At 50.4% G+C, this 139199-nt stretch overlaps 7 protein-coding genes, 2 long non-coding RNA genes and 2 pseudogenes across 52 annotated transcripts in view; 5 read left to right on the top strand and 6 right to left on the bottom strand.

Moving 5' to 3' along the window:
* Positions 1-4885, top strand: part of PHYKPL (5-phosphohydroxy-L-lysine phospho-lyase) — a 28051-nt gene extending 23166 nt beyond the window's left edge. For 8 of the 21 annotated variants that reach the window (XR_013418058.1, XR_013418052.1, XR_013418054.1 and 5 more), the window contains 3 exons: positions 511-591; positions 3524-3707; positions 4166-4885. Coding sequence is in view for 5 of the 21 variants with exons in the window: in XM_028849168.2 (XP_028705001.2) it covers positions 511-565 (55 nt within the window). In the remaining 16 variants the exon portion in view is untranslated. 21 annotated transcript variants of the gene reach the window in all.
* HNRNPAB (heterogeneous nuclear ribonucleoprotein A/B) lies at positions 1268-8232 on the bottom strand. Of its 3 annotated transcripts, NM_001257812.1 has the most exon segments (8): positions 1268-1895; positions 2179-2319; positions 2995-3112; positions 5536-5667; positions 5870-6028; positions 6740-6908; positions 7692-7923; positions 7998-8232. In NM_001257812.1, coding segments are annotated over 7 exon segments (999 nt in total). In that variant the 5' UTR covers positions 7901-7923; positions 7998-8232; the 3' UTR covers positions 1268-1824.
* An 18985-nt stretch (positions 8233-27217) lies between these two features.
* GMCL2 (germ cell-less 2, spermatogenesis associated) lies at positions 27218-29051 on the top strand. Its single transcript, XM_001095683.5, has one exon. The coding sequence runs from the start codon at positions 27380-27382 to the stop codon at positions 28949-28951; it is 1572 nt and encodes a 523-aa protein (XP_001095683.3). The 5' UTR covers positions 27218-27379; the 3' UTR covers positions 28952-29051.
* An 8967-nt stretch (positions 29052-38018) lies between these two features.
* Positions 38019-38315, top strand: LOC100423661 (large ribosomal subunit protein eL39). The gene has a single exon (XM_028849298.2). The coding sequence runs from the start codon at positions 38038-38040 to the stop codon at positions 38191-38193; it is 156 nt and encodes a 51-aa protein (XP_028705131.2). The 5' UTR covers positions 38019-38037; the 3' UTR covers positions 38194-38315.
* A 7789-nt stretch (positions 38316-46104) lies between these two features.
* On the bottom strand, positions 46105-47022 carry LOC709181 (NAD(P)H-hydrate epimerase pseudogene; annotated as a pseudogene).
* A 13551-nt stretch (positions 47023-60573) lies between these two features.
* NHP2 (NHP2 ribonucleoprotein) lies at positions 60574-65003 on the top strand. Of its 2 annotated transcripts, NM_001267011.2 has the most exon segments (4): positions 60574-60863; positions 60944-61013; positions 63463-63568; positions 64628-65003. In NM_001267011.2, coding segments are annotated over 4 exon segments (462 nt in total). In that variant the 5' UTR covers positions 60574-60703; the 3' UTR covers positions 64754-65003.
* On the bottom strand, positions 63890-65646 carry LOC144329611 (uncharacterized). The gene is made up of 2 exons (XR_013395033.1): positions 64161-65646; positions 63890-64059 (listed from the first exon to the last, which is right to left on the bottom strand). It is a non-coding gene; the product is annotated as an uncharacterized LOC144329611 (long non-coding RNA).
* A 470-nt stretch (positions 65647-66116) lies between these two features.
* RMND5B (required for meiotic nuclear division 5 homolog B) lies at positions 66117-84694 on the bottom strand. 19 transcript variants are annotated; one of them, XM_078003926.1, is made up of 13 exons: positions 84654-84694; positions 84336-84472; positions 83272-83551; positions 82166-82282; positions 76722-76872; positions 72183-72328; positions 71919-72059; positions 71176-71276; positions 70793-70959; positions 68368-68533; positions 67019-67121; positions 66780-66934; positions 66117-66694 (listed from the first exon to the last, which is right to left on the bottom strand). In XM_078003926.1, exons 5-13 carry the CDS (start codon positions 76858-76860, stop codon positions 66631-66633), a joined length of 1182 nt encoding a protein of 393 aa, XP_077860052.1. In that variant the 5' UTR covers positions 76861-76872; positions 82166-82282; positions 83272-83551; positions 84336-84472; positions 84654-84694; the 3' UTR covers positions 66117-66630.
* A 4439-nt stretch (positions 84695-89133) lies between these two features.
* Positions 89134-101647, bottom strand: N4BP3 (NEDD4 binding protein 3). Of its 2 annotated transcripts, none has more exons than XM_001093839.5 (5): positions 101125-101647; positions 95300-95650; positions 94518-95039; positions 93861-94115; positions 89134-93739 (listed from the first exon to the last, which is right to left on the bottom strand). In XM_001093839.5, exons 2-5 carry the CDS (start codon positions 95618-95620, stop codon positions 93212-93214), a joined length of 1626 nt encoding a protein of 541 aa, XP_001093839.2. In that variant the 5' UTR covers positions 95621-95650; positions 101125-101647; the 3' UTR covers positions 89134-93211. The 2 variants fall into 2 exon arrangements, with proteins under 2 accessions (XP_001093839.2, XP_077793604.1); XM_077937478.1 differs by having other exon boundaries at positions 95300-95647; positions 101125-101383.
* Positions 101648-113385: 11738 nt separating this feature from the next.
* LOC708791 (small ribosomal subunit protein uS5 pseudogene) lies at positions 113386-114303 on the bottom strand (annotated as a pseudogene). The gene has a single exon (XR_001445696.3). The product of XR_001445696.3 is annotated as a small ribosomal subunit protein uS5 pseudogene (transcript).
* Positions 114304-126577: 12274 nt separating this feature from the next.
* On the top strand, positions 126578-131742 carry LOC144329609 (uncharacterized). The gene is made up of 3 exons (XR_013395031.1): positions 126578-126714; positions 128406-128505; positions 131631-131742. It is a non-coding gene; the product is annotated as an uncharacterized LOC144329609 (long non-coding RNA).
* Positions 131743-139199: the final 7457 nt, after the last annotated feature.

Raw genomic sequence — 139199 nt, 5'->3', positions numbered from 1 at the left:
AGGGTCCCCCCCTAAATCCACTTACAAGGAAATCTCATGGCTGTGTTGCCATTTATAGCTCAGTGAGACCTCACATAGGCAAAGTTGCATCTCACAGTAGAGATCAGAGCTGCCAGCCAAGCAACCTGTGCCCTCCTACCTCTGGGTGATCACTGCTACCCACAGGCATGCCTAATCCCGGGGCTCTGGAGCTGGGGGCGGAGGCCCATCCCTGCTAGACACAAATTGGAAGCGGTAGGGATCTGATGAAAAGTAGTGTTTGTGGGGGGCAAAGGCTGGCCACAGAACAGGCTTGGGGATCCTGGACAGAGACTAGAAATCTCAGAGGAATTGAGGGCTGGCTTTGTGCTTTTCAGGAAACTGCTGCCACTCCTTTGGGGAATGGGACATGGGTGTGGATAGCCAGAGGGCCCAATCTCTAAACTGTCCTCCAGTTTGGACACTGAAGTCACAGGGCATCTTCAGCAGAGAAAGGTGACTGAGTCCGCATGGCTTTGTGGTCTTTTTCAGACATGGAAGAGAAGGTGCGAAGTTGCCAGACGCTGAGGCTCCAGCTCTAAGCTAGCCCTGCTCTGCCTAAGTGTACTCCAGGTGAGTGGGCCTTGCTTCTTACTCTTGGGAGATGCAAAGCGGGTTCCTTACCATCGGCAGCAAGCAGCCTCAGAAAACAGCCTTTTTTTTTTCTTAAGACATTTTTTGTTCTGGTTGATGCTCCTTCCCAAAGGTTAGTTTCTTCAACACTGGAAAATCTCCAATGCTTAGCTTGCACTTGATGGCAGAACAGCTATTTCCTCCCTTGAAACCTATGGGGCTGTATCCATGTGGAACCCCAACCCACCCTTGCCTCTTGTAACCACCTAGTCATACGCCCCAAATGCCAGACCTGGAGTTGGGCTCCAATCCAGCCAGTAAACATCCCCTGCTAGAGCAGGCTTTTCTTCACCAGCCAGGAGGGGCACTATTGTGCACCAATTCAGCTGGCCCTGGCACTGCCCTAGTGTGTAAAGAATCGATTTTCATTCATCAGCCAAGAAGGTTGGTGGTTCTAAGGTGTCCCAGGAGGGGACATGCCTGCTGGGGATGTGAGCCCTCACTGCCCCATCCTCACTCCCCATAGACCTCTTATTCCTTTCTTTAAAGAGGGCTCAGTTCTAAGCAGGGCAGTCCTTAAAGGACACCCCCACAACTGGGCCTGCTGCAGGAGGAAGCCCAAAGTCCAGGGCACCTGGTACCCCCCACCCTGAGCAAGAGGTCTCACACAGCATATCCCACACTCACCCAGGCTTGGGGGTTTTTAAATTTTATTTCAAAAGCTTGGATAGCTTCAATATCCAGGTTGTGGCAAAATCAGGACACGTGTAAAATACCTTACAATACATTAGATTCCCAAAAGGTACCAAAAAGTACAGTAAAATTAACACTTCCATTACAGGAAATGTATGACACAAATAATATAAAATTAAAAGGTGAAAAAAAGGTGACACTGGTTTCCTAAGATACAATTTACTCTTTACAACCAGGGTCCACAGGTCCAGGCTGCAGAGTGGCAGCAGGAAGCAGAGCCTCCCGCCTGGTTCTGGGGGACCTGGTAATAAAAATCAGCCCATAATGGCGCTCTGGCCTCTCAGACACCACACGCTGCCTAAACAACTAGAGCTCTGGAAATAGTAAATAGGAGAGTGATTTCCATGGGGGAGATTTTAAATAAGATGCACATGGGACAGGCCATAGAAAGTTTGCCAAGTTAAATTTGGTACATAATTGTGTTCACTCCATATCCAAACAAAGCATGTGTGCGGTCAGTTGGTCGCTCCTGCTGCCGCCTCAGTATGGCTTGTAGTTATTCTGATGGCCACCACGTCGCTGGCTCTTGCCGTAGTTTGTACTACCCTGACCTAGGGATAAGAACAACCATAGCAGCTACTATTTACAAGCATTTGCCCTGTGCCACGCGCTTGATACGCATCTTTGCAGGATCCTCACCAGCCCTGTGACAGCAGAGATTGCCTTCCTCATGTTACTAAGACCCGGAAGTCTAAGGCTCAAAACTGAGTAGCTCTCATAGCTGAGCCAGGCCTGTCTGACTCCAAAGCCCCTGCTGCCAGTGGCTCCTGCACTGTCTGTCCTGCCTCCCCTGGGGGTGGGTGAGCGGATGGGGCCTCCCTCTCTCCTACTTACTGTAGTCGTAGCCGGGGCCGTAGCCGTAATAGCCATAGGGCGAGTAGTCGTAGCCGCCATAGCCAGGCCCGTAGCCCTGCTGGTAGCCGTAGCCCTGGTTCCAGTAGTTGCCGTAGCCCTGATTCCAACTCTGACTCTGACCTGTGGGGGGAGCAGGGCACAGGGGCCCGTGGACCATTTAGCATACGCAGGAGCTAGGATGGAGGAAATCCTGCCCTTTGGGTGGCAGGGTTACTATGGCAACTCAGGCAGAAGCCAAGGGGCTGCTGTTCTGGTGTACAGGGCCCTGGGCCCAACCCTGCATCTGAGAGACCCAAGCAGAGGACCAGAGACCAGGACGCTAGCTTTACTTGGGGCAAACAAGGCAGCTCACTCACTCAGTCACTCTCTGATCACTCCCACTCTCCTTGGCAGCTTGGCCTTTAAAAAGATGCAGTTCAGGCTTTGGAGTCAGAGGGGCCTGGGATGGAAGGGGATAAATGCCTGGCACAGCTCTGCCCTACCCACCCTTCTGCCTACCTGCTCACAGGTGTACCAGACTCAGGACATCCACAAAGCCAAGACACCCATCATGTCCCCTCCCCCAGAGTATAACACAAATGCTCTCTCTGCCCTGGGCACCCAAGCCATTCCAAGGGGCAGCAGCAGCCTCAAGCACACAGCCCTGACCCAGAGCCACTCCTCTTCCTGCTCGTCCCCCACCTCACACAGTCTGCCCACCCCTGCTGCACAGCACCGGAGGGAGCCCCGAGACAGGTTTGGAAGGCTCCATGTAGGCAGGGAAACAGGACCCATCTTCATCCAGGTTCCACTCACCTCCACCTCCACCGCCACCTCCGCTGCCTCGGTTCCCTCGGTTGCGGTTTCCACGGCCCCCAGAGCCATACTGCTGCTGCTGATAGACTTCTTTGGGCTGGGCCACCTTGATCTCACACTAAAAGCCAAGAGGACAGTGGTCAGGCCAGTAGGACAAACTCAGGGCAGTGACTGCACAAAGATCTTCACTGCAACAAACATCAGATCAGGTCCATCTGCTCAAAAACAAAATATGCTAGTGTGGGAGGTCACCCTTGAGCTAAATAAAGCTCATGGAATCCCAACTAAAACCACGGGCCTTCCAGCAGAGAACCCTTCCCACAGAATGCACTTGAGATGGGCATCTCAGCCCCAGGGCAACTCCATGTCTAATGGAGGCAGGCAACTGGGCCAACTGCAGCCCAGGGAAGCAGAGGACAGGCTGGGAGCAGGCATCACACCTTGGTCCTACTGGGCTAGAGGGTCAGACAAGACTTCTCAGATGAGGCGCCTTACACAATGAGATTTTAACATCTTTTTCTCTTTACAGAAGAAACTCATCTCATTCAAATACATGCTATTGAGAAGGCGACCCTGACCTCCCTCTTACAGATAAAGTCTCAGAGGCTTTCAGAGGCTCAGGATGGGGGTCCTGCCTGAGGCCATAATGCTACCCACCCGCTCCTCCTAACCACTGGTCTGTTGGGATGACCCAGATGTCTGCATCCCCTCAAGTCAGTCAATTTCCTTTTTGTCCACTGAGGGTGGGATGGGGTAGGCTGGGGTACTTTCAATGCTCCTGCTTAAATAAGTTAGACCAGACCAGTGTATTTCTAAAGAAAATCCTGACACGCACCCCCATTAAAAATAGTACATTTTACAGTGTCCCCATATAGTCATACTTTTAATCGGCAAAATAATGCAATCTCATATATATTCTATCCTACTGAATTAAAAATACTGAATACAACCAACTAAATATACTTACTTCTAAGACTCACTACCAGTAGTTTCACTTAAACTTTGCCTCAGAGGCTCTTCCCACCCCATTTCCCATTATGGCACATAGAGAAAAAGGCCTCTTTATCACTGTCCAATGGAGTAATAACCAATGCCTCCCTTAACTGCCTCAAAGACTGTCACTTTATAGAAAATTTAAGACTATCCTAATCCAATCTTCCCAAACTCCCAGCCAGGACAGAGACTTCCAGGAGCTCCACCTGTCCTACGTTATCTGGCTGCCAACGCCTGCTCAGAAACAGAGCCTGCCACACCCTGCCACTGCAGGCCGCACCCACAACTCCCAACTGCCAACTTGAAGCCTGAACTACCCTTTCCCTGACCAGAGTTCAGGAGGAAGAGCTACACGTCTCTGCACATGATTCCAGTCATTTGAAAGCACAACTGACCCTGGATTTAAGCTGGCCAGGATCCTGGGAGATCTTTGGAAGGATTTTTGCCTGGGTATAGGGTTGACTTAAAAGAGGTGCCCAGAAGACCAAGTGAGGCAGTTCATGCCTGTAATCCCAACAGTTTACAAGCCTGATGCAGAGGATGGTGAGCTCAGACAACATGGTGAGACCAGGCTTTAAAAAAAAAATACAATACCAGGCGCAGTGCCTCATGCCTGTAATCCCAGCATTTTGGGAGGCCGAGAGACGAATCACAAGGTCAGGAGATTGAGACCATCCTGGCTAACATGGTGAAACCCAGTCTCTACTAAAAATACAAAAAAGTTAGTTGGTCATGGTAGCGGGCACCTGTAGTCCCAGTTAGGAGGCTAAGGCAGGAGAATGGCATGAACCCGGGAGGTGGAGCTTGCAGTGAGCTGAGATCGTGCCACCGCACTCCAGCCTGGGTGACTGAGCAAGACTCCATCTCCAAAAAAAAAAAAAAAAAAAAAAAAAGAAAATATGAGCCAGGCATGGTGGTGCATGCCTGTGGTGCCAGCTACTTGAGAGACTGAGATGGGAAGATCCCTTGTGCCCAGGTCAAGGTTGCAGTGAGCCATGATAGTGTTACCACACCCCAGCCTGAACAAAGCAAGACCCTGTCTCAAAGCAAAAAAAAAAAACAAAACAAAAAACACCAAAGCAGCAAAACGGATGGAAGTGGACAAAGATTTGGTTGTAGAAGGAGGTAAAAAGGCTCTGGAGCAAGAAAAACTTCACCACAGAGGAAAATCAGTGAGTTGCAGAAGTTCTAGGATCTTCTGAGACCTTAACTGCAGGCTTCATACACCCTGGACTCAAAAATCTAGAACACTCTCACCTCTAGCTTTAAATGACAAACTAAAGAGGCTACTCAACCTGCTCTATTCAGAGGCCACCTTCTCCTGCCTCCCTCACATCCTGTGTTTGTTTACTGGCAGTCCTCCCAGCCCGGGAAGTCTTTGAAGGATCAGAACACTGCCCCAACCAGGGCAGCATACACTTCAGAGAAATAGTTAGGTCTAACCAACCTGGAGAGCTCCTGCACCATGGCCCAACCCCTAACCCCCACCCCTCTAAGGGCCAGCTCTCCAGCAGCACAGGATGCCAAGCAGAGTTGGGGACACCTTACCTTGCTTCCACTGATAGTATGGAACTTTTTCTCCAGAACCTTCTTCACAGGTTCTTCTTCTTTAAAGGTGATAAACACAAAACCTCGTCTTTTGTTCAACTTTGGATCCATTGGAAGTTCAATGGCCTCAATCTGCAAAAAGCATAGGCAAACTCAGGCTCAATACCTCTCTACCCCAGAGCATATAGGGGACTCACAGGAGAAAAGACCCCACTGAAGGCAGAGAGTGAAAAATAAGCCCTGCCTGGGAGGGTCTACTCAGCCAAGGATACCAAGGACCAGAAAGAAGGCAGCCTTAGGGCAGCTGATGGGCTACTCCCAGGGCCACACTCACCTCCCCAAACTCGCCAAAGTACTCCCTGATCTTTTCCTCAGTGGCTTCAGGATTCAGACCCCCAACGAAGATTTTCTTCACTGGGTCCTTCTTCATAGCCATGGCCTTTTTAGGGTCAATGACACGGCCATCCAGCCTGTGCTCCTTCTGGTCTAGGACCTGTTCCAACAGAAAGGGGTCAGGCTGACTCAGCAGCATGAGCCAGACAAGGCCCTTCTCTCTAAGCCATGAAGACACCAGCACAGATACAAAAATGTGTTTCACCCCCTCCAAATTCTACCCCAGCTTAACTTCCCAACCCAATTTTCTTCAAACCTCAAGTACAGCTGGTTTACCTCGACACCTAGAAAGCAGTCCTCACCCTCAAGCCTTTGATCATGCTCTTTCTGCCCAAGCAGTCCCAGCGTGAGGCCCATCTCCAGAAGCAAAGCAGCAGGGACTCAGCACAGGCTGAAGATGGGCTGCAGGGGATGAAATCCTCGCTCCACTCCCTACTAGCTGTGACCTCTTCTACTTAAATGTCTGAGCCTCAGGGTTTTGGTTTTTGTCCTGTAAAATGGGGCTAACAGCCTATCATAGCAATCTTAGACTCTCTTGTAATCCTCCCAGATGTTTAGCACAGTGCCCAGAATAGGCACATAAAAGGTAATGAATGTCAACTATAATCTTCCCGAACCACTCCAGCACATACTCTCACTCCCAGCTTAATTTGTATTTTCATCCCCTCAAAAACCGGAATATAACCTCTGGCTTTGCCCAAAGCACTCAACCACATGCAGAACACACAAACTAGTCATGCTGTAAGAAAGGTGTCCTCTTAGAATTCAAATCGTTTCCACTGAGACTGCTGAAATCCAGCACCCAGCTTACCTTCTCCACACTGGCTGCGTCTTTGAACAGGATAAACCCAAACCCTCTTGACCGTCCAGTGTTGGGATCCATTTTTATTGTACAGTCAACGACCTCTCCAAATTTAGTAAAATAGTCTTTTAAATCTTTTTTGCTAGTATCCCAGCTCAGGCCACCAACGAACATTTTTCTGAAATGGTAGGGTGAGACACATGGCAACAAGTCTTATAAGCAAGCTGTGATTTTGGAAAGGACTGGCCCTGGCAAAGCTCTCACAAAGTCTACAGCTACCCTTAGAGTCTGCAAGGTGCACCTTAGAAGGATGTTAAATCTCCACTACCCTCCAAATTCAATTCAACCAGGACCCTAACGAAGCTTAACAAGGCTCTGCAGCCCCAGGCTGTGAGAAGCAAAGAAAGGACCACCTCACCAGGGACATGGGCCCTAACTACTCACAACTGGAAATTCATTTGTTATCTACAACCATGTATCAAAGGGCCAGCGTCTTCGCCACCTCCTGAGAACTCTTTTCAAGGAACTCGATGCTTCCGGGGGCCAAGCCCGCCCAGGGTTCAGACCGTGACTCCGCCCCCGGGAAAGGCGGAGGAGGGAGGCCTGGGCCCCGGCTCGCGCCAACTCCGCCCACGCAGCCCCGGCGCGGCCCGAGACGCCGCCCGGCCCTGGGTCCGAGCGCTTTCCCTCTTCCGGGCCATCCGCCCGCCCCTGCGCCGGCTCCGGCCCCGGCAGCGCACAAACGGCCCCGGGGCGGCGCCAAAGTTGACCCAACAAACTCCTGCAAACTCCAGCGCGAGTGGCAGCGCCAGGCCCGCCCGCGAACGCAGCGGCGACAGTCCGCGGGCCGCACCGGCCCCGACCCGGGCCAGGCCGCCGCCCCTCCCCCCGCCGCGTGGCGCCAACAAAAGGCGGCCCCGGAACAAAGGCGGCGCCCCCGTCCGCCCGCGCCCGCACCTACCCCGCGTCCTCCTCGTTCTTGCTGGCGTTGATCTGGTCGCCCTCGGCGCCGTTCTGATTCCCGCTCGGGGGCGCCGCGGTCGCGCCTCCAGCCCCCGCCGTGGCGCCCGTGCCAGCCCCGGCCGGGGACTCGCCTTCAGGGGCGGCCTCATGTCCGTTCTCGGTGGCGCCCGTCGTCTCCATGGGCTGCTCCTCGCCCGCTTCCGACATGCTAGGCCGAGGCGCGGCGGCTCCTGCAACCAGCGGCGACAGCGCGTCAGGCCGGCGCGGCTCCCGCCAGAGCTCCCGCCCGCCGGCCGCCGCTCACCTCGCCGCCGATGACGCCGCGGGGCCCGCTCGTCCCCACCAGCCGGGGAAGGCGCCGCGGGCTCGGCCGCACTCAAGCTCGCGCTGCTGAGGCCTCGCCCCAGTCAGCCCACGGAGCTGCTCCAACTGTGTCTCCTCCTCCTTGGCCGCCGCCGCCGCACGGGAACCCACCGACACAACCAAGCTCCCTCCCGCGCGGTGCCGCCGCCTGACAATGCCGACTCGTGGCGCCCTTTATAATGCCGGAGCCGGGGCCCACTTCGCAACAAACTGCACGCTCATTGGCTGCTCAAGTCCGTCACTCAACCTAGCGTCAACGTCCCATTGGCCGCAGCGGCGCGCGCGCTCTAGACCCGGGCGGGCTTTGTCCTCATTTTAGAACCCGCGCGACTACGGCCCGTACCGAGGGCTCCGGCAGCCGGGCCGGACCGGGCCGGGTCCAGGGCGGCGAGCAGCCACAGCACAGCGGTGGGAGGGCCTAACCGGACTGTAAGCTCGTCGAGGCCCTAGTCCCTTGCTCTCGAGCACTCCATCCCAGCATTGGCAGCCTCCGCCTCCCCATGTCCCAAAAGAGGAAACTAGGCTGGAGAAAGTTTCGCAGTCCAAGGACGCATGGCTGGAAGTGGCAGAACCCGGGCTTCCGAGGTTGGGAGAGTGGGGGTCCTCCAAAGCCCTCAGCACGGGTCGGAGGGAGGGGGCTGAACCCGCCATCCCCCTGGACTTTGGTGTCCTCCAAGCCCCGCGCTCGCGACCTGTCCGTCGCCTCCCCCCGAGATGCCCTGCAGGGACTATGAGACCTTGGTGTTTCCCGATCCTCGGTCCCCTGGCACCACCTTAACGATTGACATCGCATTTGTACTTTTGTTTACTTACATTTTTCCTTTAAATCGTTTGTCTTTTTCTTCCTTTCTTTTTTTTTTTTTTTTTTTTTAGATGGAGTCTTGCTCTTGTCGCCCAGGCTGGAGGCAATCTCGGCTCACTGCAACCTCCTCCCGCCCCGGCTTCAAGCGATTCTGTCGCCTCAGCGTCCCTGAGTAGCTGGGATTACAGGCGCCCGCCACCACCTCCGGCTAATTTTTGTTTTTTTTTGGTTTTTTTGTTTTTTTCAGGCTGGAGTGCAGTGGCCGGATCTCAGCTCACTGCAAGCTCCGCCTCCCGGGTTCACGCCATTCTCCTGCCTCAGCCTCCCGAGTAGCTGGGACTACAGGCGCCCGCCACCTCGCCCGGCTAGTTTTTTGTATTTTTTTTAGTAGAGACGGGTTTCACCGTGTTAGCCAGGATGGTCTCGATCTCCTGACCTCGTGATCCGCCCGTCTCGGCCTCCCAAAGTGCTGGGATTACAGGCTTGAGCCACCGCGCCCGGCTAATTTTTGTATTTTAGTAGAGACAGGGATTCGCCATGTTGCCCAGGATGGTCTTGAACTCCTAACCTCAGGTGATCCACCCGCCTCGGCCTCCCAAAGTGCTGGGATTACACGCAGCCACCGCGCCCGGCCTATGTTTCGTCTTCGTTTGAGACAGGGGTCTTGCCCTGTCGCCCAGGCTGGTCGCAAATGCTGAACTCAAGAGATCTGCCCACCACGGCCTCCCACAGTACTGGGATCACAGGCTAAGCCACCTCGCTCGGCGCCATTTATTTTTGTTGAAACTTTTTTTTTTTTCCCACTCTGTCGCCCAGGCTGGAGTGCAATGGCGCGATCTCGGCTCACCACAACCTCCGCCTCCCGGGTTCAAGCGATTCTCCTGTCTCAGCCTCCCGAGTAGCTGGGATTACAGGCACCCGCTACCACCCCCGGCTAATTTTTTGTATTTTTTTAGTAGAGATGGGGTTTCACCATGTTGGCCATGCCCATCTTGAAATCCTGACCTCAAGTGATCCACCCGCCTTGGCCTCCCAAAGTGCTGGTATTACAGGCGAGAGCCACTGCGTCCGGCCTTTTTTTTTTTTTTTTTAAACAAATACAACACTCGTGAACTCACGAGGTAAAGGACAGGGCGGGGGCATTGTTCTCTTCCTAATACACAAAACTCCTTTATATTATCTCCTTGACCACAAAACTTTAAAGGCCTGGGTAATCCCGTTATTCCTTTTAATCATATGGGTGGCAGGCCCCAAGGCAAGCAGGATTACAACCTCCAAGCCTGCAGGTTACCAAATTGCAACCCAGAACTCAAGCAGCTAGCGTTTCCAGTGGATTCCTGCAGCCAGGACCAGTGTGGTGGACTGGGCATTGCATTTTCTTTACTGTGTCTTAACAACCCAAGTAAGGTGGTACCGTCCCCAATTTTATTTTTAGTATTTTATTTTTTGACACAAGGTTTTGCTCTGTAACCCAGGCTGGAGTCCAGTGGCACCAACACGGCTCACTGCAGCTTCAACCTCCCAGGCTCAATTGAGCCTCCTGCCTCAGCCTCCCAAGTAGCTGGAACCACAAGTGTGGCCCCTATGCCAAGTGAATTTTTTGTAAACACAGGGTCTCCCTATGTTGCCCAGCTGGATCACCAATTTTTTTTTTTTTTTTTTTTTGAGACGGGGTCTCGCTCTGTCACCCAGGCTGCAGTACAGTGGCGCAATCTCAGCTCACTGCAATCTCCGTCTCCTGGGTTCCAGTGATTCTCCTGCCTCAGCCTCCTGAGTAGCTGGGACTACAGATGCACTCCACCACGCCCAACTAATTTTTGTATTTTTAGTAGAGACAGGGTTTCACCATGTTGACCAGGCTGGTCTCAAACTCCTGACCTCAGGTGGATCACCAATTTTAAATGAGAAAACTGAAGTCAAGAGCAGCGGCCCAAAGCTCCACAACCAACTCAGGCACTAACTCCACCCAGGCAGTGGAGTTGCCCTGAGGAGGAAAGATGAAAATACATGGACTTCAGACTTCTCTAGGAAAGTCTGAAGATTTAGCTCACACTGCACGGCATTCCCCTAAGGTAACAATCAGGTGGAGCTGGGATACCCGTACCCAGGCAAGCAAGTGCCCTCTGGTTCACCCCAAGGCCACTCTTCACTCTCCCAGGCTAGATTCCATAACAGGAAGTCACATATTTCCACACAACCTTACTCATGTCACTGAGATCTAGCAGCAAGGCTTTCAGGGAGGTCTCTAACAAACTGCTCACCCCACCTCCACCCCAGCCCTTGCCAACCCACAGAAATGAGGGCCAGGGCTGTGGCTTGCAGGAGATGATGGGCACAGCTCCCCAAGCAGTGAAGGTAATTCAGGAAATTAAGTTCAAAGTCAAATAGTGTAGGTGCAGCCCAAGGACATTACTGCAAATTCCCTTAATCTTCCACCTGGATTCCTTTAGCACGACTCAAACACTTTCAGTGACATGTAAAGTCTGAGGACACAACATTTGGACAGCGCTTAGCAGTTTACAAAATGCTTTCACCAACCTTGCTTTATTGGAGCTTCAAAATAGCTTTGTGCAGTTACCCATATTTTATTTTATTTTTTTTTTTTTTTTTTTTTTTTTTTTTTTTTTTTTTTGAGACGGAGTCTCGCTCTGCCGCCCAGGCTGGAGTGCAGTGGCCGGATCTCAGCTCACTGCAAGCTCCGCCTCCCGGGTTCACGCCATTCTCCTGCCTCAGCCTCCCGAGTAGTTGGGACTACAGGCGCCCGCCACCGCGCCCGGCTAGTTTTTTTTTTTTTTTGTATTTTTTAGTAGAGACGGGGTTTCACCGTGTTAGCCAGGATGGTCTCGATCTCCTGACCTCGTGATCCGCCCGTCTCGGCCTCCCAAAGTGCTGGGATTACAGGCTTGAGCCACCGCGCCCGGCCCACCCATATTTTATACACAAGAACACTGAAACCACAGCTAAAACTGTGGCCACAAAACCAACAGGTCCAACTCCACACTGGGGATGGTTTCCAGGTCTCCTGGCTACTGTGGGACAAGGTATGTCTGAGCTTCTGAGTTCCTTGATCTAAATTAGATCTCCAAAAGGAGATCTAATTTATTCTGAGGCTCAGCTGGGCATGGGGCCTCACGCCTGTGATCCCACCGCTTTGGGAAGCCGAGGCAGGAGAATCCCATGAGGCCAGGAGTTTGAGACCAGCCTGGGCAACACAGTGAAACCTCATCTCTACTAAAAATACAAAAAAAAGTCTGGGCATGGTGGCCCAGGCCTGTAGTCCCAGCTACTCGGGAGGCTGAGGCACAACCTCCCACCTGGGAGGTGGAGGTTGCAGTGAGCCGAGATCGCACCACTATACTCCAGCCTGGGTGACACAGCAAGACTCTGTCTCTAAATAAATAAATAAATAATAATCCTGAAGCTCAAATAATGTAATGGCTTAAAAAATACTTCATAAACGGCCGGGCGCTGTGGCTCACGCCTGTAATCCCAGCACTTTGGGAGGCCGAGGCGGGCGGATCACAAGGTCAGGAGATCGAGACCATCCTGGCGAACATGGTGAAACCCCGTCTCTACTAAAAATACAAAAAAATTAGCCGGGTGAGGTGGCGGGTGCCTGTAGTCCCAGCTACTCGGGAGGCTGAGGCAGGAGAATGGCGTGAACCCGGGAGGCGGAGCTTGCAGTGAGCGGAGATCGCGCCACTACACTCCAGCCTGGGCGACAGAGCGAGACTCCGTCTCAAAAAAAAAAAAAAAAAAATACTTCATAAACTAGAAAGAACTACAGGCAGGTAGGTGTCAGACTCAGCAAAAAATAAAAAATGCCAGACTGAGCACAGTGGCTCATGGCTGTAATCCCAGCACTTTGGGAAGCCGAGGTGGGTGCATCACGAGGTCAGGAGATCGAGACCATCCTGGCTAACACGGTGAAACTCCGTCTCTACTAAAAAATACAAAAAATTAGCTGGGCGTTGGAGGGGGGCGCCTGTAGTCCTAGCTACTCAGAAGTCTGAGGCAGGAGAATGGTGTGAACTCGGGAGGCGGAGCTTGCAGTGAGGGAGAGCTTGCAGTGAGGCAGAGCTTGCAGTGAGCCGAGATTGGGCCCCTGCACTTCAGCCTGGGTGACACAGCGAGACTTTGTCTCAAAAAAATAAAATAAAATAAAATAAAATAAAATAAATAAAGCCTTCATATTGTATCCAAGGGTGTTTCTGCCAGAGGCAAGACACCACACTGTTTGGGAAACAGTAGGAAGTCCTTTTCACACAGGCCTCCCTACTCTTGTTATTAGGTCCAGTTACAGACCCTGAGTAGAGAGCACTTCCATGACAGCGAGGTTCTCAAGTCAACCAGGAGCTCAGTTACCCCTGAAAATCTCTTAAAAGGCCCATAGAGTACACACTCCCCAGGTTTGGGCTATTCAGAATATACGCATAAAATGTGGACAATCTGCAATGTGGGAAAGGACATACACAAAATACTTTTGGATTGTTTTTTAATTACATGAATTAATTTTTCTCACATTCTTTTTTTCCGTTTGTTTTTTGGCTGAGCCTGCAAGGTGGAAGTTGCATGAGTTAACTACAAATATATTGTGCCTCTGCTGTGGCCAACTCCCGCCGCAGCCACTTCCCACACTCCAGCAGACCAAGTCCAGCTCCCCTGCTTCAGGACAGTCCTCTCGCCAGAGGAATCTTTCTAAAACACAAGTCATACGATCTGAGAGCTACAGTGAAAAAAGGAAAAATTTAAAATGCAAGTCCCATCTCGTCACTACCTCTGTGTGAAAACCCTGGCTGACTTCCCAGTGCTGTGAGGATGAAGTCTTAGCCTTGACTTCGGGTGAATATGAGTGGGAGAGACAGTGGGGGCTCCCAGAAATCTGTGTCCCCGCCTTGCCGCCTCCCTTGCTGTGTGGTCTGTGAGTGGAGGAGTCCCTTTCAGGCTGGGGCGATGGAGACTGGGGGCCTTCTCCAGACTTCCCTTCCCCCCGCGACCATGTGTTCTATATGGCTGAGCTACCTTATGGAGAAGAGCTGTTCAACCCACATCAGATTTGACACAAGCTGAAAATGAACCTGTACTGGGCCTGGCACTGAGATTTGGGATTTTTTTTTTTCCTCCAAACTGTGGCCTGGCCTATCCTGACCCTCCCAACTGGCCTGTAAGGTCCAGCATGAGCCGCCTCAGCTGCACCTCCTTGCCACCCCACTCCAGCTGTGCTGAATTTCTTTTACTTGCTGGAACACACCAGTGCCCTCCTTCTTTTGGGCCTTCGCACCTGCTGTTCCCTCTACCTGGAACAGTCACCTACCTACTGTACACATTGTGGTTGAATTGTGTGCCCCCACAAAAGACATGTTCACGGCCGGGCGCGGTGGCTCACGCCTGTAATCCCAGCATTTTGGGAGGCCGAGGCAGGCAGATCATGAGGTCAGGAGATCGAGACCATCCTGGCGAACACGGTGAAACGCTGTCTCTACTAAAAACACAAAAAATTAGCTGGGCGTGGTGGTGGCGCCTGTAGTCCCAGCTGCTCGGGAGGCTGAGGCAGGAGAATGGCGTGAACCCGGGAGGCGGAGCTTGCAGTGAGCCGAGATCGCGCCACTGACTCCAGCCTGGGCGACAGAGCGAGACTCCGTCTCAAAAAAAAAAAAAAAAAGATATGTTCAAATCCTGACTCCTGGTGCCTCTGAATGTAACCTTACTTGGAAATAGTCTTTTCAGGTGGAATCAAGTTAAGATGAGGTCAAACTGGAGTATGAGGATGAAAGGCCCACCCTGCTCCCATATGACTGGTGGACTTAAGAGGGGGAAAGACAGACAGCCACGCAGGAAAAATGCCACATGGCAACGGAGGCAGAGATTGCAGTGATGCATTTACAAGCCAAGAAACACTAAGGATTGCCGGCAACACCAGAAGCTAGGAGAGGGGCAAAGACCCTCCCCTGAAGCTTTCAGAAGGAGCACAGGCCCGGCTGGCAGCTTAATTTTAGACTTCCAGCCTCAAGAACTGAGAGAGAATACAGCTGGGTTGCTGTAAGCCACTCGGTTTGCAGCACTTAATCACAGCAGCCCCAGAAACTGAACACAGCACCCAGCAGACTTCCTCCTCCTCCTATGGGAAGTGTTTGGTCATGCCCCAAGGAAGGGTGCCCCTCAGAACATGGGCCACACTATTGCCATTGACTGTGAGTGCCCTGAGACCCTGCATCGGGTCTTTCTCCTCCACCCTGACTCCTACGGTTTCCACCCCAGTGCCTGCAGAATGAATACAAGATCTTTTTTTTCCTTTTTCTTTTTCTTTTTTTTTTGAGACAGAGTCTTGCTCTGTTGCCCAGGCTGGAGTGCAGTGGCATGATCGCAGCTCACTGCAACCTCTGCCTCCTGGGTTCAAGCGATTCTCAGACCTCAGCCTCCCGAGTAGCTGGGATTGCAGGCATGCGCCACCACACCTGGCTAATTTTGTACTTTTAGTAGAGATGGGGTTTCACTGTGTTGTCCAGGCTGATCTCAAACTCCTGACCTCAGGAGTTCGGCCTCCCAAAGTGCTGGGATTACAGGCGTGAACCACTGTGCCCAGCCCCAAATCTCATCTTGAATTGCAATCCCCATAATCTCCTTTTGTCATAGGAGGGATCTGGTAGGAGGTCATTGAATCGTGGGGGCGGTTCCCCCATGCTGTTCTCGTGATAGAGAGTGAGTTCTCACAAGATCTGATGGTTTTATAAACATCTGGCATTTCCCCTGCTGGCACTCACTCTCTCTCTCCTGCTGCCATGTGAAGAGGTGCCTTCCGCCAAGATTGTAAGTTTCCTGAGGGCTCCCAGCGCGCAGAACTGAGTCAGTTACACCTCTTTCCTTTATAAATTACTGAGCCTCAGATATTTCCTTATAGCAATGTGAAAACAAACTAATCTAATACTCTTTTTTTTTTTTTTTTTTTTTTTTTTTTTGAGACGGAGTCTCGCTGTGTCGCCCAGGCTGGAGTGCAGTGGCGCGATCTCGGCTCACTGCAAGCTCCGCCTCCCAGGTTCACGCCATTCTCCCGCCTCAGCCTCCAAGTAGCTAGGACTACAGGCGCCCGCCACCACACCCGGCTAGTTTTTTTTTTGTATTTTTAGTAGAGACGGGGTTTCACCATGTTAGCCAGGATGGTCTCGATCTCCTGACCTCGTGATCCACCCGCCTCGGCCTCCCAAAGTGCTGGGATTACAGGCTTGAGCCACCGCGCCTGGCCTCTAATACTCTTTCAAACCAGCACCTTGTGGACCAAAGTTGCCTCTTGGACCCACTTGCTTGCTCTATACAGTGTTTTGTTCTGTTTTTGTTTTTGAGAGAGGTTGCCCAGGCTGTAGTGCAGTAGCTGTTCACAGGCGTGATTGCAGCTCAGTGTAGCCTTAAACTACCGACCTCAAGTGATCCTCCCGCTTCAACCTTCCTAGCAGCTGAAACGCACACCACTTCACCCAGTCCTACGCAGTGTTTGGCTCATTTGAAAAAATTGTTTGCCAACATTTATGGATTGTGACATTTCTTTCATATATATGTGTGTGTGTGTGTGTGTGTGTGTGTGTGTATTAGATGGAGTCTCACTGTGTTGCCCAGGCTGGAGTGCAGTGGTATGATCTTGGCTCACTACTAAAACCTTCACCTCCTGGGTTCAAGCAATTCTTGTGCCTTAGCCTCCCAAGTAGCTGGGATTACAAGCATGCACCACCACGCTAATTTTTGTATTTCTAGTAGAGAAAGGGTTTCATCATATTGGCCATGCAGGTTTCGAACTCCTGACCTCATGATCCGCCCGCCTCAGCCTCCCAAAGTGCTGGGATTACAGGTGTGAGCCACCACGCCCTGCCAGATTATTTCTACACAAGGTTGTATGTCCAGTTACTTTTGAAAAATTGTTAGCTAAGGTGACATTGGGCCACAGTCTCTTATGTCCAGAATCAGCAGGAGCTGAGTCACAGTGACCCCCAGTGGATGAGGCAGGCACTGTCCAGCTGAACCCAGCCCCCACCATGTTCTAATGTCTTCCTCCAGGACCCCACTAAACCTATTCCCATTGACCAAAAGCATCTGAGATGTGGATCCCTAAGCAGACCTCCATGAAGTTCAGCTTCTTCATCTTTTTTTACATTTTTTCTGAGACAGGGTCTTGCTCTGAGTGCAGTGATGTGATCACGGCTCACCGAAGCCTTGACCTCCTGGGCTCACGTGATCCTCCCGCCTCAGCCTCCCATTTAGCTGGGACTACAAGCGTGCGCCGTCACACTCAGCTTGTTTATTTATTTAGCTAGAGACAGGGTCTTCCTGTGTTGCCCAGGCTAGTCTCGAACTCCTGGGCTCAAGCCATCTGCCTGCCTTAACTTCCCAAAGGGCTGGGATTACAGGCATGAGCCACCACTCCCAACCTACTTCATCTTAAAACAAAAAGAGGATGGCACCTGTCTCTCCACAGTCCTGCAGCGCTATGGGAGGACGGCTGCTACGGGTTTAGAACCGCGCCCGCTGTAAGTGAGAGCTGCTGTGACTGCCAACAGCAGCAACAGTGGAAGCATCCAAGGTAACATTCCTTTGCCTGCTGACACCCCCTCCCCCGCCACCGGCCCCCAGCCACCCCACAACAACATATCTCAAAATATATCTCAAGTCAAATCCTTGAAACAGGCAAGTAAGAGATCTGGAGAGACAACCTGGGGCAGCCTCCCTAAAATCACACTTTCTTGCAACAGCTACCCCACGCCCTGCTGAGTCTCAGAGGCAGCCTCCGTCCTTCAGAAACCAATCAGAAATGGCTAGAGCCCTGTTCTGTGGTTCCCATACAAACCCTCATCCTCCCAGTTTCCTCGAGAGCTCACAAAGCTGCATAGTGGGCACAGCTCACACAGGGGCCCAGCCTCGTCTGCAACACGATCTCCTGTGTAGTTTTTGAAACTTCAGACTCCCTGACCCCTGGGGCTGGACTCTCAGTTTTATAAAGCATTCTAGGCACCGGTCATTGCGACAGGGACAGATTTTAGGACTCACTACTGCAGATTAGGTGGAGAGAAAGCCTATTAAACTGGGAAATGCCTGTCGCCCTCTGAGAGGCAGCAGTGGCTCCTAAAAGAGGCTCTTTATGTTTATGTCTTCGCATTGCAACTAGGTCAGTGTGGACCTGCGGGCTCTTTCTTTGAGCCTTAGTTTCTTTTTTTCTTTCTTTCTTTTTTTTTTTTTTCAGACGGGGTCTTACTCTGTGACCCAGGCTGGAGTGCAGTGGCACCATCTCGGCTCACTGCAACCTCCGTCTCCCAAGATCAAGCGATTCTCCTGCCTCAGCCTCCCAAGTAGCTGGGATTACAGGTGCCCACCACCATCTCTGACTAATTTTTGTATTTTTAGTAGAGACGGGGTTTCACCATATTAGCAGGCTGGTCTCAAACTCCTGACCTCAGGTGATCCGCCCACCCCAGCCTCCCAAAGTGCTGGAATTATAGGCGTGAGTCACCGTGCCCAGCTTGAGCCTCAGTTTCTGATTCCGCAACAGTTCATGTATTCACTCATGTATTCACTCGATTGAATTGTTGAGGCTTCAATTGCCAACAACATGCCCTTGACCTCCAGGACAGACTGGGTCTCTGAACTCTAAACCCTCATGCATAACTGTCCCTTAAACATCTTTACTGAGGCTGAGCAGGGGTTCTCCAGCAGAGACGGGAAAGAAGGGCGCAGGCAGAGGAGATGGCGCCGCTCAGCTTCTAAGCCTGAGAAAGCAGAGGCTGCTTGGAGAACAAGTTGCCGCACACGATGAAGAGGAGCTGGGACTGCGCGGCTGGGCAAGGACTTTGGGTGCCACGACAAAGGGTTCAGATTTATCCCGCAGGAAACTGGAAGTCAGTGAATACTGCTGTGGCCGTGCTCCAGTGGAGGAGATGGGAAGGAGGGATGATGAGAGACCTTGAGGAGGGTGCGTTGGCAGAACGCTGTGTTTGTGTGTGGTTACAACCCCAACTCCATGCATGGCGCAGGACGGGTGGTGAGGCTGGAGCACCGGACCAGAACCGCTTGGTGGAGGGCCTTGGACTCAGAGGCTTGCTTCTCTCAAGGAGAAACCATTCCAACCCTTGCTTCCTGGCTATCCCTCCTGCTGGTGGCACCAATTGTCATGACCATTTCTTCTAGTATATTTGTCCCTAGAGGCTAGAGAAGGATCAAGAGATGATCCATTTGCAAGATCAAGTCCAAACCCCTTGGTAACAAAGGCTGGCAGAGGGAAAAGTGAGCCGAGCAGCGCCGGGCTGCCAGCCTCCCCGTGCCACGTCCTTTCAGCTCCTCCACCACACAAGGCTTTGGTCTGATCAGACCCGAGGGAAAGAGACAAGGGCACTCCGAGGTTTTCATCTTCCTACCCAAGTGCTGAGCCTGAAAGACCACAGAGACACAGACACAGAAAACCTGCCTTCCTCCTGCCAGCCGAGAAGCAGGAAGCCACAGACAGGACCATCCCCTCCGCACCTCCCACCTCCCTTCTCCCTGCACAGCAGAGGGGAAGGCAAAGCTGGTTCCGTGGGTGTGAACAGGAAGCGCAAGAAGCCCCAGCTCTGGCTGTTCCCAGCACAGGGCCAGACGGGGCAGGGCTCCCCAGGCAGGGCAGAGGAGGCAGCAGCGGGTGGGGTGTCGAGGACAGAGACTCAGCCTCCAGTCAACACAGGGAAAGAGCCAGAGGCCTTCTGCTGTGAAAACAAAGGATTCTTGGCTTGTTAGGGCTTCATGTCATGGATGTCTTAACATACGGTTTTCACATTCTGCCAGTGAACTGGTCAGAACCCTTCTCCAGTAGGGGCCAGGATGTAGGCTTGGAGTGGAAGACAAGGACATGCTGTGTGCTGATCCAGGTGGGTGAGAGATGGAAGGCCCTCAGGGCAGGGGCTCTCTCATACTCACCACCTGGTCAATTGCTTGGCAACATCTTGCTTTTAAAATTTTATTTATTTATTTATTTATTTATTATTTATTTATTTATATAGAAACATGGTCTCACTATGTTGATTAGGCTGGTCTCAAACTCCCGGCCTCAAGCAACCCTCCTGCCTTGGCCTCCCGAAGTGCTGGGATTACAGGCATGCACCACCATGCCCAGCCAACATCTTGCTTCTTGCCACCTGGCTTGCTGCACAGCCTCTTACAGATACCCCACAAACAGCTCAGTCCCTACCCGCAAAGCCCACACCGCTCCCTCAACTCGCTGCTGCAGAAGGCCCCTCAGTGTGTGCCTCCTGGAGCCCTGCCCCTCCACGTCACCTTAGTGAAATCCGGCTGTCCCTCTGTGACCCCACACCCCACTGCTGAACACCAGGCCACACCCTTCCACTTCCCCCAAGGCAAATTGGGGTCATCTCACTCTGGGCGCTCCAGCTTCACTAGTAGAGCAGCACTGTATACCAGATACAGATGCAAGCCACAAGTGCAAACACATGTATCATTTAAATTGTTCTAATAGCCACATTAAAAAGTGACTCAACAGTGGGAAGATGCTATGGTTTGGATGTGGTTTGTTCCTACCAAAACTCATGTTGAAATGTAATTGCCAATATAATGGCATTGACAGGTGGGGGACCTTTCAGGGATGTTTGGATCATGAGGGATCTGCCTTCATGACAAGATATTCATGCAGAGTCCCCCAGAAGCGAGTTCTCACTCTCTTGGGTCTGGATCAGTTACCTTTAGAGTTGGGTTGTCATCAAGCAAGGTCGCGTCTCATGTTTTCCTCCTTTCCCCCATGCACCTGGTCCGCCTTCCATTTCTCTGCCATGTTTTGATGCAGCACAAAGCCCTCACCAGAAGCTACCAGATGCAGCTGTCCAATCTTGAACTTCCCAGCCTGCAGAACCATAAGCTAAATAAACCTCTTTTCTTTCAAAATTATCGAGTCTCAGATATTCAAACAACAGAAAGTGGACTAAGACAAAGTAAAAAAAAGTAAAATAAAAAATAAAAATAAAAAACTGGGGGGTGAAGTTAATTTTAGTAATATATTTTACTTATTCTGAGATATCCAAAATATAATAAAAAGTTATTGGGATATTTTGTTTTTTATACTGTCTTCAAAATCTAGTGTGTATTTTACACCTAAGCTTTTTTTTTTTTTTTTTTTTTTTTTGAGACAGAGTCTCGCTCTGCCGCCCAAGCTGGAGGTGCAGGGGCACAATCTTGGCTCACTGCAAGCTCCACCTCCCAGGTTCACACCATTCTCCTGCCTCAGCCTCCCCAGTGGCTGGGACTACAGGCACCCACCACCACGCCCGGCTAATTTTTTGTATTATTTTTAGTAGAGACGGGGTTTCACCTTGTTAGCCAGGATGGTCTCCATCTCCTGTCCTCGTGATCCACCCACCTTGGCCTCCCAAAGTGCTGGGATTACAAGAGTGAGCCACCGTGCCCGGCCACACCTAAGCATATTTTAATCCAGTACAGCCACATTCCTTTCTCTCTTCCTCCCTCCCTTCCCTCCTTCCTCCCTTCCCTTCCTTCCCCCCTTTCTCCCTGCCTCCCTCTCTTTTTCTTCCTTTCTTTTGTTTCTTTTTCTCTCTTTCTTTTTCCTTCCTTTCTTCTTTCTTATGTTCTTTCCTTCTTTCTTTCTCTTCTTTCTTTCTCTTTTTCTTTTCTCTGTTTCTCCTTCTCCTCTTCCTCCTCCTTCTCTCTCTCTCTCTCTCTCTCTCTTTTTCTTTCTTTCCCTGTCACCCAGGTTTGGGATGCAGTGTTGAAATCATAGTTCTCTGTAACTTGAAACTCCTGGGTTCAAGCAGTCCTCCCACGTTAACCTCCAAAAGTGCTGAGATTACAGGTGTGAGCCATCGTGAGTGTCCCTGGCCACATTTCAAGTACTCAGTAGCTGCAGGTAGCCAGGGGCTACTATGATGAACAGGGCAGATCTAGACCAGAGGTTGGCAAACTATTGCCCATAGCCCAAATTTTGCTTACTGCTTGATTTTATATGATCCCTGAACAAATAATGATTTTTACATTTTTAAATCATTGAAAAAAAAATCAGGCTGAGTGCAGTGGCTCATGCCTGTAATCCCAGCACTTTGGGAGGCCGAGGCAGGCAGATCACTTGAGATCAGGAGTTCAAGACTAGCCTGGTCAACATAGTGAAACCCCATCTCTACTAAAAATACAAAAAAATTAGCCGAGTGTGGTGGCACATGCCTGTAATTCCAGCTACTTGTGAGGCTGGGGCAGGAGAATCGCTTGAACCTGGGAGGCAGAGGTTGCAGTGAGCTGAGATCACAGCCTGGGCAACAGAGCAAGACTCTATCTCAAAAATAAATAAATAATCAAAATAATAATATTTCATAACACATAAAAATTGTATGAAACTCCACTTTCAGCATCCATAAATTAACTTTTACGTTCTGTCAATAACAATCCCCCCAAATTATGGAATTTTGTTTTATTTCTTGTTACGTACTTACCTACTTAATACCCTCGATTTTGCCTGTTGGCCCAAAGCATAAAATATTTATTCTATCCAGGCATGGTGGCTCATTCCTGTAATCCCAGCAGTTTGGGAGGCCAAGGCAGGTGGATCACTTGAGGTCAGGAGTTCGAGACCAACCTGGCCAACATGATGAAACCCCATCTCTACAAAAAATTCAAAAAATTACCCGGACATAGTGGCACATGCCTGTAATCTCAGCTACTTGGGAGGCTGAAGCACAGGAATTGCTTGAGCCTGGGATGTGGAGGTTACAGTGAGCCAAGATAGCGTCATTGCACTCCAGTCTGGGCAACAAGAGTGAAACTCTGTCTCAAAAATAAAATAAATTATTTTTAAAATAAATAAAATAGAGATCATAAGACACAAAACAGATTTTTTTTTTTTTTTAAGACAGAGTTTCACTCTTGTTGCCCAGGCTGGAGTGCAATGGCATGATCTCGGCTCATTGCAACCTCTGGCTCCCGGATTCAAGTGATTCTCCTGCCTCAGCCTCCTGCATAGCTGGGACTACAGGCGCCCACTACCACATCCAGCTAATTTTTTGTATTTTTTTTTTTTTTTTTTTGAGACGGAGTCTCGCTTTGCCACCCAGGCTGGAGTGCAATGGCCAGATCTCAGCTCACTGCAAGCTCCGCCTCCCGGGTTCACGCCATTCTCCTGCCTCAGCCTCCCAAGTAGCTGGGACTACAGGCGCCCGCCACCACGCCCGGCTAGTTTTTTGTATTTTTTAGCAGAGACGGGGTTTCACTGTGTTAGCCAGGATGGTCTCGATCTCCTGACCTCGTGATCCGCCCGTCTCGGCCCCCAAAGTGCTGGGATTACAGGCTTGAGCCACCGCGCCCGGCCAATTTTTTGTATTTCTAGTAGAGATGGGGTTTCACTATGTTGGCCAGGCTGGTCTCAAACTCTTGACCTCTTGACCTCAGGTGATCCACCCGCCTCAGCCTCCCAAAGTTCTGAGATTACAGGCGTGAGCCACCATGCCCGGCTCAAAACAGGCTTTTTATAGCAATAAGATGCCAAATTTCTACCTGACTCTGGTACAACATCACATAACAGATAGCAGACCCTGAAGGAAATCAAAATACTTTACCCCAAAATATATTTATTTGACAATATTTTGAAATGGCCCTGCAAAGCTGTCTCCTGTGGGGGAAATTTGCATCTGTAGAGAATTTCCATTAATTCAGCCAGGACTTTCTCAGATTTAGGAGAGATTCAATGAGAGTCTGAAACCTTTGAAGGTCTGAAAAGAGACATTCACTATCTATTCTCAGGGTTGCTACCTGGAGGCCATCTACGTAACAAGAACCTCAGCTTCCACAACCCCCTTATCTTAAGCATTTCTTCCCACTGACTTCAACTCTGTTTTTTTTTTTTGAGATGGAATCTTGCTCTGTTGCCCAGGCTGGAGTGCAGTGCACCCTCCACCTCCCCGGTTTCAAGCGATTCTCCTGCCTCAGCCTCCAGAGTAGCTGAGACTACAGATGCCTGCCACCACACCCAGTTAATTTTTGTAGTTTTAGTAGAGATGGGGTTTCACCATATTGGCCAGGCTGGTCTCAAACTCCTAACCTCGTGATCTGCCCTCCTCGGCCTCCCAAACTGCTGGGATTACAGGCGTGAGCCCCCATGCCTGGCTTGACTTCAACTCTTTATTTTATTTTATCTTATTATTAGTATTTTTTTTGGAGATGGAATTTCATTCTTGTCGCCCAGGCTGGAGTGCAATGGTGCGATCTTGGCTCATTGCAACCTCCGCCTCACAGGTTCGGGCGATTATCCTGCCTCAGCCTCCAAAGTAGCTGGGACTACAGATGCCTGCCACCATGCCTGGCTAATTTTTGTATTTTTAGTAGAGATGGGGTTTCACCATATTGGCCAGTCTGGTCTCGAACTCCTGACATCAAGTGATCCATCCACCATGGCCTCCCAAAGTGCTGGGATTACAGGTGTGAGCTACTGTGCCCAGCCTATTTTATTTTATTTTATTTTTGAGACAGGGTCTCATTCTGTCCCCCCAGTTGGAATGCAGCGCTACAGTCATGGCTCACCATAGGCTTGACCTCCTAGGATGAAGTAACCCTCCCGCCTCAGCCTCCCGAGTAGCTGGGACTACGAGTACACATCACCATGCCCAAGTAATTTTTAAAATTTTTTTGTAGACACCAGGTCTCGCTGTGGTGCCCAGACTTGTCTAAAACTCCTGGGATCAAGCCATCCTCCTCAGCCTCTCAAAGTGCTGGGATTCCAGACGTGAGTCATTGTACCCAGCCACTTCAACTCTTTAGACACAGCTTAACTTTTCCAACCAATTGCCAATCAGAAAACCTCTGAATCACCTATGACCTGTAAAGCCCCCGGAGTTGTCCTGCCCTTAGAGGCCGAACCAATGTGCACCTTCTATGTATTGATTGATGTATTTGCTTGTAACCTCTGTCTCCCTAAAATGTATAAAGCCAAACTGTAACCCAACCATCTCAGGCACACTTTCTAAGGACCTCTTGAGACTGTACCCCAGGCCATGGTCACTCACATCAGCTGAGAATAAACTTCTTTAAATATTTTACAGAGTTTTGTTTGTTTGTTTGTTTTGTTAACACAGACCATTCACCTGGCCCCTTAACTCCAACAGAAACTCCAGATTTGCCTTTGGAATCAGGAGGCTGAACTTCCTGACTTTGCAGCTCTGGGATTTAGGACAAGTCACTTTTCCTATTGAAACCTCTGCTTTCTTCATCTGGGAATGGGGCAGGCACTCACGCAGGTTTGAGGAAGCCACCAGGGCTGGTTGCTCTTCACTTGTGTCCAGCATCCTATCCACCTCCCTGGCATGGCACCACCTCCCCCTGCAGCACTGGTCCATCTAGGGTTCCTCACACCTATGTATCTGGCCCTGATGCCCCTCACCAATCTCTGCCCCCACTGCGACAAAGGTGGAGCCCCGCATGGTGGTGACTCCTCCATTGCTCTAGCAGCACAGACCTCCATCTGCCTGAAACAGCCTCCCACCTTCCTCATCAAGTCCTGTTTTCTTGCAGGAAGACACCCACACGCCCCAGCCATCCCGTCCCCCAGGACTGGCCAAGCAGTTCCAGCACGCCTCTCAGGTGGTCTCCGTGTGTGCCCTTTTCCAGCTCCCCCGGGTCTGGGCCTGGGTCAGCCCTTTACACACACAGGGTTCCCAACAAGTAGCTTCCAGATGGCCTGGTGAGGATAGGCTGCAGGCCAAATTTCCAGGCCCATGCCCCGCTTCTCCACGCCATCCCCCAGGGACAAAAGCCTCCTCGATTCTAACATCCTAATCCTGCTGCCCCGTCTCCACAGATCTTCCCCGCAGAGAATCCCTGCCCATCCTGCCCTGGCCCTCTGCTTGCTTCTGCCTTCCCAGACCAGCTGCAGTCATCACTCCACCCAGCCATGGTCATTTTCACCATATTGGCCAGGCTGGTCTCGAACTCCTGACCTCGTGATCCACCCACCTCGGCCTCCTAAAGTGCTGGGATTACAGGTGTGAGTCACCATGCCTGGCTTGACTTCAACTCTTTATTTTATCTTATTATTTTTTTGGAGACGGAGTTTTGCTCTTGTCACCCAGGCTGCAGTGCAATGGCGAGCTCTTGGCTCACTGCAACCTCTGCCTCCTGGTTTCAAGCAATTCTCCATTTCAGCCTCCTGAAAAGCTGGGATTACAGGTGTGCGCCACCACACCCAATTAAATTTTATATTATTAGTAGAGATGGGGTTTCACCATGTTGGTCAGGTTGGTCTCAAACTCCTGACCTCAAGTGATCCACCCATCTCAGCCTCCCAAAGTGCTGGGATTATAGGTGTGTGCCACTGAGCCTGGCCTATTTTATTATTTTATTTTATTTTCGTGCCTGGTCACAAATTTACATTGGACTGGTTAGGCTCAAGCACCTGGCACACACATTTGCCTTTGTCGGGTCCCACAAATAAACCTTTGCTCCTGGGGAAGTGGTGCTTCTAAAACGGACCTTGGTTTTGGCTGCCAGATGAGAATTGCTTCCAGCAATGAAGAATGCTGTCCAAGGAGTTCAAGACCACCCTAAAAAAAGTTTTTTTAGGCCCGAGGCGGTGGCTCACGCCTGTAATCCCAGCACTTCGGGAGGCCAAGGCAGGCGGATCACCTGAGGTCAGGAGTTCGAGACCAGCCTGGCCAACATGGTGAAATCCCGTCTCTACTAAAAATACAAATATTAGCCGGTCGTGGTGGCAGGCGCCTGTAATCCCAGCTACTTGGGAGGCTGAGGCAGGAGAATTGCTTAAACCCGGGAGGTGGAGGTTGCAGTGAGCCGAGATCACGCCATTGCACTTCAGCCTGGGCAACAGAGCCAGACTCTGGCTACAAAAAAAAAAAAAAGGCTGGGCGCGGTGGCTCAAGCCTGTAATCCCAGCACTTTGGGAGGCCGTGATGGGCGGATCGCAAGGTCAGGAGATCGAGACCATCCTGGCTAACCTGGTGAAACCCCGTCTCTACTAAAAAAAAAAATACAAAACACTAGCCGGGCGCGGTGGCGGGTGCCTGTAGTCCCAGCTACTTGGGAGGCTGAGGCAGGAGAATGGCGTGAACCCGGGAGGCGGAGCTTGCAGTGAGCTGAGATCCGGCCACTGCACTCCAGCCTGGGCGACAGAGCGAGACTCCGTCTCAAAAAAAAAAAAAAAATTACAAAAATTACCCGGGTGTGGTGGCGAGAGCCTGTAATCCAGCTACTCAGGAGGCTGTGGCAGGAGAATCGCTTAAACCCGGGAGGCGGAGCTTGCAGTGAGCTGAGATCGAGCCACCGTGCTCCACCCTGCGCGACAGGGCGAGACTCTGTCTCCAAAAATATATACATATCTGTAGTGGGGGAGGGGTGCGGAGGATGGAGGCGGCAGCGTCCGCTGCAACGGTTGGGCTGCGCGTGAGAAGCTGGCGGTGCAGGCACCTGCGCTCGGGGAAGGCTGGCGGCGGCGGCCGGGCCGTGGCGGGACACCCCCTCCTCCGGGCTCCCTGAAGTCCCGGGAGCCGCGACCCATGGGATCGTCGAGCAGCCGGGTGCTGCGCCAGCCGAGGCGAGCCCTTGCCCAGCAGGAGCAGGGTGCCAGGGCGGGGGGCTTGGCCGGGAGGCCGGACCCTGGAGACCCTGCAGCGGGCTACGGCTTCTGTTACTGCCCGGGCAGTCACAAGAGCAGCGGGGCCTTCCGCTACTGTCGCCCTGACTCGGAGAGAGACGAGGATGAGGAGGAGAGGGACGAGCAGCAGCCTCTCCTCCACATCCCTGCAAGGAAAAAATTAAGGAGTACATCCAAATATATTTATCAAACATTATTTTTGAATGGTGAAGACAGTGACATTAAGATTTGTGCTCTAGGAGAAGAATGGCGATTACACAAAATATATTTATGTCAGTCTGGCTACTTTTCTAGTATGTTCAGTGGTTCTTGGAAAGAATCCAGCATGAATATTATTGAACTGGAGATTCCTGACCAGAACATTGATGTAGAAGCGCTGCAGGTTGCGTTTGGTTCACTGTATCGAGATGACGTGCTGATAAAGCCCAGTCGAGTTGTTGCCATTTTGGCAGCCGCTTGTATGCTGCAGTTGGATGGTTTAATACAGCAGTGTGGTGAGACGATGAAGGAGACAATTACTGTGAAAACTGTATGTGGCTATTACACATCAGTAGGGACCTATGGATTAGATTCCGTAAAGAAAAAGTGCCTTGAATGGCTTCTAAATAATTTGATGACTCACCAGAATGTTAAACTTTTTAAAGAACTCAGTATAAATGTCATGAAACAGCTCATTGGTTCATCTAACTTATTTGTGATGCAAGTGGAGATGGATGTATACACCGCTCTAAAAAAGTGGATGTTTCTTCAACTTGTGCCTTCTTGGAATGGATCTTTAAAACAGCTTTTGACAGAAACAGATGTCTGGTTTTCCAAACAGAGAAAAGATTTTGAAGATATGGCCTTTCTTGAAACTGAACAAGGAAAACCATTTGTATCAGTATTCAGACATTTAAGGTTACAATATATTATCAGTGACCTGGCTTCTGCAAGAATTATTGAACAAGATGCTATAGTACCTGCAGAATGGCTGTCTTCTGTGTATAAACAGCAGTGGTTTGCTATGCTGCGGGCCGAACAAGACAGTGAGGTAGGGCCTCAAGAAATCGATAAAGAAGAACTGGAGGGAAATAGCATGAGGTGTGGTAGAAAGCTTGCCAAAGACGGTGAATACTGCTGGTGTTGGACGGGTTTTAACTTCGGCTTTGACCTACTTGTAACTTACACCAATCGATGCATCATTTTCAAACGCAATACACTGAATCAGCCATGTAGCGGGTCTGTCAGTTTACAGCCTCAAAGGAGCATAGCATTTAGATTACGTTTGGCTTCTTTTGATAGTAGTGGAAAACTAATATGTAGTAGAACAACTGGCTATCAAATACTTATACTTAAAAAGGATCAGGAACAAGTGGTGATGAATTTGGACAGCAGGTTTCTGACCTTCCCTTTATATATCTGCTGTAACTTCTTGTATATATCGCCAGAGAAAAGAATTGAAAATAATCGTCACCCAGAAAATCCAGAAAACTGAAGATCTCATCAGTTGGAAACAGTAGCACTTTGAAAACTTTCTAGGCCAGCTTTAATTTAATGGCTCTACTGATATTCACATCTAAGGTGACTAACGATGGTATGTCTGTACAGACAATACAGAAGATTATTCTTATCCTCATTGCATTTCTCTGCATATATGAACAAAACATTTTAAAGCCAAGAAAATATCTGTCGAACCATTTCTGTTAGTACAATGTCAACTCATGCTTTTAATTTAGCAACAGCAGAAAATTACTGTAGGTAAATCTCACATTTATCTGCAACAAAATATAGATTTAATTTTTAGCTTAAACTTTGTTTCTACCTTATGTTAGTGGACCTCAGTTATCCATCAGTAAATTTATTTTTATTTGGCTAAAATAATCTAAAAGAATAATTTAGATGGCCAATTAGAAATGCTGTTTTGAGTTGGTGCATTTAAAGCTTTCTTTTAATATTTTAAACCGGCTTATTATGATTCCTCCTTTTAGTCTGGTATCTTTCCAGTTCATACGTGTTTTTAATCATTAAATGCTTTCTTCCTGGTTTTGGAGACTAAGCTGAGAAACTTTTTTAAACTTAAGCATTGTCATGCTATTTTTTAAAATTTGGCTTTCCTAGGATTTTAAGAACAATGAAAGTTAGCTTCACACCTTCAAATGATCTTGAATGAGTGAAAAATCAGTTTGATTCCAAGGATATTTCTTGCCTTACATGGTCTTTTCTTTGACAGTCTGTACACCTTTATTATTAGTTTTTGAATTATTTACATAAATATTATGTAATATTTATTATACTTTTAAATATATTTATTATATATTTATTATATTATAATAAATTATTATACTTTTAAACATTAAATACTTTTAAAACAGATATTATACTTTTAAACATTAATACTCTCTGATCTTTGGAATTATTTGTGTGCAAATTTTAGTTGGGAGTTTTGTTTCCTACTTAAGCTCAGGACTTTACACCCTCTGAGTTGAGTGCCTTTGAGTGACACATGCTAACAGAAATTTCATAGTAAATATAAATAAGGTCAGAGGATCTAATATAGAAGCTGATGAAGCATTAATGTAAAAATGGAACTCATTTTTGTCAAAATTGAGATGTATACTTGTCATGATTTAGATATGTTGACCTTTTGTGTTTATTGCTGTTTTGAATATAGCCATGTTCATTTTCTTTCCAGTTAGAGTAAGTACTTCTGTGGTTAATGTATATTTTTATTGTGGCTTTTAAAATGGGAATAATTTGTATGTATCTGTGCAAATAATAAATGCACATTTGGAAAAAGAATAAGTAAGCTCTTATATAAAATGGACCCAAAAAAAACCTTAATTGAAACCAACATTTTTTTTCTTTCTAGTTGGAATTTTTTCCAACTCCTTTTAACTTTTGGAATTTACTAATAATTTTTTTCTTTCTTAATGATATGTCCATAGGTTCATAAATTGCTTTTTCTTTTAAAATTCATCCACTTGGTTTAACTTAAAGGAACATTTTAAATACCTCACCCTTGACCCCCAAAGCTGGAATTTAAATGTTTCTAATACAGTGATTTGGCTGTTATCAAGAGGTTACATTTCAGCTGGGCGTCAGCCGGGCATGGTGGCTCACACATGTAAGCCCAGCACTTTGAGAGGCTGAGGCAGGTGGATCATTTGAGGTCAGGAGTTTAAGACCAGCTATGACCAACATGGTGAAACCCCGTCTCTACTAAAAATACAAAATAAAAATAAGCTGGGCATGGTGGCATATGCCTATGATCTCAGCTACTCAGGAGGCTGAGGCAGGAGAATCACTTGAACCCGGGAGGCAGAGGTTGCAGTGAGCGGAGATCACACCATTGCCCTCCACCCTGGATGACAGAGAGAGACTCCGTCTCAAAAAAGAAAAAAAAAAAGAGGTTACATTACTTCTTTTTATATTTGACTAGATTAGGCCTCTTTCACAGGAAGCTGTTGTTTTCTTTCCGTCTCATTACTGTATAAAAGGTTCCTGACACTTTTTGTATTGAAAAATATAGAAATACCAAACTTCAGTTATTTGGATAATTAAATTTTTGAAAATCTTGGAAGGAAAGATAGTGATAGTGTTTGAGTATATTAATGAATAAAGTTAACTGTTTCATTACACTTATATAAGTTAACTGGCCAAATTGGAATTCTATGTGGTTTCATCCACTGCTTCTGTCCTGGCCAAGTTGCTTATGTCATCCATAGACAGGATAATTATTTCTTCAATCACAAGTAGGTTAATGTTCTTAGTTGAGAAGTTGATCATTGTCAGTTCGTAATTCACATTGGTCGTAAAGATGTGCTTTTGTTTTCTTACCAAATACTTTTAAGTGTTTGCATAGTATGTTCTTTTCAATAGAAATATTTTCTATAGGTCGGGCGCAGTGGCTCACGCCTGTAATCCCAGCACTTTGGGAGGCCAAGGCAGGTGGATCATGAGATCAGGAGATTGAGACCATCCTGGCTAACACAGTGAAACCCCATCTCTACTAAAAATACAAAAAATCAGCCAGGCGTGGTGGCGGGCACCTGTAGTCCCGGCTACTCGGGAGGCTGAGGCAGGAGAATGGCATGAACCTGGGAGGCGGAGCTTGCAGTGAGCCGAGATCGCGCCACTGCACTCCAGCCTGGGTGACAGAGTGAGACTCTGTCTCAAACAAACAAACAAAAAAAGGAATATTTTCAATAAAGTGTTAATAGTGTAAGTTAAACTATTGTATAAACTATGGTTTATGAAAAAAAATTTTTTTTAGAAAATTACCTGGGCATGGTGGCACATACCTGCAGTCCCGGCTACTCTGGAGGGGAATCACTTGAGCCCAGGAGTTTGAAGCTGCAGTGATCTGTGATTGCACCACTACATTCCAGCCTGGGTGACAGAGGGAGACCCTGTCTTTAAAAAACAATTGTTTTTAAAAGAATGCTATTCAAGAAATGGGTTTCCAACAGGCACTCTTGGCCCCAATTAATGTTTCTCCATTTTGCCAAAAAAGTGAAAACTGGCCCCTCATGAGTGGGACCAGTGCTACGCTGACCTAGGGGTTGTGGGTGCAGCCAGCTGTGGCTGTGGCTGGAGTCATAGGCAGTAAAGGAATTTACTGAGACCGTCATAGGTAAAGAATGGCAGGGTTTTTTTCCTGTAGATATGGTGGTGTTGCTGAGGCTGGTCTTGAACTCCTGGGCTCCAGTGATCCTCCCACCTTCACTTCCTAAAGTGCTGGGATAACAGGCATGAGCTACTGCGCTCAGCCTAGACATTGTACATAAATGGAATCATATAATATGTGGCCTTTCACGTCTGACTTCTTTCACGTCGCATAATGCTTTCAAGGTCAGCTATACTGCAGCACGTATTAGTGTCTCTTTCCTCTTCATTACCAAGGAATTTTCTATATACATATTTTTTTTTGCTGGTTCCCCCTCAGAAGATGAACCTTTTTTTTTTTTTTTTTTTGAGTTTAAGTGTAGACGTCTAGGCCAGCGCAGTGACTCACACCTATAACCCCAGCACTTTGCACTTTGACAGACTGAGGTGGGTAGATCATATGAGGTCAGGAGTTCGAGACCAGCCTGACCAAAATGGTGAAACCCTGTCTCTACTAAAACTACAAAAAATTAGCCGGGCGTGGTCGCGGGCACCTGTAATCCCAGCTGCTTGGGAGGCGGAGGCTGGAGAATTGCTTGAACCCGGGAAGCAGAAGTTGCAGTGAGCTGAAATTGTGCCATTGCACTCCAGCCTGGGTGACAGAGCGAGACTCCGTCTCAAAAAAAAAGAAAAGAAAAGAAAAGAAAAGAAAAGAAAGAAAGAAAGAAAGAAGGAAAGAAAGAAAAGAAAGGAAAGAAAGAAAGAAAGAAAGAAAGAAGGAAAGAAAGGAAAGAAAGGAAAGGAAGAAAGGAAGAAAGGAAGAAAGGAAGGAAGGAAGGAAGGAAGAAAGAAAGAAAGAAAGAAAGAAAGAAAGAAAGAAAGAAAGAAAGAAAGAAAGAAAGAAAGAAAGAAAGAAAGAAAGAAGGAAAGAAGGAAAGAAAGAAAGAAAGAAAGAAAGCGTGGAGGTTTAATAGGCAAAAGAAAGGGAAAGGAGAATAGCTCTGTCCTGCAGAGAGACAGGGGCCCCTGAGTAGCTCTTCTGGTTAGGTGGTGAAATGCACTGGGTTTCATAGACAGCTTGAGGAGGTGGTGTCTGATTTACATAAGGCCCAAAGATTGGTTGGGCCAGGTGTGACGTTTATTGTCCACCCCACTGTAACCTTTTTTTATGCAAACGAGCTTCCTACCTGGAGCGCACCTTTTCCCGTTCGCACAGCTGCCAGCATTTCCCCCAGAGGATGAACCTTGAAATATGTTGGAACACACTGTAGCGCTTGGTCCTGGGTCTTCTGCCTTCTCTGTCTACGTTCCGCCCCTAGGTGAGCTCATCCAGTTTCCCGGCATGAAATTCCAGCAAATGATTCAAATCTCTCTCCAATCTGGCCTTTTCCCCGAGCTCCACAAATGGTCTTCCTCTCCGCTTCCTGACACATTGTACTTAAAACCCTAGGAATCTTCAGAGACATATGAGTGCCTTTTGTATGCTAATGAGATGACTGCTGGCTGGCGGACCCCTAGGTAGCTTCGGGTCACTGGAAAGACCAACGCACCTTTTGAAGACTGGGATTTTCAGCTCCACGCCCCACCCCCCAACCCCCCGCCCCGCCCCCAACCTCCCAGGAAGGGAGAGGGGCTGAAGGTTAAATCACTGGCCGGCGATTTAATCAATCATGCCTCCATTAAAACAAACAAACAAAAAAAACGGGATTCAGGGGGCTCCCAGCTGGCTGAACACGTGGAGGTTACTGGAGCCTGGTGCACTCCTTTCTCCATACCTCACTCTATGCATCTCTTCTGTCTGGCCTGTGTGATATCCTTTAGAGTAAATGGGTAAATGTGTTTCCCTGAGTTCTAGGAGCTTCTCTAGCAAATTAATAAAATCTAAGGAGGGGTCATGGGAACCCCAAAGTATAGCCAGTTGGTCAGAAGTTCCAAAGGTCTGGACTTGCAACTGACCTCTGAAGTGGGGGACACTCTTGTGGGACTGAGCCCTCAGTGTGTGGGATCTGACACTAACGTCAGGTAAATGGTGTCAGAGTTAAACTGAATTAGAAGACACGCAGCAGGTGTCTGACAGAGAATTGCTTGCTTGCTGTGTAGAGGGAAAATACACACGTCTGGGGTCACGGATGTGTTGACTGTTGAGTGAGAGACTGGGAAAAACACTTTAGCTTTTCCTATATCTCAACAACAATCCAATAGCACATTAATATAATTTAAAATGATATTCACGTGGACTTACTCCAGAAAGGCAAGGATGGTTTAATATTAGAAACTCAATTAATATAATTCATTACATAAATAGATAAAATGAGAAAAGAAACCAGTCTTATCAATACCTACTAACAAGGCAGTTGATAAATTTCAACTTTTTTTCTTCTTTCTTTTTATTTTTTTGAGACAAAGCCTCCCTCTGTCACCCAGGATGGAGTGCAGTGGCACGATATCATCTCACGGCAACCTCTACCTCCTGGGTTCAAGTGATTCTTACGCCTCAGCCTCTCAAGTAGCTAGGATTACAGGCATGCACCACCACGCCCGGCTAATTTTTGTATTTTAGTAGATACAGGGTTTCACCATGTTGGCCAGGCTGGTCTCAAACTCCTGACCTCAGGTGATCCACCCACCTCAGCCTCCCAAAGTGCTGGGATTACAGGCGTGAGCCATCATCTTTTTTCTTTTCTTTTTCTTTCTGTGTTTTGTTTTGGAGACAGGGTCTCCATATGTTGCCCAGGCTGGATTCGAACTCCTGGGCACAAGCAATCCTCCCATCTTAGCCTCCCTGAGTAGCCAGGACTACAAGCACACATTGCCCAGCTCAACATATACTTTTATTTGTAAACTTCATTGAAAAAAAATTTTTAGAGACAGAGTCTCACTCTGTCATGCTGGCTGGAGTGCAGTTGTAACTAAGTACCTCTCTTTATCTAAGGAATGATTTAATTATTTTTTTTCTCTCTCTTCTCTTCTTGCTTCCCACCTTCCCCGTTTCCTACTTAGCCTTTTAGAAATACAAATACAGCCTTCTACCTCCCCTTCACCAGACTCCCCCCAGGGAAAGTTTATCTAACTATGGGCTCCAAGACAGAACAAACCAAGGGTTAACAGTTGATTTGCAAACTGAAGCATGCCGGTAAGGAACTCTCACCCTGGAGCAGGCTGCCTGAGAGACACCAGCTTCCCCACAAAGATGTCAACAGTCACCAGCCCAGTGGCCCAGCAGGGAAGGCACCAAGTTCACAGAGACCCCCATCTTGCTCACTTTCTCCCTTGCTTTTTAAAAGTGCCTGCTTTTTGCTCCAAAGGCCAAGTGGCACATTTAAAGGCAGGATGCTTGTGGTGCCTTTTCCCCTAAACTAGCTTCATAATAAATTACTGTCTTTCTTTTTTTTTGAGACGGAGTCTCACTCTGTCGCCCGGGCTGGAGTGCAGTGGTGTGATCTCAGCTCACTGCAAGTTCCGCCTCCCGGGTTCACGCCATTCTCCTGCCTCAGGCTCCCAGATAGCTGGGACTACAGGCGCCCGCCACCACGCCCGGCTAATTTTTTGTTTTTTTAGTAGAGACGGGGTTTCACCGTGTTAGCCAGGATGATCACGATCTCCTGACCTCGTGATCTGCTTCAGCCTCCCAAAGTGCTGGGATTACAGGAGTGAGCCACCGCGCCTGGCCCATAAATTTCTTTCTTTCTATCAGACCTCCCTTTTGCTAATTGAACTCTGCATGCAGCAAGCAACTCACCTGCTATTGGGTTGCAATTCTGGTGGCCCGGACTGGGAAGTGCTGCGTGCTCCGGGTAGGCCTGTGCTTGACCACCTGCTTTCATTACTGGTGAGGACTAGGGTCACCTGTGCGCATCAGCTGCTCGTGGCTAGCAGACCCCATGATGGGGATGTTAGGGAACTTCTCAGAAGCTGCCAAAAATGCTTTGTTTGTGGGAAATCTCCCTTTTGCCTTCTGGCACAACGTTGGCTGCCTTCAATACTTCTCTGGTTCAAAGAAAGTGAACTTTCTTTGTTTACTTTTTTTTGGGGTGGGGGGCAGGGGAAGCCACCATCATTACCAGCTGGGTAACTTGGTCGGAAGTGCACCCGACTGCCCACTGCCTTTTTTTCGGGTGTCACTGCTCTACTTAAGATTTGGCTGGGCGGGGCGCGGTGGCTCACACCTGTAATCCCAGCACTTTGGGAGGCCAAGCTGGGCGGATCACCTAAGGTCAGGAGTTGAGACCAGCCTGGCCAACATGGCAAAACCCTGCCTCTACTAAAAATACAAAAATTAGCCGGGCGTGGTGGTGGGCGCCTGTGATTCCAGCTACTTGGGAGGCTGAGGCCAGAGAGTCGCTTGAACCTGGGAGGTGGAGGTTGCAGTGAGCCAAGATCATGCCACTGCACTCCAGCCTGGGCAACAAGAGCGGAGCTCCATCTCAAAAAAAAAAAAACAACCAAAAAAACAGATTTAGCTGTTAGTGATAGCATTTGAGTATCTGCATTTGTCTGCATGTGGGGCACCCTGAGAGCTCTACTTGGATGTGACTCAGCAGTCCGTGGAGTCATTTGCAACTGCGGAGGGAAATTCAAGACCCCACCTAGCCCCTTTGATTGGGACTCCTTTGGAAGTACGGTTTGTTTGCACGTATGAATGTGTGACTTTGTGGATGGGTCATGATCCCTTCTTCAACAAACAGGAACAGTGTGGATAGCGACCCCACACTCTTTAGTGGCTGCTGGGTTTTCTTTCGGTTGCTTCATCTTTTTTCCTTCCCCTCCTTTCTTTCTCTCATCCCACTTGTAAAACCTGGCTCCTATATGGAAGCCAGCCAGGCTCTATCTTTCTCTATTTTGTTTTCTACCTGCTTTAAATGAGTGTGTATGTGTGTGTTTATGTGTATGTACAGGTATTTTGTTACGTGTTGTGGCCACAAGGTTTCAAATTGGCTTAAAGTTAAGGAGTACTCATAAATTAAGTAAAGTCTTTAATAAATAAACTGGCTTTAAAATTGTTGGCAAAATAATATTAGAAATGTCTTAACTGTCAACATACATTTTTGTTTGGATTCCTTGATCAAGTGGTTTCATGTTTATCTCTGCCAGATATTATTAGCTGTAAAAATTTTGCATAAGAGTTATAAAACTATAATGCAAAATTTTGATCCAAACCGAATGATCTTTGTGAAATTTTTGATAAATAAGACATTTAATATTGTTTAATGAAAACAGGCTGCGCTCCTGCTTGTAATCTTAACACTTTGGGAGGCCAAGGTGGGAGGCTTGCTTGAGCCCAGGAGTTCAAGACCAGCCTGGGCAACATAGTGAGATCCCTTCTCTAAAAAAAAGGAAAAGAAAAAGAAAAAGAATAAAACAGCTAGGCTGGGCGCGGTGGCTCATGCCTGTAATTCCAGCACTTTGAGAGGCCAAGGTGGGTGGATCACCTGAGGTCAGGAGTTCAAGAGCAGCCTGGCCAACATGGCGAAACCCCGTCTCTACTAAAAATACAAAAATTAGCTGGGTGTGGCGGCAGGCACCTGTAATCCCAGCTACTTGGGAGGCTGAGAGAGGAGAATTGCTTGAACCCAGGAGGCGGAGGTTGCAGTGAGCCACGATCATGCCACTGCACTCCAGCCTGGGCAATAGAGCGAAACTCCATCTCAAAAATAGTAATAATAATAATAATAATAATCGCTTAAATCAACCATATGTTGTCAGAAAAATAGAAACTTTAGGCTGGGCATGGTGGCTCATGTCTGTAATCCCAGTACTTTGGGAGGCCAAGGCGGGTGGATCACTTGTGGTCAGGAGTTGGAGACCAGCCTGGCTAACAGGATGAAACCCCATCTCTACTGAAAATACAAAAATTAGCCAGGTGTGATGGCAGGCGCCTGTAATCCTAGTTAGTTGGGGGGCTGAGGCAGGAGAATCACTTGAACCCGGGAGGCAGAGCTAGAAGTGAGCCAAGAGCTCTTGCCTCCACTTCTCGCCATGTCTTCTCACAAGACTTTCAGGATTAAGCGATTCCTAGCCAAGAAACAAAAGCAAAATCGTCCCATTCCCCAGTGGATTCAGATGAAAACTGGAAATAAAATAAGGTACAACTCCAAAAGGAGACATTGGAGAAGAACCAAGCTGGGTCTATAAGATGGCACATATATTTGTGCTGTCTGAAGGTCACGATCACATTACCATATCAAACTGAAAATGTCACCACTCTCTGGAGAGTTCGACGTATTTTCTTCTCTGAATCTATTATGAATGTGTTGGTTGGCTGGGTTCAGTAATAAATATGTGAGGCCTTTCATTTAAAGAAAAAAAAAAGAAGTGAGCCAAGATCGCACCACTGCACTCCACCCTGGGCTACAGAGACTCCATCTCAAAAAAAAAAAGAAACATTAATGCCTTTTAGGTCATGTGTTTAAAGATTCTTGATAAAGTAAAATAAAACATCCTCAGAATTTATACATTTGGGCCAGGCACAATGGCTCATGCATGTAATCCCAGCACTTTGGGAGGCCAAGGCGGGCAGATCACCTGAGGTCAGGAGTTCGAGACCAGCCTGACCAACATAGTGAAACCCCGTCTCTACTAAAAATATAAAAATTAGCCAGACGTGGTGGCACATGCCTGTAATCGCAGCTACTCAGGAGGCTAAGCCAGAAGAATAACTTGAACCCGCGAGGTGGAAGTTGCAGTGAACCGAGATCGCGCCACTGCACTCCAGCCTAGGTGACAGAGCAAAACTCTGTCTCAAAAAAAAAGAAAAAGAAAAAGAAAAAAAAAAAGCCGGACACAGTGGCTCATGCCTGTAATCCCAGCACTTTGGGAGGCCGAGGCAGGGGGATCATCTGAGGTCAGGAGTTCGAGACCAGTCTGACCAACATGGAGAAACCCCATCTCTACTAAAAACACAAAATTAGCCAGGCATGGTGGTGCATGCCTGTAATCCCAGCTACTCCAGAGGCTGAGGCAGAAGAATCACTTGAACCCTGGAGGCAGAGGTTGCGGTGAGCCGAGATCATACCATTGCACTCCAGCCTGGGCAACAAGAGTGAAACTTTGTCTCAAAAACAATAAAAATAAAAAATAAATGTATACATTTGGTCTAAATTAGGCAGGCCAGATACTATCTGCTAGATGCTTTAAGGCCATAAACTGCTTCTATGACTTTTAATAATTATTTGACTTGTCTTTTTCATAGCCATTAGTGTCTAGGTATGGGCTAGGCATGTGACGTTAACCAGGTCCCCTGGACAGACTGGGAAGAGGCCTATGTTATCCGCAGCTCTGTCCTTGTCCTGAGCCTTACAATCTGATACATGGTTAACACTGCTACCTACCAGGATGTTCACTGAAAAGTACAAGCTGCTGAGAGGTCACATTGTAACAGGTACTTGAGACGACCAGAGAAACCGGTTTTACACACAAGGTGCATAAGGAAAGTAGAATGTTTTTTTGGTAAAATATTATAAGATATGAAAATATATTTTTTTGTTCAAGGGAATATAATTTTGTCTGATTCAGAGGGTTTTTAAGGATTGTCTAATCTAAAAGAGTAATGGGACAAAATTGAAGATTTAGACAAGTCGTAAAGGATTTCTGAAGGGTTGATCTTGTAAAGAAAATGCTGTGGGTTTGAGCAAGTTGGCTAAGATTTTGAGGGGATTATTTTGTCTTTCTGTGGGTTGAATACTGAAATAAAAGTACATTGGCCAGATATGGTGGCTCATGACTGTAATCCCAGCACTTTGGGAGGCTGAGGTAGGCAGATCACTTGAGGTCAGGGTTCAAAACCAGCCTGGCCAACAGAATGAAACGCCATCTCTACTAAAAATGGTATGGTGGCGGGTGCCTGTAATCCTAGCTACTCGGGAGGCTGAGGCAGGAGAATCACTTGAACCCAAGAGGCAGAGGTTGCAGTGAGCCAAGATTGCACCATTGCACTCCAGCCTGGGTAACAGAGCAAGACTCTTGTCTCCAAAAAAAAAAAAAAAAAAAGTATATTGATGCAGGGCCAAAATCTGGGCCCATGTGTCTGAGTAACAAGGTTTTCTTAGAGAATTGAGCTGCTGTTTAACAGAAACTTGTAAAGGGCTATAAAAAGGTTTATGGAAATGTTACATTCTGGTCAAACTAATTAGGATTGGATAGATTTGTCTATAAGGTTTTATTAAGAATCAGGCTTATAGGGCCGGGTGTGGTGGCTCACGCCTGTAATCCCAGCACTTCCGGAGGTTGAGGCGGGCGGATCATGAGGTCGGGAGATCGAGGCCATCCCGGCTAACATGGTGAAACCCCATCTCTACTAAAAATATTTTTAAAAATAGCTGGGAGTGGTGGTGGGTGCCTGTAGTCCCAGCTACTCGGGAGACTGAGGCAGAAGAATGGCGTGAACCTGGGAGGCGGAGCTTGCAGTGAGCCGAGATCGCGCCACTGCACTCCAGCCTGGGCGACAGAGCGAGACTCCGTCTCAAAAAAAAAAAAAAAAAAAAGACTTAAGTTTATCAGGGCGGGGTGGCTCACGCCTGTAATCCCAGCACTTTCGGAGGCCAAGGTGGGTGGATCACCTGAGGTCAGGAATTCAAGACCATCCTGGCCAACATGGTGAAACCCCGTCTCTACTAAAAATACAAAAATTAGCCGGGCATGGTGGTGGGTGCCTGTAATCCCAGCTACTTGGGAGGCTGAGGCAGGAGAATCACTTGAACCCGGGAGGCAGAGGTTGCAGCGAGCCGAGATCACACCACTGCACTCCAGCCTGGGGGACAAGAGCGAGTCTTTGTCTCAAAAAAAAAAAAAAAAAATCAGGTTTAACATTAATAGTACACTAATGCAAAGGTGAAATTTGACTTTCTCTTTTGAACAAGATTTTAATGTAATATTAAAAGTTAATAAAAGATTTTTGGCTGGATATGGTGGCTCACGCCTGTAATCCCAGCACTTTGGGAGGCCAAGGTGGGTGGATCACTTGAGGCCAGAAGTTCAAGACCAGCTTGGCCAACATAAAAAAAACCCTGTCTCGAATAAAAATACAAAAATTCGCCGGGTGTAATGGTGCACACTTGTAGTCCCAGCTACTTGGGAAGCTGAGGCAGGAAAATCACTTGAACCCAGGAGATGGAGACTGCAGTGAGCCAGGATCGTGCGACTGCATGCCAGCCTGGGTGACAGAGTGAGATTCTGTCTCAAAAATAATATTAATAGGCCGGGCGCGGTGGCTCAAGCCTGTAATCCCAGCACTTTGGGAGGCCGAGACGGGCGGATCACGAGGTCACAAGATCAAGACCATCCTAGCTAACATGGTGAAACCCCGTCTCTACTAAAAAAATACAAAAAACTAGCCGGGCGAGGTGGTGGGCGCCTGTAGTCCCAGCTACTCCGGAGGCTGAGCCAGGAGAACGGCGTAAACCCGGGAGGCGGAGCTTGCAGTGAGCTGAGATCCGGCCACTGCACTCCAGCCTGGGCGACAGAGCGAGACTCCATCTCAAAAAAAAAAAAAAAAAAAATAATAATAATAATATTAATAACAATAATAATAATGATGATGATGATGAAAGATTTTTGTTTGCCTTTTGAATAAATGACAAAAAAAAAGTGGGGGGAAGAGAAAGAGACAGAGTCAGCTGGCCTCATGCTGTCTTTATGGGGCCCCGTTCGGAAAGCTGAGTATTCCCTCTGCCAATGATTAAAGATTTTTCCCTTTTACTTATAATGACCTGGGATTCTATTTTGTAATATCAAGTGCTTAAACCTAGGCTGGGTGTAGTGACTCACGCCTATAATCCCAGCATTTGGGAGGCTGAGGTGGGTAGATCACCTGAGTTTACAAGTTCAAGACCAACATGGGGTTGGCTAGGTGTTAGTATTTGTAAGTATGCTTAATTTATGGCCATATAGTTATTTGCATAAGGTCAATACAAATCTGTTCTGTCTTTGTTTTTGAGATGGAGTCTCACTCTGTTGCCCCAGCTGGAGTGCAGCAGTGCCATCTTGGCTCACTGCAACCTCTGCCTCCCAGGTTCAAGCAATTCTCCTGCCTCAGCCTCCCGAGTAGCTGAGATTACAGGCGTGCTCCACCATGCCTGGCTAATTTTTGTATTTTTAGTAGAGACAGGGTTTCACCGTGTTGGACAGGCTGGTCTCGAACTCCTGGCCTCAAGTGATCTGCCCACCTTGGCCTCCCAAAGTGCTGGGATTACAGGCGTGATCCACTGCGCCTGGCTCAAATCTGTTTTCTTTTGTAACAGGACACCACTGGAGACACTTTACCAAGGCTTTGACTGGAATGGCTGCTTTCAGGTGTAAACAGACTCTGCTCTAAGGAATGAAAGTTGATTTACAGAGCCCCTAAAGCCCCTTGGAAAAGCTGGTCTCATACCTTGGCAACATGGTCCCTGTACAGTATCTCCTGACCCATGGTGAGTAAAGAGTATGACTTTTTTTTTTTTTTTTTTTAAGCAATGGAATCTCGCTCTGTCGCCCAGGCTGGAGTGCAGTGACATAATCCTGGCTCACCACAATCTCTGCCTCCCGGGTTCAAGCGATTCTCCTGCCTCAGCCTCCCAAGTAGCTGGGACTACAGGCGCTCGCCACCATGCCTGGCTAATTTTTGTATTTTCAGTAGAGACGGGGTTTCACCATGTTGGCCAGGCTGGTGTTGAACTCCTGACCTCGTGATCCACCTGCCTTGGCTTCCCAAAGTGCTGGGATTACAGGCGTGAGCCACTGCACCTGGCCAAGAGTGTCACTTTCTGACAGGTCCAGGAACCCCACGTTATCTTGGGACCCTGAGGAGGGGAATTCACCCAATTCCTATAGCATTTGCAGGCACAGGTAAATTCATGGCTGGATTCAAGACTTTAAAAAGTCTTCATCTGAGATTCCTTATAAAACAAAGTTCCAGTAAAGCCGATTTTTTAAAAAGCCAAGATGATGAATAATAATTCTTGCTATACTTTATGCAAATACTCAGGCCAAGTATTATAAGACTAAAACTTATTTTTCAAATAAATTTGTCCTACTATGATTCGTCTTTAGTAAAAACGGGAACTGGAGAGAGAAAAATCATGTTTCAGAGAAAACTATAGTATATCTGTTGTTAGATTCTAGTCTTGCCTACTGTTTTTCAGCTTTTCTTATTTTCTGCAATTTGGACTAAATCCTGAATTCTTTCCAGGCTACAATCCCAAATTAATGCTTTTAAATTTTTCTTCCATTTTTCTGAGTTGGACTCAGTGAAATTGCCACTATGTTATTCCTTGCAATACAGGTGAGAAAAACGTGTCAGACTGCCACTGCCTTCCTCCTCTGTAATTAAGGATGCCTTGAGCCTAACATCTGGACAAACTGCCCAACATTAACCTTTGTTTTTTTTCTGTTTCCATGGAAACACTTCTTATTAAAAATCTGTTTGCCTTCATCACATGCAGAGGCCTAGCCCATCTCCAATGCCACCTTCTGGATGAGACACAGCTATTTAAGCTGATCCTTTCTCAAAAACGAGACACTTTCATGAGGATTCATAGCTCTTTTTGGAGCCTGTCAAATATATATACCCAACCAACCTGTCACCATATCCAGTTACAATTGGCAGTGGCGAACCTGCATGATAATTAAGAGTTCAGGAAGTGCCTCAGATAGCCATGTGGAACATGCACCAACAAATCAAAGGTGTGTTTGCTAGACCAGCAGTTAGCATCCTGGTCCAGGTCAGAACCATCCTGGTGGCAAAGCTGCGTGTAACATTGGCCCTAATCGCAGGGACAGGCATATCCCTCTGTTGTAGGGTCCACTGCTGTTGCACCCTCTGTATAGGAATGCAAGACAGGCATTCTCTCAGAGGCTCTCGAGACCTCGCACCATATTACTCCGACAAACATCTCCAAATACATCAGGTCCATTCCGATGCCCAATGGCTATGATCCCTTTCAGCAAGAAGTAGCCAGAAGGAATATAGTGCCCAGATCCCACAGACATGGAATGGAAGTTGTCAGTGAGGAAATGTAACTGAGTACCTCCATTTTTCTAGAAGGTGGTTTTAATTTTTTCTTTCTCTTCTTTCCACTGGCTCCCCACTTTCTACTTAGCCTTTTAGAAATGGAAATACAGGCCGAATGCGGTGACTCACGCCTGTAATCCCAGCACTTTGGGAGGCTGAGGCAGGTGGATCACCTGAGGTCAGGAGTTCAAGACCAGCCTGGACAATAGGGTGAAACCCTGTCTCCACTAAAAATACAAAAATTAGCCAGGTATGGTGGCAGGTGCCTGTAGTCCTAGCTACTCAGGAGGCTGAGGCAGGAGAATGGCATGAACTCGGGAGGCGGAGCTTGCAGTGAGCCAAGATGGCGCCACTGCACTCCAGCCTGGGCGACAGAGCAAGACTCCATCCCAAAAAAACAAAACAAAACAAAACAAAAAACAAAATTAGCTGGGCGTGGTGGCGCATGCCTGTAATCCCAGCTACTTGGGAGGCTGAGGCAGGAGAATCACTTGAACCCGGGAGGTGGAGATCGAGGTGAACTGAGATAGTGCCATTGCACTCCAGCCTGGGCGACAAAAGCTAAACTCTGTCTCCAAAAACAAAAACAACAAACAAACAAACCCCAGAGCTACCATTTAACCCAGCACTCCCATTAGTAGATATATATTCAACATAAAATAGATTTTTCTACCAAAAAGACACATGCACATGTATATCACAGCAGTGTTCACAGTAGCAAAGATACAGAATCAACCTAGGTGTCCATCAGTGGTGGATTGGATAAAGATGATGAAGTTCAACTTGAGGTGGAGAAAAAGAGAAAAAAAATAAAACAAAGATATAAAACATTTAATAAATAAAAATAATTTTTTAATGTGGCACATATTCACCACAGAATACTGTGCAGCCAGAAAACCCAAAATAATGTCCTTTGCAGCAACATGGATGCAGCTGGAGGCCGTCATCCTAAACCAATTAACACAGGAACAGAAAACCAAACACTGCATATTCTCGCTTAGAAGTAGGAGCCAGGCCGGGTGCCCTGGCTCATGCCTGTAATCCCAACATTTTGGGAGGCTGAGACAGGTGGATCACCTGAGGTCAGGAGTTCAAGACCAGCCTACCAACATGAGAGGAGAGGAAGGGGGCGTGTAGTAAAAAACTAACTGTTGGGTACTACACTGAGTACCCGGGCAATGGGAAAAATTCTACCCCAAACCTCAGCATCACGCATTATACCCAGAATAGACCCAGGTAACAAACCTGCACACGCCTTCCCTGAATCCAAAATACAAACTGAAATTATTTTTTAAAAATGTTAAAAAGCAAAATGCAGAATGCTGTGCATAGTATGCTACTATTTCTGTGAAGAGAGGATGGACATTTACTAAGAAATAGGTGGAAAAAAAGGGGAAGCATAGTATTGTGTATTCATACAGAATATTTGCAGAATGCAATGTTGGAAGTGGATCCCATCGGTTGCTTTTTTTTAAATTTTTTTTTTTTTTTTTTTTTTTTTTTTTTTTTTGAGATGGAGTCTTGCTCTCTCACCCAGGCTGGGGTGCAATGGCACAATGCTTTTCTTTTCTTTTCTTTCTTCTCTTTCCTTTCCTTTCCTTTCCTTCCTTCCTTCTTTCCTTCCTTCCTTCCTTCCTTCCTTCCTTCCTTCCTTCCTTCCTTCTTTCTTTCTTCTTTCTCTTTCTTTCTTTCCTTTTTTGAGGGGGGGATTCTAAGTCTTTATTTATTTATTTATTTATTTATTTATTTTTTATTTTATTTTTTTTTTTGAGACGGAGTCTCGCTCTGCTGCCCAGGCTGGAGTGTAGTGGCCGGATCTCGGCTCACTGCAAGCTCCGCCTCCCGGGTTCACGCCATTCTCCTGCCTCAGCCTCCCGAGTAGCTGGGACTACAGGCGCCCACCACCTCGCCCGGCTAGTTTTCTGTATTTTTTAGTAGAGACGGGGTTTCACCGTGTCGGCCAGGATGGTCTCGATCTCCTGACCTTGTGATCCGCCCGTCTCGGCCTCCCAAAGTGCTGGGATTACAGGCGTGAGCCACCGCGCCCGGCCTGGGATTCTAAGTCTGTACTGGGAAGAATACCCACCCGCCTCCCTCACTGCAGACCACAGACACACTCAGTATCAGGGCAGGGGGCAGGTTCAGCTGTTACTTCTTTTCCAGAGCAGGTGGCACAAAACGACCCCTGGTGGCTTCTGGTAACATGGGTTGCAGATTTTTTGGGTGCTGTGAGGTAGATGAGCACGTCTGGCTGGATCCCTGCAGTGTTCCCTTCTCCACATCCCATCCTGAGGGAATGTTGATGCTGGCAATGGACGCAGTAAGTCCCTTCAGGACACTCAGGATGCCGTGGAACGGTTCCCGAACGTCACCCTTGAAGCTGAAGCCACAGGCGGCATCCACCACCAGCTCATACAGCTCAATCATCACGGGCTCTGAGCGCATTTCCCCAAGGAAAGGGATGTCCATTTTCTGACACTGGGTCACCAACGCAATGAAGAGGAGCTTGTTAGGCCTTTTGGGGTAATAGATGCTTGGCTGGTAGCCAAAGAGTTTGAGGTGTCCAGCACAGATCAGACCATCTCCTCCATTATTCCCCAGGCCACAGATGACCAGGACAGTAGAGGGCTCCTGAACATGGACGTGGGGGGTATGCCTTGGCGATGGCTGTGGCACAGCTCAGCCTGGCCAGCTCCATAAGTTGGTCCACGTTGAACTGGTACTGGTTAAACAGCTCTTGGTCCACAGCCTGGGCTTCCTGCTGGCTCAGGTACTTCACCGCTAGGCTCTCCATGACGGCTGAGTCCCAGCGGCCACCTGAGTTCACCACTGTGGTCCCCACCAGCTGGGTCCCGAGGGGCAGGCGCTGGTCTGGCTTTTGATCGCAGCAGGTGCAAGCCCGCAACCAGCAGCCTGAGCCCCAGCAGTGCCCGCAGGCCGGATGTCCTGCTCGCAGAGGGCGCGCCCCCAGCCCAGCCCGGCGCCACCCTGGGGCATCATTTTTTCTTTCTTTACTTTTGTTGTTGAGACAGAAGTCTTGTTTGTTGCCAGGCTGCTGATAAACTTCTGGGCTCAAGTGATCCTCCCACCTCGGCCTTCCAAAACACTGGGATTCCAGGCATGAGCCACGGCCCCCAGCCTCAGCTGAAGCATCTGATTGGAAAAACCGGTAGACGCCGCCACCAACATCCAAATCAGAGGTCAGCGAACTACGGCCAGCAGAGCCATGTTTTCGGTTTGTTTGTTTGTTTGTTTTGAGACAGAGTCTGGCACTGTCACCCAGTCTGATGTGCAGTGGCGCGATCTCAGCTTACTGCAGCCTCCACCTCCCAGGTTCAAGTGATTCTCCTGCCTCAGCCCCCCGAGTAGCTGGGATTACAGGCACCCGCCACCACGCTTGGCTAATTTTTTTGTATTTTTAGTAGAGACAGGGTTCCACCATATTGGCCAGGCTGGTCTCGAACTCTTGACCTCATGATCCGCCAGCCTCAGCCTCCCAAAGTGCTGGGATTACACGTGTGAGCCACCACGCCCGGCCCCCCTGTTTTTTATAAATAAAGTTTTATTGGTACATAGCCACCCCATTTGATTACATATTGTTTCTGGGTGCTTTCCTACTATAACAGCAGGGCTGAGTAGTTACAATAGAGACTGTATAGTTCACAGAGCCTAAAATGTTTACTGTCTGGCCCTTTACAGAGAACATCTTCTGACTCTGATCTAAATCAACGGGATTGACACCCAAGCCCTTTGCCTAGGAAGCCCCAGACACCCTCAGCCCAGTTCTCCACCCTCCCCCTCACCCCCCATTCTGGCCTGGCTGCTCTCCTCTCTGTCTTTCACAAAGAAGAGAAAAACAGATGCCTCCTTATCTCACGAGAAAAGGAAGGCCAGCAGCGCCAGGTGTCTGTTCCTGGAGAAGGAGCACAGGTCAGAAGCAGGAGGTGCACTGCTCCCTGCCTTCCCTCCTCTCCATGGCCAACTGGAAGCCAGAGGCTGAGCAGGTGCCAAGGAATGAATGAGGGAGGGCTGCCTGGGTTTTCCTCCCACCTCGGAACCTGATTTGCTCTCATTCCACTCTGTTGACAGGGGAGGGTGAATCAATGGCCTCTAAAGACCTTCCAGTTCTCACTTTCTAGGGCAGGAGCATGACCTCCCTGCCTCCTGCAAAGCAAGAGGCCGGATGTCAGTGGAGCACGGTCAGAAGAAGGAGGACACGAGAGGAGAAGACTCCCAGAACCAAAGCCCGCCGACTGACTGCTGGCGATTCCACACTGCTCCACGAGGTGGCGGTACAGGCGACGGAGAGGAGGCCACAGCGCGCTCCCGGGCGGCGGGGCCGCGCACGGTGGCTCAGGCAGCGCAATGCCCCGTTTTCCCCGCCCGCCCGTCACACCTCCGTGGCAGGTGGAGGCCTTTGTGCCACAACGCACAGATCTCCATTCCCGTTGCCACCGTAGGTCTCCCAGTCCCCGCTGCGGCCGCACGTCCTGTACATGCACTTGGCTCTCCCAACAGCCTGATGAGGTGGGGACCCTTATTATCCATCCCGAGTCCCCGGGACCTCTTTCCTCTGCCAGCCTGCCCTGCCTCGCCCTCTACATCGCTTTTCTTTTCTTTTCTCCCCCTTCCTTCCTTTTTCTTTTCCCTCCCTCCCTCCCTTCCTTCCTTTTTCTTTTCCCTCCCTCCCTCCCTTCCTTCCTTTTTCTTTTCCCTCCCTCCCTCCCTTCCTTCCTTTTTCTTTTTCCTTCCTTCCTCCTCTCCTCTCTTTTTTCTTTCCCAGCCTGCCCTGCCTCGCTCTCTACGTTGGTTTTCTTTTCTTTTCTTTCTTCTTTTTCTTTCTCCTTCCTTCCTTTATTTTTTTCTTTCTCTCTCTCTCTTTTTTTTTTTTTGAGATGGAGTGTCGCTCTGTTGCCCAGGCTGGAGTGCAGTGGGGCAATCTTGGCTCACTGCAACCTCTGCTTCCTGGGTTCAAGCGATTCTCCTGCCTCAGCCTCCTGAGTAGCTGGAATTACAGGTGCCCACTACCACACCCAGCTAATTTTTGTATTTTTGGTAGAGACAGGGTTTCACCATGTTGGCCAGGCTGGTCTTGAACTTCTGGCCTCAAGTGATCCATCTGCCTGGGCCTCCCAAGGTGCTGGGATTACAGGCGTGCGCCACCACACCAGGTCTCTATGTTGGTTTTCACTGCAGTGAATGTGTCCAGAAATCTGGTGTATGCGCTCCCCATTGCTGCTGTAACAACTGACCACTCAGTGGCTGGGAAAGACACCCAGGTATTATCTCATGGGTCTGTACATCAGAAGTCCTGGAGGGCAGGGCTTGGGCTGAAGTCTCACATCAAAGTCTCCATCCACCGTGATCTCATCTGGTGCTTGGAATCCCCCTCCAGGCTCACTCTTCTTGCTGGAAGGGTTCAGTTCCCAGTGGCTGTAGGACCTGGGTCCCGCCTCCTGTCAGCCAGTCACTCGCAGCTCCTGTGGTTGCTTTTTGGTCCTCACTCGTGGTCCCCCCATCCTCACAGCCGGGAGCAGTGTTCAGATCCTGCTTGCTCCTGAGATCTCCGCCACTGCCCCTCCGCCGCCAGTCAGAGAAAGCTTTCTGCTTTAAGGCCTCAAGGGATTCCACTGGGCTAACCCGGATAATCCTGGATTGTCTCCCCGTCTGAGTCAACTGTGCCAAATAACGAGACATGCAGGAGTGACAGCTCCTCATACTCACAGGTTCTGGGCAGGGCATCTCTGGGGGGCTGTCTCAGAAATTCTGTCTGCCTGAGCCATCCTCCTGTTCCACTGCCACACCCCGTATCTCAAAGTCCTGTCATGTCCTGTATATCGCTCTTGCCAACTCCCTGAGCGCAGCCTCACGGCCACCATCCTGGACCAGGCCACCCTTGAAGCTCCCTCGCTGCTCTCATTCTTCTCCCCCTTCCCCAGGCATCCTGCCCACCCTCTGTTTCCCCTGCTAGAGCCTAAACGCTCTTCCAAAACCACGAAGCTACCATGCCACTCCCCAATTTAAAATCCTGCAACGGTGCCCTAGGAGCTTCGGGGGATGAACAAAAGTCCATAAAAGTCGTTTGTTCAAATGATTTCTGAGCAGACTCTCCACCAGGCACCTCCTGCAGCTTCCTGCGCTGTAGGATGGGGAGGTTCAACTATGAAGAAGGCTGCAGTAAGCACTAAGGGTGGCTGTCCCATCGGGCCCTGCCCTCGTTCCCTCTTCACCCCTAGGTCTTCCCAGTACCCTCCTCCTCTGCCCTGTCACATCCAACAAATCCCGTAAGGAGCCCTTTTCCCATATCCCTTCCTAGGTTCCCTTTCTATATTGCTCTCCCGGCTGGCACTTTCCCGGGCGGAAGCTTGGGAGACCAGGACTCTCTGTCTAGCTCACCATGGCTTCCCCGATGCCTAGCACAGTGTTGGGCACATAAAGAGGCTCAGTAAGTTGTTCTGAATGAATGGAAAGTCCAGTATGCACGGTGCAGACCCAAACCTACTGAGATTCCCTTTACTTCTAATAATCGTCTGCCTTGTGCCAGTGATTTTTCAGTGAACCCTTAGGGGCCAATGGTCCTGGCCCCCACAGCTCCATGGCACAAAGTCTGGAAGGAGGCTGGGTGCAGTGGCTCACACCTGTAGCCCAGCACTTTGGGAGGCCGAGGTGGCAGATCACTTGAGGTCAGGAGTTCAAGACCAGTCTGGGCAACGTGGTGAAACCTCGTCTCTACTAAAAATACAAAAATTAGTCGGGCGTGGTGGCACATGCCTGTAGTCCCAGCTACTTGGGAGGTTGAGGCACGAGAATCGCTTAAACCCAGGAGGCAGAGGTTGCAGTGAACCGAGATAGTGCCACTGCACTCCAGCGAGGGTGACAGAGGGAGACTGTCTCAAAAACAAACAACGACAAAAAAAACAAAGTCTGGGCCAGGGGTGGTGGCTCATGCCTCTAATCCCAGCGCTTTGGGAGGCCAAGGCAGGAGGATTGCTTGAGGTCAGGAGTTTGAGGCCAGCATGGGCAACATGGTGAGACTGTCTCTACAAAAAATATAAAAACATGGCAAGACTCTGTCTCTACAAAAAATATAAAAATGAGCCGGATGTGGTGGCGCATGCCTGTGGTCCCAGCTACTCTGGAGGCTGAGGTGGGAGGATCGCTTGAGCCTGGGAGGCAGAGTTTGCAGTGAGCTGTGCTTGCGCCATTGTACTCCAGCCTCGGCGACCGAGCAAGACTCCATCTCAAAAACAACGAAAACAAAAACCAAATCTGTCTGGGAAAAGCTCAGGCTTTGGTTGGTGGCCCAGAGTAAAGCGTGTCTCCCACTGCAGTTGGGGATCTGTGGCTGATAATGGATTCAATGGCCACCCCGCTGCCCCTGGCCAGAGCCTGCAGCTGCCATCCCTCTTGTGGCTCACCTCCACTCAGAGCACCCTGGCAGTGAAACAACCCTGTGTGATACTGTAGTGGCGGATACATGTTAGAAATGTGTCCAAACCCATAGAATGTACAACACCAAGGGTGAACCCTCATGTCAACAATAGACTTTGGGTGGTTATGATGTGACAATGTGAGTTGATCAATTGTAACAAATGTACCCTCTGGTAGAAGATGATGATGGGAGAGGAGGTGCATGTGTGGGGCAGGGGGCAGATGGGAAATCTCTCTACCTCCCTTTCAATGTTGCTATAAGCCTACAACTCCTCTGTTGAGGCTAAAGCAGCTCCATCTTGGATGCTAAACTACTGTGTTATATAATAAACTCTAAGATTTCCAGTTTATCTGTTGTTCCTTGTGTATGAGGCTGTATTTACCATTATCCTGACGTGACGTCAAAGAGCCTTGATGTTATCACACTTCGCTTGCCCACACATCCCTTCTGAATAACCTGCTCCCTTGGGACAGAAGCTTTGGATCTGGGGATACTGCTGCGGGGAGCTACGATCTTGTCTCCCCACACCGGAGACACAGACATGGCTTCTGTTCATAAGTCCCTTTGAAACGTTTCTTTCCAGGAAACTGGATTTGTCAGATAACAACGTGTTAAAAATGTGAAGAAATTGGGACGTTTATACACTGTTGGTAGGAATGGTGCAGCCACTTTGGAAAACGGCCTGGCCTTTCCCCAAAACGTTAAACACAGAGTTACCGTTTGACCCAGCCATTTTCATTGTATCTACCCAAGAGAACGGCAAAATATACCCACACAAACACTTGTCCATGGATGTTCATATCAGCATTATTCATAATAGTCAAAAGGTGGAAACAATCCAATCCGTGAACTGCCGAATGGATAAAATGTGGCATATCTATACAATGGAAAATTATTTAATAATAAAGCACTAGGCTGGGCACGGTGCCTCACGTCTATAATCCCAGCCCTTTGGGAGGCAGAGGTGGGCAGATCATGAGGTCAGGAGTTTGAGACCAGCCTGGCCAACATGGTGAAACCCCGTCTCTACTAAACACACAAAAATTAGCCGGGCGTAGTGGTACGTGCCTGTAATCACAGCTACTAGAGAGGCTGAGGCAGGAGAATTGCTGGAACCCAGGAGGCAGAGGTTGCAGTGAGCTGAGATCGTGCCGTTGCATTCCAGCCTGGCCGACAGAGTGAGACTCCATTTCAAAATAATAATAATAATAAAGCACTAATAAATACTGTAACATGGACAAACCTTGAAAATGTTATTCTAAGTAAAAGAAGACAGTCACAAAAGACTGAATATTATGTAATTCCATTTCTATGAAATGTCCAGATCACAGAAATTGATAGAGACAGAACGTAGATTAGTGGTAGCTTAGAGTTCAGGAAAGATAAGGAAGTCAGAGGGTGATAGCTAAAGGGTACAGCGTTTCTTTTTTCTTTTCTTTTTTTTTTTTTTGAGATGGAGTCTCGCTCTGTCGCCCAGGCTAGAGTGCAGTGGCCGGATCTCAGCTCACTGCAAGCTCCACCTCCCGGGTTTATGCCATTCTCCTGCCTCAGCCTCCCGTGTAGCTGGGACTACAGGCGCCCGCCACCTCGCCCGGCTAAGTTTTTGTATTTTTTAGTAGAGATGGGGTTTCACCGTGTCAGCAAGGATGGTCTCGATCTCCTGACCTCGTGATCCACCCGTCTCGGCCTCCCAAAATGCTGGGATTACAGGCTTGAGCCACCACGCCCGGCCTTTCTTTTTTTTTTTTTTCTTTTTTTGAGGTGGGGGTCTCGCTTTGTCACCCTGGCTGGAGTTCGGTGGCACAATCACAGCTCCCCACAGCCTTGATCTCCCCAACTCAGGTGGTCCTCCTGCAGGCTGGTCTTGAACTCCTGGGCTCAAGAGATTCTCTTCCGGCCGGGCGCGGTGGCTCACACCTGTAATCCCAGCACTTTGTGAGGCCGAGGGGGGTGAATCACGAGGTCAGGACTTCTACACCAGGCTGGCCAACCTGGTGAAACCCCGTCTCTACTAAAAATACAAAAAATTAGCTGGAAGTGGTGGTGGGCACCTGTAATCCCAGCTACTTGGGAGGCTGGAGGAGAATCGCTTGAACCCAGGAGGCAGAGGTTGTGGTGAGCCAAGATCGTGCCACTGCACTCCAGCCTGGGCAACAGAGCAAGACTCCATCTCAAAAAAAAAAAAAAAAAAAAAAAGAGAGATTATTTCGCCTCAACCTCCCAGAGTGCTGGGATTACAGATGTGAGTCACTATGCCTGGTAATATCTCAATTTGTGGCTCGGCCCAGTGGCTCAAGCCTGTAATCCCAGCACTTTGGGAGGCTGAGGCTGGGTGGATCACTTGAGCCCAGGAGTTGGAGACCAACCTGGGCAACATGGCAAAACACCATCTCTACACAAAATACAAAAATTAGCTGGCATGATGGTGCATGCCTGTAGTCCCACCTGCTCGGGATGCTGAGGTGGGAAGATTGATTCAGTTCTGGAGTTCAAGACTGCAGTGAGCTATGATTGAGCCACTGCACTCCAGCCTGGGTGACAGAGGAGACCCTATCTATCACCTATCTATCTATCTATCTATCTATCTATCTATCTATCTATCTATCTATCATCTATCTACCTACCTATCATCTATCTATCTATTATCTATCTATCATCTATCTACCTACCTATCATCTATCTATCTATCATCTATCTACCTATCATCTATCTATCTATCTATCTATCTACCTACCTATCATCTATCTATCATCTATCTATCATCTATCATCTATCTACCTACCTATCATCTATCTATCATCTATCTACCTATCATCTATTTATCTATCTATCTATCTATCATCTATCTATCTGTCATCTATCTTCTATCATCTAATCTATCATCTATCTACCTACCTATCATCTGTCTGTCTATCTATCTCTCAATTTTAAAAAAATCCTCCCCAATTTTTAAAAAAATGTACCTTAGTCCATCTAGATCTAACTTTCTCAGTTTGTAGGTGAAGCACTGACGCCCAGAGAGGCTAAATGACTTGCCTAAAGTCATTTGTCATTTAGAGCCCTGGACTAGTGCCCATTAATCTTTAGTTATCAGTCATTGTACACTGCTTAAAGTAAGCTCAGCTGGGCACAGTAGCTCACGCCTGTAATCCTAGCACTTTGGGAGGCCGAGGTGGGCAGATCATGCGAGGTCAGGAGTTTGAGACCAGCCTGGCCAACATGGTGAGCCTCTGTCTCTATTAAAATACAAAAATTAGCCAGGCATGGTGGTGTATGCCTATAATCCCAGCTACTTGGGAGGCTGAGGCATAAGACTCACTTGAACCGGGGAGGCAGAGGTTGCAGTGAACCGAGATTGTGCCACTGCACTCCAGCTGGGGCAACAGAGCAAGACTCCATCTCAAAAAAAAAAAAAAAAGAAAAAGAAAAAAAAGAAAAAAGGAATAACTTCAAATAGTAGCCATTCCAACAAAATCAATAAAGCAATAAACTCACACAAAACAACTTGGGTTCAGAACAGATTTCTGAGTCTGGCCTTAGAAATACACAGTGTGTTGGCTGCGTGCAGTGGCTCATGCCTGTAATCCCAGCACTTTGGGAGGCCAAGGCAGGCAGATCACGAGGTCAGGAGATCGAGACCATCCTGGCTAACACGGTGAAACCCTGTCTCTACTAAAAATACAAAAAATTAGCTGGGCGTGGTGGCGGGTGCCTGTAGTCCCAGCTACTCGAGAGGCTGAGGCAGGAGAATGGCGTGAACTCGGGAGGGGGAGCTTGCAGTGAGCCAAGATTGAGCCACTACATTCCAGCCCGGGTGACAGAGCGAGACTCTGTCTCGAAAAAGAAAAAGAAAGAAAGAAAGAAATACACAGTGTGTTAACAACAAAAAAAGAAAACAGGCCAGTTGCGGTGGCTTACATCTGTAATCCCAACACTTTGGGAAGCCAAGGCAAGTGGATCACTTGAGGTCAGGAGTTCGAGGCCAGCCTGGAACAACATGGTAAAACCCTATCTCTCCTAAAAATACAGAAATTAGCTGGGCATGGTGGCAGGTGCCAGGATCACTTGAACCTGGGAGGCGGATGTTGCAGTGTGCTGAGATGGCACCACTGTACTCCAGTCTGGGTGACAAAGGGAGACTCAGTCTTTTTTTTTTTTTTTTTTTTTGAGATGGAGTATCGCTCTGTCGCCCAGGCTGGAGTGTAGTGGCCGGATCTCAGCTCACTGCAAGCTCCACCTCCCAGGTTTACGCCATTCTCCTGCCTCAGCCTGCCAAGTAGCTGGGACTACAGGCGCCCGCCACCTCGCCCAGCTGGTTTTTTGTATTTTTTAGTAGAGACGGGGTTTCACCAGGTTAGCCAGGATGGTCTCGATCTCCTGACCTCGTGATCCGCCCGTCTCAGCCTCCCAAAGTGCTGGGATTACAGGCTTGAGCCACCGCGCCCGGCTGAGACTCAGTCTTAGAAAGAAAGAAAGAAGGAGAGAGAGGGGGAGGGGGGGGAGAGAGAGAGAGAGAGAGAGAGAGAGATTGAGAGAGAGAGAGAGAGAAAGAAAGAAAATAAAACAAAACAGTGTGGTTTTCTGAAGACATATTTTTTCTCAGCACTTCATTGTCTTATGGCTCAAAATGCAGACACGTGTGACCTGGGCCAAACTGAGGTTCCTACACTTTCACTATTTACATATCCTTTTTAGCTAAACTCAAATGTCAAATCACAGGTATGGGTAAAGTCTGGGCTTGGAGACAAGTGGACCTGGGTTCAAATCCAGCTTTGTGTGAGCGACACCAAACTATTCACCTTTATGTGTGTCAGTAAATTGTTAATATAAAGGTTTTATTCCTGGTAAAGGGATGGTAAAGTCTTTACCTTTACCATAGAGGTATTTTTTGGTGAGCACTGAATGAGATATTGTATGTAATATGCTTGCCACATAAATGTTAACATGTTAACTGTCTTTTTCCTTCCATGTAAGAGCTGAAGGGACTCCACAACTGAGGCTCTGAGTGAGGTCAGTCAAGTGAGTCCATTTGTTTGAATTTGTTTGAATTGGGTTTCTCAGGAATGAAATTCTCCATCACTCTGCTGGACAGAGTTCATTGTGCCCCATGCACACAACTGGCAGTACTTCTCCCCTTGGTGAACCTGGCACATTTTCATCTGTCCTAAAAGGCAGAAACACCACTCAGAAACAAGAACAGAAAACCGCCCTGCAGAGTCCTGCCACTGTGTGCTCGGAGGAGGCCACAGAGCTGCTCTCACAGACCCACACGACACTCAAGAAAGGATTCCCAGGGAGGGGCAGAACCGCTATTACAAGACAGAAGAGGAGGAAGAAGAGTGGGGAGAGTATGGGGGTGGAGAATGGTACAGCAAAGTTGTCAGCAGGAAGGCAAAAGCTGACAGTAACCTAAAGCTCAGGAAGGAGCTATCTTTTCTCAAGAAATCGCAAAACAAAAACCTTTAAAGGATCAAATTATTTTTTACATTGTATATACAAACCTTATTTGCTTTTGAATTGTTTTTTATTGTTTATATAGCATGTTCATTGATGACTGATATATTTTTCTATTTGTGAAGAGTTTTGAGAAGCTCTAAAGTGAGCATGGATTACATCATAATTTCTCTTATTAAAATACTAAATTTTAGGTCTGGTGCAGTGGCTCATGCCTGTAATCCCAGCACTCTGGGAGGCCAAGGCGGGCAGATCACGAGGTCAGGAGATTGAGACTATCCTGGCTGACACAGTGAAACCCCATCTCTACTAAAAATACAAAAAAATTAGCCGGGCTTGGTGGCAGGCGCTTGTAGTCCCAGCTACTTAGGAGGCTGAGGCAGGAGAATGGCGTGAACCTGGGAGGCAGAGCTTGCAGTGAGCCGAAATCATGCCACTGCACTCCAGCCTGGGCAACAGAGTGAGACTCTGTCTCAAAAAAAAAAAAGAAAAAAAAGAAAAAAAAAGAAAAAAAATTAAATTTTAAGGTAGGTGCAGGTGCACCTGTAGTCCCAGCTACTTAGGAAGCTGAGGCAGAGATTGCTTGAGACCAGGAGTTCAAGGCAAGCCTGAGCAACAAATATACTGAGATCCCATCTCCCAAATAAGCAAATAAACAAACAAGATAAAATACTATTTTTTTTTTCTTTTGAGACAGTTTCGCTCTTGTTGCCCAGGCTGGAGTGCAATGGCGTGATCTTGGCTCACTGCAACCTCCGCCCCCTGGGTTCAAGCGATTCACCTGCCTCAGCCGCCCGAGTAGCTGGGATTACAGGCACCCACCAAAACTCCCAGCTAATTTTTTGTATTTTTTGTATTACCTCGTGATCCGACCGTCTCGGCCTCCCAAAGTGCTGTGATTACAGGCTTGAGCCACCGCGCCCGGCCAATTTTTTGTATTTTTGTTTTTTTTTTTTTTTTGAGGCGGAGTCTCGCTCTGCCGCCCAGGCTGGAGTGCAGTGGCCGGATCTCAGCTCACTGCAAGCTCCGCCTCCCGGGTTCACGCCATTCTCCTGCCTCAGCCTCCCGAGTAGCTGGGACTACAGGCGCTGCCACCTCGCCCGGCTAGTTTTTTGTATTTTTTAGTAGAGACGGGGTTTCACCGTGTTCGCCAGGATGGTCTCGATCTCCTGACCTCGTGATCCGCCCGTCTCGGCCTCCCAAAATGCTGGGATTACAGGCTTGAGCCACCGCGCCCGGCCAATTTTTTGTATTTTTAATAGAGATGGAGTTTCACCATGTTGGCCAGGCTGGTCTCGACCTCCCGACCTCAGATGATCTGCTGGCCTCGGCCTCCCGAAGTGCTGGGATTACAGGCATGAGCCACCGTGCCCAGTCAAAATACTGAATTTTTAAAAATATTTTTTGTTTTGTTTTTGAGGCAGAGTCTCTCTCTGTCGCCCAGGATGGAGGGCAGTGGTGTGATCTCAGCCCACTGTAACCTCCGCCTTCCAGGTTCAAGTGATTCTCCTGCTTCAGCCTCCCGAGTAGGTGGGACTACAGGCCCATGCCACCATGCTCAGCTAATTTTTGTATTTTTAGTAAAGAGAGGTTTCACCATGTTGGCCAGGCTGGTTTTGAACTCCTGACATCAAGTGATCTGCTCTCCTCGGCCTCTCAAAGTGCGGGTATTACAGGCATGAGCCACCACGCCCGGCCGTAATAAGCTATTTGTTTTGTTTTGTTTTGAGACGGAGTCTCACTCTGTCTCCCAGGCTGGACTGCAGTGACGTCATCTTGGCTCACTGCAAGCTCCGCCTCCTGGGTTCACCCCATTCTCCTGCCTCAGCCTCCCGAGTAGCTGGGACTACAGGTGCCCGCCACCACTCCCGGCTAATTTTTTTGTATTTTTAGTACAGATGGGGTTTCACCGTCTTAGCCAGGATGGTCTCGATCTCCTGACCTCGTGGTCCTCCCGTCTCGGCCTCCCAAAGTGCTGGGATTACAGATGTGAGCCACCACGCCCGGCCTGTTTGTTTTTATTTAATGCAAAACAAATAAAATTGATTGCACTTTAGTTCCAGAGTTAAAAGGTTTTTGTTGTTGTTGTTGTTTTGTTTTGTTTTGTTTTAGAGACAGGATTTTCCTCGGTGGCCCAGACTGCAGTGCAGTGGCTATTCACAGGTGCAGTCATGGCTCACTGAAGCCTCTAACTTCTGGGCTCAAGCGATCGCCCTCTCAGCCTCCTGGGTAGCTGGAACCACAGGCACGAATCACCACACAGGAGAAAGACCAACTTTTAAGTTGGTTTAACTGACCTGTGCTCCCACCCACAACCACAAGAACACTTCTAAGTTTCTACTTACTGGCCTGTTGCAGCAACACAAAAATGGCAGGCCTGCCACATCAGGATCAAAGGTAATTAGCATTACAAATTAGTAATTTGCAGCGATTATCTAATTAATATTCATCCAGAGTTCCAAAAAATAGTGGAAGCGGCTAATCAGAGATACCAAGATCCACTGGATCTCGGCCTGCCACCGCCCCCCACGCCCTGGCAGCTCTGTCCCTTAACCTTCTACCGACCCATGCAAAGGGCGGTTCCTCATAGCTCTCCCCGTGCACTACAGGGAGCTCCGTCCCCAAAGCTTCCCTCCGCTGTTCCCGGCTTCGCTGGAGCCGTCCTTCCCTCAGCCCCGGCTGGCTTCTTGGCTAGGCCCTCCGCATGTGTAGCGTCAGGCAATGGTAAGAACTGCGGGGAAAACAATGGTGAGGGCATGCCAGTTTGGAGAGAGAGGGGATTGCAATTTCAGATAAAATCATCAGGGAAACCTCTCCCATGAGAAACACTGGAACAGAACCCTGCGGGATGAGAGTGAGCCACATGCTATCTGGGGAAAAGCGGTGCAGACTCAGGTCAGTGGGGTCATTACTTGCTCTGTATCTTTCACACCTGCCCAACGGGATCCAGGGGTCAGAAAACAAAGTAAGAAAAATTATGCATGAAAGGAGGCAGCCTTAGGCCGGGCGCGGTGGCTCACGCCTGTAATCCCAGCACTTTGGGAGGCCGAGGCGGGCGGATCGCCTGAGGTCAGGAGTTCGAGACCAGCCAGACCAACATGGAGGAAACCCCCGTCTCTACTAAAAATACAAAATTAGCCGGGCATGGTGGCGCATGCCTGTAATCCCAGCTGCTCGGGAGGCTGAAGCAGGAGAATCGCTTGAACCCGGGAGGCGGAGGTTGCAGTGAGCCGAGATTGCTCCATTGCACTCCTGCCTGGGCGACAAGAGCGAAACTCTGTCAAAAAGGGAAAAAAAAGGGGGACAGCCTTTCCAGCACCCAGGGCCCCGCTCCCTCCGGCCCAGATTCCCACGGCTCCGCCCCCAGCCTCACAGTCCCTCGGCTCCGCCCTAATCCGTTCCGCCCCGTCTCTTGACCTGCGCTCCCACCCACAACCACCAGAACACTTCTAAGTTTCTACTTACTGGCCTGTTGCAGCAACACAAAAATGGCAGGCCTGCCACATCAGGACCAAAGGTAATTAGTATTACAAACTAGTAATACTAATATATAGGGGATGGCCCCGCCTATAGGACCATGACTCCGCCCCTCTCCGCTCTCCGTAGTCACGGAGCTGAGCATCAACGATTGGGCTGAGTCGGAGACGTCGTTTCCTGGTTGGCCGTGTTGTGCGGCGGCTTCTCGCGCAGCTGATGACCTGGAAGTGATGCCTGAAGCTGGGGACCGCGTGGGCTCGCCTCCCTGGGACTAGGTTTCCGTGGCCGCTGCGATGACCAAAATAAAGGCAGATCCCGACGGGCCCGAGGCTCAGGCGGAGGCGTGCTCCGGGGAGCGCACCTACCAGGAGCTGCTGGTCAACCAGAACCCCATCGCGCAGCCCCTGGCTTCTCGCCGCCTCACGCGGAAGCTCTACAAATGCATCAAGAAAGGTGAGGCGGGAGCCGGCGTGGCCGGAATGGGGTCGCGGGTGGCGGGGCGAGGCCCCCGACCGACTCTTCTGTTGTTGCAGCCGTGAAGCAGAAGCAGATTCGGCGCGGGGTGAAAGAGGTTCAGAAATTTGTCAACAAAGGAGAAAAAGGGTAAGAACCCTCCTTTAGATTTTGCATTTCTAAACGTAAACGGAGAAATCTCTGCTTAGTAGGTGCACAGTAAAAAGGTTGACTCCGACCTAGCCCCATATGCAGAAGCCAATCAAGCAGTCGGTACCCTTTGGTACAATACCGATACATCACGTATACGAGCTCAAAGTGAATTCCAAAGTGAAGCGAATCGTGTAAGCCAAGTTCCTTAGGGTAGACCCACCTTCATTAATGCAGGGACCTTCCTCCTCGGGCTCCGCTCCTTGCCTCAGATTACCTCGGGCCTCCGCCCTAATCCCCACAGCCCTGAATCTCAGTCCTAGGGATGGCCCTTCTCCAGCTCTGTATTTAAGGAGCTGAGCGTTAAAGTTTTTGTTTTTGAGATGGGTCTAGCTCTCACCGGGTTGGAGTGCAGTGGTGCGATCACAGCTCACCGCAGCCTCGTCCCCCTTGGGCTCAAGTGATCCTCCCACCTCAGCCTCCCAAGTAGCTGGGACCACAGGCTTGCACCGCTACGCCTGGCTGATTGTTGTTGTTTTGCAGAGACAGAGGAGGCTCGCCCTGTTGCCCGGGCTGGTCTTGAACTCCTGGGCCCAGGGGATCCTCCTGCCTCGGCCTCCCGAAGCGTTGAGATTACAGGCATGCACCACCGCGCCTGGCAGCCTTAACTGTTGAGTATACTCTTTTTCAGGCACTGTGCTGTGGGAGAAACAATGACATTCATTGATCAGATAATGACACACACACACAAATAATTACACGTTGTGATAGCCATGAAGGAAAATGACAGAGTGCAATGAGAATTACTTCTTCACCCCACTTTTCTTAATGGCATTTATCAAAGTTTGAAACTTACTTACATTTTTCTTCCCTGTATCACCCTCTCAGGCCAGATGGTAAGCTCCTTCAGAACAGGGCCTCCGTGCTTTATCCCAAGAAGTGAAACTGGGGGTGCTCAGGAGCTCAATAATGTTGGGCACACTTGATGCTCAATGGCGTCTAACCACGCTGGGGAGGGCACCTCAGGGCAAGTTTGCCTCAGCAGTCCCATTTGAGCTGAGCTCTTAAGACACAGGGATTAATTTGGAGGCCGGCGGTGGGAGGATCCTGCCAGAAGAAAGAGGCCTGGGGGCAGGAGAGGGTCTGGTGAGCAGAGGTGCTACCTTCTTAGGAGGCTTGTAGGCCACAGTAAATTTAGTTTTTATACTCAGTGCTTTTGAAACTATTGGGGGTTAAAGCCAGGAAGTGACATAATTTTTATTATTTTTTACACCCTAAGATTTTTCTGGCAGTTGAAGAAAGGATTAGAGAGGTACGAGTAGGTTGGGGAAAGTTCAGGCAGTAGACTACTGTAGTCGTGGAGAGGTGATGGTGGAGACAGAGTTAGAGGGGACAGATTTGAAAGGACTTTAGATGTGGAGAATGGGGAGGTAATGACAACTTTTAGGTTCTGGCATGCCCAGCTGGAGGGAGAGAGGGCCCAATCTGAGATGTGAACAGTGGAGGGGGACCAGATTTGTGTAGAAAGATCACAAGCTTGGCTTTGGATAAGGTTTTGAGGTGCTGTAGACACATGACTTCCACCCCTCCCCCCACCAGGAGAACTGTCAAATATGCAGATGGCTATAGGGGTTTGGAGCATGGAAGAGGGCCAGGCTGGAGATGGTAGGTAAATCTGGGAGTTTTCAGCACACAGATGGCACTTGACCCCACGGCAGTGGCTCTGGTCAGCCGGGAAGAAGGTACTGCGAGGGGATGGCAGCCGAGGACAAGGCTGTGAGGAACACTCACAGTTAAAGGCGCTTAATAGACGGGGAGCCGGCAGAGGAGCACTAGGTGTGGGGAAGAGCGCTTTCAGCTGAGGACTCTGTCCTTGTGTGTCTGCCTGTTACCCAATGTGGGAGAGCAGACTTTTCCTTCTGTGTCTTCAGGCTCCTGAGGCCCTTGCCCCCCCAGTCTTGACACTTGGCCAGCTAGGAACCCTGGCTGAGGCGTCTCTGGCAAGCTTTCATTGCCTCACTGTCACTCTTGGGACAGAGCCCATGCTTCTTAGCCTGGTACTCAAGGCCTTGGAGGTGTCCCCTGCCAGTCTCTCCGGTGCCATTCTGATTCTCCCACCTCATGCTCTCCCCACTCCCAACCCCTCCATGGGCTGCCTGACACAGTCATCATTTAGCGTGCTGTTCAAGTATCACCTCCTGGTTGAAAACTTTTTTGACTCTCCAAAGAGAGCTGAGCTTATACACCTTGGCACCCATCCTGTACTTCACCTGTCCGAGCACTACCTCACTTTGATGGCACTTACATGTTGCCAAGAGGTAGAGATCACCCCAGAAGAGTGCACTCACCAAACAGAGTTTTCTCTCTCTCCCTAAGACCCAGCCCAGGGCGGCACTTACAACTGAAAGGAGGGAGCAAAGCCAGAAATGACTGTTTCCTCTCATTTCAGGATCATGGTTTTGGCAGGAGACACACTGCCCATTGAGGTATACTGCCATCTCCCAGTCATGTGTGAGGACCGAAATCTGCCCTATGTCTATATCCCCTCAAAGACGGTAAGGAGCACATGGCCCCCTGACCTTGCTCAGCACTGGGGTGTCTGGGATCGTCTGCCGTAGCAGAAGAGTATAGGACAGAGCCAGGAGTGTTGGAGCTAAGACAGGCCTGGATGGATTCTCGGCTCCATGTCTTCTTAGTTTTGTGACTACAGATGAGTTACCTCTTGCATTTCAGTTCCCATCTTATAAAATGGGAATCCTAGCCCAGGCGCTGTGGCTCACACCTGTAATCCTAGTGCTTTGGGAGGCCAAGACAGGAGGATCAGTTGAGGACAGTAGTTCAGGAATAACCTGCGCAACACAGTGAGACTCCATCTCTACAAAAAAAAAATTTTTTTAATTAGCTGGGTGTAGTGGCACATGCCTGTAGTCCCAGCCACTTGGGAGGCTAAAGTGGGAGGATCACTTGAGCCCAGGAGTTCGAGGCTGCAGTGAGCCATGATCATACACCACCACACTCCAGACTGCATGATAGAGTGAGGCCCTGTCTGGGGAAAAAAAAAAAAAAGGCTGGAGGGTGGATCTTGGGTAGCCACAGTATCACTTGTTGGGATAAAGCAGGGAGAGGCCCTGTTCTGAAGGAACTTACCATTTGGCCTAAGAGTAAGAACCGAAGTCAGTTCTCTGTGGACTATGAGAATAAAAAGAGACAGATGTATGTGAGTAAGCTTTGTAAGCTAAGATGCTTCACCCATGTTAGTCCTGTTAGGTGGGTTTAGGCTCAGGGGGACCTCTAGCTGTCCTTATCTTACATAGCAGGGGCCAGATCTGAGGCACAGGAAGTGAGGGATGGCAGGGACCGGGACGGCCCCTGCTGGACTGGAGCCCTTTCATAGCTGTCATGTGGGAATGTAGGCTGTGTGTGGCTAGACCATGCCTTGAAAGTCTGATTGAGTTTAAATGATGGCAACCAATTCAAGATGCTTTCAAATAGAACATGGACCGAAGAGAACATGGTTGTGGGACAGATTAGGCTGGTGGGTCATCAGTTGGTGACTTCCTGGCATACAGGTTGCACAGCCTTTTTTCCAAACAGCACTTCTTTCTTCTCTGTAGGACCTGGGTGCAGCCGCAGGCTCCAAGCGCCCCACCTGTGTGATAATGGTCAAGCCCCACGAGGAGTACCAGGAGGCCTACGACGAGTGTCTGGAGGAGGTGCAGTCCCTGCCCCTACCCCTATGAGGGGCTCCGGGAGCACCTGGGCACCTGCCGCTGGGAGCTGCTGGGCTGGCGGCGGGATGACTGGCTGTCCTCCTGCCCACACACACTGACTGCATCTTCCCAGTTCCCCGAGGCTCGCCTTCTTCCCAGGCAGCTCTAACAGCCCTTTCATGAAGGTAATGCCAGTCTTCTGTCCATCAGTGCCATTTCCTGTAGAACTAAAGGCTGTTCCAAGAAAGTGGGGTGGGGAAAGTAAATGCTAAGACTAAAATGTGGTGAGTCTGTGGGTGTTTTCTTAAGCAGCAGCTGCTGGTTGGGCCGAGTTGGTGGGCGGGAAGAGTGAAGCGGTTTTCCTCGCCAGAGAGCCCGAAGGACTCAAAGGGTTCTGTGCTAATGCTCAGCTGCCCCGGCCAGATGCTTTGGCTCAAGCTGAGAACTGATCCTGCTGCTACCCCAGCGCTTTCAACTCCCTCCTCCAGGGTAGATGGGGGCTGTGAGGTAAGGCAGGGGGCCCAGACCCACTTCATGGAAGCCTAAAGCCCCCACATCAGGAACACCCCCATTCTTAACTTTCCCCCAGGAGCCTTAAATGCCACTGTGAAGCTTATGGAAGCGATTTATCCACCCACACAGCAAATTTTAAATAGGAATATGAAGCTAAAATGCATCCCCCCAGGCTATCTCTCTTGCTTAACATAATGGCCTTAGTAACCCAATCCCTTCAAACATTTTAGACTTGGGGCCTCTTACTGCTGTCAGAGGCCCTGCACAGGACTCAGTATACACAGCAACCAAGTTCAGGCACCCTGGAGTAAACTCACAGGACTCTATACACAGCAACCAAGTTCAGGCACCCTGGAGTAAACTCATAGGACTCTATACACAGCAACCAAGTTCAGGCACCCTGAAATAAACTCACAGGACTCTATACACAGCAACCAAGTTCAGGCACCCTGGAGTAAACTCACAGGACTCTATACACAGCAACCAAGTTCAGGCACCCTGGAATAAACTGGAAATAGCTTGGGCTTGAGGGTCAGATCTGGTTAAAACTCCAAGCTGTTTCCTTTCCAAGCTGTGAGCCTGTTGTGCAAGTTATTTCATTTTCCTGAATCCCACTACACGGATTTCTCCCATGGAGGTAATAAGATCTGGTAATGGGTACATGTAAAAGCACGTTGCCTGGGGTCTGACATCTAAGCTCCCCGCAGTCAGGGCTGCAAGCTGGGTTCTTTCTGCCTGGACACTGGACACCCGCTGGCCACGGTTCTGTGTGCGGCGGCCACCAGGCCGCGCCCAGTACCTGTGTGTGGTAGACATGTGGTCATCATTTGTCTGTGAGGCTAAAGGTTGGCCAGGAGAAATGAGAAGGGCAGCGAATAGATTTGTTCAAAGTTATAAAACCACGGCGTTCCATTCTAACTGGGACTATTTACAGTGGGAGATGGTACATACTGTTGAGGCTGTACAGTGGGAGGAAGAGGTGGGCCACCGCTGGACACCCTTGGGCCGAGGGGCAAGGGTGGACATAGCACTGGCATGGCAGCAAGAGACTCGGCTGAGGGCAGGGGTAGAAGGAGGTCTACTGCTGAAGACCAAGTGCCTTGCCACTGTCGGCCGCTACCAAGTCAAGGGCAAATAAAAACAGGGAGAGACGGCAGGAGCACAGAGGCCAGCATCTCCCTTTCCTTATGCCATGGAGCCAGCTGCCAGGTGTGGGCTGGTCCATCTCCCTCCTCAGTCTCTGCCAAAGGGCTGCTCCAGCCCTCCCCTCAGCGGAACTCCTCAGCCAGGTGCTCTGAAACCAGCCACAGTCCACTGGCGCTAACCACCCTCCTGAGACAGACCAAGGCTCACAGGTGAAAACTCCTTTCAACAACATTCCTTCCAGGTAGGAATCAGAATATGATGCGTTTCCCATCTGCCGGGTTCTGCTCCATGGGACAGTAGGGACACTTCAGCCTGTAAAGGGAGGAGAACCAAGAACGTTTCAGGGGTGGCCAGTAGGAGAGCCAAGCCAAGGTGGAGTAGAGCACAGGGAACTTACTTTCCTCCATTAATGAGCTTATTGAGTGCATCTCGGGAGATAACATGGCCACAGATGAGCTTGATGGGAGGGTTGGAATCTGACGTCTGCTGGCGGAGGATGGGGCAAGCGAACACGGAGTGGTACCAGCACTTCATGCCTAGTTCAATCTCAATCTGGGAAGGGCAGCAAAGGAGGTGAGTTCCACTTCCTGTCCTCCCCAGTGCCTCTTGCCCACGATTCCCCGGGCCAGGCCTCACCGGTAACTCGTCCTTGTGACTCCAGACCCCAGTGCACTGCCTTTGCTCAATCACAGCCTTGATGTTCATCAACACGGGCAGTGCCACACAGCCAGAGGCAAAGCTGCAGACAAGGAACAGAGGCTCGAGTGGCTCAGACCACAGCAGACAGGCAACAGGGCCAGCACGCCGCGCGTCAGCATGGACCTCGAGACCGGGCTCCAAAATGGTGCGTGGTCCTCAAAGATCCCTCACATTGTTTGTAAGGTGCCACATATGTGCTTATGTGTGTCTGACTCTAGAGACTCATTCTAATGCACCCCAAAATTTGAGCATCTACAGGGAAGACTTCCTATAGCTCTAGGGGCAGATATCTGCTCATTCTAATGACTGAAAAGTCCTTGGTGTGACTAGGGGACAGTGAGCAGTTCCAAAGGCCCCCAGCCTGCCTATAGGATGCACCCTGCTGTGTAGTCATAATACATCTTTATAATGGTGGCTACCAACTAGGCCGCCTAACAAGTGGAGGCTGGGGTTCCGTTCTCATGACAACTGCATGGGGAAGGGAGCCTACTGGCTGGAACCTCAGATGCTAAATACCCTACAATGCACAGGGTAATCCTGCACGACACAACCATCCTAAGGTGCTGATGTTGTTCTTGCTGGGAAATAACATTCTGTAACCTAAATCCACGGTCACAAATTAGATGAGCGTGGAATCAGTCCACTATATTGAGCTGCTGTATTCAGACTCCATAAACGGTCTAAATACACAGTAACAACTGTCCACTGTGGTGGAGTGTGTGGTTCTGGGGTCAGGTCCAAGTGCCTCTTATTCCCTGTGAGGCCTTGGGCAAGTGAGTGCACATCTTGACTCTCCATTTCTTCCAACTGTAGAATGAGGGTAACAGTGGCTGTCCCTCCCAGGGTTGCTGAGCTGTGAGGGAGGTGTCTGAGCAGCAGTGTTGAATACATGTTACTCAACCACTCACATCTCCCCTGAAGGCAAGTGGTATTGAAGACATGAGGTCATGAGGAAGGCAGGCTGCAGAGGGGCGTGGGCTAGCTGGGAACATCTTGCAGTGATCCAGGGTGAGGTGCAAGAGAGGCAGGGACCTCATTCAGGAGACCTTACAAAATGGGAACCGTGACCATGCCACTGACCTCATGGTGACCTCGGGCCATAACTCTTCCTAGTCTCAGTTTAACTGTAAAATCAGGTAATTCCTCTCCTGAAGAATGACTAAGAAAGCCAGTTTCAGTCTCTGAAAGCACCGAGCACTGTTCCTGGCACATGGCAGGGCCTTGGCAAAATGATGATTCCCTCTCCACCCTCCCACTTGTGCTGTCCTCACAGGGCTAGGTTGTACCTGACGCTAAGGGGGGACTCCACAGAAAGCCCCAGCAGGGAACAGGCGTCCCGGGTAAAGGTCTCACAGATCTCTGCCCAGTGGCTGTTGTCCAGCAGGTGGCAGTAGGGTGACTTCTCCAAGCCCAGCCGCAGGTACACCAGACTGCCCATCATCACCTGGATCTCTACAAGGCAACCAGGGGGTGCAGCTTAGGGGGTGCAGGGCTCTGGGTCCACCCCAAGCGGGCGGCAGGACTGTGCAGCACCATATACGGAGCCCAGCGGCTCCCAAGCCCCCAAGCACACTGAGCAGGGATGAAAATGCCCTCGGGCAAATGGGACTGTAAAACCCACTGGGGAGGTGGAGTCCAGGCTGCTTCTGCGGGACAAGAACAGGCGTTACCTACGTGGAATCGGGAAGGAGGACAGTTCTTTTCCAGTTCTCTTTCCTCCCCAACTGCATCAAGGATCAAATAAGTCCTCAGGTTGGCACTGGTGTCTCCACACTAATCTCCATTTAGAGTAACCCCAGGTTAAGAGCTTTCAAGAGGCAGCAGTATGTAGCTAAAACTTAAATCATGGCTTGGGGCCGGGCGTGGTGGCTCATGCCTATAATTCCAGCACTTTGGGAGGCCGAGGTGGGTGGATCACATGAAGCCAGGAGTTTGAGACCAGCCTGGCCAACATGGTGAAACCCCGTCTCTACTAAAAAATATAAAAATTAGCCGGACGTGGTGTCAGGCACTTGTTTTTTTGGTTTTTTTTTTTTTTGAGACGGAGTCTTGCTCTGTTGCCAGATTGGAGGGCTGGAGTGCTGGAGTGCAGTGGCGCAATCTCAGCTCACTGCTACCTCCGCCTCCCAGGTTCAAGTGATTCCCCTGCCTCAGCCTCCTGAAGAGCTGGGACTACAGGCGCCCGCCACCACACCTGGCTAATTTTTTGTATTTTTAGTAGAGATGGGGTTTCACCATGTTGGCCAGGATGGTCTTGATCTCTTGACCTCATGATCCACCCACCTTGGCCTCCCAAAGTGCTGGGATTACAGGAGTGAGCCACTGTGCCGGCCAGAGTCAGGCATTTGTAATCCCAGCTACTCAGGAGGCTGAGGCAGGAGAATCGCTTGAACCCGGGAGATGGAGGTTGCAGTGAGCCGGGATCACGCCACTGCACTCCAGCCTGGGCAACAGAGTGAGACTTTGTCTCATAAATAATAAATAAAATCATGGCTTGGTTTACATATTTATTTTGAGATAAAATTTAATAAATATAAGTGGAACTAAAAAAACAGGTTAGTACAGGTTACTACACGTAAGCATAGGTGAGACTCAGATTCCAGGTCTGGAAATTCTAGCATGACAGGAAGAGTGCTCAATTGAGTCTTTTTCATTTTCCTTTTTGTAGAGATGGGAGCAGGGGCAGGGCTTCGCCATGTTGCCAAGGCTGGTCTCCAGCTCAAGTGATTCGCCCCTTGCTTTGGCCTCCCTAAGTGCTGTGATTACAGGCATGAGCCATCGCGCCCAGACAAGTTTCTTTTTTTTTCTTTTGAGATGGAGTCTCACTCTGTTGCACAGGCTGGAGTGCAGTAGCGCGATCTCGGCTCCCTGCAAGTTCCGCCTCCCGGCTTCATGCCATTCTCCTGCTTCAGTAGCTGAGACTACAGGCGTCTGCCACAACGCCCGGCTTTTTTTATATTTTTAGTAGCTACGGGGTATCACCGTGTTAGCCAGGATGGTCCTGATCTCCTGACCTCGTAATCCGCCCACCTCAGCCTCCCAAAGTGCTGGGATCACAGGTGTGAGCCACCGCGCCCCGCCTTTTTTTTTTAAAAGGACTTTTCCATAGGCCAACCATGTCAGGGAAGCACACAAGGCATAACAGGTGGGGCTCTGAGTGTGGTGTGGCGCACAGCAGGCACGAGGACCCTGGGTGGTCTGCGCTGAAGCTATAAACTAAAGGTACGGCCGGGCGCAGTGGCCCATGCCTGTAATCCCAGCACTTTGGGAGGCCAAGGCGGGCGGATCACCTGAGGTCAGGAGTTCAAGACCAGCCTCAACATGGAGAAACCCCGCCTCTACTAAAAATACAAAATTAGCCAGGTGTGGTGGTGCATGCCTGTAATCCCAGCTACTCGGGAGGCTGAGGCAGAATTGCTTGAACCTGGGAGGCAGAGGTTGCGGTGTGCCAAGATTGCGCCATTGCACTCCAGCCTGGGCAATAAGAGCGAAACTCCATCTCAAAAAAAAAAAAAAAAAAAAAAACTAAAGGTATGGCAGATGTGAGAGAGGAGGAGCCTAGAGTTCATCCCGGACACAATGAGGGGTCAGAGAAGTTTCTAGTTGGGGAGAGGCATCTGCATGGGCGCAGGGACTGGAGCCTGATGTAACCCACCATATCCAGACATGTGTCAGGCCAGGCAGCACAACCCCAGCCCCCTGGGCACTCACCCCGCTGGTGCAGCTGGGCAAAGGGCTGGAAGTGCCGAGCATAGCTGAGGGCCTCCAGCTGCTTCTCCGGGCCTCCTGCCAGGAGGCGGATGAAGTGCAGTCGGTGCAGCTTGAACTCCAGGGAGCTGTTGAGTTCCAGCAGGCGCTGCCTGTGGGAGACGGCCCATCTGGGAAGAAAGGGGCCAGTTTAGTGTAGAGCTGGTGGGGGCTAGGACCTGAGAGCCAGGACCTGAGAGGAGGGCCCCAAAAGCCTGTGTGAGGCTCTTGAGACAGGGCTGGAGGCAAGTCAAGTACATCTGGGTGAACTGAAGACCGCAGTCAAGCCCTGTGCCCTGAGAGGTCGGAGAGCAGAGTGCTGCTGGCCCACCCAAGGGCCTCCTTACTCCAGCGCAGGACCGAGGTCTTGTTCGTGCAGGGCTTCTAGGATTCGATTCAACTCTAGGAAAGGCTGCTTGAAATCCAAGTCCACGTTCAGCGTTGATTCCTACAAGGAGAGAGAGAAGAGATCCCACCACTGCAAGATGGTGTTTCCAAAGTTCTCTGCTGTGCACATAATAAAAGCTCACCCGCCAAAGACAGGCCAGAGAGAGCTGGGCTTTGCTTGAGGAGCTTGGTCTCGTGCCAGCCACTTGGGCCTCTCTTGTTCCCATCTCGATCCTGGGGAGGCTGAGTAGACATGCTGACCTCCAGAGTGCGGACTGCAAACCCCACCCTACAACCGTAGCAGTGGAGACAGTCCCCAGGCTACACACGGAGTTGCATGGCGAGAAAATTATTCCTCTTAAATCCTCCTAGTACAGTAGGGAAAATCTTTACTTTTACCACCAGTGTGTCTTTAACACCTAACAAGTACTACTTTGTCATTTCACTCATCCATCTCCCTTTTCAATAAAGGGATATGAGGCCTCAGCTCTGAACCCTGGCTGGCAACCAACTCTAACTAGAAATGAGTAACTTCTCTTTTCATCATACACGTTTTTAAAGCTACCTTCTACTTCTGGCAGAGGCGCTGATTTCCTTTAGGAAATAAACGGAATTGAAGAATGGCAGGGACTTCATATACTGAAAACTAGCAGGTGAAAGGCAGAGCAGGCAGGTTGTCAGCACCTGCCCGGCCCGGCTGTACCTGGCACAGCTCCTCGGCCACGCTGAGCATGCCCTGCTGGTACAGGTGTTCCACGATGGCCATCTGCAGGATCTGCTGCTGCTGTTCCCGCGCGTCCCACACCGCATCTGACACAACACCACAGATCTCAGAGTCGAAGTTCTGACAAAGGAGGAGAGACAGGGCCTGGTGATGTGGGCACTCTTGCTGGCTCTCCTTCGAGTCCTTGTACATCCCAGCTTCAGGGTACTCCCAGCCCAGGCCTGGAGCCAGCCATGTGCTCACCCTGTCAATGGCTTTGCCCACTCGGGATACACTGCTGTGAATGTCCTTATGGTCCGAAGCCAGTTTCTGCACCGTATCTTTGATCTTCCGGCAGCATTGTGACATCACCAGAGAGAGGGTGGCTGAGAGAGGGGTCCCCTGGAGGGCTGCAGAGGAAGTGGAATAAGGACACAGAGGAGGCAGACTGGGGCACCTGCCTTGGCAGCAGACCTTAGCTCTGCCTCCTCTGTTCTAAATGCCAGCCCCGTGGCCCAGGAGGCAGCCCTAAATGCCAGGGTGAAAGAACTAGCTTCTCTTCCAGCTCCTGCCACTTTTTAACTGTCTGACTTGGAACTGGTCAAATGGGAAAAGCCAGTTCACCTCTGGAAGCCTTCATTTCCTCATCTGTAAAATTATAGTGAAATGAAAATGATTTGGCACTTACTATGGGCCAAGTGTTTATTTTAACTCACGCACTACAGCATGCATAGGGTTCTGTTTAACTGTGAAGTTAAACATAGAGTTACCATAGGATCCAGCAATTCCACTCCTAAGTATACACCAAAATAAATAAAAACATATGTCCACACAAACACTTGTAAGTGAATATTCATAGCAGTGATATTTATAATAGCCCAAAGGTGGAAACAACCCAAATGTCCATCAATCAGTGGAAGAATATGGCACATCCATACAATGGACTGTCATTCAGCCATAGAAAGGAACGAAGTGCTGATACAGGCTACAACATAGATAAGCCTTGAAAAGGTCACATTAATCAAAGAAGCCAGACACAAAAGGCTACATGTGATATGATTCCTTTTATATGAACTGTCCAAAATAGGCAGATCTATAGAGACAAAAAAGAGATTAGTGGTTGCCAGAGGCTAGGGAGAGGGAGGAATGGAGAGATAGTTAATGGGTTAGGTTTCTTCTGGGGGTGATGAAAATGTTCTGAAATTAGATAGTGGTGAAGATTGTACAATTCTGTAAATATGCTGAAAACCACTGAGTTGTACTTTATTTTTTAAATTTTCATCTATGTATGTATGTATTTATTTATTTTAAGACCGGGTTATGAGACTGGCTAATACTTGTATTTTTGGTAGACGGAGTTACCATGTTACCCAGACTGGTCTCGAACTCCTGGACTCAAGTGATCTACCTGCCTCAGCTTCCCAAAGTGCCGGGACTACAGACATGAGCCACCATGCCCATCCAGAGTTGTACTTTATTTATTTATTTGGATACAGAGTCTTGCTCTGTCGTTCAGGCTGGAGTGCAGTCCAGCCTTGGCGCAATCTTGGCTCACTGCAACCTCTACCTCTCGAGTTCAAGAGATTCTCCTGCCTCAGCCTCTCGAGTAGCTGGGATTACAGGTATGCGACACCACACCCAGCTAATTTTTGTATTTTTAGTAGAGACAGGGTTTCATCATGTTGGCCAGGCTGGTCTCAAACTCCTGACCTCAGGTGATCCACCTGCCTTAGCCTCCCAAAGTGCTGCGATTACAGGCATGAGCCACTGCACCCGGCCAGAGTTGTACTTTAAAAGAGTGAGTTTAATGGTAAGTGAATTGTAGCTCAGTTTTTAAAAAAGACATAGGAACCAGGGACTCCCGCTGGTCAGACCTAAGACAATTTGAACATTACATTAAATAACCGTAATGGATTATAACCTATTGAATACAATAAGAATATGAGTGTAAAGTGATAATAATGAAAGGAGAAGGGAAAGCTTTACAGTTGAATGCCAACTAATAAATGTATAAAGAATGACAAAGCAGGAAAAATCACCATGTTGCAGACAGCTTAGTAATAATTCACACAACAATCATTAATGGATAGTAAAACGAGTAGAGGCTGAAATTTGGTAAAGAGCAGGACATTTATAGGGTATCAAAATACCCTATAGGGTATCAAAATTTATAGGGTATCCCACATACCACTAGTTGTGTGTTTTTTTTTTTTTTTTGAGACAGTCTCGTTCTGTCACCCATGCTGGAGTGCGGTGGTGCAATCTTGGCTCACTGCAACCTCTGCCTCCTGGGTTCAAGCGATTCTCATGCCTCAGCCTCCCAAGTAGCTGGGACTACAGGCATGTGCCACCATGCCTGGCTAATTGGTTTTGCCATGTTGACCAGGCTGGTCTTGACCTCCTGGGCTCGAGTGATCTGCCCGCCTCAGCCTCCCAAAGTGCTAGGATTACAGCCCACAAACTACTTAGTGATTACAAAGAAAAATTAGGAACTTTACAGTGGAAAAACTTAGCAGATACCATCTTAACTAAGTGATCAAAGTGAAGATGAGGCCAGGTGCAGTGGATCATAATCCCAGCACTTTGGGAGGCTACACAGGAGGATCACTTGAACCCAGGAGTTCAATACCACCCTGGGAGACCCCATCTCTACAATAAAAAAAAATTAGCTGGGCGTGGTAGTGTATTGCTGTGGTCCCAGCTACTCCTGAGGCTGAGGTGGTAGGATCACTTGAGCCCAGGAGGTCAAGGCTGCAGTGAGCCAAGATCATGCCACTGCACTCCAGCACGGGCAACAAAGTGAGACCCTGTCTCCAAAATAAAAGTGAACAACAGCAATAATGCAATAAACCAACATCTTGTGTCTTCCAATGTGATGCACTGAGAAACAAATCACTTCTGAAGTACTCCTGGCAAAAATGCAAAACCTAAGTAATGAGAAAACATCAGACAACTCCAAATTGAGACATGTTCTGCAAAATTGGCTTTAATGCTTCAAAAATACCAATGTCATGAAAGATAAAGGAAGACAGAAGAAATGTCCCAGATTAAAAAAACTAAAGATTAGACAGGAGAAACGAAATGAAGTGTGTGATCTTGGATTGGTTCCTGGACTGGAAATCAAAATGCTTTATGAAAATTCCTGGGACAGCCAGGCATGGTGGCTCACAGCTGTAATCCCAGCACTTTGGGAGGCCAAGGCAGGTGGATCACCTGAGGTCAGGAGTTTGAGACCAGCCTGGCCAACGTGGCAAAACCCCATCTCTACTAAAAATACAAAAAAAAAAAAAAATTAGCCAGGCATGGTGGTACAGGCCTGTAATCCCAGCAACTTGGGAGGCTGAAGCAGGAGAATCCCTTGAACCTGGGAGGCAGAGGTTGCAGTGAGCAAAGATTGCACCATTGCCCTCCAGCCTGGGCAATGAGAGCAAAACTCTGTTTCCAAAAAAAAAAAAAAAAAAAAAATTCCTGGAACAATGGCAAAATTGAAATGTGAACTACATTGGCTGGGTGTGGTGGCTCACACCTGTAATCCTAGCACTTTGGGAGACTGAGGCAGGCAGATCACTTGAGGTCAGGAGTTCAAGACCAGCCTAGCCAACATGTCAAAACCCCGTCTGTACTAAAAAATACAAAAATTAGCTGCAGGTGGTGGCATGCGCCTTTAATCCCAGCTACTCGGGAAGCTGAGGCCGAGAATCGCTTGAACCCGGGAGGTGGAGGTTGCAGCTGAGGTGAGATCACACCACTGCGCTCCAGCCTGAGCAACAGTGAGACTCCATCTCAAAAAAAAAAAAAAAGAAAGAAATGTGAAGTATAGTTACTAGGCAATATTATATCAATGTTTCATTTCTTGGATTTATTTATTTATTTATTTTGTTTTTTTGAGATGGAGTCTCGCTCTGTTGGCCAGGTTGGAGTGCAGTGGCGTGACCTCTGCTCACTGCAGCCCACCACCATGCCCAGCTAAGTTTTGTACTTTTAGTAGAGAAGGGGTTTTGCCATGTCGGCCAGGCTGGTCTTAAACTCCTGACCTCAGGTGATCTGTCCGCCTTGGGCTCCCGAAGTGCTGGGATTACAGGCATGAGCCACTGCGCCTGGCAATTTCTGGGTTCAATAAGTATGCTGTTTTTATGCAAGAGAATGCCCTTGATTTTAGGAAATACACACTGAAGGCTTGGGGCTATGTTATCTACAACTTAGTTTCAAATGGTTAAAAAGTAATGATAACGGCAAATATGGCAACATATGAGCAGGTGGTGAATCCAAGTAAAGGGTATATATCAGTTCTTTATACTATTCTTGGAACTGGTCTCTAAATTTAAAATTATCTTTAAAATCTTAAAAGCTAAAAATAGGCCAGGCATGGTGGCTCACGCATATAATCCCAGCACTTAGGGAGGCTGAGGCAGGAGGATCACTTGAGCCCCTAGGAGTTCAAGACCAGCCTAGGCAACATAGACATTGTCTCCACAAAAAAAAAAAAAAAAAAAAAAAAAAAAAAAAAAAATATATATATATATATATATATATATATATATATAATGAAAAGAAAAAAGTTAAAAATAGAAAAGTAAGTTGAAAACAAAATGTAAATGGGAATCATCTCAGGTAAATTAATCATTTCTGTTGGGCTTTTTGAAATAGTTCAGAGACTGTCATTACCCGGTTTCAAGGAGGCCTAGAGATGCTGGTACCAATATCCTCATCATCTTCCTTCCGGAACCCTGTCACTCAGTAGCTTCGGGTCTCCCATGTCCTCAGGGAGGCTGTCGCAGGGCACTTGCAAGGGTGGCCACCCACCTGCACTGGCCAGCTCAGCCCGCAGCTGGCCCACGTAGTGCAGCAGCTCCTCCAGGCTCTGCTCGCAGTGCTGCCCGTAGGTCAGGAACTTCTGCAGGACCTTGTCCAGTTCTCTCTCCACGCACGCACACTGCTCCATGGTGGCCTCAGCCTGGGAAGGGTCAGCTGGGTCAGGCCCCATTTGGGCCACGGTGGCATGGCAGGCAGGGTGCTCAGACCACCTCTTCAGATCCCTCTCACCATTCCCACATCATGTATCAATGTTCCCTGCTTACCAAAACATAGGTTTTGGTAAGCATGTAACATCCCATCTCCTCACTCCAGTGGAGGATGCAGGCTGGTGTGAGGACGGGGTTTTTCTGAATCATGATGAGAAAATTATTCCATTTTCAACTCTTTTCATGCCTTAATCTTTGTTCATTCCCTTTTAAATCAGAATAGACAGCAGGCCTCACAGAGCCCTTAGCTGGCAATACTATCTAACTAGAAATCCACATACTGCATAACATCATATTACACGTATGTATTTTCTTTTTTTGAGACAGGCTCTTGTTCTGTTGCCCTGGCTAGAGTGCAGTGGCACTATCTCAGCTCATGGCAACCTTGACCCCCCAGGCCCAAGGGATTCTCCCACTTTAGCCTCCTGACTAGCTGGGACCACAGGAATGTGCTTCCACACCTGTCTAATTAAAAATTTTTTTTTGTAGAGACGGGGTCTCCCTGTGTTGCCCCGGTTGGTCTCCAACTCCTGGGGCTCAAACAATCTTTCTGCCTTGGCCTCTCAAAGTGCCGGGATTATAGGCATGAGCCACCATGCCTGGCCCATGTGTTTTCGTAGAGTCATTATGGCCACATTCTTACAGTTAAAGGAACTGCTTTTCCATGTACTACAGTAACATAAGCCATAAAAGCCGTCCTTGAGTGGCTGATATTTGGAAACACAGCTTGGGGAATAACTGCCAACCATGCCGGCCTGACGGGCTTGCCTACCACCCCTGCCTCACCCTCACCCGCTGCGCACCTGAGGACAGGCACAGAACCCTTGCTCTCTCATAGCCCCGTGCCCTGGTACATGCTGCTTCCTCACCTGGCCTGCTCTCCATCACCCTTACCTCCTCGACTACTTGAGAGGCTGGCCCATCACTTCTGAGTTAGCTCAGACGTCAGCATCTTCAGCAGCTGTCTCTAGCCTGTGACCACCTAGCTCCCTCTACTCTCACTTTGCACCCTTCTATTTCAGTTTTGGTCACTGGGCCTGCCTCCCCAACCAGACCAGAACCTCTCTTGCTGCAATACCAGCTTCCCTCCTCATTAGACCATTGAAAGAAAGTTGACTTTTCTTGTCCTGTCTCCTCTCCCTACCACTGGGGCTTCCTTGTCCTTTCTACCCTGGGCCACTGCTCCTTTCCATTTCAGAGCAGCCTTTGACACTGAACATGTGGGCAAATCTCAGAATGTCTGTGACACAGCTGATTTCCTTCCCCATCCTTCCATCTATGAGATTTGAAATGAGAGGGTTCTGGCCGGGCGCGGTGGCTCAAGCCTGTAATCCCAGCACTTTGGGAGGCCGAGACGGGCGGATCATGAGGTCAGGAGATCGAGACCATCCTGGCTAACATGGTGAAACCCCGTCTCTACTAAAAAATACAAAAAACTAGCCGGGCGTGGTGGCGGGCGCCTGTAGTCCCAGCTACTCGGGAGGCTGAGGCAGGAGAATGGCGTGAACCCGGGAGGCGGAGCTTGCAGTGAGCCGAGATCGCGCCACTGCACTCCAGCCTGGGCGACAGAGCGAGACTCCGTCTCAAAAAAAAAAAAGAAAAAAAAAAAAAAGAAATGAGAGGGTTCTGTCACATTTCCCTCTGAAAGATTCAAATCTAGCCCGATGCCCATTCTCTAGAAGGGTACAGAGGAACATCAGAAAGAGAAAGAGAATCTTATGTCCAAGGTGACCACCAAGATCTTCCCAGTTTCACAGGCTCTCTTCACTCATTCCCACCAGCATGAGTCCCGGCCTCAGCACCTTGGCCCATCTGTAGCCACTGTCACCCAACCTGACAGGGAACAAGTGATAGTGAAATGGCACCCAGGGCCTTGGGGGCTGTGTTTATTCCCTCTTTCCTTACAGCGAATGCTATTACACTGGAATCTATAGTCACGGAGTCCAGAAGCTAAGCCACCCCCCCCATCCCCTCTGTACAAACATCCTGCAACTGGATGTGATCCATTATGGCAAAATATAACAGGGTCTCCTATCTGAAATGATGTAATTATTATTATTGCTATTGTTAACAGCTGACATTCCAAATAGGAGCCTGTTCTGTGCCAGGCACTGCTCTAATGACTGCATACATTAATTCGTTTACCTAATGCTCATGGAAACACTATGAGGTAGGTACGATGATTAGACCCACTTTGCAGACGAGAAAATGAGACACAAAGATTAAATCAGTTGCCCAAGGTCAGGCATCTGGGAAGTGGAGGAGCTGGGAACTGAAGCCAGACAGTCTGGCTCTGACCTGGGAGTCCTTCTCTAAGTACTTCACATCACAGGCACTCCCAGGACCAGCTTCACAGGCCACTGTTTCACCAGGAAAGGAAAGCAGCAAATATCTGTGTTGGAATGAGTGTACAGCAACCATTAATGAAGATGAGAAACAGAAAATTAACCACAGAGCTCATGAGAATGATCAACTAGGGAAGACGGCAGGACACTAGAATGTTGGCCAAGAGTGTCTGGGAACTAGAATCACAATTTTTCAAAAATAAACATATCAAACATTTTGATATATTTATCAAAAATAAACATGGCTCAAAAAAGCCAGGACCTCATGAAGGTCAAACAATCTGGCCTGTCAGACCCCAAGAGCTACCAGGCTTATCAAAGGCAAGCTCAAATCAGCATCTTGAAATTGTATTTACTACACTTGATCTTAGCCAAAAGGCAATAAAATTGCCTTTATGAGAAGCAATAAAATTGTATTTACAAAGTTGAGGAAGGAGATGGTACAGGATTGCATTGTGGCAAGAAGTAGGAAACAATCTAGGGACCTCATCACTAGAGGAATCAAGTAAGTAAAATGTGGGGGATGCATCTATGGAAACCTGTGGAACATTTAGAAAGTGCGTCCCAAATATACCCAGAGCAACATCAGTAAGATCCACACATGGCACTGAGGTGGAAAAAAATGAGGTCTAGGCAGAATCCATTTATGTAAATTAAAAATATATGCGGCCGGGCATGGTGGCTCACGTCTGTAATCCCAGCACTTTGGGAGGTTGAAACGGGAGGATCACGAGGTCAGGAGATCGAGACCATCCTGGCTAACACGGTGAAACTCCGTCTCTACTAAAAAAATACAAAAAATTAGCCGGGTGTGGTGGCGGGCTCCTGTAGTCCCCGCTACTCGGGAGGCTGAGGCAGGAGAGTGATGTGAACTGGGGAGGCGGAGCTTGCAGTGAGCCGAGATTGCACCACTGCACTCCAGCCTGGGAGACAGAGCAGGACGCCGTCTCAAAAAAAAAAAAAAAAAAAAATTTTATATATATATATATATATATGCATGCATATAGGCCAGGAGCAGTGGCTCGCATCTGTAATCTCAGCATTTTGGGAGGTCAAGGCAGGCAGACTGCTAAGCTCAGGAGTTCGAGACTAGCTTGGGCAACATGGCAGATTTACCTGGGCATGGTGGCACATGCCTGTGGTCCCAGCTACTCAGAAGGCTGAGGTGGGAGGGAGGATTGCTTGAGCCCGGGACATCAAGGCTGCAGTGAGTCATGATTATGCCACTGCACTCCAGCCTGAGCAACAGAGTGAGACCCTGTCTCAAAAAAAAAAAAAAGAAGATATACACCAAACACATCAGAACGGTTTCCTGTGGTGAGAAGATGGGGGAAGAATAGGGACAAAAGGGAATATAAATACAAAGGAGAAAAAGGCCCTGCATGGACCAGTAAGTGTCACCCTGAGGAGTGTGATTAACTCAGTACTTTTTTTGTTTGTGTTATTTGGAGACAGTCTTGCTCTGTTGCCCAGGCTGGAGTACAGTGGCACTATCTTGGCTCACTGGCAACCTCCACCTCCCAGGTTCAAGCAATTCTCATGCCTTGGTTTCCCAAGTAGCTGGGATTACAGGTGCACCACCACACCTGGCTCATTTTTTTTTTTTTTTTTCATTTTTGTATTTTTAGTAAAGACGGGGTTTCGCCATTTGGGCCAGGCTGGTCTCAAACTCCTAGCCTCAAGTGATCCACCTGCCTTGGCCTCCCAAAGCGCTGGGATTTACACGTGTGAGCCAAATCACCTGGCCAAATTTTTAAAAATAAAATAAGTGAACTGAGAAAACAGAACTGTTTGCGGGTATTCTTTCCAAAAAATCCAGGAAGTTAATTCAGTCTGTCCAGAGCAAGCCACTCCGCCTGAATCATAGTCAGTCATCTGCACCAGGCACAAGGAATTGTGTTTGTCTTTGACAAACTTCATGATTAACAGAAGTACTGATGATTGAAATTTCATGTCCACGGGTCCTAAGCCTTCCTCCCCAAGGTCTCACATATACAGAAATTATCCACCAGGATGACCCTCCGAAACACACACCAGATCCTGTTACCTTGTGCCCAACACTGCCATGGTTGACATATAAGCCCTTTGCAATTACATATTTGCTTCCTTTGCACAAGTTGTTCCTATTTTTAGAGCGCCCTCTGCACTTCTTTGTATAGAGTACGTAAGCTGTAGTTAAATTATCACCTCCCTTGAGCCCTCAGTGAAATCTCCCTGCCTCTTTTTCTGCTTCATAACCTGGCAGGAGTGGCCATACCACACCCATCTGAGTCCTCAACCACTGCAGCACAGTAACGGCCTGTCCACGTCGGCCTCCCCCATTGGTCTGTGAGCTGCTCAATGGCTGGAGTGCAGTCTTGTCCATTCTCCCGCTCGGTGCCCAGACCAGGGCCTGGTCCATGGCAGATGCTCAGTAAACATTTGTTGATTGGGGCTGGGCGCGGTGGCTCACACCTGTAATCCCAACACTTTGGGATGCCAAGGCGGGCAGATCATGAGGTCAGGAGATCGAGACCATCCTGGCTAACACAGTGAAACCCCATCTCTACTAAAAAAATACAAAAAATTAGCCGGGCGAGGTGGTGGGCGCCTGTAGTCCCAGCTACTCGGGAGGCTGGATGGAGCAGGAGAATGGCGTGAACCCTGGAGGCAGAGCTTGCAGTGAGCCGAGATCACGCCACTGCACTCCAGCCTGGAAGAGAGTGCGAGACTCCATCTCAAAAAAAAAATAAAATTTGTTGATTGGCCGGGTGCAGTGGCTCACACTTGTAATTCCAGCACTTTGGGAGGCTGAGGCAGGTGGCTCACCTGAGGTCAAGAGTTTGAGACCAGCCTGAGCAACATGGTGAAACCTCGTTTCTACTAAAAATACAAAAATTACCCAGGTGTGGTGGCGCGCGCTTGTAATCCCAGCTACTCAGGTGGCTGAGGCAGGACAATAGCTTGAACCAGGAGGTGGAGGTTGCAGGGAGCCAAGACCACATCATTGCACTCCAGCCTGGGCAACAAGAGCAAAAATTCCGTCTCAAAAACAACAACAACAACAACACATTTGCTGATTAAATGACACATCCATTTCGTAACTTCGCCCTAGACAGCCTGAGCTCAAACGTGTAGGAGTGGGTAGAAAGAGACATGAGTGAAATATTAAATCTCCATGATGGCATGCATGGAGGTTTATCCTGGAGTATTTGGCATCCTGAAACAAGGGGCTCCTGTGCAGGGAGAAAAGAAGTTTGAGCAAATCACAAAGGTTCCTTTTGCCTGACAAAGATTAGACAACCTCCATTGACTCAATTCTTAATGCTTTTTTTTTTTTTGAGGCAGGGTCTCTTCAGTTACTAGGGTTGCTTAAAAATTAAGAAAAAAGGCCGGGCGCGGTGGCTCAAGCCTGTAATCCCAGCACTTTGGGAGGCCAAGACGGGTGGATCACGAGGTCAGGAGATCGAGACCATCCTGACTAACACAGTGAAACCCCGTCTCTACTAAAAAATACAAAAAAACTAGCCGGGCGAGGTGGCGGGCGCCTGTAGTCCCAGCTACTCGAGAGGCTGAGGCAGGAGAATGGCGTGAACCCGGGAGGCGGAGCTTGCAGTGAGCTGAGATCCGGCCACTGCACTCCAGCAAGGGGGACAGAGTGAGACTCCGTCTCAAAAAAAATAAAAAATAAAAAAATAAAAAAATAAAAAATAAAAAATAAAAAATAAAAAAAAAAGAGAGAGAGAGACAGGGTCTCAATCTGTTGCCCAGGCCAGAGTGCTGTGGTACAATCAGGGCTCGCTGCAGCCTCGACCTCCTGGGCTCAAGTGATCCTCTCACCTCAGCCCCCCACCCCAAGAAGCTGGCACTACAAGTGCACCATGTAATCCCCCCATGAACACTCCTGAGTTTATGACACATTTAATTGGTCCATGCAGGGCCTTTTCTCCTTTGTATTTATTTATGTATTTCCTTTTGTCCCTATTCTTCCCTCTCTCCCCACCACACCTGGCTAATTTTTTTGTTGTTTGTTTTTGAGATGGAGTCTCGTGGCATGATCTTGGCTCATGGCAACCTTCGCTTCCCAGTTTCAAGCTATTCTCCTGCCTCAGTCTCCTAAGTAGCTGGAATTACAGGCACCTGCCACCAGACCTGTTTTTTGTATTTTTAGTAGAGATGGGGTTTCACCACGTTGGCCAGGCTGGTCTTGAACTCCTGGCCTCAAGTGATCCTCCCGCCTCGGCCTTCCAAAGTGTTGGGGTTACAAGCGTGAGCCACTGCACCAGGCCTAATTTTTTGGAGAGACAGGGTTTCACCATGTTGGCCAGGTTGGTCTTGAAGTGCTGATCTCAAGCCATCTGCCAGCCTCAGCCTCCCAAAGGGCTGGAATTACAGGCGAGAACCACCGTGCCCAGCCAATTCTTAGACTTTTGCAGCCGCCATCTCCATCTATTCTCTACCCTACATGTCACTCCTCTTCTTAAAACCAAAAGATTTCCACTGTACTTAGAAAAAACTCCACATTCCTTTCTAAGACCTACAAGCTCTACGTGAGGAAACCCCGACTCTCCGACCTCATCTCCTACCACTCTTTCCCTTTCTTACCATACTCCAGCCACACTAGCTTTCTTTCTGTTCCCTGACGATACTCCCAGTCGATTTCTGCCCCGGGGCCTTCGCACTGGTTGTTCCCGCTGCCTGGACCACTCTCTCCCCATATCTTCCCATACCCTCCTCCTAATTTGGGTCTCAACGCAAATGTCACGTCTTCAGAGCCGCTCTGCTAGACCACAGTATCTAATGCTGACCCCTCTGCCCCACCCTCACACCAGTTACCCTGTCATATCGCCCTCTTCCATTTTTTTTTTTTTTTTTTTTTTTACCACACAGCCCTACTTGAAGTTTCTTTCTTTTCTCATTAACCAAAACTGGAGGGAGGAAAAAGCCCATCATTTTCCCTGGACAGCAGCGCCTACTGGGAGTTTGACCCGCATTAACATGCAAGCGACAGGAAACTCCTAGTCATCCTTCCAAAGACCCTGCCCCAAAGCCCTGCCGAGCCTGGTGCGCACCTGCTCACCTCCGACCCAGCGCGGTCGCACGAGGACGGGACGTTTGAGTCCGAGCTACTCCCCCGGCTGAGGCGGCTCTTCGGGGGCTGGGCCGGGACCTGAGTCTGGGACTCCAGCTCCCGGCCCGGGGCCGATAACTGAGAAGAGAACAAGCCCAAGGGCAGACTGTCCGGGGCTTAGTCGTGGATAGCAGGGAATCCGGAGAAGGCTGGGACCCGGGAGGCCGGCCGAGCTTTCCCCGCCGCGCGCCTCAGCTCTGCCGGCCGCCGTGCCCGCCCTCGGCCCGCACCTGCCGGCCCCAAGCCCGCGCGCTCTCACCTCGCCCCGCAGCCCCGGCCCCGACTTCCGGCGCCACTGTCATCGGAACCGGAAGCCAGGGCGGTCGATCGGCGGCCTGGGCCCGCCCACTGGCGGTTTCGTGGAGGGGTGGCCGTCCCACGAGCCCGCAGCTTTGCGTCCGGCCGCCGAGCCTCCCCGCCGCGCGTGCCGAGTGGAGTCGCCCGCGGGAACAGGGCGATGGCCAGAAAAGCCGCACCTGTAGTCCTTTAGGGGGTCGCGCCTGGTCGCCTCCAGGTTCCAAGTCCGTCCGGCCGGGCCGCGGGCCTCCCAGTCGGCGGAAGCCGCTGGCCGCGACCGCTCCTCGCCGGCGGGCGGGTTCCCCATCCAGCAGAGGAGGCGTCGGCCCCGCACTCAACCCAGCGCCTGGCTCCCGGGTCAGAAGCCCCAAGTGGTTACGCCTGCAGCGCTGCCCGCCCAGCTCAGTGAGGGCGGCGCGGGGGCCGTGAGCGGGGTAGCTGGGCTGTGCCCGCGGTGCGCTCTTGAAATACCAAGTGATACTTAAAAAAAATAAAACTCCAGGTCGGGCGCGGTGGCTGGCGCCTGTAATCCCAGCACTTTGGGAGGCCGAGGTGGGAGGATCACGAGGTCAGGAGGTCGAGACCATCCTGGCTAATACGGTGAAACCCCGTCTCTACTAAAAATACAAAAATTAGCCGGGCGCGGTGGCAGGCACCTGTGATCTCATAGTCCCAGCTCCTCGGGAGACTGAGGCAGGATAATCGCTTGAACCCAAGAGGCGGAGGTTGCAGTGAGTCGAGATCATGCCATTGCACTCCAGCCTGGGCGACAAAGCGAGACTCCGCTTAAAAAACACAGAAAACTCGTCTTTCCCGTCCCGGCCTTGCTGGTCCCCATGTCCCGAACTTAATCTGCCCACTGGGTATTCAGCAGAATTCGGTTCTGCGGACGAGCGGGTCCAGCACTACCCTGCCGCCCTCTGTTGGTCGCTGTCCTGGGGAAGTGGGGAAGGGGAGAAGATGGGACCTGCCCATCCTTCCTAAGGAGGAAGGGTGAAGGTTAGGGAGGAGAGAACAGGCACTGACCCCAAACCCAAGACCGGACTGAATTTTCTTTTTCTTCTTTCTTTTTTTGAGATGAAGTCTTGCTCTGTTGCCCAGGCTGGAGTGCAGTGGTGTGATCTCGGATCACTGCAACCTCCACCTCCAAGCTTCGAGCGATTCTCCTGCCTCAGCCCCCTGAGTAACTGAGATTACAGGCATGCTCCACCATGCCCGGCTAATTTTTGTATTTAGAGATGGGATTTTGCCATGTTGGCCGGGCTGGTCTGGAACTCCTGACCTCAGGTGATCCGCCCACCACAGCCTCCCAAATTGCTGGGATTACAGGCATGAGCCACCTCACCCAGCCCTAGATTGAATTTTCTATCCTTCCAGACCCTCTGCTCTAGAGGGAAAGAGTAAAGAAGTCCCCACTCCTCCTCAGGCCTCAGATGCTGAGACTAGGAGCAGTCCTGGAGAAAAAGCTAGGTATCTGTGTTGCCGACTTCTGCTCCCTTTTGGTTGGGCCTCATTCCAGGCCATCCTCCCCTTGAATCCTCCATGCCTCCCCATGCATCCCCCCTCTTCTTCCCCTTTGCACAACTTACTGTTTTTTGTTTTTTTTTTTTTTCCAAAATAGAGACGTGGTCTCCCTATGTCGCGCAAGTTGGTTGCGAACTCTTGGCCTCAAGAGATCCTCCACTCTCAGCCTTCGGAAGTATTGAGATTACTGGAGTGAGCCACCGTGCCTTGCCCTGTTTTGTTTTGTTTTCTTCTTTTCTTTTCTTTCTTTTTTCTTTTCTCCTTTCTTTTCTCCTTTCCTTTCCCTTTCCTTTCTTTGAGACAGAGTCTTGCTCTGTGACCCACGCTGGAGTGCAGTGGCATAATCTTGGCTCACTGCAACCTCCGCCTGCCAGGTTCAAGCAATTCTCCTACCTCAGTCTCCTGAGTAGCTGGGACTACAGGCACACACCACCATGACCGGCTAATTTTTTGTATTGTTAGTAGAGATGGGGTTTCACCATTCTGGCCAGACTGGTCTTGAATTTCTGACCTCGTGATCCGCCCACTTCGGCCTCCCAAAGTGCTGGGACTACAGGCGTGAGCCACCGCACCCAGCCGACCTGTTTTCTTTATAGCACTTGACTTGAAGTTATTTTGCATGTTTATTCATTCTGTCTTCTGGCCCCTACTCCCATCACCCTCTTTGGGGCCAGGCATGGCGGCTCACGCCTGTAATCCCAACACTTTAGGAGGCTGAGGAGGGAGGAATGCTTGTGCCTAGGAGTTCTAGACCAGTCTGGACAACATAGGTAGACCCTGTCTCTACAAATAACACAAAAGTTAGCCGGGTGTGGTGGCGCACATCTGTAGTCCCAGCTACTTGGGAGGCTGAGATGGGAGGCTGCCTAGGAGGTCGAGGCTGCAGTGAGCAGTGATCGCGCCACTGCACTCCAGCCTGGATAAGAGAGTGTGAGAGACCCTGTCTCAAAAACAAACAAACATGGGCCAGGCACGGTGGCTCATGCCTGTAATTCCAGTACTTTGGGAGGCCAAGGTAGTTGGATCATTTGAGGTCATGAGTTCAAGACCAGCCTGGCCAACATGGTGAAACCCCGTCTCTACTCAAAATATAAAAAACATTAGCCAAGTTGAGGTGTAGTGGCAGGCGCCTATAATCCCAGCTACTTGGGAGGCTGAGGCAGGTGAATCACTTGAGCCTGGGAGGCAGAGGTTGCGGTGAGCCAAGATTGCACCGCTGCACTCCAGCCTGGGCAACAGAGTGAGACCCTGTCTCAACAAAAAAACTCCACTGGGCGCACGTTTTGTCTTCATCACTGCCTTATCGCCAACACCACAGGCTTTGCGCACAGGAGGTACTCAGAGATAATCAAGAAGCCAGTGTCCTCCACATATACATAAGGAAACTGTGGCTTAATAACCTTATGATATATAGCAGGGGAGAAGGCCCACAGCAGGACTGCGTGCCCGCGGGGGCGTTGGGATGGCACATCCCAGAGATGCCTGCCCAAGCTTGAGGAGCCTGGGTGGCCCTGGCCCAAACAGAAGCCACTGGGGTGGAGAGTTGATTGAACCTTGCCTGGGGCCAAGGGGCCCAAGCCGCCTCCCAGCCAACCTGACCTCACAGGCTTTGGCAAATGCCCCAGGCTTCCCCACTTCCTCTCCGGGAGCCTTGGCCTGCCTCACAGCTAAGAAGGATGTGAGCAAAGTTGAGGTTCTCCCCCAGTATGTGGCCATCCTTGCATCTTGATATTATTTTCAAGTGTGCACCAAGTTGTATTAAATAGTTGATTTTGTCAGTCTTTCCCCATAGGGATTGTGTTTTTGTTTTTTGTTAGGGATGGGGAGGATTCCTTCAAAGCAATCAATTCTCCCATTAATTCAGTAGTAATCGAATTAACTTTTTGTCAGTGTAGAAGTTTTAAACATTCCCTGTATTCTCCGAAGTTTCAATAATTTGAGTCTCTGGAATAAAACTGACGGTAGACAGATGAACAGGAGAAAAGGCATGCAAATGTATTACATACATGCGCAGGAGTCCCACAAAATGTGAGACTCTAGTAAGGGCCAGATTGATGAAGTCTAAATAGCATTTGAGCTCCAAAAACTGGGGCCTGAGGTTTCTGGGAGGAGGTGGCGACAGATGCTAGGAGGTTGAGGGGAGGAAATGCATGGCAAACAAAGGCTGTCTTGTCATGCAGATAAAACCTCTCAAGTGGCTCAGTCCTCAGAAGAGATGGTATCACCTTCAGTATCCTTTCCTGTGAGTTAATCATCCATGTTTTATGAGATGCTAGGGAAAGGGCTCAAGACAATGGCATTCCTTCTGCAGGAACTTCCCTTAGAAACAAAAGATAACTTTAGAGAAGGCCCCTCCCTGCGCTTCAGGAGGGTTTTGGGAGGGAAGAGGAGTGAGCAATGGTCAGAGACTTTAGTTCAAAGCATTCAGCCTCCCACAGCTCCATACTTTGGGGTATCATTTTCTGAGCCCCAACACCAATTTCCTAGGATAGGATTTTTAAAATTTAACTCAATAAATGCAGGGTGGGCCAATCGCAGTGGCTCACGCCCATAATCTGAGCACTTTGGGAAGTTGAGGCGGGCGGATCACAAGGTCAGGAGATCCAGACCATCCTGGCTAACATGGTGAAACCCCGTCTCTACTAAAATTACACAAAATTAGCAGGGTGTGGTGGCGGGCGCCTGTAGTCCCAGCTACTTGGGAGGCTGAGGCAGAATTGCTTGAACCCGGGAGGCAGAGGATGCAGTGAGCCGAGATCGCGCCACTGTACTCCAGCCTGGCGACAGAGCGAGACGCCATCTCAAAATAAAATAAAATAAAATAAAAATAAATGCAAGGGTGGCGCATGGTATGACTTTTTTCCCAAATTTTTATCCAGTTATCCCAGCACCTCTTGTTAAAGAATCCTTCCTTACCCTTGTTTTGAAGTCCTTTATTGTGTAAGATTTTCTACAGAATAGAATCTATTTCTGGCTCTTCATTCTTTCTGTGAGGTGTAGATTATTTTTACACCAGTGTCGTATTTTTCTTGCTACTTTGTAATATGTTCTAATATTACATATTAGAGCAAAAGAATTAAACAATGCTCACAAAAAAGGAAAGATAAAAAAACCCATACAGTTATTGTGAAAGCAGATCAGTGGTTGCCAGGGGATGGGGTGGGGCAGGGGGGTGGACTAGAGGGCCACAGGAGAATGCTGGGGGGTGACAGAACTATTCTGTATCTTCATTGTCGGGTTCGTTATATAACTCTGCATTTATCAAAACTCTAAGTAGGTCCAGAGCAAAATGAAACCATGAGACCCCACCTCCTGGACGGATGAGTGAGCCAGCTGGGAACTCCTATGGCCCTCCAGCCTCTCCTCTCGTGACATAATCACTTTTGTTTTGTTGCAAGAAACATCGTTCTTGTTCTTTTCTGAATCCAATATGGATGCCTAAACCCCGACCCTCCAAGGGGGATGGGTTATCAATATCTGAACCGTCACTGCAGGGCCTGCGCCCTCTTTGCAGAAACCCCAACACCTACATCCCCTTAGTCTCAGAGAAATGCACCCAGCCTCCCAGATAGGCTTCCTCTGCCTGCTCCATGCTCTGCTGACCCACTCGCCACCATGGAGGCCCCTCTGTTGTCCCTAGTTCTGTCTGAGCACTTCTGGATCCTCCTCTGCTCTCCTTTCCTCCTGCCTGGCCCCAGTCGCTATTTGGAGCGGCCTCCCTCCTCCACCCACAGCTAAGTCCCATCAGGGCAGGGGACAGAGGGCCTTGGCCAGCTTGACTTCCTCACCTGAGAAGGCCCCGAATACATCACTGGAACGAATGGCAGCTGGCCCTGGAGTCCCTGTGCTTGCCACAGACCTGGTGCCCACGGATGTTGAACGAACATTCGGAGTAAGTCTCTTCCCCATCCACCCCACCCCAAGCTCAAACCCATTCTAGTATGGGGGGCTCTGGTTGCTCCTGACTCCACATCCCACCAGTGCCTTCTGGAGTTGCGGGGAAGACACCACCCTACCCTGGCAATGCCCACAGCTCAAAGGAGACGAGGCAAACCAACAATTACAGCAGCACGGAAAGCGCTGACGGAGAGAGGCATGGGGGCTGTGGGCGCAGGGAGAAGGGAGTGCCCAGGCAGGGGAGGTGGTGAGTTCAGGGAAGGTTTCTCAGAGCGCCGAGGGGCTCTGCCTGCAGGATGAGGGCTCAGAGGGCTCCAAGGTAAGAAGGAGGTACCACTATCAGTGACTAGAGGCCACTAGTGTGTCAGAAGCCTCAAGGGATGGACCAAGGGGCCCAGGGAGCTGCTGGAAGGGATGACACTGAGTGAAGGACTGGAGGCCCCAGAGGCAGGGAGCCCAGCACCAGAAGGCAGCCACCTTCTGCAGAGCTGGCTGCCCGGACCAAGCCTGCTGGGGAGGGGCTGCAGGGAAGGCTAAGCCAGGGCAGCTAGGAACCTGAGGCCCCACCAGCAGGAGGGAGGGGCTGCCCCGAGGTGGTAGCCACTACAGTGACACCTGTGATCAGTGACACCTGTGGTCGGTCGGCCCAGAGCCACCCAGCCGGCTGGGAGACCCAGGAACTGGTTTGTCCAGCCTGGATGAGCTGACGGGGATCCAGCTCCGAGACACCCCAGGTTCAGGTTCAGCTCTTGTGCCCTCCCCTTACATCTGGGCCTGGCTTTGGTTTCTGGCACACCTGCCAAGTTTTGGTACCTCCCACCCACTCCCACTGGCTGTACTGGCCAGCCCAGCTCCCTAATTGCTGGGTGGGGAACTGTTCTGCAGAGCTGGAATACCAAGGTGGACCCTGGCACCAGGTGTGTGGGCACCTGGCCTGATGGGCCCCTGGCCATGGAGGCTGTGATAAAGGCATCTGGCCAGCACCTGGCTCTGAGGGGCCCTCTGGAGGAGCCATTGTCTCAGAAATTTCCGTTTGGGGTTTGGAGGAGTTTGTGAAATGGGAATGGGTACCAAGGGGGTGTGTAGAGGATTGGCCTGCCTGACCTGGGCACTCCCCCTTTCCCTCCTCAGGCAGACAGGAGCTCAGGTGTGGGCCTGCAAGGGTCTCAGATAGGCCTACGGGATCTGTCTGGGACACAGGCTCCACCCCAGCCTGGCCAGTGCCAAGACAAGCTGGGGCTGACAGGAAGGAATGGGGTAGAGGGTGGGGCCAAGAAGGGGCCTGCACTGTCTCCAACCCAGACGCTGGCTTTTGGAGGCCAGGCTCCCAAACACACCCCCTCGGACACACCCACCACCCACAAGCACATCTTTACACACACCTGCCACTTACATGGCCATAAACACACCATCGCCACAGCAGGTAGTGCACACGCCTCACTCTCTGCCCTGAAAAGGCGGGGTCTCCCAGCTCATGCCTCACGCCCGTCCCCCGACATCCATGTGCACTAACTCCACTTCACAACCAAGACCCACCTGTGGGCCCTGAGGGGCTGCCAGGCATGGCCAGGGTAGCCAAAGGGAGTGATCTGTAGCTGTCTGCAGACAACTTCTCCGAAGTTCCCTGAGCTGCCCTGTCAGGGAAGGGACTGGTGAGCTGACCAGTGTGCAGGCCCCCCTGGGGCAGGAGCTCATCTAATTCAGCCTGTGCCCCACATTCACAAGGGCCCAGCACAGCCCCTGGCGCACAGTAAGCACGCAATGCCCGGCAGCCGGTCCAACGATGAGTGTGTAAGGAAGCTGAGCTTCCTCTAAGGAAGGGAGAGACGCCACTCGCACAGCCAGACTGAAGCTGTGTTCCAGGCCAGGCACCCAGCCGGGGAGCAAAGGCCCAGAGCGCAAGCCAGGCCTGTGAGAGGCCAGAGGCATGTGTGGGTTTTAGGGACCAGCCTCAGCTGACAGCAGGGATCTGGGAGGACTGACTGTCCTAGAGCCTGGTGCAGGAGAGAGGCAAGGCGGGGCGGGGAAGGCTTTCTCCTGGAGAGCTTTCCAGAATGCAAATCAGTCACATTTCACCCCTACTTAATATTGCCCCAGAGCCCCACTGCTGATGGGGAAATGCTTCCATTCCTTGCTGTGGTAAAGGTTCTTTACCAAGAAACCCATAAGCTTGCCCACCTCTTCTCCTGCACCTTCCTACGAACAGGGAATGAGGCAGAGCAAGGGGCTGGGAAGGATACTGTTCTTCCTGGCCCCTCCACTTCTAGGGCCCCCACTCCTATGGAGGGAGGGAGACAGGAGGTGGCTTCTGGGAGGGGCAGGGCCTGAGCCTGTGGATACTCCTGGGGCCCAGCCTTCCCACCAGTAAGACATTTCATGTTCTCAAGATGCCCTGGTTGACTTGCCCTTTGTTTTCTTGGTATTCCCTGATATTGTTCCTTCTGAAAAATCCACTGGTGCTAAAGAAAGGAATTCCAGCCCACACGGCAGCTAAGGAACTGTGTGGGGCTGAGGCAAGGAGTAGGATTCCTCTGCTCACAACATACATGCCCCGTGGCCACGAAGACAGGTGCAGGGCACACCCTCCCACTGACCACTGGCTATGGGAGGAGCTGCTGCCCAGGTCAACAGCCTCAATCCTGACCATCCATCATCCTCTGGTCTCAGGTCAGGGACAGGCTCAGCGTATTCTGAGCCTCTGGTAGAAAACGGTGGTTTTATTCTGGGGGAGGCTAATGTTCCCACCCCAGCATCCTTCCATGGAGGAAGGCCCCAGTCCAGGTCTTCAGCCTCCCTTTGACCTGCCCTTCGGGACCCTGGGGCTGGTGATCCCCCAGCCTCCTTCTCTGGGCCACATCCACTCCAGGAAGCAGGGCTGGGCCCTGCCTAGGTGCTCCTCTGCCAGGAGGGCCTTGTGCTGGCTCCTGCCAAGGCACCCTACCCAGCCCACGGCCCCACTGGATTCCTCCTCTCCTTGCGCCTCCCCAGCCCTGGCCTGGCCTCTGCAGGTTCCACCCCAATCAGTGCAAGGGAAGGCTGAGCCGGCCGTCTCAGGGCACCTTCTGACAGTGTTTCTGCTGTCAGCTCGCTCTGCTGGCCTCAGATCTTGGAGGACTCGAGCCGGGGACTCCAGGGCGTGGGGGGCTCCCGCAGTGCCCGCAGTTCCTGCTCCAGTGCCTGGTTGCGGCGGTACATGTCCATGTAGCCCCCCTGGATCTCCCGCTGGTAGCGCAGTACGCGCTCCTTCTCCTCCTGCCAAGTCCGCCGCTCCTGCTCGAAGCGCAGCGCCTGCTCCTGGCCCCGAAGTCGCTCCTGCAGCAGCTCAGCCCGCAGCTGCTCAGCACCATCCCTGGCCTCGCTGCCTCCTGCCTCCCCCAACAGGCCCCTGCTCTTGCAGTCATCAGTCTCACAGCTGCCTGGGGCTTCCTCCCGAGGGGCCTGCTCCTGCAGGCTGCGCACAGCCTGGCGCAGCCGGACCAGCTCTGCGTCCTGAGCCTGGGCTTGTGCCCTGCTGCCCCGAAGTTGTGTCTTCAGACTGAAGATCTCCGCCAGCTTCTGGGCCAGTTCCGCCTGGGCTTCGCGCAGCTGCTGCTTCAAGAGGCTAATCTCTGCTGTCTTCTGGCACACCTGGGGGATGGGGAGGACGCAAGCAAAGTAGGGTGTGGGGAGCAGGTTTGGGAGGGGGCAGGCAGAGGAAGGGACCGGCAATGGAGATGGGAGACTCTCGGAGCCCTGTGTCATCTCTCACCTCCCATCGGGCTTCCTCCTCTGGTCGTGCACTGGGGTCAGCCTCTGAGAGGGTGCCGGGGGCCCGAGGCTCTGGAGCCAGGCCCTGCTGAGCGCGCAACTCCTTGCGCAGGCGCCGCTGCTCCTGTTGAGCCATAAACAACTGCAGCTGGAGGTTGCGCTCGCTGCGCTCAGCCTTCTGGGTCACCTCGTGCAGCCGCTCCACATACAGGCGCTTCAGCTCAGCCAGCCACAGCCGCTGGCGCTCCTCCAGCACCTGTCAAGGGGAAGAGATGCATCCACCGTGGCCCTGCCCCCTAGACGCGACCCAGAGCTCCACCTGATACTCCAGCCACTGATCGCATCCTGTGCCCCTACACCACAGGACCCAGCCACACATGCGCTTTAACCCGGGATGCCCTCTAGGGTGAGGTGTCCCCATCACATGGCCCTCCCAGGGAGCCTCTCTCCTTCCTTCCCACACAACTCCAAGGCAAGGACCCCCAGTGACATGACATCCCCACCACCTGGGATGGAGGGGAAGGAAGCTGAGCCAGCCCCCTCTTTCTTGCTCTCTTGTGTCCATGGCCATGTGGGTGAGCTGGCTATGGCCCCTCTTTCTGGCCTGTACCCCAGTGCTGAGGCACAGAACAGGACTCCAGGGCAGGGGCCCCCTCACCTGCGTGAAGGGGTTGGAGCCGTCCTCATTGCCGAGCCCCCTCTTGAGCTCCTCGCAGGCCTCGGGCAGCACGGCTCCCATCTCCTCAGCAGAGGAGCAGGAGAACTCGTAGGGCGGTGGTGGCTCGGGCAGGCAGCTCAGCACAGCTGGTGGCCCAGCCTCCTTGGGTCCTCGAGAGGCCCGGTCCAGGGAGCCCCCGAGGTGGTTAAGGTGGCCCAGGGAGGAGCTGAAGGGGCCAGGGCCAGTACCAGGACTGCGACCAAAACTACCCCCACTGGAGGAGTCGGACAGGCTGGGCTCGGGCTCAGGGCCGCCCTCATCTAGGCTGAGGGCGTGCAGCAGCTGTGCCCGGGCCTGGCTGGCCTGGGGCCCGGGGCTCAGGGGCGGGTGGCAGGCCAGCGTGTGCAGGCTGCCATTGCTGCGCCACAGCTTCTGGCCTTTGTGGACTGCCAGGCTCTGCATGGACAGGAAGCCTTTCCCGTTGCCCGCCGTAGGCTTGAACACCGAGGGGCGAATGCGGCACTGCCAGAAAGGGTAGAGAGGGCAGGTGTGAGACCTGGGCAGCTGCCTGCTCTACCTCCTGATGCTCCCACAGCCCCTGAGGGATCCTCTTTGAGACCGCAGGGCACGTGCCACCAGGAGGCAGTGAACAAGTCTCAGGCCAGCCCATGGCACGATTTTCGTATCTCAGCATGCCCCATCCCCACCCCATCCCAACATCAGGGTCTCCAAGGAGACTCCACCCTCCCCACACCTTGTAAGGGGCATGGGCAGAGGTGCACCTTGTCGAAGCGGCCCCGCTCCGGCAGCGAGGTCTTGCTGAAGTCACCCGCGCGAGGATGTTCCCGGTAGTAGAGAGTGGCATAGTCCGCAGGCTCGTTGCGAGGGGCCCGCTTGGTGCTCTTGCCGTCCTTCTTGGGGAAGTGCAAGTAGCTGAAGAGCTCACGATGGCCCAAGCCCTTCCGGAGGAGCCCGTCAGGCTGGCGGGAGCCCTGAGACCCGGCAAGGGCCGCCCGCAGCTCTTCAGGGGACAAGTCGTGCCGTTCCAACAGGCTGCCCACGCTGCCCATGGCAATGCCAGCAGGGCCTGGGGCTGTGGCCATGAATTTTCAACAGGGCACAGGCAGCTGCTTCTGGGAATTGGAAAGCTCCATTAGGGGCAGGTGGGCACTGGCTACCCAACTTCCCTGGGGCCTGAAAACAAGGCACTTGCTCCCTGTAGCTCCCCACAACCTGGCCCAGGCCCAGGTCCAAGGCAGATGTGGGTCCAAGGGAGAACCCCGGGACAGGATCCCTTGACTGGCAAGAGAAGGAAGTACAAGCCCCAAAGCCACCTGCCCATCTGCCACTTGCTGGACTGAGTCTAAGAAAGAACAATGGCGCCCCAGCCATGCTCGGAAGGGCCAGCTCCACCTAGGGGCCTGTGTGGGATTCAGAAATACGGAGGGATAGGCCCTGAAGCAGCAGGACAGGAACCCTCCTCCCAGCACTGGGCCCGCACAGGGCTAAGGAAGACAAACTCAGCCTGGCTGAACCTGACCTTGCTTACCCTCCTGCCATGGGAGAGGGATCTGTGGGGTGGGGAGAAGGCACAGAGACCCAAGGCCAGTGGGACCCTCCTTCCCACGGGAGAGGGATAACCTCCCTGCAGCTCCTCTTCCTGCAAAGGGTCAAAGCTCCCCAAGGGAAACATCTGGCATGGGGTGGGGGAGGGTTGGGGGCTTCAGTGGGAGGGATACAAACAGGAAGGGCCCAAAAGGAGGAAGGATGACGTGAACAATGGCCACAGTTTCCGGGACAGGTGTTCCCGTCTGGGCAGTGGTGGGAGGAGGAGGGAAGGGGCAGCTGGACTCACGCCAGCCCCTGCATATGCTCTTATTTCAAAGCCCACCACCCGGCAGGGTGGGTCCCAAATCCTAACCCTGGCGGAACCAATCGGTGTGTGACCCCGGCTAAGCCACTAACTCAGTGAGCCTGGGCTTCCGCACACACGCCCTGGTGACGATAACACTTATCACTGGGATGCTGGGAGGATGGGGTGGGATAGCATGACAGAGCACCCAGTCCAGGGCCTGGGCCACAGCCAGGGTCAACAGGCCGGCTGGAGCCGAGCTCAGCCAGGCACATAAACATCACCAAGGGACTAAGCTGACAGACCAGCTTCCACCTGTGCTGGACCACACACTCTGGAGGCAGGGCTGGTACCTAGCCCCCTGGGGATCCTGTGAACAGCCCACTGCCCAGCATGGAGCGGGCGTGCAGAAAGGTCTGGCCGAGTGAACAAACGCCACCTTCTCTGCCTCCCACCTGAGCAGCTGCTCCCATTCTCGAACAGAAGTCCAGCAGGCAGGCTGCAGCTGTGAGTCCCCTACTGCCACCCATGCTTCCGGGCACCCACTCCTGCCCCAAACAATGGTCGTTAGGAGGTTCCATCTTCCTCAGCCATTTCCAGGTTTTGTGTTTGTGGAAGACAAAGGTCTTCGGGAGGGGGACCTGCCCCAACCCCACAGTCTCACCTCACCCTGTGCAAAAATGACCTCAGCTCTCCCCCCACCAACCCCCAGACCCAGGATGGGGCGAATCTGGGTTTGCATACCCCACCCAGCCCAGCCCCTGAGAACACACATTGCAGGCCACATAGGGGATGCATCCAGGTAAGGAATCATAGGGGCTGGGTTCGTACAGTGATTCAGCCCCGCATAGGGGTCCTGCTGAGTCTTTTTTTTTTTTTTGGAGACAGGGTTTTGCTCTTCACTCTGTCACTCAGGCTGGACTACAGTAGTGCAACCATAGCTCACTGCAGCCTCGAACCCCTAGGCTCAAGCCATCTTCCCACTTCAGCCTCCTGAGTAGCTAGAACCACAGGTGTGTGACACTGCCCAGCTACTGACCCTTCTTAAAGGTAAGGTCAGTGGGGCTCAGAAAGGTGAAGTAATTTGCCCAAGGTCACAGCTGGTCAGAGCTGCCCAATGTCTAGTGGGGACTTAGGATGTCACTATCTACAGCCAAAAGCATTGGAATGGAAGCATCCTGCCTCCTCGTCTGATACCTCCTTGCCACGACAAGCCCACCCAGCCAGAGACGTGGTTTGTCCACGAGCACACTCAACTCCTGTTGCTGCTTCTTGGGGAGGGGACAGCAGAGACCTGCTCTCCAGCCTGCCCTCACTCTCTCCAGGGGACTCCAGACACAAATGCTCCGCCTTTTGCCATGCCTCAGTTTCCGCATCTCTGAAGGGGGAAAGGGCCGGGCACGGTGGCTCACACCTGTAATCCCAGCACTTTGGGAGGCTGAAGCAGGAGGATCACTTGAGCCCAGGAGTTTGAAACCAGCCTTAACAACATAGCGAGACCCCATCTCTATTTATTTTAAAAAAAGAAAAAAAAACAATGAAGTGGGAAAGACCCTGCCTGCCCAGCCTTCCTCAAAGGATTACTCCCAGTCAGAGATGCAGGGGAAAGGGCTTGTGAACTGTAAGCCCCGTGTGGCCCTGGGGGCGGCGACATTGGCAGCAGTGTCACATACGTCCACCTGCACCCCAAATGCACACCACCTCAGCTTCCCGTGGGCAGATGCTCATTTCCTGTCTCGGGGAGAGATAACAGACCCCCAAGGTTCCCCACCAGACATCTCAGGTCCAGGGAGAGTCCTTGAGCTAGAGGTAGCCATGGGCCGCAACAGTGCATACAGCCACACACACCGCAGTGTGCCACATGTCAGCCCCACCCAGCAGCACAGAGAGCCCATGTTAGAGGACACGGTGCAGACAGTCACGTCCAGCAGCAAACACAATCATACAGCTGTGCACAAGGTCACCCACAGCACTGAGCACCTTCCAGGACACACTGACAAAGCAGGAGCAGCCCAGCGGCGTGATGACACAGTGTCCTTCCCAGCCCCTGGGCTAGTGAAGGAGCAGCAGACAGCCCCTTCCCTTTGTCTCTCCTTAGGCCCCCCACCATTCCCGCTGTGCCCCTCCTGGCTGACTTCTCTGACTGTATTATCGGCTCCCCCAGCAGGGCTGAGGCCCCCAGCTTTCAGGACGCTCCTCCCTGCCTGTGTCACAGAGTGAGGACAGTCTCTTCCTAAAGGGGTCCATCCCACCTCCACCCCCTCCCCCAACACACACATTCCTTCCTTCCTGTTGCTTGGAAGCCCAGGGATTGCCTGCTCAGGGCAGGGCAGCTGTGCAGGCTGGAGGGGATTTGGTGGGGGAGGAGGGAGGGACGACAGCAAGTGCCTTGCAGCCTTACTGGAACATCAGAGCAAAAAGCCGGGGCCTCTGCATGGGTCGTGGAGAGAAGGGTAGGGGGACAAGTCAAGTGCCTGGGCTTCCCTGCCCTGGAAGCTGCAAACCCCAACCACCCAGCTGGCTAGATTTGGGCCGGGACGCTCAAGCCTCATTCTCCACAGGTCCTGGCTGGCCCCAGTAAGGCCTCTTTACTCCTGCTCGCTGCCACCAGTCCCCTCACCCCTCTCCAGTCCCCAAGATTAGCGGGCAGCACTGGAATCTCTGTGTTCAGAGAGATTCCTGTCTTTCAGACCAATCCTTGGTGGAGATGGAAGACACAGCTGCCCTGGCCAGGAAGCAAAGGAGAGGACGCACTTTCTTTGAGGGGGGCATCCCAGAGCCTGTTGGTGCCTTTTTGGGTCACGCCAAGGGGCACTATCACATCCTCATGAGACACACAGGAGATGAGTTCTGTCATCCCCCACTTCACAAGAGGAAACTAAGGTTCAGAAAGTGAAGTAACGCGCCTAAGGTCATGTTCAGCCGCAGGGGAGAAAGCACACAGGCTCCCAGGATTAGAAGTCCTCTCTGACCCCACCTCGCATTGCCTCTGGGGTGGGACATTCCAGTCCCCACACGGGTAGGAGTGCTGCCTGCCCTGGCTACAGTCAGCCCCTCCTGAGCCCTGGCCCAAGGGAAAGGTCCCACCACCTGCTGGGGGATCAGCTCTGCTAAGGGGCGTGTCTGCAGCTGCCCCTAAGAATGGGACTGGAATGTCCCAGCTCCAAAAGAGGGGGTAGTAGGCAAGGGGGGCCCAGAGAGGGGTTTGGAGAGGCTGGCCCACCCCATCCCCTCTGTGACAGACACTTGAGGCAGAGACCAGGGGCTAAAGCCTGCAGAAGCAGTGCTTAGTATCACTATATAGTCCTTCACGGCTGTACCACACTCTACAATTTTTTATCAGTCCTTCTATTTCATTCTCATTTCATCTCCACAATAGCCTCGTGAGGGCAAACAGGACAGTAATTACCCTCAATCCATTTTACAGATCGGGAAACTAAGGCCTAGGAAGGCGAGGTGAGTTGTCCAAGATCCCACAGTGAGAAGCAGTCTCAACTTCCTGGGCAAGGTCCTCTCTACCTTAGTAGGTTGTCCTAAACCAGGGGTCACAGGTTCTCCTCCATGGGCACACACTGCTCTGTATGTATCGCATGTATGTCTGCCCGGGCCTTCACGCCTGTTTCTTCCAAGGACACCTGCAACCAGGCTGCTCTAGATTGCGGTCCACCCGGCCTGGAATCGAATCCCTCCTGCTGCCCCCCAGGTCAGGAAGAAATAGAGGAAACCTGCCCCATGGGGACTCCGAGTCCCTGTGCTAGCTCTAGCTCTAGAGGCGGTGGCAGAAGCAGGCTGGCCGCATTCATTGACAGTCTCGCACATGCACACCCACACGCTGCCAGCCGGTAGAGAAGCCCTGCCTGGGAGGGCCCTGGGAGGAGGCCGATCACCGCGCCCAGGATGGCCTCCTGCGTCGCTCCCTCCCGAGGATAGCCAGGCCCAATCTGTTCCTATGTAGTTGGGGTCAGGGGGCCGCCCGGTAGGAGACAACGGATCTCAGTTCTCTTTCTGGATACAGCCAGGGCCCTGATTTCGGCTCGGCCCCAGGCCAGCCCTCACTTTAGCCAAAGGCTGTGGCCGGGACTGGATCGGGTGCTCTGGCGGTCAAGACCTAGGAATGTCCCCTACCCGCAGACCCGCAGCTGCAGCCCGGTGGACCGGGAATACCTCCTTTATAGGAGATGTGAGAGGAGGCGAGAGATCTCATGAGGAAGTCAGAGGGGCAAATGAGGTTGGCATCCCCATGGAATTTGTCTCAGGAAAGCAGGGGTGAAGACGAGGGCTCCCCAGAGCTGCGTGAGGTCCCCGAGCTACCTGGGGGGCGGGGTGGGAGGCGCGTCTCCTCCTGGCCCCTCCCTGGGGCCTGCCGGGAGCGGCTGGGCAGGGGGGCGGAGGCCGAGGTCAGACTCCGGCGCCAAGGACGCCTGCCCCACCCAGCCGTGGCGCAGGGGTCCTGCGCGCTGCTCCCAGGAAAGCGCGTTTGCAGGGGTTGGGGACAGCAAGGTAGCCTACCGCCTGCCCCTCCAGCGGAGCCTCAGGGTCGGTCCCCGATCCGGCGCCTCGGTGACGGGGAGCAGGGGACACCTGGGCGCACGCCGCACCTTGCCACCCCCGCCCATCTCTCAGACGGGAGCCTCGGCCAGCGGGGCAGCAGCTTTGCTAAGGACGCCGGAAAACCGTACCTTGGCGACCCGCCCCAACCCCTCTCCACCCCCCGAGTCCAGCCCGGGTCCCCAGCCCCTCGCGCGCCCCACTTACCATGCTGGCGACGCGCTCGCCGGCCCGCGGCTCTGCAGCCCTGGCGCGTCGCAGCTCCTCCGCGCGGATTTGAACCCTCCTGCAAGGCGCCGGCTCGGGCCGGGACTGCGAGCCGGATCGGAGCCGCGGAGCGGCAGGCGCCGGGAAAACGCGGGCGGGCGGGCGGGCGGGCGCCGGCGCCGGAGCCGGATTGGCGAGGGACGGACGCGCTCCGCGGCGCTCGATCGCCTGCCCCAAAGGCGGAGGGAAAACCCGGCCTGACTCACCGGCGCGCGGCGAGCCCACAGCCCGGCCCCGGCCCCCGGATGTGGGGGGCGGGGCCGCCTACCCGCGAGCCAACCTGGGCCCCGCCCGGCCCCGACCGCGCCCCCGGCCCGGACCCGCCAAGGCGCCGCATGGCGGTGGCCGGGGGAACCTGGGCCGGCTGCACCTCGCGTCGCTGCCTCCCTGAGCGCTCCAGCTCGGACACGAGGGGTGGGCAGCCCCAAGCGCGGCCCACGCCCCAGAGAGCGCACAGCCAGCCGGCTCCTCCTCCCCCGCCGTTCGCCTTGCCCGCCTCCTCCAAGGGAGAGGCGCGTGAGGTCCCTCACCTCCCTAATTGTAGCCGCCTCCTCTCCGGAAAATACGATTTCCCCGCTTTGGGGCTGAACCACAGTAGCTGAACCACGGTAGTGCTTTGAGAAGTGAAAAGATTTTACCCCACGACTCTGGCTGAATTGGGCACAAAGTTATTTTCTTTTTGCCTCCAAAGTGTTCTAGGGGCAGCAAAATCAGGTGCCTTCAGGGGCCAGAAAAATTACGCAAATGAGTCGTGAGCTTCCTACTGTAAGACAGTAGGAAGACATGAAAACAGACACAGACACGTAAAGAATTCATATTCGAGAAATCAAAACACCGTTTCTAATTCAAAAGTTAAGCATAGAGTTACCATATGACCCAGCAATTATATTCCTCAAACAAGTAATGGTCTTAGAAGTACTAGTCACAATAGTCAAAGAGCCAAAAGGTGGAAATGGCCCAAACTAACGATTGATGAGAGTGTAAGCAAACTATGGTAGAGTCATTCAGTGGACTATTATTCAGCTATAAGAAAGAAATGAGGCCACGTGATGACTCATGTCTGAAATCTCCCAGCACTTTTGGAGACCAGGAGTTCAGGAACAGCCTGGGCAACTCGCAAAACCCCATCTCTATCTTAAAAAAAAAAAAAAAAAAAAAAAAGGCCCGATGTGATGTGGTGGTTCACCCCTGTAATCCTAGCATTTTGGGAGTCCAAGGCAGGCGGCTCACTTGAGGTCAGGAGTTTGAGACCAGCCTGGCCAACATGTTGAAATTCCGTCTCAACTGAAAACACCAAATATTAGTCAGGCATGGTGGAGCAAGCCTGTAATCCCAGCTACTCGGGAGGCTGAGGCAGGAGAATTGCTTAAACCCAGGAGGCAGAGTTGCAATGAATGGTGATTGCGCCACTACACTCCAGCCTGGTTGATGGAATAAGACTCTGTCTCAAAAAAAAAAAAAAAAAAAAAAAAAAAAGGAAAGAAGAAAAGAAAAAGAGGAATGAAATACTGATATGCTGATGATACCTGTTACAACATGGATGAACCTCCAAAACATTATGGCAAGTGAAAGAAACCAGACACAAAGCCCATATGTGTTAATGATGCCATTTATAATAAGTAAGTAAATCCATACAAACAGAAAGCAGATTAGAACCAGAGGCTGTGGGGAGAGAGAAAGGCAGAGTGATTGCCTAAGGAGCATAGGGTTTCCTTCTGGGATGAGGAAAATGTTTTGGAGCTTGATAGAGGTGGTGGTTGCACAACATTATGAATATACAAATGTCATTGAATTGTTTGCTTTAAAATGGCTAGTTTTATGGTATGCACACCTCAATTTAAAAAAAACTTGTCACTTGTGGAACAAATTTGGCCCACGGCACAAATTTGCAACCCCTTGTGTTCTGTGGTGTCCTTACGCATTCTTTTTTTTGTTTGTTTTTTTGTTTTTTTGTTTTTGAGACAGAGTTTCTCTCTGTCACCAGGCTGGAGTGCAGTGGCGCAATCCTGGCTCACTGCAACCTCTGACTCCCTGGTTCAAGTGATTCTCCTGCCTCAGCCTCCCGAGTAGCTAGGATTACAGGCATACACCACCACTTCCAGCTAATTTTTGTATTTTTAGCAGAGCTAGGGTTTCACCATGTTGGCCAGGATGGTCTCGATCTCCTGACCTCGTGATCTGCCTGCCTCGGCCTCCCAAAGTGCTGGGATTACAGGCATGAGCCACAGTACCCGGCTCCAATTCTTGTTTGGACAACATAGAACCTCTAGGAAGAACTTCTGGCGGGGCACTTTGGTGGTTCACGCCTGTAATCCTAGTACACTGGGAGGACAAGGTGGGCAAATCACTTGAGGTCATGATTTCCCTGCCTCGGCCTCCCAGTGTGCTGGGATTACAGGCCTGAGCCACCATGCCTGACCAGAAGAATTTTTTCTTTTCTTTTCTTTTTTTGAGACAGAGCCTTGCTCTGTCACCCAGGTTGGGGTGCAGTGGCGTGATCTCCGCTCGCTGCAAGCTCCGCCTCCTGGATTCACGCCATTCTCCTGCCTTAGCCTCCCGAGTAGCTGGGACTACAGGCGCCCACCACCACACTTGGCTAATTTTTTGTATTTTTAGTGGAGATGGGGTTTCACCGTGTTAGCCAGGATGATCTCGATCTCCTGACCTCGTGATCCTCCCCACTTGGCCTCCCAAAGTGCTAGGATTACAGGCGTGAGCCACTGCGCCCAGCAAATTTTTTTTTTGAGATGGAGTTTCACCCTTGTTGCCCAGGCTGAAGTGCAATGGCATGATCTCAGCTCACCGCAACCTCCACCTCCCAGGTTCAAGCGATTCTTGCCTCAGCCTCCCGAGTAGCTGGGATTACAGGCATGTGCCACCATGCCCGGCTAATTTTGTATTTTTAGTAGAGACGGGGTTGGTCAGGCTGGTCTTGAACTCCCGACCTTAGGTGATCCACCTGCCTCTGCCTCCCAAAGTGCTGGGATTACAGGCGTGCGCCCAGCCAGAATTTCTAAAGAAGTGCCAGACTTCAGAGAACTTGTCTAAGAAAACTCATTAATAGCTGCTCTGGGTCTCAGTCCTTGGTAGGGTTACTCATTGGGACAGATGAAGTTTCAGAGCAAGAACCTAGTTGGCTGTTTGGGGGACCGGAGGAAAGGCCTCACTGGAGCAATGGCTTTTGAGATGGTCCTGGAAGCATTTCCACTGAGGAGTGTCTCCAGCAGAGCATATAGCAGTGCTAGAGAAGGCAGGGCACGTTCAGCTCGCTAGTGAGGTCCAAGCCCTGGGTGGGAAAGGTTAGTGGCGGGAAAGGACGAAGGTGGCACCCGAGAGCAGACCCAGAGAAGCCTCTTGAAGTGGGTGCTGGGAGCCTCCGAAGTGTTGAGAGAGAGGAGCTTGTGCACGCAGCTGGACATGGGGCCTGTGAGGTGGCACAGGCAGGCAGGGAGGTTGGGTCCCCTGGGTCTCTAGGGAAAGAAACGGGCCAAGGAGGGCCTGGAAGCTGGAAGCTGCCGGGAAGGTGTTCGTTCTGTCAACTGAGTGGGACAGACAGAGAGAGAGGTGTTTTAGAGAGGGTTTGAACGAAGGTTCTTGTAAGAATCCACTTGCTAGAAGTGGCATGAGGAAGAGACAGAGGGGTCACAGATAAGTTCTGATGAAAACTCAGATTCTGAGTTGGGTGCAGTGGCTCACGCCTGTAATGCCAACACTTTGGGAGGCCGAGGCAAGAGGATTTCTTCGGCCCAGGAGTTCCCTGGGCGACATAGGAGGACCCCGTCTCTACAAAAAAATAAAAAATTAGCCAAGCCAGTGGTACCCGTAGTCCCAGCTACTCGAGAGGCTGAGGCAAAAGGATCCCTTGAGCCTAGTAATTCGAGGCTGCAGTGAGCTATGATCAAACGCTGCACTCCACCCTAGGTGACAGAATGAGACCCTGTCTAAAAAAAAAAAAAAAAAAAAAAAGGCCGAGTGTGGTGGCTCACGCTTGTGATCCCAGCACTTTGGGAGGCCGAGGCAGGCGGATCACAAGGTCAGGAGATTGAGACCATCCTGGCTAACATGGTGAAACCCCATCTCTACTAAAAATACAAAAAATTAGCAGAGCGTGATGGCGGGCGCCTGTAGTTCCAGCTACTCGGGAGGCTGAGGCAGGAGAATGGCGTGAACCCGGGAGGCGGAGCTTGCAGTGAGTGGAGATCGCGCCACTGCACTCCAGCCTAGGTGACAGAGTGAGACTCAGCCTCAAAAAAAAAAAAAAAAAAAAAAAAAGCAGGGCACGGTGGATCATGCTTGTAATCCCAGCACTTTGGGAGGCCGAGGCAGGTGGATCACCTGAGATCAAGAGTTCGAGACCAGTCTAGCCAGCGTGGTGAAAACCCGTCTCTACTAAAAATACAAAAATTAGGCAGGTGTGATGGCACACGACTATAGTCCCAGCTAGTCAGGAGGCTGAGGCAGGAGAATCACTTGAACCTCGGAGGTGGAGGTTGCAGTGAGCCAAGATTGCACCACTGCACTCCAGCAGCCTGGGTGACAGAGCGAGACTCCGTCTCCAAAAAAATAAAAATATAAAAGAAGGTGCTCAACTGCTACACTGCACTCCTGTCCATGCGGGCTGCCTCTTGTTCTCACCCCATCCCCTTGACCTTGGCCTCCCATTGGCCTTGCTGAGGCCTTTGGGAGAAGAAAGTGGGCTGGGCAGAGGTGAGGAGGTAGAAGCCAACAGGAGGCCAGGCCTCTTTTTTTCCCTCCAGCATTTCCCTGGACAGCATGGGAGAGGCCAAGCTGGACTCCTGCTGGGATGGGGGGAACTTGTATTCAGTGAACTTTGTTTACCGTCCTGGGCCTGCACAGCAGATGCCCCTGCAAGGGGCCACTTGCCCCCAGACATGACATTCCTGTAGAGTTGGCATGGGAGCCACACTGCTCAGATGCCAAGGGGTGGGGCACTTAGGGCACCAGGCCAGGGGAAGCGAAACCAACTTCCCTGGATGCACCCACTTCCTGAATTGGCTGACCTGGGACAATTTAATTTCTCTCTCTGAGCCTTAGTTTCTTCATCTCTAAAAGGGGAGGATTGAGTGAACCAGCACTTTGGGTTTGGTGCTCTAAAGCACCCTGCACAGTGCCCGGCAAGTGGCAGCATCTGTGAAGGTGAGTTGGTCCTTCTCCCTTTTCCTTATGGGGAAGGTTTGTCAGAAGGATAGAATGCTTATCATGGGCCTGTCTTGAAGTGCTGGAAGGCTGAGTCCTGCCCGCACCGGCATGCACCTTCGCTGTTGTGGGTCTGTGGTCTGTCTTCCTGCATCCACGCTGTCTGTGAGTGGCCAGGACTGGATCATCCTGCAGCCATCCTGGTGAGGAGGAGTTTCCTCATCTCTCTGGCCACCACCTCTGGCCTCATCACCTTTCTTCTTAACTGTTGCAACAACCTGCCTTGGCTTCCTGCTGCCCAGCCACCCCCTACTCTGCCCCCGAGGGAACCTTGTAGCCTATGCATTCTGTCCCCACACTCCTCCGCTGGAGAGGCGTAGTCCCAGCTTCAAGACTGGCTCTGCAACTCCTTTAGTCTTCGGGCCAAGCCACTGCTACTGCTTCCGTGCACCTCTGCTCTGGGGGCTGCCTCTGTGTCCTCATCCCTACGTGACTGGTTGTTGGGATAGCCCATTAAGAGCGCCCACTGTCCTCAAGGCCCCTCCTTCTACCCTCAAGGCAAAATTAATCACCCCATCCTCTTGCTGCTCTGGGCTTTTTCTGTTTCTTTGCTGTGATGGCGCTTGTCACAGTGCATCATCCTCTGTCACCCTCAAGAGACAGTGAGCCCTGAGTGTGGGGGACTGGTGGCCAGTGCATGTCCAGACTCCCCCAGTTCCTCTTCCAGTGCCTGACAGTTGTTGGCCATGCCCAGCTCCAAGCCACCATCTGCAAAAAGACAATTCAGGACTGTTTTCTAACCAGGAGGAGGAGCTGAAGCAAGGCAGCCCTGGCTCTGAATCCCAGTCCTGTCCGTGACTTCCTGGTGACCTTCCCGAGCCTTGGATTCTTCATTTGTAAAGCAGGCAGCATCCCCTGGGCATGTCCAGGGACCTGACAGCTGTATGTACCCTGGCCGCCCTTCACTCCTTGCCCTCCCTTGTCCTCTCTCCGCTGGAGCTGGGCCAGGCCCCAGCCTGAAGGAGGAGAGCTGGGTGTTCCTGGAGAGGCAGCAGCTAAGGGTTTCAGACCTTGCAAAGTGCAGGCTAACAGATAACTCCTGGTGCCGGCCCTAGCTCTGCCAGTCCTCCAAGACTGGTCTTTTAAAATTTTTTATTTATTTTTAAAATTGCTTTTTAGGCTGGGTGTGGTGGATCATGCCTATAATCCCAGCACTTCGGGAGGTCGAGGCAGGTAAATCACTTGAGGTCAGGGGTTCGAGACCAGGCTGGCCAACATGGTGAAACCCCATCTCTACTAAAAATACAAAATTAACCAAGTGTGGTGGTGCATGCCTATAATCCCAGCTACTCAGGAGGCTGAGGCAGGAGAATGGCTTGAGCCTGGGAGGTGGAAGTTGCAGTGAGCCGAGATCGCACCATTGCACTCCAGCCTGGGTGACAAGAGCAAAACACCACCTCAAAAAAGAAAAAAAATTTTTTTTTGTGAAAAATAGAGGCAAGGTCTATATTGCCCAAACTGGTCTCAAACTCCCGGGCTCAAGCAATCCTCCTGCCTCAGCTTTCAAAAGTGCTGGGATTACAGCTGTGAGTTGCCACATCCAGCCCAAGATTGTTTTAAAGCTGTGTCACAGAGGGATATTGTGGCTGTGGGGTGGAGCCAGTGGGGCTGTGCACCCACCCAGCCTCCCTAGCCCTCCCCACTCTTGCACCTGGGGTCAAAGTGGACTCCTGGACCTGAGTCAGCAGAGCTGGGGAGGCGCCTTCGTTCACTCCTCCTGCTTCCTCTTCCATGGGTCCCCCCACCCCCGGGGTGACTGGGGCAGCCCCAGGCAGGAGGTTGGGGTGGAAGTTGAGAGCTGCCATGACTTGCTCAGGTGCCTGCTCCAGGGCAGAGCTCAGACCTTCAGGGGCCCGTGAGGACTCACGCCCCGGAAGTCCAGGCAGTCCAACTGACCCACTCATGCGCCACTGGGATGACAGGTGTGAGATTACCTGCCTCAACCTCCCTAAGTGCTGGGATTACAGGCCACCGGAAACTTGGACCAGCCCCACAGCTAAGTCCAGGTGGAGCTACCACCCCAGATGGTAACAGGGTACTTTGCTCAGGAACTCCTGGGCTGCATTCCCTCAGTTGCAGTGATTTATGGCAAGGGGTTGGGGGTGGAAGAAGTCTGGAGGAGTCACTGTGAAACTACAACGGCAATACGAAGAGAGCTCTGGGGATGGGTAGCACACGGGTATGAATGTGCTTCACACCACTGAACTGTACCCTTTAAGATGGTTAAGAGGCCAGGTGTGGTGGCTCATGCCTGAAATCTCCCAGCACTTTGGGAGACTGAGGTGTATGGATCACATGAGGCCAGGAGTTCAAGACTAGCCTGGCCAACATGACAAAACCCCGTCTCTACTAAACATACAACGATTATCCAGGCGCAGTGGTGCACACCTGTATCCCAGCTACTCAGGAGGCTGAGGCATGAGAATCCCTTGAACCTAGGAGACAGAGTTTGCAGGGAGCTGAGAGAGGGCTACTGTATCTCAGCCTGGGCGACACTGCAAGACTCCGTCTCAAAAAAAAAAAAAAAAGATAGCTAACATGGCATGTTTTATGTGCATTTTACCATGATTCAAAATGTTTTAGGCCAGGTGTGGTGGTGCATGCCTGTAGTCCCAGCTACCCAGGAAGCTGAGCCAGAAGGATTGCTTGAGGCCAGGAGTTAGAGGCTCGTGATTGGGCCACTGCACTCCTCTAAAAAAAAAAATGGAGACAGAAAAAAGAAAAAAAAATCTGTATAATACAGAGACTCGGACTGTCATAGTCCAGAGTTGTCCAAAAGGTGCTGGTCATGGGCCACCATTTTTTTTTTTTAACCAATACTTTACCTAGATTATTTTTAAAGCTTAATTACAACAGCTTTCAAATATACACAAAGGTAAAGGGAGGGAATTTTTTAAAACTCTCAAGTACCCACTGCCTGCCTTTAAAAGTTACCCAGCAGAGGCTGATTTTATTTACTTCCACACAAACCCTCCCACACTCCAGGGTTCTTTTAAAGCAAATTCCATGCAGTATGACATTTCATCTATAGACGCTTCACTGCAGACAATTAAACTGTAATAATTATGCTTGTATTTTTATTTTTTAATTTTAATTTTTATTATTATTTTTTGAGACAATCTCGTTCTGTTGCCAGGCTGGAGTGCAATGGCGTGATCTTGGCTCACTGCAACCTCCGCCTCCTGGGTGCAAACGATTCTCCTGCCTCAGCCTCCCGAGTAGCTGGGACTACAGGCGCCTGCCACCATGCCCAGCTAATTTTTGTATTTTTAGTAGAGACGGGGTTTCACCATGTTGGCCAGGATGGTCTTGATCTCCTGACCTTGTGATCCGCCCTTCTCGGCCTCCCAAAGTGCTGGGATTACAGGCGTGAGCCTCCGCACCCGGCCAGTATTTTTCTTTTTTACTTTTTTTTTGTTTAACTTTTAACCTCTGTTGGACTTTATATTTTATTATTATTATTTTATTTTTCATTTTTTGAGACAGAGTCTCACTCTGTTGCTCAGGCTGGAGTGCAGTGGTGCGATCTCAGCTCACTGCAACCTCCGCCTCCCGGGCTCAAGCAACTCTCCTGTCTCAGCCTCCTGAGTAGCTGGGACTATAGGCACAGGCCACCATGCCCAGCTAATTTTTGTATTTTTAGTAGAGATGGGGTTTCACCATATTGGTCAGGCTGGTCTCGAACTCCTGACCTCAGGTGATCCACCTGCCTCAGCCTCCCAAAGTGCTGGGATTACAGACATGAGCCACCACCCCCAGCCTATTTATTTATTTTAGAGACAGGGTCTTCCTCTGTTGCCCAGGTGAAGTGCAGTGGTGTAGTCATAGCTCACTGCAGGCTCAAACTCCTGGGCTTAAGAGATCCTCCTGCCATGGCCTCCCGAAGTGCTGGGATTACAGGCATGGGTCCTGTGCCTGGTCTAAATTGTAGTAATTTTACAGTTTGCCTCAAACTGACGTCTGGGCAAGGTCTGCCGGGGGCCTCCCACATGCAGGCAGTCTCTGTGCTGTGCCCTCCACCAGCGCTGAGGGTCACTTGCCCACAGGCACCCCTCTCCTTTCCCCTCTGGGGAAGGCCAGGAGAAGTGACTTTTGAGGTGACCTGAAGGACCTGTTTGAGGTTATCTGTCTGGAAAGGGTGTGAAGCTGAAGCTGATGGCCTCAGTGCCCAAAGGGGAACGCTTCCCACAGGCGTATGGAAGCCACAGGCCTGACAGTGGGATCCTGGTCTTGGGGGTCTCAGCCACCTGCCCACCCATTCCCCCCTCACTTAGGCATCCACCTAGCAGGCTGCTCACACCCCCTTCCATCTGTCTGTGCTCAGCCAATCAGGCAAGCCAGGGTTACAGCCCTCCCTGCCCTGGGCCCTGGCTCCATGAAGCACCATGGGCCTTGGAAGACCGCCCCAAATCATCCCATGTCCCCAGTATCTTCTGCCAAGGCAGGAGTTTCCCTGGGACCCTGACTGGTCCACTTCCTTGGCACAGTTTGTAGCTGTGCCTGATACAGCCCACCTACCTGGCTTCTGTCCCAAACCCGCAGCCAGGCCATGTGACAGCCGCTGCCTGTGCCCAAACATTCATCCAGCCCCACCCAGGAGAGCCAGACACTCACACAATCTCACCCACACATCCTTACCCACCTGGCCTTGCCACTCCCCCACCCCACCCTCCCTCTAAACCTACTGGGGCAGCAGCTTCCCTACCTTCCGCTGGCTCCACCTCCTCCTAGAGCTGGGTCACACAGTTTCCCACGCCCTTGGCAGGTTGGTCATGGCCCTGGCAGGTCTGAGGACAGGATGGGCACAGGACTGGGTGCAGCATAGAAAGGTCAGGGAGGGCGGCCTTCTACTCTGTGCCAGCTGCCAGAGCTTACTAGGCTGATGGGGACAAAGAATGCACCAGAGGGGACAGTGACCAGCCTGGGCAACAGAGCAAGACCCTGTCTCAAAAAGGAAAAAAAAAAAAAAATTAGGAGGAAGGGGATTGGGCAGAGGGCACCAGCAGAGGAGCTCTGGATCTAAGTGCCTGACAGATGAGTCCCCCGTTAGATAGAAAAGGCCCTGATAGGCCGGGCGCGGTGGCTCAAGCCTGTAATCCCAGCACTTTGGGAGGCCGAGGCAGGCGGATCACAAGGTCAGGAGATCGAGACCACAGTGAAACCCCGTCTCTACTAAAAATACAAAAAATTAGCCGGGCGCGGTGGCGGGCGCCTGTGGTCCCAGCTACTCAGGAGGCTGAGGCAGGAGAATGGCGGGAACCCGGGAGGCGGAGCTTGCAGTGAGCCGAGATCGCGCCACTGCACTCCAGCCTGGGCAACAGCGTGAGACTCCGTCTCAAAAAAAAAAAAAAAAAAAGAAAAGGCCCTGATACCACTTGCTCAGTCACTGGCCAGCAGGGAAGAGGGTGACCTCAATCTGAGAGCTGAGGGGACCCCGAAGGTGCTGAAGGCTGGGCAATGATGAGTCCTTCTGAAGGGGCATCGCGCCTTCCCCACTCGGTCATGCTGGGCCAGGCCGGGTAGCGGGCGCCCTGGGCTGCAGATATTAAGCCTTTAGAATGAAAGCTGGTTGACGGCAGGACTGCGGCCAGCTAGACTCTGTCACCCCAGTCTGTCACAGGCCAGGACCCACAAGGCCCTCGGCATGCTGAAATGAATGTGTGCAGGAGTGAGGGAATGAACTTCCTCGAAAGAATCCTGGCGTGGGGCAGGGTGCGGTGGCTCATGCCTGTAATCACAGCACCGCGGGAGGCCAAGGCGAGTGGATCGTGAGGTCAGGAGTTTGAGTCCAGCCTGACCAACATGGTGAAATGCCGTCTCTACTAAAAATACAAAAATTAGCCGGGTGTGGTGGTGTGCTCCTGTAATCCCAGCTACTTGGGAGGCTGAGGTAGGAGAATGGCTTGGACCTGGGAGGCGGAGGTTGTGGTGAGCCAGGATTGCACCACGGCACTCTCGGCTGGATGACAGAGTAAGACTCCTTCTCAAAAAAAAAAAAAAAACGAACAAAAAACAAAAAACAAAACAACCACCAAGAATCCTGGCATGGTGAGATTCTGGAACTTGGCCTCAGGGACCTGCATTCACATTCAGCCCTAGCCCTTCTTAGCTATGTGACCTTTGACCTGCCCTAGGCCTTAATTTCCCTGTTGGTGAAATGAGAGTGATGATGCCTGTCATGATATTTCACTTTCTTTTCTTTTCTTTTTTTTTTTGAGACAGGGTCTCCCTCTGTCACCCAGGCTGGAGTGCAGTGGCACAATCGTGGCTCACTGAAACCCCTGCTTCCTGAGTTCAAGTGATTCTTGTGCCTCAGCCTCCCAAGTAGCTGAGACTACAGGCATGCGCCACCACACCCGGCCAATTTTTTTGTAGTTTTAGTAAAGACAGGGTTTCGTCATGTTGGCCAGGCTGGTCTCAAACTCCTGACCTCAAGTCATCCACCATCTTGGCCTTCCAAAATGCTGGGATTACAGGCATGCGCCACTGTGTCCGGCTGCCATGATACCTCAATGTAGTGATGTAGAATCGTGTGTCTGCCATGACCTTCCTTAGGTGGAGCAGAAATTGTCACCCCCAGGTAAGAGAAGGAACTGGAAGAAAATATGGCGGGATTTGCCTCTGGGTGATTTTTTTTTTTTTTTTTTTTTGAGATGGAGTTTCGCTCTTATTGCCCAGGCTGGAGTTCAGTGGCATGATCTCAGCTCACCGCAATCTCTGCCTCCCAGGTTCAAGCGATTCTCCTGCCTCAGCTTTCCTGAGTAGCTGGGATTACAGGCATGAGCCACTATACCTAGCTAATTTTGTATTTTTCATAGAGACGGGGTTTCTCCATGTTGGTCAGGTTGGTCTCGAACTCCTGACCTAAGGTGATCTGCCTGCCTCAGCCTCCCAAAGTGCTGGGATTATAGGTGTGAGCCACCATGCCCAGCCTATTTATTTAGGCTTTTCTTTTTCTTTCTTTTTTTTTTTTTCAGGCTTAATTCACTTTATTTTTCTCGTATAAAAACCCTGTGTTGTAGCCACAGCTGGAGCCTGGGTCCGCTGCACGGAGACTCTGGTGTGGGTCTTGACAAGGTGGTCAGTGAATTCCTGATAGGGAGACTTGGCAAATATAGTCTCCTTCCAGAGGTCAGGGGTCAGGTAGCTGTAGGTCTTAGAGATGGCATCAAAGGTGGCCTTGGCGAAGTTGCCCAGGGTGGCAGTGCAGCCCCGGGCTGAGGTGTAGCAGTCATCAATACCAGCCATCATGAGCAGCTTCTTGGGCACAGGCGCTGAGATGATGCCAGTGCCCCTGGGTGCAGGGATGAGGTGCACCAGCACAGAGCTGCAGCGGCCTGTCACCTTGCAAGGGACAGTGTGGGGCTTGCCGATCTTGTTCCCCCAGTAGCCTCTGCACACAGGGACAATGGAGAGTTTGGCCAGGATGATGGCCCCACGGATGGCGGTGGCCACCTCCTTGGAGCACTTAACACTCAGGCCAACGTGGCCATTGTAGTCCCCGATAGGAACAAAGGCCTTGAACCTGGTGTGCTGGCCAGCACAGGTCTGCTTCTGCACCGGCATAATCTTCAAAACCTCGTCTTTGAGAGAGGCCCCCAAGAAAAAGTCAATGATCTCAGATTCCTTAATGGGCAGGGAGAAGAGGTAGATCTCCTCCAGGGATTTGATCTTCATGTCGTTGATCAAGTGGCCCAGCTTGGTGACGGGCATCCAGTCCTTATCCTCGGCCTTGCCTCCGCGAGCTCCACGGCCTCTGCCCCGGCCCGTCCACGGCCGCGACCTCGGCCCTGGATGCCACTGCCCAAACCTCCGCAGAAGCCACTGCGGTTCCCCATCCCAGGGCCACCAGGACCTCCGGGCCCCCCTCCCCCCGCCTGCTGCACCGGCGTCATCCGCCATTTGCTGTTTTCTTGGAGCTTTTTTTTTTTTTGGAGAGTCAATCTCGCTCTGTTGTCCAGACTGGAGTGCAGTGTTGCAATCTCCGCTCACTGCAAGCTCTGCCTCCTGGTTCATGCCATTCTCCTGCCTCAGCCTCCCTGGTAGCTGGGACTACAGGTGCCCGCCACCACACCCAGCTAATTTTTTGCATTTTTTGTATTTTTAGTAGAGATGAGGTTTCATGTGTTAGCCAGGATGGTCTCGATCTCCTGACCTCATGATCCGCCCACCTCGGCCTCCCAAAGTGCTGGGATTACAGGTGTGAGCCACCGCGCCCAGCCTGTTTTAAGTTTTATTTTGAAATAGTTTTAAGATACAGAGAAAAGTTGCAAAAAATAGCATAGAATTCCTTCTGTAAACCAAAATGTGTGAGACAGGTCTCAATCAATATGGAATTTTATTTTGCCAATGTTAAGGGCATGCCCAGGAGAAAGGTCTGTGCCTCTCTCCAAAGATGATTTTGAGGGCTTCCCTATGAAAGGGGAAAAGTGGGCTGGAGGGAAAGAGGGAGGGTGTCGTGGGAATCCAGATATTGCAAGAGGAGCAGGCAGGGTAATAGCCTTAGTCTGAAATTTTTTTTTTTTTTGGAGACAGGGTCTCACGTCTGTCACCTAGGCTGCAGTGCAGTGACACAATCAAAGCTCACCACAGCCTCAACTTCAGAGCTCAGGTGATCCTCCCACCTCAGCCTCCCTGTAGCTGGGAGTACAGGCACATGCCACCATGCCTGGCTAATTTTCGTATTTTTTGTGGAGACGAGATTTCTACAAAACTCTACAAATCTCCATGTTGCCAGTCTCTTCTCAAACTCTTGGGTCCAAGTCATCCGCCTGCCCCAGCCTCCCGAGTGCTGGGATTACAGGCTTGAGCCGCCGCACCCGGCCAGCCTTAGTTTCCTTTCACACCTTATATGTTTCACTCAGCCTCGCCCAGTGTTAACATCTTATGTAATCATAGCACAAAGATCAAAATGAGGAAATTAACATCAGTACAATACTATAAACTCCAGTCTTTATGGTTTTTTCAGAGACAGGGTCTCCCTCTCTCCAGGCTAGAGTGCAGTGACCTGATCATGGCTCACTGTGGCCTCGACCTCCCAGGCCAAATCGATCCTACTACCTCAGCCTCTAGAGTAGCTGGAACTACAAGTAAGTGCCACCTCACCCAGCTAATGAAAAAAAAATAGTTTTTGGCCTGGCGTGGTGGCTCACGCCTGTAATCCCAGCACTCTGGGAGGCCGAGGTGGGCGGATCACGAGGTCAGGAGATCAAGACCATCTTGGCTAACATGGTGAAACCACATCTCTACTAAAAACACACAGGCACACACACATACAAATTAGCCGAGAGTGGTGGCGGGCACCTGTAGCCCCAAATACTCAGGAGGCTGAGGCGGGAGAATGGCATGAACCCAGGAGGCGGAGCTTGCAGTAAGCCTAGATTGCACCACTGCACTGCACTGCACTGCACATACAAAAAAAAATTTTTTTTTTTTTGAGACGGAGTCTCACTCTGTCACCCAGGCTGGAGTGCAGTGGCGTGATCTTGGCTCACTACAAGCTCCACCTCCTGGGTTCACGCCATTCTCCTGCCTCAGCCTCCTGAGTAGCTGGGACTACAGGCACCCGCCACCATGCCCAGCTAATTTTTTTGTATTTTTTAGTAGAGATGGGGTTTCACCATGTTAGCCAGGATGGTCTCGATTTCCTAACCTCATGATCCACCTGCCTCGGCCTCCCAAAGTACTGGGATTACAGGCATGAGCCACCTCGCCTGGCCAAAAAAAATCTTTTTTTTTTTTTTTGGCTGGGCACTGTGGCTCTCACCTGTAATCCCAACACTTTGGGAGACTGAGGCAGGAGGATCGCTTGAGCCCAGGGATTTGAGACCAGCCTGAGCAACATGGTGAAACCCTTCCTCTGCAAAAACTACAAAAATTAGCTGGGCATGTTGGCCGCACCTGTAGTCCCAGCTACTTGAGAAGCTGAGATGGGAGGATGGCTTGAGCCCAGGAAGTCGAGGCTGCAGTGAGCTGAGATTGTGCCAGCTGCACTCCAGCTTGGGTAACAGAGGTGAGACCCTATCTCAAACAAAAAACATTTTATTTTTTTTTTTGAGACAGAGTCTCGCTCTATCACCCAGGGTGGAGTGCAGTGGTGTGATCTCGGCTCACTACAACCTCTGCCTCACGGGTTCAAGTGATTCTTGAGCTGGAACTACAGGTACCCGCTGCCATGTCCGGCTAATTTTTGTACTTTTAGAAAGACAGGGTTTTGCCATGCTGGCCAGTCTGGTCCTGAACTCCTGACCTCAGGTGATCCACCCACCTTGGCCTCTCAAAGTGCTGGGATTACAGGCGTGAGCCACCACACCCAGCTGAAAAAAATTTTTTTTAATTTATTTAGAAACAGGGTCACACCATGTTACCCAGGTGGTCTAGAACTCCTGGCCACAAGCTATCTTCCCATCTCAGCCTTCTGAGTAGCTGGCACTACAGGCACCAGCGACCAGGCCCAGCTAAGCTTTACAAGGATTTAACCAGTTTTTTCATTAATGTCCATTTTCTGGTCCAGGATCCAACCTGGCATTGCTTTTAGCTGTCATGGCTCCTTAGTGTCCTCCAGTCCCTGAGGGTTCCTCAGCCTTGCCTCGTCTTTTGAGACTCACTTTTTGAGGAGTGCTGGTCAGAGGCTTTTAGAGTATCCCTCAGCTCATGCTGGAGGAGGCTCGGCCTCCCAAGGTATGGGGAAGGGTGACACCAAGGTGTACCCGCAGTGCATATCCAGACTAAACGTTATCAATAGATGGTGGAACTTACTGGTGATATCCACCTTCATCCCTTCCTTGGATGGTGTCTGCCAGGTTTCTCCACTATAAAATTGCTATTTTCCACTTTGGGAGGCCAAGATGGGCAGATCACCTGAGGTCAGGAGTTCAAGACCAGCCTGGCTAACATGGTGAAACCCCATCTTTACAAAAATATAAAAATTAACCAGGCATGATGGCAGGTGCCTGTAATCCCAGCTACTTGGGAGGCTGAGGCAGGAGAATCACTTGAACCCAGGAGGTGGAGGTTGCAGTGAGCCAAGATCACACCACTGCACTCCAACCTGGGTGACAGAGCAAGACTCCGTCTCAAAAATAAAATAATTAGAAAATAAAAATAAAATTGCTATTTTCCCCTTTTAACTAATATATATCTTGGCGGAGGAGGGAGGGTGCTTTGAGAGTATGCAGCTATCTTTCTCTGACTCTCTTGTGTCAGTTGGTGGATCTTGCCTGCAGCAGTTTTACTCCACCTTTGTGATGGTGATTTTTCTATTTGTCTTAGTCCTTCTACATTTAATAATTAGAATTCTTTTGTGTGAAAGGGCTGTCCCTCTCCCCTCATTTACTTATTTGTTCAGTCACTTGCTTATATCAGTGTGGACTCATGGGTGTTTATTTTATTCCATGGGTTGTTGTGGGAAGTCAGGGACCCTGAACGGAGGGACTGGCTGAAGCCGTGGCAGAACATAAATTGTGAAGATTTCATGGACATTTATCCCTTCCCCAATGAATACTTTTGTGATTTCCTATGCCTGTCTTTAATCTCTTAATCCCGTCATCTTCATAAACTGAGGGTGAATGTTGCCTCAGGACCCTGTGATGATTGTGTTAACTGCACAAATTGTTTGTAGAGCATGTGTGTTTGAACAATATGAAATATGGCACCTTAAGAACAGGATAACAGCGATTTTCAGGGAACAAGGGAGATAACCTTAAAGTCTGGCTGCCTGTGGGCCGGGCGGGACAGAGCCATATTTCTCTTATTACCAAAAATGGGTAACATAAATATCGCTGAATTCTTCCCCAGTAAGGAATATTAATAATTAACAGCCCTGGGAAAAGAATGCATTCCCAGAGGAGGCCTCTGGAATGGCTGCTCTGGGGGTGTCTGCCTTATGCAGATGTAGATAGGGATGAAACATGCCCTAGTCTCCTGCAGTGCCCCCAGGCTTGCTAGGATTAGGAAATTCCAGCCTGGAGAATTCCAGTCAGACCAGTTCTCTGCTCTTGAACCCTGTTAAGGTGTTTATCAATGACAATGCGTGCACAGTGGGACATGGAAGTTCATTAGTGATTCTAGTTTTGCCCTGACCTTGTGATCTCACCCTGACCTTCTGCCTTGTGATCTCTTGTCGCCCTTGAAGCATGTGACCCACACCCTATTGGTGCACTTCCTCCCCTTTGAAAATCGCTAATAAAAACTTGCCAGTTTTATAGCTCAGGAGCCATCACGGAACCTGCCAACATGTGATGTCTCTCCCCGACACCCAGCTTTAAAATCTCTCTCTTTTGTACTCTTTCCCTTTATTTCTCAGACCGGCCGACACTTAGTGAAATAGAAAAGGACCCACGTGAATATTGGGGGTGGGTTTCCCTGATAATGGGTCATAATCCAGTACTAACATTACTTTTAAATTTACTGTTTTTTGTTTTTATTTTTTTTGAGATGGAGTTTTGCCCTTGTTGCCCAGCCAGGCTGGAGTGCAATGGTGCGATCTTGGCTCACTGCAACCTCTGCCTCCCGGGTTCAAGAGATTCTCTCACCTCAGCCTGCTAAGTGGCTGGGTTCTCCCAGCTGAGCCTCTCAAATAGCTGGGACTACAGGTGTGCACCACCACACCTAGCTAATTTTTGTATTTTTGGTAGAGACAGGGTTTCACCGTGTTGGCCAGGCTGGTCTCAAACTCCTGACCTCAAGTGATCCACCTGCCTCGACCTCCCAAAGTGGAGGGATTATAGGCATGAGCCACTGCGCCTGGCCTGTTTTTGTTTTTTGAGACAGGGTTTCTCTGTGTCACCCAGCCTGGAGTGCAGTGGCACATTCTCAGCTCACTGAAACCTTGATCTCTTGGCCTCAAGCAATCCTCCTGTTTTCAGCGCCCCCAGTAGCTAGGACTATAGGTGCATGCTACCAGACCCTGCAAACTTTTGTGTACTTTTGTAGAGACAGGGTTTCACCATGTTGCCCAGGCTAGTCTCAAAGGATCCACCCACCTCGGGCTCCCAATGTGTTGGGATTATAGGCATGAGCCACTGCACCCAGCACCCTCCCCACTTTTGATAAAGAACTCTAGGTGATTTTTCTGTTGGTTTTGTTTTTGTTTTTGAGATGGACTCTCACTATTTATTTATTTATTTATTTATTTATTTATTTATTTATTTTGAGACAGAGTCTCGCTCTGTCGCCCAGGCTGGAGTGCAGTGGCCGGATCTCAGCTCACTGCAAGCTCCGCCTCCTGGGTTCATGCCATTCTCCTGCCTCAGCCTCCCGAGTAGCTGGGACTACAGGCGCCCGCCACATCGCCCAGCTAGTTTTTTGTATTTTTTAGTAGAGACGGGGTTTCACCATGTTAGCCAGGATGGTCTCGATCTCCTGACCTCGTGATCCACCCATCTCGGCCTCCCAAAGTGCTGAGATTACAGGCTTGAGCCACCGCGCCCGGCCACTATTTATTTTTGAGACAAAGTCTTGCTCTGTCTCCCAGGCTGGAGTGCAGAGGTGCGATCTCTCACTGCAATCTCTGTCTCTTGGATTCAAGCGATTCCCCTTCCTCAACCTCCTGAGTAGCTGGGACTACAGGCATGCACCACCATGCCTGGCTAATTTTTGTATGTTTAGTAAAGATGGGATTTCACCTTGTTGGCCAGGCTGGTCTCGAACTCCTGACTTCAAGTGATCCACCTGCCTTGGCCTCCCACAGTGTTGGGGTTACAAGCATAAGCCACTGCACCTGGCTGATTTTTAAAAGAAAATTCTTTTGTCTTTTTTATGTGTTCCAACTTTTTTCTTTAATGAACATGTACTCCATTTGTCTTACCTCTTAAAATTAATTTATTTTGTTAATTTTTTTGCACTACACAATATATCTGAATAGCTTAAAATCCAAAAGATAGACTGGTGTGTGGTGGTTCACGCCTGTAATCCCAGCACTTTGGGAGGCCAAGGCAGGCAGATCACCTGAGGTTAGGAGCTCGTGACCAGCCTGGCCAACAGGGCGAAACCCTATCTCTTCTGAAAATACAAAAATTAGCCTGGTGTGGTGGCACGTGCCCGTAATCCTAGCTACTCAGGAGGCTGAGGCAGGAGAATCTCTTGAACCCCAGAGGCGGAGGTTGCAGTGAGCCGAGATCTTGCATTGCACTCCAGCCTGGGTGACAAGAGTGAAATTCCATCTCAAAAAATTAAAATGAAATCCAAGGCCGGGCGCGGTGGCTCAAGCCTGTAATCCCAGCACTTTGGGAGGCCGAGACGGGCGGATCACAAGGTCAGGAGATTGAGACCATCCTGGCTAACATGGTGAAACCCCGTCTCTACTAAAAATACAAAAAACTAGCCGGGCGAGGTGGCGGGCACCTGTAGTCCCAGCTACTCAGGAGGCTGAGGCAGGAGAATGGCGTAAACCCGGGAGGCAGAGCTTGCAGTGAGCTGAGATCCGGCCACTGCACTCCAGCCTGGGCGACAGAGCGAGACTCCGTCTAAAAAAAAAAAAAAAAAAAATGAAATCCAAAAAATAGGGCTGGGCGTGGTGGCTCACATCTGTAATCACAGCACCTTGGGAGGCCAAGGTAGGTGGATCAGTTAAGCCCAGAATTTCTAGACCAGTCTCGGCAACACAGCAAAACTTATCTTTACCAAAAAATGCAACAATTAGCCGGATGTGGTGACACCCACCTGTAGTCCCAGCTATTTGGGAGGGTGAGGTCGGCGGAATGCTTGAGCCTGGGAGGTGGAGGTTGCAGTGAGCTGATTGCATCACTGCATTCCATCCTGGGTGACAGAAAGAGACCCTGTCTCAAAAATAAATAAATAAATAAAATAAAATCCAAAATATTTTGGTGAAATAGCTAGGCATGGTAACTCACGTCAGTAGCCCCAGCTACCGTGGAGGCTGAGGCTAGAGGATCGCTTCAGACTCCCAGGAGTTAAGAGTCTGCAGTGAGCTATGCTGGCGCCACTGCACTCCAACCTGGGTGACAGAGTGAGACCCTGTCTCTAAAAACAAAGAGTGCATGGGCAATGTCATTCCCCAGTCCCCCATTCCCCTTTCTGGAGGAACCGATGTTACTAGCTTCTTGCATGTCCTTCCAGAGACATCCTCCATGTACACTGAAAATAGGTATATCTGCTCTCCACCTACTTGCTTTTGTAAACAGAGAGCAGCATAGCATAGGCAGGGTTTTTGTTGCTTATTTTCTGTTACTTATTAGAATATCTTGGAGATTGTTAATATTGGTCCATAAAGAGTTCTCTCTCTCTCTCTTTTTTTTTTTTTTGTAGGTCCACTATGTGACATCCCACTATGTGGACCCAACCTAACATAATTTATTTACCCAGTCTCCTACTGATGGGATGTAGATCATTACCAGTCTTAGGTTTTGTTTTTGTTTTTGTTTTTGTTTTTTTTTGAGACGGAGTTTTGCTCTTGTTGCCCAGGCTGGAGGGCAATGGCGCCATCTTGTCTCACCGTAACCTCTGCCTCCTGGGTTCAAGTGATTCTCCTGTCTCAGCTTCCCAAGTAGCTGGCATTATAGGCATGTGCCACCACGCCCTGCTAATTTTGTATTTTTAGTAGAGACGGGGCTTATTCCTGTTGGTCGGGCTGGTCTTGAACTCCCAACCTCAGGTGATCCGCCTGCCTCAGCCTCCCAAAGTGCTGGGATTACAGGCGTGAGCCACTGTTCCCAGCCAGTCTTGGGTTTTAATAAGCAGTAGTGCGAAGGAAAACTTTGTACACACATCATCTCACACATATGTGAGAATGCAGTTGAGTCACAAGCTATGTGGACGTGGAATTTGGGTAGGGATTGCTATCAAACCACCACAGAGGTGGCACCAATTTACACTGCAGCAGCCATGCCTGACAGCGGTGGGAATGGGAGTTTGTGCTAGGGGCTGCTTACAAGGGTGTGTTCAGTTTGTGATAGTTCACTGAGCACTAGACTTACGTATACATGTGAGGCCAGGCACAGTGGCTCACACCTCTAATCCCAGCAACTTGACAGGCCAATGTGGGCGGACTGCCTGAGCCCAGGAGTTCAAGACCAGCCAAGGCAACATAAGGAAACTCTGTCTCTACAAAAAATACTACAATGAGCCAGCCATGGTGGCATGTACCTGTAGTCCCAGCTACTTGAAAGACTGAAGTGGGAGGATTGCTTGAGCCTGGGCGGTCGAGGCTGCAGTGAGCTGTGATCTTGCCACTGCACTGTAGCCTGGGTGGTAGATTCAGACTCTGTCTCAATAAGTAAATAAATACATTAATTAAATTAAATTTAAAAATATATACATATGCTTTGGGCACTTTTCTTTTTCCTCTCTGTCTTTCTCTCTTTCTTTCTTTTGACAGAGTCTCGCTCTGTCACCCAGACTGTAGTGCAGTTGTGTGATCTCACCTCCCTGCAACCTCCGCCTCCTCGGTTCAAGTGAGTCTCATGCCTCAGCCTCCCCAGTAGCTGATATTATAGGCACGTGCCACCACGCTTGGATAATTTTTGTATTTTTAGTAGAGATGGGGTTTCACCATGTTGGCCAGGCTGGTCTCAAACTCCTGACCTCAAGTGATCCACCCGCCTCAGCCTCCCAAAGTGCTGGGATTACAGGCGTGAGCCACTGTGCCCAGCCAGCTTTGGGAGATTTTCTGTGTGTATGTTACACTTCAATGAAAAGGTTTTAAAAACTCAATAAACGTTCAAATTAAAACAACAAAATCATGCCCTTTAGTATTCAGGGGAGGGAAGTGTGGGGAGAAAGGACTGGTTACCATCTCGTCCACACTGGGATGTTTCTGAGGCTTGCCCTTCCAACAAGGCTGAGAGTGGCTGCCTCCGAGTGACGGATTCTGACCCTGGGAGCAGGAGCCCAGGGCAGGGTGGCCCCTGACTGGTGACAACCATACTCTCTCATTAATTCCTGCCGTTTGGTCCCCCTTCCTCATGCCTTGACAGGCATCATAGCAACATGTTACTTTACTAACCCCCGAGACTAGAGGGGCCCTGCAGGAGAATGCGCTTAGGGAGAGCGGTGTTTCTGCCCCATACTGGCCTGTTGGGTCTACCTGCTGCCCTGCAGGAATCCGAGAGAAGTCACCTGTGGAAACCTGGGGCCCTGGAGGTTAAACCTGCCCTGTCTGTCCAAGATGGTTCCTTTCATTCATTGATTTATTTTTGTTGTTTTGTTTTTGAGACAGGGTCTCACTCTGTTACCCTGACTGGAGTGCAGTGGTGTGATCATGGCTCCCTGCAGCCTCAAGCTCCTGGGCCCAAGCGATCTTCCCACCTCAGCCTCCCAGGTAGCTGGGACCACAGGTGCACACCACCCTAGACTCAGCTAATTACCACAGGTGCACAGCACCCTAGACTCAGCTAATTACCACAGGTGCGCAGCACCCTAGACCCAGCTAATTAAAAAAAAAAAATTAGTAGAAATGGGGTTTTCCTATGTTGCCCAGGCTGGTCTTCAACTCCTGAGCCCAAGCAATCATCCTGCCTTGGCCTCCCAAAGTGTTGGGATTACAGGTGTGAGCCACTGCACTGGGCCACACTGGATCATTGTAGGCGCTGCCTCTGAAATTGCTCACTCAGCCACTCCTCAACGCCAGCAGTGCTGGTCCTCTTCAAGCCACTTTCCCATGTCTCTCGGATTCCTGCCCATGTCCTTCCAGAAATGTAACCGGACCTCATGTGTACCTGGGCGGCTTAGAGACTCCCTACATCTGACGGGAAGATTTCAGCCCCTTGTCTTCTCAACTTTGAGAGGTGATTCAAAAGTCCTGAAAGAAAATGCAGGTAAATGTGAAAACCAAAGGGATGGAGTGAGAATATAGAGTGAGATGGAGTGGGGGGCTCTTAAGTCCGTTTGTTCTGGGCTCGAATCCCACTGTGGAATTTATATATAGCATGGGACCCTCAGCCTCAGCTTACACTCTCTAAAATGGGGGTGGTGGGCTCTGTCTCGCAGGGTTATGAAGAACCAAAGAAATGGTGTTTTCACGGGGGCTGGCAGTGGCAGAACACAGACCGCCATCTTCAAACTCAAAGAGGCTCCGAAAATGAGAATCTGAATAGGATAGTGAGGAGCCTAGAAATGCCCTGTGAGGAAAAGAGTAGGAGACCCAGTCTCTGAAGAGTGGCCACAGAGGAGGGAGGACCGACGTGAATCCAGCATGTGAGCCTGGGAGATGACACATCCAGAACCAGTGGGTGCAAGGCCCAGGGCAGCCGACGTCTTCTCCACCTAAGGGGTTTCGGCAGAGTTGTCTAAAACTCAGCACTATGCCTTACTACAGACCGTGTTCCCCACCAGAACCTCACTACAGACCGTGCTCCCCACCGGAACCTCACTACAGACCGTGCTCCCCACCGGAACCTCACTACAGACCGTGCTCCCCACCGGAACCTCACTACAGACCGTGCTCCCCACCGGAACCTCACTACAGACCGTGCTCCCCACCGGAACCTCACTACAGACCGTGCTCCCCACCGGAACCTCACTACAGACCGTGCTCCCCACCGGAACCTCACTACAGACCGTGCTCCCCACCGGAACCTCACTACAGACCGTGCTCCCCACCGGAACCTCACTACAGACCGTGCTCCCCACCGGAACCTCACTACAGACCGTGCTCCCCACCGGAACCTCACTACAGACCGTGCTCCCCACCGGAACCTCACTACAGACCGTGCTCCCCACCGGAACCTCACTACAGACCGTGCTCCCCACCGGAACCTCACTACAGACCGTGCTCCCCACCGGAACCTCACTACAGACCGTGCTCCCCACCGGAACCTCACTACAGACCGTGCTCCCCACCGGAACCTCACTACAGACCGTGCTCCCCACCGGAACCTCACTACAGACCGTGCTCCCCACCGGAACCTCACTACAGACCGTGCTCCCCACCGGAACCTTACTACAGACCGTGCTCCCCACCGGAACCTTACTACAGACCGTGTTCCCCACCAGAAGAATTGAGCTCACTTACGCAGTCAACAAATACCACCTATGGGCTGTCCCCACTTGGATGTCAGCTGGGCTCCACAACTTCATAGGTCCTGAACAAGATGCTTGATTTCCACCTTCAAACCTGTCTTCTTCACTGCAGTCTGTGCTACGACCCTCCACTCCATAGTGGAAGCACAAACCCGGTAGTAGCCTCACTTACTTCCCTCACCTCGTATCACTCCCCTCCCATCCCATTCCCAAGCAAACTCTATAGATTCCCTCTCCAGATACGTCTCACATCCCTCCACTTCTTTCGTCTCTGCAGCCTTCAGTGCAAGCGCCTGCCCTCTCCCACCTGGCTTACTACAGGAACCACCCAGCTTGCCTCCTTGCTTCCCGTCTCACTCCACCCAGTCCATTCTCTACACAGCAGCCAAAGTGGCTTTCTAAGCCTCGAATCTGGTCATGTTCCTTCTCTGCTTCATTCTTTCCAGTGGCTTCCCACAGCCCCCTCTTCACCATGTCCTATGAGGTCATAGCTGCCGTGGCTGCAGCCTGATTCTGACCTCATCTTCTCCCACTGCCCCGTTATTCGAGCTCCAGTCACACTGGCCCACCGCAGGGCCTTGACACTTGCTGCGTCCCTATGGTCCTTACCTAGGGTAATTTTTCTCTAGAGCACAGGCCTCAGGGAACATACTGTAAGTCAGTGCTTCCCAACCATTTTAACATGAGGACATTCAGAAATTTTATTTCGTTTGAGGCTGGGCACAGTGGCTCATACCTGTAATCCCAGCACTTTAGGAGGCTGAGGCAGGGAGATGACCTGAGGTTGGGAGTTCGAGACTGGACTGGCCAACACGGTGAAACTCCATCTCTATGAAAAATACAAAAATTAGCCGGCTGTGGTGGCACACATCGGTAATCCCAGCTACTGGGGAGGCTGAGGCAGGAGAATCACTTGAACGTGGGAGGTGGAGGTTGCAGTGAGCCGAGATCACGGCACTGCACTCCAGCCTGGGCAACAGAGCAAGATTCCATCTCAGAAAAAAAAAAGAAAAAAAGAAAAAAAATTTACTTCATTTGTGTATTTTGAGGCCATGTTAACAGATGACTGAAAGTTAGAGATACTATGCCATCCTGGGAAATCAAACCTTTATTATTATATAGTGATGTGCTTTGTCTCTTTTTTTTTTTTTCACTGAGTCTATTTTTGTCTGAGACAGGAAGGAATCCCCTCTCCCACCTGCTAATCTCCCTTTAGTGCCTCTGATTGGCAGAAGCTAACAGGAAGTCAGCTGGCAAGGGGGCCTGGAAAATGTGGCTTGCAGACCCTAGCCCCAGCATCTCAGAGCAGATTAAAGAAGGGTGCAGAGACCTGAGGTAAATAACCAGCACTATTATCTGTTGTTTTTATGATTTTCTTGTTGTCTTTGATTTCCTACATTTTCACCATGATCGGTCAAGTGTGAATTTCTTTTTTAAAACTCTGCTTGGCGTCTGTTTGAGTTCTTAAATCTATAGATTGCTATCTTCCATCCATTCAGGAAAATTCTCAACCATAATTTAATATACTGTCTGGTCTGATGGTCTGGTTCCTCTTCTCTTCCTCTGAGACTGCAATTAAACGTGTGTAAGATGGTCTCATTGTAACTTCCAGATCTGTAATCTTTTCTTCTGCGTTTCACATCCTTGTGTCTCTCTATGCTTGTTTCTGGATTGTTTTTTCTGACCTGCCTTCCAGTTCTCTAACTCATTTTTCAGCCACATCATATCTGCTGTTAAATCCATCCATTGAGCTTACAGTTTTAGTTTGAATTTTTCTTTCTCTTTTTCTTTTTTTGATACTGAGTCTCGCCCTGTCACCAGGCTGGAGTGCAGTGGTGTGATCTTGGCTCATTGCAGCTTCCGCCTCCTGGGTTCAAGCGATTATCCTGCCTCAGCCTCCCAAGTAGCTAGGACTACAGGCACGTGCCACCACGCCCAGCTAAGTTTTTGTATTTTTTTTTAGTAGAGACAGGGTTTCACCATGTTGGCCAGATGGTCTCAATCTCTTGACCTCATGACCCACACTGCCTTGGCCTCCCCAAAAATACTGGGATTACAGACGTGAGCCACTGTGCCTCGCCTTTAGTTTGAATTTTTTAGTCATAGACTTTTGTTTTGTTTTGTTTTGTTTTTTTGAGACTGAGTCTTGCTCTGTCATCCAGGCTGGAGTGCAGCGGTGCGATCTCTACTCATTGCAACCTCGGCCTCCTGGGTTCAAGTAATTCTCCTGCCACAGCCTCCCGAGTAGCTGGGATTACAGGTGCACACCACCATGCCCAGTTAATTTTTATAATTTTAGTAGAGACGAGGTTTTGTCATGTTGGCCAGGTGGTCTCAAACTCCTGGCCTCAAGTAATCTCCTTGCCTCGGCCTCCCAAAGTGCTGGGGTTACAGGTGCAAGCCACTGCACCTGGCTGACTTTCTATTTATTTATTTTTCACATATGTTATATAATTTATAGAGCTTCCAGTTCCTTGCTGAAATTTTCAATTTTGGTATTTAATTTCTTGAACATAATAAGTATAATTTGTTTTATGGTCTGGAGTTCCTCTGGCTCTATTTCTATTGACTGTTATTTTTGGTGGTTTTAGCTCAAGGAATCTTGCTTCCTCGTGTGTCTGTTTATTTTTGTATGTTAAACATTGTGATTCTGAAATTATTTGTAGAACTAATTCACCAAAGAGAGTTTTCCTTTCTTTCTTTCTTTCTTTTTTTTTTTTTGAGATGGAGTCTCACTCTGTCACCCAGGCTGGAGTGCAGTGGTACAATCTTGGTTCACCGTAACCTCCGACTCCTGGGTTCAAGTGATTCTCCTGCCTCCTGAGTAGCTGGGATTACAGGTGACCACCACCACACCAAGCTAATGTTTCTATTTTTAGTAGAGATGGGGTTTCATCATGTTGGCCAGGCTGGTCTCAAACTCCTGATCTCAAGGGATCCTCTGAACTTGGCATCCCAAAGTGCTGGGATTATAGGCGTGAGCCACCGGGCCTGGCCAAACAGAATTTTTCTATTGCTTTTGCCAGGCACCTGGAGGGATCAGCAAACTGAGATCATCGGAGTTCATACTTAGGGTGTGGTGTTTTCTCGGGAACCTGGATGACTCAAACCTGGACTGTCATTCAGGTAAGGATGGCTTTACTTTCAGTTCACCTTTACTTCTGAAATGCAGTCCTTTGGGCCTGAATCGCGTGTGGGAGGTGGCTTATCACCCACAGGCTTGGCAGGCCCCAGACTTAGATGTTTATCTCCCGCCATGCAAAGCCACCCAAAGTGATTTTAGCCTCTCAGCCACTCTTTTCAATTGGCAAAAGCTTACAGGGCGACTGCAGCCTCAAGTATCTGGGTCACCTCTTGGGAGTCCTGTTCTCTCCCAGATTCAGCATAGCAGCTCTTCACTATTTTGTTAGTTCTTTGATGCTTTTTCTTTTTGAGATGGAATTTTGCTTTTTTTTACCCAGGCTGGAGTGCAGAGGCGCAATCTCAGCTCACTGCAACCTCTGCCTCCTAGGTTCAAGCAATTCTCCTGCCTCAGCCTCCTGAATAGCTGGAATTACAGGCGCCCACCACCATGCCTGGCTAGTTTTTGTATTTTTAGTAGAGATGGGTTTCGCAATGTTGGGCAGCCTGGTCTCGAACTCCTGACCTCAGGTGATCCACTCGCCTCGGCCTCCCAAAGTGCTGGGATTACAGGCTTGAGCCACGGCACTTGGCCTTTTTTTTTTTTTTTTTTTTTGAGACAGAGTCTCACTCTATCACCCAGGCTGAAGTGGTGCAGTGCAGTGATCTTGGCTCACTGCAACCTCCGCCTCCCAGGTTCAAGCTGTTTTCCTGCCTCAGCCCCCTGAATAGCTGGGATTACAGTTGCCTGCCACCATGCCCGGCTAATTTTTCTTGTAGTTTTAGTAGAGACGGGGTTTCATGATCTTGGCCAGGCTGGTCTCAAACTCCCGACTTCAGGTGCTCCACCCACCTTAGCCTCCCAAAGTGCTGGGATTACAGGCATTAGCCACCATACCTGGCCTCTTTGACGCTTTTAAGATTGTGTGTGTCAATTGGACGTGGTGGCTCATGCCTGTAATCCCAGCACTTTGGGAGGCTGACCTGGAGGATGGCTTGAGGCCAGGAGTTCAAGGCCAGCCTGGGCAACATGGCGAGACCCCATCTCTAGAAAAAATATAAAAAATTAGCTGGGAATGGTGATGTGTGCCTGTAATCCTAGCTGAGGCAGGAGAATCTCATGAGCCCAGGAGTTTCAGGTTACAGTGAGCTATGATCAGGAGACTGCAGTCCAGCCTAGGTGGCAGAGCAAGACCCTGTCTTTTTAAAAAAAAAAAAAAAAAAAAAAGATTTTGTGTGCATGTGTGTGTGTGTGTGTGTGTGTGTAAATTTTTAAAATGCTTTTGTAGCTGTTTTTAGCAGAAGGTTTTGGCCAAAGTACCTAGACTGCCTTTACTGAAAGGGGAGGTCCTGGTTTACTTTTTAAACTATTTTTATTTTAATTTAGTTTTTTTTGTTTTGTTTTGTTTTGTTTAATTTTTAGAGATGGGGTCTCACTATGTTGCTTAGGCTGGTCTCAAACTCCTGGCCTCAAGCAATTCTCCTACCTCGGCCTCCCAAAGCACTAGGATTACAGATGTGAGCTTCCACACCCACTCACTGTTTTAAACTGTTAAACCATGAGTGTGGGGGACGGATCAGGGTACAACAGTGGTTTTGAGGAGACTAGTTGTACGGAGAGCAAGAAGATGCCATGAGCTTGGATGAGGGCATTGGAAGTACAGCTGGAAAGAGGACAGATTTGAGAGATACCCTGGCTGTTGAGTTGATAGGACTTGGCATTAGGTTGTGGTTGGGGGGTGAGAGAAGTGAGGGTGGCGGGTACCCTGAGTTTTTGGCATGAGTAACTGGATGGTCCCAGTCCAAGACAGGGTGTCTGGAAAGGAGGACATGTTGATGAAAGAAGGATCAGCAGACCGGGCGCAGTGGCTCTCGCCTGTAATCCCAGCACTTTGGGAGGCTGAGGCAGGAGGATCATTTGAGGTCAGGAGTTCAAGACTAGCTTGGCCAACATGGTGAAACTCCATCTCTACTAAAAATACAAAAATTTGGCACGCGCCTGTAATCCCAGCTACTTGGGCAGCTGAGGCACAAGAATCTCTTGAACTTGAAAGGCGGAGGTTGCTGTGGACCGAGATTGCGCCACTGCACTCCAGCCTGGGCAATAGAGTGAGACTCTGTCTCAAAAAAAAAAAAAAAGATCAGCAGTTTGCCTTTGGGCATATATGTCTGATGAGGTTTTGGGACATCCAAGTGAGAATGTCCCATGGGCAGTTGGTTATTTGAGTCTGGAATTCAGGTAGTGATGTATAAAATTAGGAGTTTTCAACAGATGGGGGCATTTTCAACCTGCTTTAATTGGTGCTTATCTTGAATCGAACTATTTTAATTATAGTCTGAGCAACATAGTGAGACCCTGTCTCTACAAAACATTTTTTGAAATAGCTGGGCATGGTTGTGTGTGCCTGTAATTCCAGCTCCCTGGGAAGCTGAGGCAGAAGAACAGCTTGGGCCCAGGAATTCAAGGCTGCAGTAAGCTATGATCATACCACTGTGCTCCAGCATGGGCGACAGAGCAAGACCCTGTCTCTGAAAAAAAGAAAGGAAAGGAAAGAAAGGAATATTTTAATTAGAATATTTGCCAACACTGATTGTTTTGTCAATAAGGCATTCTTGGAACAAGATGCATTAAAGTAAATTAATTTCTTGATAAAGTGTAAATACAGAGCTGGGTGCAGTGGCTCATGCCTGTAATCCCAGCACTTCGGGAGATTGAGGTGGACGGATCACCTGAGGTTGGGAGTTCAAGACCAGCCTGACCAACATGGAGAAACCCCATCTTTACTAAAAATACAAAATTAGCTGGGCGTGGTGGCGCATGTCTGTAATCCAAGCTATTCGGGAGGCTGAGGCAGGAGAATTGCTTGAACCCGGAAGGTGGAGGTTGCAGTGAGCCAAGATCGCTCCATTGCACTCCAGCCTGGGCAATAAGAGTGAAACTCCATCTCAAAAAACAAAAAACAAAAAAGACACAATCAAACCACTTATTTTTTGCATAAAAATTTTATTTTGTTGGAAAGTATTTTCACTGGTATCAATTTAATTCAATTTTAATTTTAATTTAATTTGAATTAAATTTAATTTGATTCCATTTAATTTGATTCAATTTTTTTTTTTTTTTTTTGAGACAGAGTCTCACTTTGTTGCCCAGGCTGGCATGCAGCAGCGTGATCTCAGCTCACTGCAACCTCGGCCTCCCAGGTTCAACCAGTTCTCCTGCTTCAGCCTCCCAAGTAGCTGGGATTACAGGTACCTGCCACCACACCTGGCTAATTTTTGTATTTTTAGTAGAGATGAAGTTTCACCATGTTGGCCAGGCTAGTCTTGAACCCCTGACCTCAGGTGATCCACCCACCTCAGCCTCCCAAAGTGCTGGGATTACAGATGTGAGCCACCACCCGAGGCCTGATTCAATTTTTAAACAAAATTGATTTCTTCATCATCTGTTTGCCTTTCCTTTTGCAGCCATTGTTTCTACCAAGCTCCGGTCTCTTGGATAGGATTTTGCAGATCTAAGTTATTTAAAGAAGATTTGGCTTTTCTGTCATTTTAAAGTTAATCATAAATTTTACCCAGTGCAGGTTTAGCAGTTGTCAGTTTTATTTTGTGGTGTCAGGTGGAAGAGTGATCATTTCTATGCATTTCTTAGGGAATCCAAGAGAAATTTTTCAGCAGTTTTGTGAATAAGAGAGAGGAGGGGCTGGGCGCGGTGGCTCACGCCTGTAATCCCAGCACTTTGGGAGGCCGAGGTGGGCGGATCACGAGGTCAGGAGATCGAGACCATCCTGGCTAACACGGTGAAACCCCGTCTCTACTAAAAATACAAAAAAACTAGCCGGGCGAGGTGGCGGCGCCTGTAGTCCCAGCTGCTCGGGAGGCTGAGGCAGGAGAATGGCGGAACCCGGGAGGTGGAGGTTGCAGTGAGCCAAGATTGAGCCACTGCACTCCAGCCTGGCGACGCAGACTCTGTCTCAAAACAAAACAAAACAAAACAACAACCACCAAAACAAACAAACAAACAAAAAAAAACAAGACAGAAGAAAGGAGAAAGGGAGGGGAAGGGAGATTGGGGAAAGTGGGGATGCGCAGTAAAGCAGGTCGACATAGGGTTTACAAATGCCCTGCTGAAGTCCTCCGTATATTGAACCCCAGGATGGGACGAGATGGTCTGGAGAGAACAGAGAACAGGGCTCAAGGTCAAGGCCGGAGGGGCTGCCAGATGTGGGTGCAGGCAAAGGAGGGGGGGACCGGCAAGACCCTTGGAGGGAGCCATCAGACCGGGAGAAGGAAACCAGGCGCGGGCCCCGCCCCGTTCACCCCATCCCGGCCCGGGGTGCCCGCTGCGGAGCGCAAAGCCTGCTGCCTGCAGGGCAGGGACGGAGAAGACACGGGCGGCGAGTGCTTGCCCGTGCTGGGGAGGACAGGCCAGGGGAAACGACGGGCGCCCGCCTTCCTCATCTCCAGGCGCTGCAGGTGATTCAACCGCCTCTTTTATGCAGGATGGCCGCTAGTCTGGGTTTCTGGGGCCCGGTCCTCTCGGGAGACATTGCTGCCCTACCATGTTCCACGCCAGCCCACTGTCCGCTTGTTCAGTGTGCCTTGTCGAGTCTGCTGATTTAGCAAATAAAAATACAGAACACTCAAGTAAATTGCAACTGCAGATAACCAGGTTTTCTTTTTCCTTCTTTCTTCTCCTTCTTCTCCTTCTCTTTCTTCCCCTCCTTCCTCTCCCTCTTCTTCTCCCTCTTCTTCCTCCTCTCTTCTTCTGCTTCTGCCTCTGCCTCTGCCTCTGCCTCTGCCTCTTCCTTCTCCTTCTCCTTCTCCTTCTCCTTCTCCTTCTTCTCTGTTTGCTTTTTGAGACAGGGTCTTGCTCTGTCGCCCAGGCTGGAGTGGAGTTCAGTGGCGCCATCAGGCCTCACTGCATCCTTGACTTTCTGGGTTCAAGCGATGCTCCCGCCTCAGCCTCTGCCCAGCTAATTTTTATATTTTTTTGTAGAGAAAAGTTTTCCCCATGTTACCCAGGCTGGTCTCGAACTCCTGGCCTCAAACAATCCTCCCGCCTCTGCTTCCCAAAGTGCTGGGTAGTATTATAGGTGAGTCACTGTGCCTGGCAGCAATCAGTTATTTTTTTATACTATTTTTTTACACTTAAACATTTTTTGGCTGGGCGTGGTGGCTCACGCCTGTAATCCCAGCACTTTGGGAGGCTGAGGCAGACGGATCACGAGGTCAGGAGATCGAGACCATCCTGGCTAACACGGTGAAACCCCGGCTCCACTAAAAAATACAAAAAAATTAGCCGGGTGTGGTGGCGGGTGCCTGTAGTTCCAGCTACTCGGGAGGCTGAGACAGGAGAATGGCGCGAACCCGGGAGGTGGAGGTTGCAGTGAGCCAAGATTGAACCACTGCACTCCAGCCTGGGTGACAGAGCAAGACTCCTTCTCAAAAAAAAAAAAAAAAAAAAAGAAAAAAAAATTGTTATCCGGCTGGGTGCGATGGCTCTTGGCTGTAATCCCAGCACTTTGGGAGGCAGAGGTGGGTGGATCACTTGAGGTCAAGAGTTCAAGACCAGCCTGGCCAACAGGCTAGTAGAGATGAGGTGAACCCCATCTCTACTAAAAATACAAAAATTAGCTGGGTGTGGTGGCGGATGCCTGTAATCCCAGCTACTCGGGGGGCTGAGGCAGAAGAATTTCTTGAACCCGGGAGACGCAGGTTGCAGTGAGCCCAGATCGTGTCACTGCACTCCAGCCTGGGTGACAGAGTGAGACTCTGTTTAAAAAAAAAAAAAATTGTTATCTGAAATTCACATTTAACTGGGCATTCTGCATTTTGTCTGGCAACCTTACTTCTCTTCCAGTTCCCCTCCTCTTGCTCTCAGGCCCACCTGAACAATGCAGCCCACACCCTGTGGGCCGGCTGCTCCGGCTTGCTGGATGAGGCCCTCCCTGGGTGGATGCCACCTCCATGCCAGTCACCAGCGTTATCATCAGGCCATGCTTATCTTTGATATCGCCATTGATAACCTTCAGGATACACTTGGCAGGCTTTCAAATCAACCACCAGGGAAGGTGAAGGTCTTAGGATTCAGGGCTTATATCGTGTCCCAGGAAGAGTAAAGAATCTTCCTGTGAGCTCCTCTGTGAGTTCCTCATACCGTTAACATACTGATTAATACATAACCTACTGATGCTGACAACGACACTGATCTGTTTTTGAATCCTGAAGCTTTGCTGATTGTCCTGCATGAAGAACATGTTAGGCCGGGCACACAGAGGCGCATACCTGTAATCCCACCACTTCTGAGGGCTGAGGCGGGTGGATCGCTTGAGGCCAGGAGTTCGAGACCAGTCTGGCCAAATGTTGAAACCCTGTCTCTACCAAAAAAATACAAAAATTAGGTGGACGTGGTGGAGCGCACCTGTAGTCCCAGCTACTCAGGAAGCTGAGGTGGGAGGATCACTTGAACCTGGGAGGCAGAGGTTGCAGTGAGTGAGATGGAGATGGCACTGAACTCCAGCCTGGGCAGCAGAATAAGACTCTGTCTCCAAGAAGAAAAAATTTTTAGCCTGCATGTTGTCACCTGCAGCCCATGATTGTAACCTCTGTATTGTACCTCTAATGCAAAAGGACAACTCTGGTACGAGGAGTCCCTCTCTCTTCCCTAAACCTTCTTATAAAAACCTTCCACCTTGTAGTGGACTCTGGAACACACCCAGCTTTCTTGGAGTGACTTTGTTAGTGTCACTAACTTTGTTAGTGTCTTCCTGCATTGATCCTCGCATTTGGCTTCCAATAAACCTCTATCAAGTCATGTCTGCCCCAACAACCTTAAGTTTGGTCTGCATCATCTGAAACTCTGCCCTAGGGAGTGTGAACCGAAGACCCAAAAACCCTGTTTTATTTGACGGCAACGTTTTGTTCAGGAATTTTGACTATAAAGACTGGATTTCTGGCTTATTGAAGCTGTGGCGGCCCCACGCCCGGTTTTCCACTTGGCCTCATCACCAAAAGCTAAGAGTTCCTCTCCTTTTTAGAAAGTTGGTAGTCTCCGCTTCTCCTTAGCCACCCCTATAACCTGTTCTTGGCCTGTGGGAGCTTTTGCTTGACCCCACTTCACAGGCTGGGGTCCAATTCCCCAGCTTGACCCTCAAGTCCTTTCCCACTCAGGCAGCTTCGTCTCTCGCCGCTTTCCCTCCCTATTCCTTTCCTTTCTTCACCTTCCTCTCCTGGCCCAGGGAACACTGGATGACTCCGTCATATGTCCCATGCCACTGGTCTCCCTGTCTCTGCACCTGCAGGCCCCGTCGCCCAACAGGCAGTTCTTCCTGTGGTTACATCCTACTCATTCATCCAGGTCCTGACCACATGCACGTCCCCCAGAGACCCTTGCTTGTCTCTCTGTTGGAAAGTGCTCCCTGATTCCCTCCTCTGGCCACCCACAAAACCATTGCTATCCCTTACCAGCCCTTTTCTTTTTTTTTTTTTTTTGAGACGGAGTCTCCTCTGTCGCCCAGGCTGGAGTGCAGTGGCGCGATCTCGGCTCACTGCAAGCTCCGCCCCCCGGGTTCACACCATTCTCCTGCCTCAGCCTCCCGAGTAGCTGGGACTACAGGCGCCCGCCACCTCGCCCGGCTAGTTTTCTTGTATTTTTTAGTAGAGACGGGGTTTCACCGTGTTAGCCAGGATGGTCTCAGTCTCCTGACCTCGTGATCCGCCCGTCTCGGCCTCCCAAAGTGCTGGGATTACAGGCTTGAGCCACCGCGCCCGGCCACCAGCCCTTTTCTACATACACACACGCACACACGCACACCACACGTATCCCTTACCAGCCCCTTTTACACACACACACACACATGCACGCACACACACACGTGTACACACACACACATCCCTTACCAGCCCCTTTTACACACACACACGCACGCACACACACGCGTACACACACACATATCCCTTACCAGCCCCTTTTACACACACGCACACACACACACACACGGCTCAGCATCCACTGTGTAGATGATGCTGGGGAAGCAACTAGGAAAATGACCTTTGGGAGTGTTTAAGAAAAAGTGAGGCTGGGCGCGGTGGCTCACACCTGTAATCCCAGCACTTGGGGAGGCCGAGGCGTGAGGATCACTTGAGCCCAGGAGTTCAAGACCAGCCTGGCCAACATGGCAGGACCCGGTCTCTACAAAAAATTAGCCAAGTGAGACAGCGCATGCCTGTAGTCTCGGCTACTCTGGAAGATGAGATGGGAATGTTGTCTGAGCCCAGGAGGTCAAGGCTGCAGTGAGCCGTGTTGGTGCCTGTAGCAAAACAAAACAAAACAAATCAAATCAAAACAAAAATCATTCAATAATACTTGTTAAAGCACAGTAAAGGTTGGGTGCACACAAGGAAAAGGCAGGGCTCACGCCTGTAATCCCAGCACTTTGGGAGGCCAAGGTGGGCGGATCACCTGAAGACAGGAGTTCGAGACCAGCCTGGCCAACATGGTGAAACCCCATCTCTACTAAAAATACAAAAATTAGCTGGCCAAAGCAGGGCACGGTGGCTCACGCCTGTAATCCCAGCACTTTGGGAAGCCGAGGCGAGTGGATCACAAGGTCAGGAGTTCAAGACCAGCCTGGCCAATGTGGTGAAACCTTGTCTCTACTGAAAATACAAAAATTAGCTGGGCATGGTGGCAGGCACCTGTAGTCGCAGCTACGTGGGAGGCTGAAGCAGGAGAATTGCTTGAACCTGGGAGGCAGAGGTTGCAGTGAGCCAAGATTGTGCTACTGCACTCCAGCCTGGGCCACAGAGTAAGACTCTGTCTCAAAAAAATAATAATAATTAAAAAAAATAAAAATAAAAACAAAATTAGCTTTGTGTGGCGGCATGTGCTTGTAATCCCAGCTACTCAGGAGGCTGAGGCAGAGAGTCACTTGAACCTGGGAGGCGGAGGCTGCAGTGAGCCAAGATCGCACCATTGCACTCCAGCATGGGTGACACAGTGAGACTCCATCAAAAAAAAAAAAAAAAAAAGGTGTGGTAACGCAGACTTTATTCAGGACCATGGAGATAGACACAGGAACTGCTAGAGTGGGCTCTTGCGGTGGCAGAAAGAAACTGGGCTCAACTCCGAATATAGCACGGGTGAGTGGGGGTGGATAGCCAAGGGGCAGGGTGGGGACCAGGGGATGGGGAATTACTAAGAGCAACGTCGGGGGTCGGGGATTGTAGCTAAACTCATCTAACACGATTCCAGCTGAAGACAGGTAGGGTGACCAGACATCACCGGAGGGGTGGTGGGGATGAGGAGGCTGAGAAGGTATCAAGCGTGATCAGATATTGAGGGTGGGGGGTTTCTGCCACAGTGAGCTAGCAGGGTTCTTACTAAAACTGGATCGTATAAGGAAGTACACAGATGGGTCTAGGAGAAGCCTCAGGGGCCTGACTAAAATTGGATCAAGCAGAATCCTTGTCAGGAGCCTCCAGGTGACTTGTCTGTCCGCAGAGCTCAGGGTAGGAGAGGCCCCTGACCTGGGCTACCAGGCCAGACTGAGAATAAACTCCTCTACGGAGAAAACACTCAGCAACCTCTAACTGAAAAGAGGGCTTTCCAGACTGCAAAAACAACCAAAGCAATGTCACCGCGTGTGAAGGGGTATGGTCCACCTGGAGCCCAAGGCACCCTTCCTTTCTGGGAAAGCGGGGAGGGAGCTGAACGGGAACAGAGGCTGACCGCAAACTGTCCTGGAGGCTATGCTCAAGATTTTTTTTTTTTTTTTTGAGACTGAGTCTGGCTTTGTCACCAGGTTGGAGTGCAGTGCCGCAATCTCGGCACACTGCAACCTCCGACACCCTGGTTCAAGCGATTCTCCTGCCTCAGTCTCCGGAGTAGCTGAGATTACAGGCGTGCACCACCACGCCCAGGTAATTTTCATATTTTTAGCACAGACGGGGTTTCACCATGTTGGCCAGGATGGTCTTGATCTCCTGATCTCATGATCTGCCCGCTTTGGCCTCCCAAAGTGCTGGGATTACAGTCGTGAGCCACCACGCCCAGCCAAGACTTTTGTTGACTCCAGCATAATTGGAAAACCAGTGGAGTTTTTAAAGCAAAGAGGTTACATAGTAAGTCTGTATTTTGCTAGAATGTAAAACCCATCAGGGCAGGGATTTTGGTCCGTTTTATTTCCAGAACACCTGGTAATAACTGAATAAACGATTGTGTAATGCACGAGGGAGCGAATGAATGAATGGGTTGCAGGATGGTAGATCATGCTGGCCACAGTGCAGGGTTTGACTTAAGTGGGCAGAGTCTGGGAAGGGAGGTCAGGAAGCTGGGATACCAGGAGAGAATGAGACAGAGAGCAGCTGGGGACAGACTGGAGGGGACAAGTGGAGAGGTTTAGAGGTGACTTTACAATGTACTTCATACTTCAAAAGTCTGGCACAGACTAGCCATTTGCGGACATTCTAGATCTGATCAAAGGCAGAACCACCTGGTCCTTGACTCCAGCCATACGATGGCTGGCCTGGAATTTCCTCCCCGGCAACTGCCGTTCTCACAGCATTTCTTCCCAGTTTACTTGGAGCTTTCGCAGACATTGCCTCATCAGATCCTTATCACAGCCCTGAGGAGGGGGACTCATTAGCTCCATTTTACAGACTCAAAAACAGAGGCCAAGAGAGGTTATGTGACTTCCCTG

The sequence above is a fragment of the Macaca mulatta genome, chromosome 6 (assembly GCF_049350105.2).
Source record: "Macaca mulatta isolate MMU2019108-1 chromosome 6, T2T-MMU8v2.0, whole genome shotgun sequence".
Taxonomy (NCBI): Eukaryota; Metazoa; Chordata; class Mammalia; order Primates; family Cercopithecidae; genus Macaca; species Macaca mulatta.
This window is presented reverse-complemented; position numbering and strand designations above follow the sequence as displayed.

Bases quoted from the DNA above. Each gene is read 5' to 3' on its own strand.
- HNRNPAB (XM_015141560.3), bottom strand. From the start codon at position 7,900: ATGTCGGAAGCGGGCGAGGAGCAGCCCATGGAGACGACGGGCGCCACC. The intron at 6,909-7,691 runs GTAGGTGCGGGC...CTACCATTTCAG, and splicing joins AAGAACGAGGAGGACGCGGG to AAAAATGTTCGTTGGTGGCC. The intron at 6,029-6,739 runs GTAAGCTGGGTG...CTGTTGGAACAG, and splicing joins ACGCAGCCAGTGTGGAGAAG to GTCCTAGACCAGAAGGAGCA.
- GMCL2 (XM_001095683.5), top strand. From the start codon at position 27,380: ATGGGATCGTCGAGCAGCCGGGTGCTGCGCCAGCCGAGGCGAGCCCTT.
- LOC100423661 (XM_028849298.2), top strand. From the start codon at position 38,038: ATGTCTTCTCACAAGACTTTCAGGATTAAGCGATTCCTAGCCAAGAAA.
- NHP2 (XM_015141552.3), top strand. From the start codon at position 60,704: ATGACCAAAATAAAGGCAGATCCCGACGGGCCCGAGGCTCAGGCGGAG. The intron at 60,864-60,943 runs GTGAGGCGGGAG...CTGTTGTTGCAG, and splicing joins CTACAAATGCATCAAGAAAG to CCGTGAAGCAGAAGCAGATT. The intron at 61,014-64,627 runs GTAAGAACCCTC...TCTTCTCTGTAG, and splicing joins GTCAACAAAGGAGAAAAAGG to GACCTGGGTGCAGCCGCAGG.
- RMND5B (XM_078003925.1), bottom strand. From the start codon at position 76,860: ATGGAGCAGTGTGCGTGCGTGGAGAGAGAACTGGACAAGGTCCTGCAG. The intron at 71,277-71,918 runs GTACAGCCGGGC...CTCTCCTTGTAG, and splicing joins TGGCCGAGGAGCTGTGCCAG to GAATCAACGCTGAACGTGGA. The intron at 68,534-70,792 runs GTGAGTGCCCAG...GTTGCCTTGTAG, and splicing joins TGCCCAGCTGCACCAGCGGG to AGATCCAGGTGATGATGGGC.
- N4BP3 (XM_001093839.5), bottom strand. From the start codon at position 95,620: ATGGCCACAGCCCCAGGCCCTGCTGGCATTGCCATGGGCAGCGTGGGC. The intron at 95,040-95,299 runs GTGCACCTCTGC...CCTTTCTGGCAG, and splicing joins AGCGGGGCCGCTTCGACAAG to TGCCGCATTCGCCCCTCGGT. The intron at 93,740-93,860 runs GTGAGAGATGAC...CCCATCCCCCAG, and splicing joins AGGAGGAAGCCCGATGGGAG to GTGTGCCAGAAGACAGCAGA.